Source organism: Mastigoproctus giganteus, chromosome 1 (genome assembly GCF_048544385.1).
Source record: "Mastigoproctus giganteus isolate SK-2022 chromosome 1, ASM4854438v1, whole genome shotgun sequence".
Classification (NCBI taxonomy): Eukaryota; Metazoa; Arthropoda; class Arachnida; order Uropygi; family Thelyphonidae; genus Mastigoproctus; species Mastigoproctus giganteus.
In genome coordinates, this window is record NC_143575.1 from 2,592,927 (window position 1) to 2,706,330 (window position 113,404).

Genomic DNA, 113,404 nt, shown 5'->3' on the forward strand with positions numbered 1-113,404 from the left:
TAAATTCTGAAAGTTGCAGCATCTGGAGACAAGGCACCTGCGACTGATCGAGATTTATACGACTTTGATTAGTTATAGTGGGCTCAATGCTGACGGCATACTTCCGCTTGCTCAGATTAAGAATCTGAGGGGCATAGATTGAAATTGAGGAAAGACAGTTTTAGAACAGAAATGGGGAAGTTTGCCTTTAGCCAGCGGGTAGTTGATTGCAGGAGGAGACTTCCATCCGTTGTTGTGGAAGTTGATAGCTTAAATAAATTTAAGGCTGAAGTAGACAAACATTTGGAGTGATCGGATGGGTGAAATCGGAAGTTTTTTTTTTTTTTTTTGTTTGGCTGATGCTGTATAAGGTTGTTTTCTTGCATCATGTGCCTCAATTAATGCTAACATCCGGTATATGAATAAAACTAATAAGTTGGCTCAATATTTACTTGACAAGATATATTTAATTATTTCTTTTTATTGGGCAGTTTTTGAAATCGTCGTCTCTTCCATGTCTGGTATCGACATGCATGCAGACTTTGCGGAGGTATAGTTGATAAGCTGAAGTCGGAACTGATAGCAACGCGATCTCGCCGTGATGAGTTAAACGCGTTAAAAGTATACAAAAATTACTGATCATATAGAAAATTACCAAATTCTTTATGAAATAAGATTAAAAGTTTATAAAAAATTAGTGAAAGATCTTATTTTTCTTTATTTTTAATTCAGTGAGCGCCGCGCATGCTCTGTCAGAATCACAGAGAAGTAAGATGTTATATTACTACTCTGTGGTCAGAATTACAGATTCGGTCATAGGGCGGAACTGTTCCTTGTTGGAACTAACAGTGACTTGAGAGTTAACCGTGACTACTACCTTGGAAGGTTACCATTATTTCAAACATGGTGGGTTATTGTCATACTAATTATATGCATATCATCGTAGTTTTACAAGCGAAGCGGACTGAAAGCTGTTTGTGCTGAGATTATTTGGTTAAAGTTAACTATAGTTACGTTGTTCTTTGAAACAGTGCGTCATTGATGTTTTGCTAGCTTATAACTTTATAGTTATCACCTGTTTGTATTTTATTTTTTGTTCATTTCTGCTTACAGAGCTGATGGAAATACCGAGGCTATAAAATTCACAGAGTAGTAAGATATCTTGCTACTCTGTTATGAAAACATTCTGATGAAACTGTCATAAAGTAGGACTGACGATTAAAATGAAACTGCTCTTTGGTACATATATCTTGACACTTTGGAGTCCAGTGAGAAGCTACGTGATTCTAATATAGTCATGATTGCACACGCAATAAAAATGAAACTTTTGGTTCATATACTGTTATTCCTCTTAATTGTTTTGTATATTGCTGATATAAGTGAGAGTACTACAAAGCATTGGAGGAGAGGTAAGTAAACTTAGCTGTAAAACAAAGTGACCGTACGTCTCGAACATCCCCGAACAAATTGGACTTCAAAATACTTACTTGTTCCCTGTACGTATCTGCGAGTCTGCCTTTTGAATATACATATTAAAAACATTAAATAACGCAGTGCAGTGTCGACACTTTTAAAGTGCCGAGATGCAAACAAGAACATGCCTTCCCCATCTAACCAACGTGGTAACCAGATTCAGAAATCTTGTTTTATTTATTTATTTTTTAATCAGCGCTCTGGGAGTTGGTGCCATTGCTTCCAAGTTTTTCATCCAACTCAAACCTGATAATTTTAGGACAATATATTGAGATATAACTTCTAATAGTGTAATATATCAATGAACCAAATTCATATAAATAGCATGTGAATTACTGTGCATTTTTAAAATCTTTGTGGTGGAACTTTTGTCAAATTCATAAATAAATTTATTAAAATACTTGATTGGTTCTGTTGTTTGTTTTCACTGAACTAGTGTTGTGCTCAACAAAGAGATGATACTGTGCAGTATTAAAGTCCATTTTTAGTTTATTCGCAATGTAAAAAAATAAAGAGTTAGTTATCATGTCCCTCAAAGATTTGATTTGCTTAGCTGTTTTTTTCTGAGCTAATGTGTCTGCATACATTAGTCCCACTGGCTTACACTGGGAATGAAATAAATGTGTCCCACTTGGCTTACACTGGGAATGAAATAAAATGAAATGGATCATAGGTAAAATATATGCTGATAATTATTTTTTAAATCAGGGCCATGCAACAGAAAAAGACAATCCCCAAACATTTTAACTATGGGAACCTCTCTAACAAAAGGTTTCCTCCTGGAATTAGCCCTGCACCAGGGCCGCAGAGTACTATTTCACGATCCTGTACTTCTAGGATAAATATTATCACCGCCTTCTCACCATGTAGAATATGTGTAATTTAATACTATGATTTTTAGCGTTTCTCACCAACCATTGAAGTAAAAACGAAAACCTAAATCTTAAAAAGCTTTATATTTAAATTTACAATAAATTTACAGTAGATCAAACACAATAAATGTGATTATACAAATAAAATGTTACTGATAATAAAATACTAAATTAAGATAGAATAAAACAAATGTAGTTTACAGTGAATGTACAAATAAAATGATAATAAAATAGTGAATTAAAATGCAATAAAAATATACTAGATTAAAAGTGCTAAAAAGAATAGAAGTGCACTGTTGAGAAAGAAGGCAGAAGCCTTTGAAAGCTTCAGTTATTTTAGCACTTTTAATCTAGTATATTTTAATTCAGTATTTTATTATCATTTTATTTGTACATTCACTGTAAACTACATTTGTTTTATTCTATCTTAATTCAGTATTTTATTATCAGTAACATTTTATTTGTATAATCACATTTATTGTGTTTGATCTACTGTAAATTTAGTGTAAATTTAAATATAAAGCTTTTTAAGATTTAGGTTTTCGTTTTTACTTCAATGGTTGGTGAGAAACGCTAAAAATCATAGTATGAATTTACCCAACCCCAGTTGGGTAAATTCATACTATTTGAAGAAATGTGTAATTTAAATTTGAAGAAATGTGTAATTTAAATTTGTCTCTATCCTACATAGACAGTTATTCTGCTTTGGCACAGAACTTTTAGTATTGGCAGAATAATGCAAAGAAGCAAATTTATTAGCATCAGCCAAAAAAAAAAAAAAAAATGTAATTCCTTCTCCCATCACTTCTGATAATTTTCTGAATTCTTTAAATTTATTCAAACTACCTACTTCCACAATGCCATGTACAAGCTTATTTTAACAATCAGTTAATCCAGCTGAAGGCAAATTTCTGCACATCCTCAATCTTTTTTTTTTTTTTTTTTTTTTTTTTTTGTCTTACGTTCTGCTTCCAGTCTCACAAAAATTATGCCATGATATGAAAAGACAAAAACATGGGGGAAGAGAAGAAGGTCGATACATATTTCAAAAATAGTAACCATTTGCACTGAGCAGACCCTCTCCTTTCATTTTTGTTCCCTAAATGAAAGTGCTTGAATTCCCTTCAGAGGTAAAATATACCTTGTATAGTGTGCTTATCTGCATGGGAAGCAAATTATTATAATCATAGTACTAATTTATTGTGTTACAAATGATGAAAGGAAGCAAGCTTATATAGCACAGGAAAAAAAAAAAAAACCACTACACACTTCACCCATCCATACCATCCAAGAATTTGTCTAGTTCTTCCTTGAATTTATTCAAACCAGCCACTTCCACATTAATGGATGGAAGCCTGTTCCAACAATCAACCACCCACTAGCTGAAGGCAAATTTCTGCACATCCTTCCTCAACTTGAATTTAGGCCCCAAGTGTGGGTAGTCTCATCAAGAGGAATAATGCCATTAACATTTAAGTTAATTCAGTCAAGGATTGAGTAAGTTAAATCAGATCTCCCTGCAGTCTCCAGACTGCCATTTTCAGAACCAAAGCCTTTCTATGTAAGAGCATCCTTTTGTTCCCTTCCCCAATGTGGTTGCCCTTCCTGCACACATTCCAGCATATCCTTCCTGTCGGGGGTTGGCTTTAGAGTAAAGTGGAGTAGGCACTGGTCTACGGGTGCCAAGGTTTAGGGGCATGAACACTGCTCCCTCCTCCCAAAAACAACACTGCTCCCTCCTCCCAAAAACAAAGTCCACAAGAAAAATTTTTCATATTTCATGTGTTAAAAACAAACAATATTAAATTCAAACTTAAAACTTAAGAATTAGTTTTACATATTTTTAAACAATATTTCAAAATGGCCTTCTACCATTTTAATTTGTGACTGCTATATTTATTTATGAGACTGAATAGGTTCAAAGAAATTTATATGCAGATTTTTGTTTTCTTTACTTACTCATGTGTTTATTGTTACACTTTCATAGTCTAAAAAATTAAAATCTTTGCATTGGCAGTAGGGGGATGCTGTCAGTCAATGTGGCTAGGAGTGCCATATATCCTTGAGCTAGCCCTGCTTCCTCTCATTAGTGTTACAGTGGTATTGGCAAAGTGATACATGGGAGTCATCATCATCATCATCAGCCATTTTCAATCCACTGCAGGATGAAGGCCTCTCCAGCAACTTTCCAGTTCTTTCTGTTTTGAGCACTGGCCATCCATTTACTACTCAAAAACTCATGAATTTCATCTATCCATCTCCGCCTTTGTCTTCCAGGTTTTCTTCTAGCTCCTCTTGGGTACCATTCTGTTATTTTCTTAGTCCATCTGTCATCATGTCTTCGAGCTATGTGTCCTGCCCAAGACTATTTTAGTTCTTTAGTTTTGATAAGAATGTCCTTTACTTGAGTTTTCTGCCTAATCCATGTGTTTCTCTTCTTATCTAACAGTCTGATTCCCAATATAATTCGTTCCATTCTTCGCTGTGTAGTTCTTAGCTTCTCTTCCATTCTTTTGGTGAGTGCCCAAGTTTCACTTCCATAAGTCATGGTGGGGAGTATACATTGATTCATTATTTTACCGTTTCAGACAAACTGGGATATTGCTCTTCAGTATGTGACTATATTTCCTGAATGCTATCCATCCAAAATTTATTCTTCTCTTGACTTCCAGCCATTTATCATTATTCCAGCTAATAACTTGTCCCAGATAAGTATATGACTCCACCTTTTCAATTACTGCTCCTTCAATCATTATTTCCCTTTCCGTGGCATACTTGTTCATCATTACTTTTGTTTTAGCCATATTCATCTTTAGTCCAAAATCCTTACGAACTGTGCATAACTGATTAAGATTTTCCTCTAATTCTTTGGGATCGTGGCTTATGACCACAATGTCATCTGCAAATCGTAAATGGTTTAGGTACTCTCCGTTCACATTGACTCCTTTCTGCGACCAGTCTAATCTTCCGAAAGCTTCCTCAAGGGCAGCAGTAAACAGCTTCGGAGATATTGTGTCTCCTTGTCGAACTCCTTTCTCGATTTTAAATTTGCTACTGTCTTTGTCTAGTCTAATAAAGGATGTAGCACTCTCTTATATTTTCTTCAAAAACATGGGAGTAGATGTACATAGCACAGTAAAAAAAAAAAAAAAAAATTATTTGTTCATGCTTTCTAATTTAGTAATCCCCCTCCACCTTCAAATTTATTAATATCATCCAATTCTAACACTCAGTCAATTTGGCTGAAAGCAAATGGAAGAGCTAGGAGATTCTGTTATTTACTAAAAGATTCTGTTGTATGACATATATTTTTGTAACTGTTAGCAAAATTAATATTATTTTGAAAATAAAAGGTTAAAATAAGTATTTTACACTTGTTTTAAAAATTTTAATATATTTTTAATACTTGTCACATACAATATGTGTTGCAGTCCTTTAAGAAAAGATGAGATACTGGCACTGTTCAAGCTGACTTCAAAAAAAAAACCTAAGAATTTTCAAAAAATTAAAACAAATGCTGGTGTCCCCCAAAGTTCAGTTCTTTCCCCTACTCTTTTCCTCTTGTATATTTTATTAATGACCTTCTTCTATTGACCGGAAATCCTATCCATAGCTCTACTGATGATAGCATATTGCATTCCACTTTCCAGTTTGAGAAACCTTGCCCTGCTCAATCTGCTTCAACTTCTCGAATAAATGCCGATCTCCAGTGGGAGAAAGTCAACTTAGTTGATTTCAATCCTCCTAAAACTCAGTCTTATCTTATATCTTGCAAAAAGGCTTCTCCTGCTCCAATGCTTATTTTTGGTGACACTCCGATTTCTAGTCAAGATGATATATCTCTTTTGGTGATTACCCTGACTTGTAATCTTTCTTGGCACAAGCACATTACAAATATTGCTTCCTCTGCATTTAAAAAAACTTGGTTTTCTCTTTTGTTCTCAGCATTACTTTTCTTCCAAACAGCTGTTCACTCGGTACAAATCGCAAATCCTCCCTACCATGGAATATTGTTCCCACATCTGGGGCGGTGCCCCCAATACCTCTCTCAGGCTTCTAGATTCCATTCCTGCAACAGGATCTAGATTCCATTCAGAAGAGGGCAGTTAGGTTAATTAATGACTCCTCTCTAACAGCGTCTCTGTACTTGTTGTCTCATGTACTGTTTCTGCTGCATGCCTTTTCTACAGATATATCCATGGGCACTGTTCTTCTGAATTGGCTACTATAATTCCCGCTCTCTTTCAAAACAGTCTGGACACATGCCGCCACCAGCCAACATCCATTTACTGTCCAACTTCAAACTCGCAGAACCAACTTTTCATCTTCCTCGTTTATTCATTCGACTGCTGTTTTCTGTAACAACCTTCCTTCATGTGTCTTTCCTGAAAATGACAATTACAGAAGTTCAAGTCTAATGTCAACAAATACCTTCTTTCGTCTTTTCAACCTTCAACCCATGGTACTAAGTACTAGAGGTACTAATACATCTCATGTTTGGGGGTTTAATAATAACAAAAAAAAAAAAACAATTTGATTGGATACTACAACATGGCCACAAAGTAACTGAATGCAAAAATAATTGTGATATTATACACTTGGATTTTAGGAAAGCTTTTGATACTGTTTCACATGGAAGACTCCTGTACAAGTTGGAGTGGTATGGCATTAAGGGGAAGTTGCTGCTGTGGGATAAGAGAGAGTGGTAATCAGTGGACACTCTTCTTCATGAACTAATTTCCACAGTCTGGTGTTCGGTCCATTGTTGTTTTCTGTATTTATTAATGATACTGATGAAGGTATATCAGGGCTTAATTTCCAAATTTGCTGACGATACGAAGGTTGGCATAGTTGTTAATGACAATATACTACTGCAACAGGATCTAGAATAGTTGAGCACATGGGCTGAGAGGTGGCAACTGAAGTTTACCATTGACAAATGGAAAATGATGCATATGGGTAGCAGTAATGCTAGAATAACATACAAGTGTGCGGTAATATTATCATTAGCATTAGTAGAGGCATTTGATGCAAGCTTAAGAAGCATCAGCCAAAAAACCAAAAAAAAAACCATTTCCACTTCACCCCTCTGTTCGTTCGAAATACCTGTCCAGCTGAGCCTTAAACTTATTTAGGCTATCAACTTCCACGACAAGGGATGGAAATCTGTTGCACCAACCAACCATCCATCCGCTGGCTAAAGGCAAATTTCCACACATCTATCCTACATCTGTCTTTCCTCAATTTGAATTTATGCCCTCTCAGGTGATTATTCTGAGCAAGAGGAAGAATCCCATCAGCATTGAGCATGCTCAAACCATTCAAGGCTTTATACACCTCTATCAGATCACCTCGCTGGTGCCTAGTCTCCAGACAATGTAATTTGCAAAACATAAGCCTTTCTTCTTAAGAGCACCCCTTTGTTCCATTCACAAACCTTGTTGCCCTTCTCTGTACTTGTTCCAGCAGCTCTACAACCTTCTTGAAATGAGACCTCCAGACCTGTATACAGTACTCTAGGTGTGGCCTGACCATTGCCTTATACAAGGGAATAATCACCTTATGCCTGCTAGAAAAATTCCTATATATCATTGACAATACACCATGAGCTACTCTTGCAGCCCGTCTGCACTGCTGAGAGAACTTCATATCTGCCTGCACAACCACCCCCAGGTCCCTTTCATTCTCTACCACTGTCAGTGTAGTACCACAGAGTTGATACGTTGCCCTGGGGTTGCTGTTTCCCATATGTAGTACTTTACATTTGTCAATGTTAAACTTCATTTGCCACCTCTCAGCCCATCTGCTCAACCTTTCCAGATCCTGTTGCAGCAGCATAGTGTCAGTAGTGTGCTTGACAACCCTGCCAACCTTTGTATCGTCTGCAAACTTGGACATTAAGCTTAATATACCATCATCAATATCATTTATAAATACAGAAAACAATAATGGGACTCCACTGATAACATTAGTCCACGATGAACAGTGTCCATTGATTACCACTCTCTGTCTGCTCTCCCTCAACCACCCCTTTATTCATAGCAGCAATTTGCCTCCAATGCCACACTGCTCCTGTGCATCAGTCTTCCATGTGCAACAGTATCAAAAGCCTTTCTAAGATCCAAGTATATAATATCAAAGTTATTCCCTGCATCCAGTTCTTTTGTGACTGCGTCATAGTATCCAATCAAATGGTCAGTCAAGACTTCCCCTTAACAAAACCATGCTGTGTCCGAGCTATAACTGAAGTCTTGTCTAGATGATCCTGCAGTGCTTCTTTAACCAGTGCCTCCATTAATTTTCCTGGAACAGAAGTTAAACTCACAGGTCTATAATTATTTTTGTCAGCCTTTGATCTTCCTTTGTGAATTGGGGTCACATTTACACATCTCCAGTCTGTGGGTACCTCCCCTGAGTCCAAGGAAGCTCTCATAATTATAGCTAAGGGTTTGCTTACTTCTTTTGCTGCCTCCTTTAATATAAGTGGATAGATCTCATCCACCTCAGGTGCCTTTCTTGTCTTTATCTTCAACAATTTCTCCTCTACTTTACTGTCAGTTATTACAAGATTCTCTAGCTTACTGCCAGAGTTGAATACACCTCTGGCATTCCCCTCGCTGAATAACTCCTCGTGTGAATGTCAATGCAAAATATTCATTTAGTTTGTTAGCTACCTGAGCAGGATCATCAACAGTTTAACCATCGATATCAAGTGGACTAATCTGATTCATCCCTTTCCTTCTAAAGTTTACATAAGTAAAGAACTCTTTGCTGTTTTTCTTTGCATCCCTTGCCAAAGATTTGTCGTAATCTGCCTTCGCCTGCCTAACCTCCTTTGTAACTTGGTTACAAATCAACTTATATTTATCATAGGGTTATGTGTCAAGTGTTAATTTATATGTATCCCAAGCATTTTTCTTCTCTGCCATATGTCTCATTAGTTCATCTGACATCCATTTAGGCCTAAACCTTGAACAATATTTCTTAGTTGGTATGTAAAGCCTAGTAGCTTCCAAGAAAAGTTCTTTGAATGCTTCCCATTTTGAATTTGCTGTTGGTAACATCATCAGTTGGTCTCACTGTATAGAATTTAAATACTGTCTCAGGCCATCGTAGTCGCCTTTACGAAAGCAACAACCCTTCCCTTTATCCCTGATGGTAGTTACCTCTTTGAGTAAATCCCACTTCAGCACACTGTGATCACTTCCACCTAGTGGTTCATTTATCTGCAGATTCTTAATGCATGAAGAATCACTACTGATAATCAAATCAAGAGTATTACTCCCTCTAGTTGCCTCCCGAACATGCTGATGTAGAAAACAATCATCTAATAAATCCACAAAAGCCTTGCTAGTGTGTGTGTGTGTGTGTGTGTGACCAGCCCTCAAATTCCAGTCAATATCTGGCAAATTAAAATCCCCCATTATAAGACTCTGATTTACTGGCCCACTATTTCCCTGTACAGTTTCTTATTATACTCATCAGAGTCATTAGGCCTATAGCACACTCCTACCCTCAATTTTGATCTCCCAATGCTTATGTAACACCAAACTGACTCGACACTGCACTGTCCAGCGATGTCGACTGGCTTCACTTCCTTGGATTTTGTGTTTCTTTACTAATAGCATAACTCCTCCTCTCCCCTTCCTATCCTGTGTATCCTTTCTGTAGACGTTTCTCCCCAAATTCCAGTTCTGCATTCCTTATATCTGTGTGACACCTCGTCTCTGATATCCCAACAATATCTGCCTTTGATGTTTTGAGCAATACCTCAAATTCATCAAATTTATTTACTAAACTCCTAGCATTGGTGTACACGCAAGTATACATGCACCTGTTTCCATTCTTAGCTACCCTAACACAGCCCATGTGTTTACTTGTAATATGCTGTGGTAGTGGAGAATGAAAATGACCTGGGTTTAATGATGCAGTCATATAAGAAGTTTTCTGAGTAGTGTGAACAGGCTGCAAGAGTAGCTCATGGGGTATTGTCAATGATATATAGGAATTTTGCTAGCAGGGATAAGGAGCTGATTATCCTTTTCATAAAGCAATGGTCTGGTCACACCTTGAGTACTGTATACAGATCTGGAGGCCTCTTTTTAGGAAAGATGTAGAACTGCTGGAACGAGTACAGAGAAGGGCAACGAAATTAGTGAGTGGAACAAAGGGATGCTGTTACCAAAAAAGGTTTAAGTTCTGCAAATTTCAGTCTGGAGACTAGGCACCTGCAAGGCACCTTGCTCAAAACATTCAAGGTCTTGAATGGTTTGAGGAAGCTGAATGTTGATGGGATTCTTTCCCTTGTCCAGATTAATCGCCTGAGGGGACATGAATTCAAATTGAGGAAAGAAAGTTGTAGAATAGATTTGCGGAAATATGGCTTAAGCTAGCGAGTGGTTTATTGCTGGAACAAACTTTCATCTGTCATTGTTGAGGTTGACAGCTTATATAAATTCGAAGCTCAATTGGGCAAACTTTTGGATTGAATGGATGGGTGAAATGGGAAGTTGTTTATTTTTTGGCTAATGCTATACAAGCCTACTTTCTTGCTTCGTATGTTTCTCCTAATGCCAATGCTAATATTTTGCAGTAAAAAATTGCACTGTAATGTCTAGAAAATATGAAATTTTGCTTTTTAAGTGATTTTAATGACTATTTAAGTAAAACCAGTGTTTCATTTATTTATTTAATACTTATTGATTTTACGAATAGACCCTTGGAAAATGTCTTTTTCCCTCAGCACTTGCTTTTCCCCACTGAGAAATATGGCACTTAAATACACAATCTCTCTTTCATCTCCGAACCCCCCCATCTTAATCTTCCCACAAACTCTCCCACCACCCTATGCCCTTGCCTTATGAGTGAACTCAGATGAACTTTAATATCAGCTACACAAATCATTTTTATATTTTGTTGTGGACTGTAATAAAATTTTTCAGATTAAAAATTTTATTTGAATTAAATACAATTAAAAAATAAGATTTCATATGCAGTAATGTCCTTAGTCATTTCCTGGCCACTATTAAGATCATGAAGATTTCTGTAATAGCGTTAAACAGTGATCTATATAAAACTATGTAAATGGAAGTGGTCACATAGTTTGTGACACGAGCAGGAAAATGCTTTAGCCATGTGACCTGATTAGTGGCAAAATATAATTCATTGGCAAAGGAAAATGTGCAGGACCTTGCAGATCTTACCAAAGAGATATGAATATCTTTTGTAGGTGCTACAGCAGAGAGGATGGCTGAACATGTTTAGTGTTCAGAGTCTAGTGTCATTTAAGTTTTTAGTGACTAGCAAAACATCTGAAAACATCAGTGAACTTCAGCCAAAAATGTGAGGTGGGTGGGAATGGTGCTCAATGTCTAGAGTGGATTATGAAGTATAAACACTGCCAAATAGTAACTCTGCATGTAATGTAGAAACATGTACAGCCATGTAATGTACCCTAAAAATGAATGTAGTACAGGAGTAGGAGACCTTTACCAAAGCCACTGATCTCTACACTAGTTAGAAAATAGAGTTGCGTTGGTGCAAGGAAGGAAAGGGTGGACACAAGATGACTGAAGGAGTCATGTAGTCTGATGAATCCTGAATTTTACTTTTCAGCATCTGTGGAAGAGCACTGACATAGAGGAAACCTTATGAGGCACTGCAGCGAATCTGTTGTGTACTGAGAATACTGGCCATTAGAGGGGAGACATATTGATACAGGACATGATTTCATGGCATTCTCTTGAATAGTGGAAGGTACCACGAATGCTAAAGCATACCTAAACGTCATTGTCGATCAGGTGCACCGAACAGTATTGCATGTTTATCCTTGTGGACATGGAAATTACAAGATTAGCATTAATAAAAGCATATGATGCAAGAAAGCAAGCTTACATAACATCAGCAAAAAAAAAATAAATAAATATTCTAATTTCACCCATTCACTCACTCCAAATATTTGTCTGGTTCTGCCTTGAACCTATTTAAGCTATCAATTTCTACGACGACAGATGGAAGTTTGTTCCAGCAATCAAACACACGCTGGCTAAAGCAAACTTACGCACATCTGTCCTACAACTGTCTTTCCTCAATTAGAATTTATGCCCTCTCAGGTGATTATTCATTAATGATCACTGTCAAGCTGAGCTTCTTCAGAGAGACCTAGATAGACTTCAGGAATGGTCAAAAAAATGGCAGCTATGCTTTAATCCAACAAAGTGTAAGGTATTACACCTGGGAAACAGTAATCCCAAAATAACTTATTCACTTGGTGGAGTTCAACTAAACCCAGTACTGGAGGAAAGGGACTTGGGTGTTACGATACGGTCAAACATGAAATTTTCTGAGCATTCTAAACAGGTTGCAAGGAAGGCCCATGGTGTCCTATCGATGATCTATCGAACTTTTGCAAGTAGAGATAGGGACGTGATAATCCCATTATATAAGGCTTATGTTAGACCACATTTGGAATACTGTGTTCAAGTATGGAGACCGCACCTAAAGAAAGACATTGAGCTTCTTGAAAGGGTGCAAAGACAGGTAACTCGCCTGGTGAGATCGGCAAAAGGGCATCCTTATGAAGAAAGACTTCGAATATGTGGGTTGCAGAGTTTGGAAACTAGACACCTTAGAGGAGATTTGATTGAGATGTTTAAGGCTCTGAGAGGCATCAGTAAAATGAATGAAGATGAAATTTTCAAGATTATAAATGATGCTAGAACTAGGGGACATAAATTCAAGTTACGGGGGGGGGGAAATGTTTAGATTGTACTGCAGGAAGTTTTATTTTAGCCAGCGAGTTATAAATTACTGGAATAAGTTGCCTTCATGGGTGGATGAGGCCGACAGTTTGGGGAATTTCAAAGGTCATCTGGATAGTACTTTCAGGTAAGGGAAGCGCATAGGATGATAGGTTAATTTTCTTTTTTTTTTTATTAATTATTATTATTTATTTTTTTTTTTGTGTTTATCATTGTTTTGTTCGGTTTTTTTTTTTTTTTTTTTTGGCTGGTGCAGCATAAGCCATAGGCTTTCTTGCACCATGCGGCCATTACTAATACTATTCTCAGCAAGAGGAAGAATCCCATCAGCATTGAGCATGCTCAAACCATTCAAGGCTTTATACACCTCAGTTAGATCACCTCGCAGGTGCCTAGTCTCCAGACACTGTAATTTTCAAAATTTAAGCTTTTCTTCGTAAGAGCAACCCTTTGTTCTGTTCACTAATCTTGTTGCCCTTCTCTGTACTCGTTCCAACAGCTCTACATCCTTCTTAAAATGAGACCTCCAGACCTGTATACAGTACTGAAGGTGTGGCCTAACCATTGCCTTATACAAGGGGATAATCACCTCTTTATCCCTGGTAGAAAAGTTTCTGAATATCATCGACAAGACACCATGAGCTACTCTTGCATACTGTCTACACTGCTCAGAAAACTTCATGTCTACCTGCACAATTACCCCCAGGGCCTTTTCATTCTCTACCACTGTCAGTGTAGTACCACACAATTGATACGTTACTCTTGGGTTACTGCTTCCCATATGCAATACTTTACATTTGTCAATGTTAAACTTCATTTGCCACCTCTCAGTCCATCCTCTGAACTTTTCTAGATCCTGTTGCAGCAGCGTACTGTCATTAGTGTCATTAACAACCCTGCCAACCTTCGTATTGTCTGCAAACTTGGACATTAAGCCTGATATACCATCATCAATACCATTAATAAATACAGAAAACAACAATGGACCCAACATGAACCCTGAGGGACTACACTAATAATATTAGTCCATGAAGAGCAGTGCCCATTGATTACTGCTCTCTGTCTTCTCCCACTCAACCATCCCTTTATCCATAGCAGCAATTTACCTCCAATTCCACACTGCTCCAATTTGTGCAGCAGTCTTCCATGTGCAACAGTGTCAAAAGCTTTCCTAAATTCCAAGTATACGATATCAAAATTATTCTTTGCATTCAGTTCCTTTGTGACCACATCATAGTATCCAATCAAATTTATCAGACAAGACCTCCCTTTAACAAACCCATTACTGCGGTCTTGTCTAGATGATCCTGCAATGCTTCTTTAACCAGTGACTCCATTATTTTACCTGGAACACAAGTTAAACTAACAGGTCTATAGTTAGTTGTGTCACCTTTTAAACCCCCTCTGTGGATTGAGGTCACATTGCACATCTCCAGTCCATGGGTACCTCGCCCTGAGTCCAAGGAAGCTCTCATAACTATGACTAAGGGTTTGCTTACTTCCTATGCTGACTACTTTAATATAACTGGATAGATCCGATCCACCCCAGGTGCCTTTCTTATGTATATCTTCAGCAGTTTGTCCTCCACTTTGCTCTCAGTTATTACAAAATCATTTGGCTCACTGCCAGAGTTTAATTGACCTCTGGCATTCCCATCCCTGAATAACTTCTCATGTGTGAATGTAAATGCAAAATAACTCATTTAGTTTGATAGCTACCGGAGCAGGATTATCAACAGTTGATGAACAGAACAGAACCATCAACAGAACCAGTGGTCCACTGGATATCAATCTAATTCATCCCCTTCTTTCTAGAGTTTACATAAGTAAAGAACTCTTTTCTGTTTTTCTTTGCATTCTTTACCAAAAATTTCTCGTAATCTGCCTTTGTCTGCCTGACCTCTTTTGTTTCTTGGTTACAGACCAGCTTATATCTATGATACGCTTCAGTATCACCCATTAATTTATATGTATCCCATGAATTTTTCTTCTCTGCCACGTCTCATTAGTTCATATGACATCCTTTTAGGCCTAAGCCTTGAATAATTTTACTTGGTATGAAAAGTATAGTAGCTTCCAAGATTAATTCTTTGAATGCTCCCCATTTTGAATTTGCTGTTGGTAACATTATCAGTTGGTCTCACCGTATCGAATTTAAATACCATCTCAGACCTCCATAGTGACCTTTTCGAAAGCAAAAACCCTTCCCTTTACCCCTGATGGTAGTTATCTCTTTGAGTAAATCCCACTTCAGCACACTATGATCACTACCACCTAGTGCTTCCTATATCTGCAGAATATTAATGCATGAAACATCACTACTGATAATCAGATCAAAATATTACTTCCTCTAGTTGCCTCCCGAACATGCTGCTGTAGAAAACAATCATCCAATAAACCCACAAAAGCCTTGCTAGTGTGTGAGTGACAAACCCACAAATTCCAGTCAATATCTGGGAAATTAAATTCCCCCATTATAAGACTCTGATTTGCTGGCCCACTCTATTTCCCTGTACAGTTGTTTATTATACTCATCAGGCTATAACACAGTTCTCTCAATTTTGATTTCCTAGTGCTTATGTCACACCAAACTGAACAACATGCACTGTCCAGCAATGTCAACTGGCTGTACTTCCTTGGATTTTGTGTTTCTTAACTAATAGCATAACCCCCCCCCCTCCTCCCTTCTTATCCTGTCTATCCTTCCTTTACATATTGCACTCCCCAAATTCCATTTCAGCATTCCTTATATCTGTGTGACACCACGTCACACAGATATAAGGAAGCTCTGATATCCCAACATCTGCATTTGATGTTTTGACCAACACATCAAATTTATTTACCAAACTCCTAGCATTCGTGTACACGCAAGTATACGGCGCCTCCGTAGCCAGGTGGGAAGGAGCAGCAGTGCGTAGCACACGCTTCTTGATTAGACTGGGGGGGTTGAGCCCGTCACCACCAAATACGGAGGACGCGGAAAGGTCAGGAAATGACCACCGCATATCCCGGAGCAATATGGCCTTAGTTGCTAATGCTCCTGAAAAGCAAATAACAAACAAACGCAAGTATACATGGACCTGTTCCTCTTCTTAGCTACCCAACCTGCTGCTCATTCCAATAGAAGTAGTGGAAGAATCACTTTCACCTCTGCCAGGGTGCCTCCGTAGCCAGGTGGGCAGGAGCAGCAGTGCGTAGCACAGCTTCTTGATTAGAATGGGGTTCGAGCCCTTGACCACCAAATACGGAGGATGCTGAAAGCTCAGGGAATGTCCACCGCATATCCCCGGTGCAATATGGCCTTAGTTGCTAATGCTCCTAAAAACCAAACAACAACAACAACACCCCTCTGCCAGCGGCTACTGTTAATCTGTTAGCCTGTGTATTATCCCAAGCTAGCAGTTTTCCGACCCACCTAACACTGCCTCGATAGCATCAGGAAATATTCTTGCACCCTTTCTATTTAAGTGTATCCCATACCTGTAGAAGCAGTCTCTCCTGTTAACAAGCACAGACCAGGCCGAGAAAAATTCTACCCCTTGAGTCTTGCACAGTCTCTCCAGAGCCGAATTGATCAACAAGGCTCTCATCATATACACCCTCCTATCGTGTTTGGGCAGAGAATTACTCTTAATATCATTAGTGCCAACGTGTACAAAAGTATCACCTTTTGTGCACTTAAAAGATATATGCTCTACAACATCATCAACCTTTTCCCTTGGTAGGCATACCCTGGTCCTTTTTCACAATATGTTCCTTGTTTCCCTGATAATAGAGACACCGACAACTACTTGTTCCTGTGGGACTAGTGCATTCTGCCTTGGGGATTACCGCTGTGTTGCGTGATGTTCAAGTGCAAGCTCTAGCATTGATGTGGGCAGCTGTGAGCTTGATGGGCCCGTCAATTTAGATCCTTCGAGGGAGTCCACCCTGTCCTTCAAGCTCTCATATAGGCCCATAACAACACTGAGTTGTTGCCTGATTTCCTTACATTGTGCACACAAAGACATTCCCCTTGGCAATATCATGTCCCTCCTGATTGCTCCACAAATATCAAACAATCAGTACATTTTAATGGGCTGTGATTTAGAGGACAACTACTTCCCCCTCCAGTTCTCCCCTTAGCCACAGCACTTCCATTAGCTTGAGCCTTTTGTGTTGCTGCTCTGGTCTGAGTCATGATATCCCTTCAATTTCAAATAAAATTTCAGTTTCAGTACAAAATTATAACCGTAAACTTATATCCCAATGCAGTTATAACTATATATATAGTATATTTTATTTATTTTTTTTTCAGTATTGAGGATTATCTCCAGGTTTCGATATATAACTTCTATATCTCCTATCAAGTTATATGTATTAATTAATAATGTTACGTTTGTAAAATCTAAGTCGTTATATGTATTTAGTTAAAAAAGTACAATTTAATTAACAATGAAGTTTAACAAGATTAATAAATTTTACTGATTAATTGATTATGCTATACTCAGCTAACAGATTTCTAATACCATGCTACGTGTTTCGGTACCAACCGGTCTAGCCAGGTCGGTGAAGTGCTTACCTGGCAACCCTAAGGTAAGTAAAGTGTAAAGTGTATTGATGTCTAACGGCACCAGGGGTTTCCCCCATCTCCGCGTTGCTTTCATTGTAGGTGTACCAGTTCACTGGGAAGGCCAGAGATTTAAAAGTGTATGGATTTTGTATAAGTGTAATGTTATGTATCATTGTTCATCTGACCATTTAGCCGCTGGACCCCTACTGAGGCCCAACGCTGCCCACACTTGGCCCCGTGGAGGCAGACCAGGTACACAGTAGTATGGAGCTTTACTCTGGCAGGCCCTGCCACCTAGTTTCCTGAGATTTCAGTGGCTAGGGCCTATGTAAAAAAAAAAAAAAAAAAAATTGTAATGCAACACGCGGCGATTTTCAGGGTAAGACGCTAAGAGATTATTAGAGGCCAAAAGGGCATGCGTGACTTGATTTGAACAATTAAAATTTTGGTAGTGTGGCGCATACGCTATGATATTTAGTCAGAGTGGGGAGGAAACTGAAAAGTCAGAAATATGGGGTCAATAGGGAAGACGGCCCCAGAGAAGGTCAGTGGGGCATGCCCATGCCCCACCAGGAGGAAAAGAGGGGTGGGCGAGGGGGAAAGAAAAACAGCAGAGCCGTCCCCTCTCTCCCCCGCCCAGGAATTGGAGTAAAAGCCTTGTGCAAGTGAGCACAGGTGTAGGATCGCCTTGTGGCGTCGGCAGCAAAGCTGCGTGTAGTCCCAGTAGTTGAAGTGTCCAAGCCGTGCAAGTTCGTCATTCCTGGGACAGTCCCGACCTGTCTAGTAGTAGTATTGTATATCCATTTTTGTGCAGGCGATGCATGAGCGGGTATCCTCACACTCGTCATTCATATTTCGGCATCTCTATCAGATAGGTTGTTGTGCTAAGAGTCCGCGAGGTCCCTCCTTATTGAAGTTTCTTATATTCAGAAGTTGTGTTTTGCGCTGGAGGGGTAAGCAGCTCTTGCACAGGTTTCTCCTTATTATTGTGTTTCCCTGTGAACAGCAATTCGTGTTTTGCGCCGGGTGAACAACTCCTGCGCGAATTTGGCTAGTGCCTTGTACTCTTCGCATGAATCTAGTAGGTGCGACTCGAGATGTCTTGGGAAGTATGTGGTTGCTGTCATAAGTCTGCAGTGTAGGTCTTCTTAGTTGGTACATTCATACATTATGTGTGTCCAGGTTTCTGGCTCCCCACAAGAGCAACGTGGGTCCTCTAGGATTCTGAAAGATGCTAATTTCGCGTTGAACGCTCCGTGGCCTGTCAGCAAATAGGTTGTGAAGAGACCGGGTTGAAACCAGGGTGGGGGCTTGGGGTACACCCTGTCTATGGTGGGCAGAAATTTCTTTGTAATTTCACCTTTGGTTGTGGCAGTCCATCGATCCTGCCATACCTGCTGTAAGTGCCTTTGTAGTCTGATTTTTTCTTCTTTCTGATTTGCAGCTGTGTTTACTGTAAAGCCAAGGAAGGTGCAGGGTTGTCCTTTTGCAATGCTGTGAGTGATGCCGCAGCGAAAAGCCTCTGAGTCCAGAGGAAGGGCCCCCGTTAATACCTGTAGGGCGGGAGTGCTAGTGGTACAACAGGCACGGGTGATTGTTAGCAGTACTGTCCTTTGAGTGGCGTCCAGTGTCCATCGATTTACGGCGGTTACGGCTTTTTGAAACCAGGCTGGAGAGGCGTAGGTTATTGCTGGTAGGAAGGTTGTCTTATAATACAGTGACAGGGTGCGTTTGTTGAGCCCCCAATCTCGTCTTGTGATTCTGGCCACAAGTGCAGAGTATTTCTTAATCTTTGCTCTGATGTATGTCAGATGGTGCTGGAATGGCAGTTTAGCATCAAGTATAAGGCCGAGGTGTTTTAGTTGGTCCACTAGTTTGATAGTCTTATTTTCCACTTTGATTTGTGGTGGCCTGCATAGGTCTAGTGTTCCTTTGAGCAAAATCGAGGAAGTTTTGGTCGGTGATATCTTCAGTAGATGAGTCTGTGTCCACTCCTGAAGTATCCTCAGGGCCTGGTTCGCCTTGTACTCCAGTTGGGCTCTGCTGTCTGCAGCGACCGTCAAGATTAAGTCATCAGCGAAGGCCTGGGAGTGGACTTCGCCCAGGTCCATGGCCAGGAACTCATCAAGAATCATGTTCCATAGGAGCGGGCCAAGAACAGAGCCCTGGGGGCAGCCCATGTGAACAGGTTGATCTAGTTTTTCATAAGGTGCGATGACGCTTATTATCCTCTGTGAAAGATATGATTTGATAGTCTTGTAGAGGTTTTCTGGCACGTGGGCCCGCCGTAGTGTCTCGCCAGGACGCTCGGCTGCCAAATGGTGTCGAATGCCCCAGCAAAATCGATTGATATGACAAGAAAGTATTTGCTGCCGCATGAGGTTGCGGAGCTTAGTAGATTTCTTAGGGCTTCCACAGTAGATGATTGTGGTTTAAAGCCAAATTGGGTTGCCATGTCAAGTCCAGCTGTTTGGTAGTGTTGGCTAATTCTTGTATATAGTAGTCTCTCAAATAGTTTACTGATAACTAACCCTAAGGTCGTGGGTTCGGATCCCGCCTCGGGCTTGGATCAGAGTAAAACGCAAAAACTTTGGGAGGTGCATTATGGCCACAGAAGCCGATGCGCCAACAACTAACAAAAAAAAAAAAAAAATTTGTTTTGCTATCTAGTTCGGGAACTAGATAGCAAAATAGCACTATCTAGTTCGGGATATATGTTGCACAGAGTCGTAAGATACTCTGTGATATGTATGTTTACCAATGGCGGCAAGTTACGAAGGTAACTTGCCGCCATTGGTAACTAGTGTCTACAGACACTAAGTATTAATTAACCTTCAAAATCACGCTATCTAAATTCAAAATAAACCAATGAGCTTGACTAGGTCTATAAGCTACTTATAGAAAATAATTTAATATAACAATTAAGTCGATAAAATGGCTAAATATAAATGAAAACTTTGCGTTCGTCGGAGCTGCAAAAACTTGTAAAACACGTGGATTGGATACCCTTACCGATAGATGATAGTGTAATTATCCACTTTGCCAAATGTGTGAAAGATTAGTTTGAGGAATGCAAGTAATACTTCAAGCTTCTACTCTGTTTCCCCAATCTCTAGATCTCATTTCCATTGAATATCTATCGAGAACTTCCTTGTGTAACTTTTCGACACCTTGATGACTTCATGCCAAATGGTGGAGCAGTGATTTGGACAAACAGCAGTCCAACACACTGTTAGCATATGGTCCTCATAATGTGGCCAGATGGTGTCTGTTCAGTGTAGTATAATTATTTTAATATTTGAATTTATAAACAATGCATGTTAAAATGATATCAGCACATCTAATAGTTGATGTCTTATTCCTAGAAACTGCTTTGTTGCCTAGTTCAACCTCTCATGCCTTGCGTCACTCAGCCAGTAGAAGACATATGCTAGCTCAGGAAGATGGAGGTGACTCTGCAAGTGGTAGTACCAGTGCTTTTACTTATGAATCTTTGGTGACCTACCTTGCTGAAAGTAAACCTAGTCCCCAAGTGGAAAGTAACCTAACTAGCCCTCCTCCAGTGATAACAGATGTCAGTACATTTGATAGTTGCTCAAAAGATACAATGTGTGAACAGTTGGGTGGCGACTGTATTGATTGTCAGTTTAATCGCTCTTGTGTATATGGAGAAATGGTAACAGTGCAATGTGCAGCCAAAGATGAGATTCAGTGTCAGGTATAGTTTTGAACATTGTGTTTTTCCCCCATTCAATTTTTTTAGTTTTTGCCATTTTACTCTTTCTGAAAGATTTCAGTATAACAAAAAATTTAGTAGTGTATGTTAACTTTATTAATTTTCCACAAGTCATATTCAGCAAATTATTTCATTTATCTATTGGTCTCTGTATTGAAAATTTATTCTTTACCACAAAATACTTGGTCAACTTGTATTCCTGTGACCTTATTTAAATTTTTATAGCTCATTATTTCATGCTAGTGCTATCATCTGATTTATTGCAGGCATATATTAACTGAAATTAAATTATTTTAAATTAGATAGTTGCACATATTGCTCCATGTAACTGGTATTTAATTCTGTAGTAGCTGACAGATGAAAACGAAGCCGTCTTGAATATCAGAAGACAACTAGGCATTTTGAGGGTTTCCTCAGTAGCATAGAGAGAGAGAGAGAGAGAGAGAGAGAGAGAGAGAGAAACTGGGAATGGCAGCCACATTGGAAACTGAATCAGTTCTTGGTATACACTCTTTGACCATGCATAGATGGGCACTCCAACATGGACCTCATTGACTAGGAGACTGATTTACTTGTGTTTTTCTCCTCAGGAGTTTCTGATTGGAATCTATTCAGCTTGGATGGGTTGTGACATTTTCTCAGAAATGAGACAAAGAACAGCAAATTTATTTTCTTTGGAGGAAAGCTTACTATGTTCTGTTGATCAAATATTTTTTTGGAATGTTGGTTGCACAAATGACTTGAACTGCCCCAGTTGATATTGAGTGTGTGTCTGTTGGATGCTACAATATGGTTCTTCTGCAAACAGGCACTTTGCCATAGGACACACAGCTCAGTAGTTCAACTTGTATTTATTGATGTTATCAGCTAAAAGTTTTTTCCAGCTTTGGCAGATGATGCATTGCAGGAACTCCATGAACATTCATTCATCTGTCTGCGATAGAAGAGAACTCTTCTTTAGCAAAGTGGCAGTGGATGTAAAATGGGATGGGATAATGTATCGTGAAGATTTTTATTGTTGACCAGATATGTATGAGAAAGCACCTAACTTTTAAAAATATTAATCCAAATGATTGTGTTGAGGCGTTTTTGTTCAAGTACTTGGGATTGTTTGATTAAGAAAAACCTTTGAACAACCTGCATTTCTGTATCTGCCCAAACCAAGGATCCTGATGTTGTTAAAGCTAATCTAGTGATCAGGGCTGTGAAATGTGGTGTTGTCTGATTATTAGGTTTCTGTGCTGTTCAGCAAGTTGTGAGTAGTCTTTTTGACTATGGTTTTGAAATTGGGAAATCGTGAGAAGAATGCTTTTGTGTTGTACATCTTGGCTATTCATGCTATTTTATGGCTAAGACTTGGAATGAAGAGAATAGGAATCATTAGTGAATGCTGGGTTGCTTTGGAGGTTTTCAAAATGCTATCCGAGTTTCTGAATGGTTTGAAAAAAATGGTTTTGAAAACATTTGGAAATCATCTTATAATGTGCTAGCAAAATTTGTGATACCTTGAGAAGAGAAGTTCAGTCTGCAGAGGGTCATCATGGCAAGTGTGTAAAGTCCTGAGTGTAAATCCATGTACAGTGCCAGTTTTTTGTGGATGATGGGATGTGAAATTCAGTAGTTTACCTGTGTCTGTTCAATAGTTTACTTGTGTTCAACCTGACATTTTCTTGTAAAATAACATTAAGACATTTGAAAACTTGCCTGAGTATGAAAATTTTATTTGAGAAGTCTGGTAACAGGTTGCTTTTCAACATAGGCCCCTTTTAAGTCAATACACCTTTCCCACCACTGCTGCAGTGTTGATTACAGCTGTGAAGATAGTTTTCTCTTGGGTCTCTAGGGACGTATCCGCTGCAGCAGTGGTGTCAGTGTCATTGGAAAAATGGATGTCAGCCAGGTATTTTTTTCAAATGAGGAAATAGGTGCTAGATCTGATGAATATAGTAGAGGATCCAACATTTCAAACCCACACTTATGCAGTGCAGGTCATGGCAGTAACAGACTTGTCAGCAGGCTCTTTGTCCTGACAAAACTTTTTTCTGAGTTTGCCTCATGTTTGTCTTTGTTGTTTTCATGAAAATTTTTCACAAGGTCTGTGTAATATGCCTCTGTGATTGTTTGGCCTTTCTGAAGGTAATCCATAACAACACTCCATCAACATCCCAAAAAAAATGTTGCCATCACCTTGCCAGCAGAAGGAATCAACTCTGCTTAAACTGTTCCTTTGTCTGGCTGAAAGTGATAGACCCATGTCTCATTGAAAATCAAACAAACTTTACAAATTTTCGAAGGAAATTTGCTGGATCTGCTGAAAATGATGCAAATGTTCACTTGACTTTACAACTCTTGTGTGCTTTTGATCTGCTGTCAACAACTTTTGGAACCCATCATGCTGACACCTTTTTAATAGCAAGAACCTCTTATGTGGTATACACATTCAGATGAGATGCACAAGACACTGGCAGTGTATTGACTGTCGGTCATCACCAGATCATGTATACTGTTAACAAATTCTTGAGTGATGGGTATTGCAAATCTTCCACATCATGAGTCATCTTCCAGGCCCTCCCATCCTCCCTTGTTTAAATTCTGCTATCCACTTCTTAACCATTGAGTAGGGAGCAGCAACATCCCCCAATGTTGCAACCATTTCCTCATGAATTGCCTTTGGCATTAGTCCCTTTTTTCCTAAATATTGTATGACTGCATGGTGACTGATTTTGCTCATCTTTCCTTATTTGCACAAATTTGTTAACTTCAGGACCTATAATTAAAAAAAGATGTTATTGCAACTGCATGAAACTTGGTTGGTTATTATTTGAAGTCATCATCATCAGCCATTCTCAATCCACTGCAGGACAAAGGTCTCCAGCAACTTTTCAGTTCCTTCTGTTTTGTGTAATTGCCATCTGTTTACTGCCCACAAACTCTCGAAGGTGGACATCTGTCCATCTGGAAGCCAGTAATGGAGATGGACATCTGTCCATCTCCATTACTGGCGGAGGCATCTCCCTAGCCAGGTGGGAAGGAGCAGTAGTGCGTAGCACACGCTTCTTGATTAGACCGGAGTTCGAGCCCGTCACCACCAAATATGGAGGATGCGGAAAGGTCAGGGAATGACCACCGCACATCCCCGGAGCAATATGGCCTTAGTTGCTAATGCTCCTAAAAAAAAACCAAATAACTGGCAAACCATTATTGGCTTCCAGGTTTTATTTTAGTTCCTTTTGGGTATCATTCTGTTATTTTCTTAGTATATGTCATCATGTCTTTGAACTGTGTCCTGCACAAGTACGTTTTAGTTCTTTGGTTTTGATAAGAATGTCCTTTACTTGAGTTTGTTGCCTAATCCATGTGTTTTTCTTCTTATCCAACAGTCTGATTCCTAATATAATTTGTTCCATTCTCTTCTGTGTAGTTTTCAGCTTTTGTTCCATTCTTTTGGTGACTGCTCAAGTTTCACCTCCATAAGTCATGGTGGGGAGTATACATTGGTTCATTATTTACTAAATTTCCTGAATGCTATCCATCTGAAATTTATTCTTCTCTTGACTTCCAGGAATTTATCATTATTATAGCTAATGACTAGTATATGAATAGTATAGCCAAGATTAGTATATGAATCCACCTTTCCAATTTTTGCTCCTTGTTCATCGTTAACCATATTTATCTTTAGTCCGAAATCCTTACTAACTCTGCATAACTGATTAAGATTTTCCTCTGTTTGGGATCATGGCTTATGATCACAGTGTCATCTGCAAATTGCCATTCACATTGACTCCTTTCTGCAACCAGTCCAATCTTCTCAAAGCTTCTTCAATGGCAGCAGTAAACAACTTTGCAGGTATTGTGTCTCCTTGTTGAACTCCTTTCTCAATTTTAAATTTGTTACTGTCTAGTCTAATAAAGGAGGTACCTTCTCATATATTTTCTTCAAAATCCTAATGTATGGGATGTCTATGCCTTGTCTTTCCAGTGCCTGAAACATTGCATTATGTTGTATGAAGTCAAATGCCTTTTCATAATCCACAAATGTCAGGCATAATGGTGTTTTATATTCCTTTACTTTCTCCATTAGCTGTGATATTATGTAAAGGTGATCCATAGTTGAGAATTGTGTCCTAAAGCCAGCTTTTGCTTTCGGTTTTTTCTCATCAAGTATTCTTTCTAATCTGTTAGTAATGACTCTTGTGAACAATTTGTAGATGTGGGACAACACGCTAATTGGTCTATAATTTCCAATTTCTGATTTATCTCCTTTCTTATGCAGCAAAATTATGATTGCATTATTCCACTCCTTAGGCGTCACACCTTTCCTAATGTATTTTGTGACATCTTGCCAGTTTCTGTGTCATGTTTCTTCCTCCTAATTTTAACAATGCTACGGTAACTTCATCTTCACCTGGGGTTTTTTGATTCTTCATTTTCTTCAATGCATGTTCTACCTCATCAGGAAGAATATCAGGTATGTTGTGTGTTGCTAATTTGTGTTCTATCTTCCCCACTGCTGGCATTACTCCTTATTGTCCTTTGCTCCTTATATAATACTTTTTAGTAGTCTTCTGATATTAGCATTAGCATTAGTAGAGGCATTTGATGCAAGAAAGCAAGCTTATGCAGCATCAGCCAAAAAAAAAAAAAAAACCCACTTCCACTTCACCCCTCTGTTCGTTCAAAATAAATGTCCAGCTGAGCCTTAAACTTATTTAGGCTATCAACCTCCACCACAAGGGATGGCAGTCTGTTCCACCAACCAACCACCCGCTGGCTAAAGGCAAATTTCCGCACGTCTATCCTACATCTGTCTTTCCTCAATTTGAATTTATGCCCTCTCAGGTGATTTTTCTGAGCTAGAGGAAGAATCCCATCAGCATTGAGCATGCTTAAACCATTCAAGGCTTTATACACCTCTATCAGATCACCTCGCTGGTGCCTAGTCTCCAGACACTGTAATTTGCAAAACTTAAGCCTTTCTTCGTAAGAGCACCCCTTTGTTCCATTCACTAATCTTGTTGCCCTTCTCTGTACTCGTTCCAGCAGCTCTACATCCTTCTTGAAATGAGGCCTCCAGACCTGTATACATTACTCTAGGTGTGGCCTGACCATTGCCTTATACAATGGAATAATCACCTCCGTATCCCTGCTGGAAAAATTCCTGTATATCATTGACAATACTCCATGAGCTACTCTTGCAGCCCGTCTGCACTGCTCAGAGAACTTCATATCTGCCTGCACAATCACCCCCAAGTCCCTTTCATTCTCTACCACTGTCAGTGTAGTACCACAGAGTTGATACGTTGCTCTGGGGTTGCGGTTTCCCATGTGTAGTACTTTACATTTGTCAATGTTAAACTTCATTTGCCACCTCTCAGCCCATCTGCTCAACCTTTCCAGATCCTGTTGCAGCAGCATAGTGTCAGTAGTGTCCTTGACAACCCTGCCAACCTTTGTATCATCTGCAAACTTGGACATTAAGCTTGATATACCATCATCAATATCATTTATAAATACAGAAAACAATAATGGACCCAACACTGAGCCCTGAGGGACTCCACTAATAACATTAGTCCACGATGAGCAGTGTCCATTGATTACCACTCTCTGTCTTCTCCCCCTCAACCACCCCTTTATCCATAGCAGCAATTTGCCTCCAATGTCACACTGCTCCAATTTGTGTAGCAGTCTTCCATGTGCAACAGTATCAAAAGCCTTTCTAAGATCCAAGTATATAATATCAAAGTTATTCCCTGCATCCAGTTCTTTTGTGACTGCATCATAGTATCCAATCAAGTTGGTCAGGCAAGACTTCCCCTTAACAAAACCATGCTGTGTCTGAGCTATAACTGAAGTCTTGTCTAAATGATTCTGCAGTGCTTCTTTAACCAGTGCCTCCATTAATTTTCCTGGAACAGAAGTTAAGCTCACAGGTCTATAATTACTTGTGTCAGCCTTTGATCCTCCTTTGTGAATTGGGGTCACATTTGCACATTTCCAGTCTATGGGTACCTCCCCTGAGTCCAAGGAAGCTCTCATAATTATGGCTAAGGGTTTGCTTACTTCCTTTGCTGCCTCCTTTAATATAACTGGATAGATCCCATCCACCCCGGGTGCCTTTCTTGTGTTTATCTTCAACAGTTTCTCCTCCACTTTACTCCCAGTTATTTCAAGATTCTGTAGCTTACTGCTAGAGTTGAATACACCTCTGGCATTCCCTTTGCTGAATAACTCCTCATGTGTGAATGTCGATGCAAAATATTCATTTAGTTTGTTAGCTACCTGAGCAGGATCATCAACAGTTGACCCATCAATATCAAGTGGACCAATCTGATTCATCCCCTTCCTTCTAGAGTTTACATAAGTAAAGAACTCTTTGCTGTTTTTCTTTGCATCCCTTGCCAAGGATTTCTCGTAATCTGCCTTCGCCTGCCTAACCTCCTTTGTAACTTGGTTGCATATCAACTTGTATCTATCATAGGCTTCTGTGTCATGTGTTAATTTGTAAGTATCCCATGCATTTTTCTTCTCTGCCATATGCCTCATTAGTTCATCTGACATCCATTTTGGCCTAAACCTTGAACAATATTTCTTAGTTGGTATGTAAAGCCTAGTAGCTTCCAAGATAAGTTCTTTGAATGCTTCCCATTTTGAATTTGCTGTTGGTAACATCATCAGTTGGTCCCACTGTATAGAATTTAAATACTGTCTCAGTCCATCGTAGTCGCCTTTACGGAAGCAATAACCCTTCCCTTTACCCCTAATGGTAGTTACCTCTTTCAGTAAATCCCACTTCAGCACACTGTGATCACTGCCACCTAGTGGTTCATTTATCTGCAGATTCTTAATGCATGAACAATCACTGCTGATAATCAAATCAAGAGTATTACTCCCTCTAGTTGCCTCCCGAACATGCTGATGTAGAAAACAATCATCCAATAAATCCACAAAAGCCCTGCTAGTGTGTGAGTAACCAGCCCCCAAATTCCAGTCAATATCTGGGAAATTAAAATCTCCCATTATAAGACTCTCTGATTTACTGGCCCACTCTATTTCCCTGTACAGTTGCTTATTATACTCATCAGAGTCATTAGGCCTATAGCACACTCCTACTCTCAATTTTGATCTCCCAATGCTTATGTCACACCAAACTGACTCAACACTGCACTGAACAGCGATGTCGACTGGCTTCACTTCCTTGGTTTTTATGTGTTTCTTAACTAATAGCATAACCCCTCCCCCCTTCCTATCCTGTCTATCCTTTCTGTAGACGTTGTACTCCCCAAATTGCAGTTCTGCATCCCTTATATCTGTGTGACACCACGTCTCTGATATCCCAACAATATCTGCCTTTGATGTTTTGAGCAATACCTCAAATTCATCAAATTTATTTACTAAACTCCTAGCATTGGTGTACACGCAAGTATACCTGCACCTGTTTCTATTCTTAGCTACCCTAACACAACCCATGTGTTTACTTGTACCGCAATGGCTCCCAGCAGTCTCTGAAATACCATGCATCTTGTTTTTCAGGCTTCTGCTCATTCTAATAGAAGCAGTGCAAGAATCTCTTTCACCTCTGCCAGTGGCTACTGTCAATCTATTGGTCTTTGTCTCCCCCCAAACTAGCAGTTTTCCGACCCACCTAACACTGCCTCGATAGCATCAGCAAATATTCTTGCACCCTTTCTATTTAAGTGTATCCCATCCCTGTAGAAGCAATCTCTCCTGTTAACAAGTACAGTCCAGGCTGAAAAAAATTCTACCCCTTGAGCCTTGCACAATCTTTCCAGGGCCGAATTGATCGACAAGGCTCTCATCATATACTCCCTCCTATCGTGTCTGGGCAGAATTGCAGACACTTTCAAATTCAACCCTAATTCTCGGCTTTTGTTCAACAGTGACCTGTACTTGTTAAGTAATTCTGCCGGTCTCCTACTCTTAATATTATTAGTGCCAACGTGTACAACTATATCACCTTTTGTGCCCTTAAAAGATGATATTCGCTCTACAACGTCATCAACCTTTGCCCCTGGCAGACATACCCTGGTCCTGTTCCACCTATCTTTTTTACAAAGCACGTTCCCCGTTTCCCTGACAATAGTCACCAACAACTACTAGTTCCTTCGGGACCAGCGCATTCTGCCTTGGGGGTTGTCTCTGTGTCACGCGATGCCCAAGTGCAAGCTCTGGCGTTGATGTGGGCAGCTGAGAGCTTGATGGGCCCCTCAATTTAGTTTCTTCGAGGGCATCCACCCTGTCCTTCAAGCTCTCATATAGGCCCACAAGAACCACAAAGATATTTGAATTATGGCTTCTCTGCTATTTATAAGTACATCATCACTATTCTTCAGATTCATTATCATTTGTCTTTATGTATTACTGCTCATGACTGCTGATTTAAGTCCTTTGAATGATTTTTTTTCCCTGAATGCTTGTTCTACTTTTTTTGTGTTAAATCTTATGTCCTCTCTGAGTCTCTTTCTAATGGCTTTGTATAACTCAGTATGCCCAATTTTGTCCTTGACATTTTTTACCTTGCTCTTCATTTGTCGTCTTTGGGACATCATGACAAGTGTTTCTTGACTAATTTTTTCTTTTTTTATTTCTTTTTACCTATAGGTTTCTTGGACTTTATTACTTTCAGAAAGTTGTATTCCTTGTCGATACCTTGGTCTTGAAAGGTCTGCAGAAGCTCAAATTTGTTCTTAAGTTCCAGTACATACTGTTTTTTTCTCCTCTTCTCTGGCGCCTCCATAGCCAGGTGGGCAGGAGCAGCAGTGCGTAGCACACGCTTCTTGATTAGACCGGGGTTCAAGCCTGTGACCACCAAATACGGAGGATGCGGAAAGGTCAGGGAATGACCACCGCATATCCGCAGAGCAGTATGGCCTTAGTTGCTAATGCTCCTAAAAACCAAATAACAATCTCCTCTGCTGTTATCTCCAAGACATTTGTATTATTTACTTGAGTCAGTTTTTTTCCTTTCTTTTCTTATATTTGTCAAGTGCATCTTACCATTCTGTGATCACTTCCAATGTTTGCCTTGTTTAGGACGATAACATCGCTCACAATATATCTTCTGTTAGTGAGGATGAAGTCAATTTCATTAGTTGTTAATACATTTGGGCTCTTCCATGTCCACTTTCTGTTTACTGTTTTCATGAAAAAAGTTTAAAAAAAAAACTTGTGGAATGTCAGTAATGTTCATTACTGACATTCCAAAATTTCCTATAGTTTCCATTTCTGTGCTGTTTTGTCTCTTTCCAACTTTAGCATTGAAGTTCCCCATTATTATTACTAGCCATATAGTGCAAGGAAACCCGAGGCTTATGCCGCACCAGCCAAAAAATAATTTCTGTGTTAACATGAGAGGGAGGGAGAGAGGGAGAGAGGGAGAGAGAGAGAGAGGGAGAGAGGGAGAGAGAGAGAGAGGGAGAGAGAGAGAGAGAGAGAGAGAGAGAGAGAGAGAGAGAGAGAGAGAGAGAGAGAGAGAGAGAGAGAGAGAGAGAGAGTGAGTGAGTGAGTGAGTGAGAGTCAGAAGTAGATGGGAATCACCAAGAAAGAAGAATGATGATATCTAGCTGAGGACCCTAGGTGTGCCAAGCCCATACTCACCAGATGTGAGCCCCTGGGGGTGATAATGATGATGTAGTGTATTTTCTGTTTGTGTAGAAGCCTCTCAATTTCTTCAACATTTCTTAAACCTCTTCATCATCATGGCTCGATGTTAGTGCATATATATCATTATAACCTTTAGTTTGTACCTCTTAGAAATCCTGAGTAGTAGTAGTCTTGACACCCTTGATGATGTACTTTTGAATTCCAAAACGTTTTTAGTATCTTTATGTATCAGAAAGCTAATTCCACCTTCACTCATTTGACTGTTTCCATTGGTGTACAGCAGATTTCCACTTGATAAACTTGATTCATTTCTTGTTGTTTCAGCCAAGCCAATGATATTTCAATTCACATTTTCTAATTCCTTTTCCAGCTGTAATATCCTATCTTTACTGATGAGCGACCTTACATTGTAATAGGCCATGTTCAGTTTCCATGCATGGCATTCTGGTCATACCCAGAGATTCTTTACACCCTCTGCTTCCACACTGGTCCTCTTGCTGTTGTAAGATGTAGAGTGAAAGCTGCTGGGGACGAAGGGCCATTTGTTTCGCAGTGTTGTCATATTTAATAAAGTGCTGGAGGTTTGATCTTTTCCTCTGCATCAGTCTCCTTGAAGAGAACCACTCTACATGTTTGTTGCCACCAAAATGACATAACAGGGCTTACCAATGAAGTGTGCATGAGTGGATTTTAGGGAGGCAGGCCAACTACACTTCTAAATCTTCTAAAATAGAAAGATACTGGATCCATCAATGTTTTAGACCAAATATCTGATAACACACAGAATGCCTGTTCCTCCTCTGAGAAGAATAATAATAAGAAGAAGAACATAAGAAGAATATTAAAAATAAAAAAAATAAGAAATTAAGTCTATAATACACAGAAAGATGGCCTACCGGCCATCTTTCTGTATATTATAGACTTAATTTCTTCCATCCAGAAATTGCATTGTGGTTTTTCTGAACAAATGTATATTTTCATTCCTATTCGCATTGCAACAATACCCCCTAGCAGCTAGTTTAGCAGTCAGTAACAAATGAGCACGAATGCTGCAATGTTATTCTATTTATTTTTACCACTGTCAGCACACGTTGACCATAGTGAAGAAATCTACAAACTTTTAAAGTTGTGATGGTACTTTTGACTTGCTACTTCTGATCCTGTATGTTCAATAAAGCACTGATGATCTAACTTTAAAACAACCTACTTAAAATGTTAATTGCAATTATTTTAATTGCAATTAAAATTGCCGTTAATTTTAATTGCCTTTATTGTGATTTTTTTGCCACATGTATATTAGTCAGTTAAAGTTTATAAAAGCAATAACCAATAGCAGTTCAATATAAGCTGAGTGGTCAGGTGTGCGGGATCATTAGTACACATGCTTTGAGTGACAGAGTTCAAGCCTGTGACTGCTAAATACGTGCTGTTTCTTGTATTCTCTCTATCTTGTGAACTCCTCTGACCGTGTGGTCATCCCAGAGTATAAACAGAAAATTTTTATTTATAATGCTTGAGGCAGAAAGTCTCTAAAAATTATCTGTCGAAGCAATATTAATGTGAACTTCAATATTCCTTCAGTACAGTTTTGTCTTTCAGTGCATCAGTGATGCACACTTAAAGATAAAAAGGAAACTTTCCAAAGACTACGAAATTGAACAACCACAGGAAAACCGAGAAACTGAATTAACATAAATTTAAAATAAATTTATTAAACTAAATAAATATGTACATAAAATACTAAAACAGATATAAAATAAAAGCATTGAAAATACAATAAAATATGGACAAAACTAATAATGTACAGTAGCTTTCTAGACAAAGTGCCTCTTCGTCAGCTTAGTCGACGAATGGTGTATTGCAGTATATATATATATATATACACACACACATTGGTTAAAACAGCAATCAACTGAGCATGATCATGCATCATGAGTCTAGTGTCAATAGAGCAGAATTATGTAAACATGAAGATCGGCAGTGCTCATCACACTGAAAAACAGTAGATTCCATAATGGAGTGCAAGTGCACACCATTATGTAATCTGTTCCTGTACAACAGGCTATTGCCTGTACGAGACATCTTTTGAATGGGGATACCACATTAGGAGACAGAACTTCACTCTCTGCAGATGATATTTGTACCGCTATCAATCTGTGTTTAATGGGGGCATGATCGTGTTCAGTGACTCTGTTTTGCCAAATACAGGGCACAGCTATGGGTGCCCCTGTTAGTCCTTTTGTGGCTAATATTGCCATGGAAAAACTTGAGAGTCAGATTTTCTTGAACTTACCTGTTCCTATAACTCTAGTGTCATTATGTTAACGATAGTTTTAGGTATTTTCATCGTAAACATCTTTGCTGCAAGTGTTTTCACTGCATAACATATGTATGCGTAAGGCAGTTTTGCCGTAAAAGATAAAATACCGAAAAATAAGAGGGACATTAAAAAGGACATAACAAAACATGAAGAATTAATAACAAAATTAAAAAGACTTTATTGAAAAAAATTAAAATACAAAATATTTGAATACATTTAAAATCTGTGTAGATTTCTAGCAATACTGCACAAATAACTGATTTTATTTTGTGGATCGTAGCTAAGCACTTGTCTTCAAAGCCTTTCGTTCATAGTATTATACATTTTTTTGCTTGTTGATTCGCCTCCTCGTTTGGCATCGGACTTTTTCTTTTTTGCTAAAATTTCTTCCTTCATTAAGAGAGGTATCGGTTTCCAAATACTAGGATGCATATTTGTAACTGAGCTTTGTATTGCATTGTGAAAGCCTTCTAAACTGTTGTTCGTTCTTCGCATATTGTCACATGTCCGTTGATAGATGTTCTATGGGAAATATGGGTCTTTGAGGCCCTTGGCCTCTTTCTCCTCCAATGTAGTGTGTTTCAAAAGAAGAAACCAACTCTTGGAGCAAATCATCGTCATCTGTCAGCTCGATGAAGCCATCAATAATGATGTTAACGTTGTAATGCATTTAATTTTCATGTTAAATTCGGTATCTGTTTGATAGCAACTTTTGTCCAATATCAACGATTTTGCAGTAAATGTTTTTTGCCATATGAAACAAACAGCTGGTTATAGTTGTATTCGGGTATATGTTAGAGAAAGCGACAATACTTCCTTTCTCAATGTCGATCATTAAGGATTCAGGATTTAATGTCGGATGTAAATTCTTCACGATATAAAAATATCTGCTGTAAGTCTGTTCAGATTTCCCTGGAAGTAAAACGAACAGACGAGGGATGCTGCTATTTCTTATCATTCTATGTAACGTATATAACTGGTAGTAAATATCTGGACTACATTTAAATGTTCCATCACATGCCCAGTCCTTATATTTCACCAAATCATCTAAGCCAGATTCTGTGCCAAATACCGAAATTCTGTCTACATAATGTTCTCTACTATCAAATAACAAAATATTTTCACCATTTTCAAGAAACTTATACTCATCAGGAATCGTGTAACCATTTCTTTTTTTTGGGGATAGGAGAAACTTGATTCTTCTTTTGCCTCCAACTTTTAATATGTGATAAATTTGATAAAGACGGCATTAGAGAACAAGCTGTTGTATCTAACTTGGCTAAAGAATTGATAATTAATGCTCTCGAAGACTGTTCTGAATTAGTAGCTGCCTCTTTTATATTTGCCATAGCTTGGTAAACTTTGGTTTTGATGGGTTGGAGGGATGACTGTGCTCACCAAAGGATTTGCAAGGTGATATGTTATAATTTTCTAGCATAGTATGCAATCTGGCTTTACACTCTCTTATTTCACACTTCCAGTAAGTTTTGTCACTGTATTTTCTATGAAGTCGATATATGTAGTTGTTATCATCCACCATTTTAAGATCACCACATCTACTCATCACTGTATAGACAATTATGACGGCTAAGATTTATATAATATAAAAATGGAGGGGGGTACTGCAAGAACTTTGTCAATGGAGAAATGAAAACTGTGTCAACCAGTTATTTTATCTTTTATTTAATTTTTTATTTTAATAATAATATTAGCATTAGCATTAGTAGAGGCATATGATGCAAGAAAGCAAGCTTATGCAGCATCAGCCAAAAAAAAACTTCCACTTCACCCCTCATTTCATTCGAAATATCTGTCCAGCTGAGCCTTAAATTTATTTAGGCTATCAACTTCCACAACAAGGGATGGAAGTCTGTTAAAACCAACTACTCGCTGGCTAAAGGCAAATTTATGCCCTCTCAGGTGACAATTCTGAGCAAGAGGAAGAATCCCATCAGCATTCAGCTTGTTCAACCTATTCATGGTCTTATACACCTCAGTCAGATCACCTCGCAGGTGCCTAGTCTCCAGACACTGTAATTTGCAAAACTTAAGCCTTTCTTCGTAAGAGCAACCCTTTGTTCCATCCACTAATCTTGTTGCCCTTTTCTGTACTCGTTCCAGCAGCTCTACATCCTTCTTTAAATGAAGCCTCCAGACCTGTATACAGTACTCTAGGTGTGGCCTGACCATTACCTTATGCAAGGGGATAATCACCTTATCCCTGCTAGAAAACTTCCTGTATATCATTGACAAATCACCATGAGCTACTCTTGCAGACCATCTGCACTGCTCAGAGAACTTTATATCTGCCTGCACAATTACCCCCAGGTCCTTTTCATTCTCTACCACTGTCAGTGTAGTACCACAGAGTTGATACGTTGCCCTGGGGTATCCCTGAGGTTGCAGCAGCATAGCATCAGTAGTGTCCTTAACAACCCTACCAACCTTTGTTATCGTCTGCAAACTTGGACATTATGCTTGATATACCATCATCAATATTATTTATAAATACAGAAAACAATATTGGACCCAACACTGAACCCTGAGGGACTCCACTAATAACATTAGTCCACGATGAGCAGTGTCCATTGATTACCACTCTCTGTCTTCTCCCCCTCAACCACCCCTTTATCCATAGCTGCAATTTGCTCCAATGCCACACTCTCCAATTTGTGCAGCAGTCTTCCATGTGCAACAGTATCAAAAGCCTTTCTAGGATCCAAGTATATAATATCAGAGTTATTCCCTGCATCTAGTTCTTTTGTGACTGCATCACAGTATCTAATCAAATTGGTCAGGCAAGAGTTCCCCTTAACAAAACCGTGCTGTGTCCGAGCTATAACTGAAGTCTTATCTAGATGATCCTGCAGTGCTTCTTTAACCAGTGCCTTCATTAATTTTCCTGGAACAGAAGTTAAACTCACAGGTCTATAATTACTTGAGTCAGCCTTTGATCCTCCTTTGTGAATTGGGGTCACATTTGCACATCTCCAGTCTATGGGTACCTCCCCTGAGTCCAAGGAAGCTCTCATAATTATGGCTAAGGGTTTGCTTACTTCCTTTGCTGCCTCCTTTAATATAATTGGATGCATCCCATCCACCCCAGGTGCCTTTCTTGTTTTTACCTTCAACAATTTCTCCTCCACTTTATTCTCAGTTATTACAAGATTATCTAGCTTACTGCCAGAGTTGAATACACCTCTGGCATTCCCCTCGCTGAATAACTCATGTGTGAATGTCGATGCAAAATGTTCATTTAGTTTGTTAGCTACTTGAGCAGGATCATCAACAGTTGACCCATCGATATCAAGTGGACCAATCTGATTCATCCCCTTCTAGAGTTTACATAAGTAAAGAACTCTTTGCTGTTTTTCTTCGCATCCCTTGCCAAGGATTTCTCGTAATCTGCCTTTGCCTGCCTAACCTCCTTTGTAAATTGGTTACAGATCAACTTGTATCTATCATAGGCTTCTGTGTCATGTGTTAAGTTATATGTATCCCATGCATTTTTCTTCTCTGCCATATGTCTTATTAGTTCATCTGACATCCATTTAGGCTTAAACCTTGGACAATATTTCTTAGTTGGTATGTAAAGTCTAGTAGCATTCCAAGAAAAGTTCTTTGAATGCTTCTCATTTTGAATTTGCTGTTGGTAACATCATCAGTTGGTCCCACTGTATAGATTTTAAATACTGTCTCAGACCATCGTAGTCGCCTTTACGAAAGCAATAACCCTTCCCTTTACCCCTGATGGTAGTTACCTCTTTGAATAAATCCCACTTCAGCACGCTGTGATCACTGCCACCTAGTGGTTCCTTTATCTGCAGATTCTTAATGCATGAAGAATCACTACTGATAATCAGATCAAGCGTATTACTCCCTCTAGTTACCTCCTGAACATGCTGATGTAGAAAACAATCATCCAATAAATCCACAAAAACCTTGATAGTGTGTGAATGACCGACCAACCTACAAATTCCAGTCAATATCTGGGAAATTAAAATCCCCCATTATAAGACTCTCTGATTTACTGGCCCACTCTATTTCCCTGTACAGTTTCTTATTATATTCTTATTATATTCAGAGTCATTAGGCCTATAGCACACTCCTACTCTCAATTTTGATCTCCCAATCTTATATCACACCAAACTGACTCGACACTTCACTGTCCAGCGATGTCGACTGGCTTCACTTCGTTGGATTTTATGTGTTTCTTAACTAATAGCATAATCCTCCTCCCTGTCTATCCTTTCTATAGATGTTATACTCCCCAAATTCCAGTTCTGCATTCCTTATATCTGTGTGACACCACGTCTCTGATATCCCAACAATATCCGCCTTTGATGCTTTGAGCAATACCTCAAATTCATCAAATTTATTTACCAAACTTCTAGCATTGGTGTACATGCAAGTATACATGCACCTATTTCTATTCTTAGCTACCCTAACACAGCCCATGTGTTTACTTGTACCACAACGACTCCCAGCAGTCTCTGAAATATCCTGCATCTTGTTTTTCAGGCTTCTACTCATTCCAATAGAAGCAATGCAAGAATCAGTATTAATTGTGATATTGATTAATATTGATTAATCAATATTGATCAATATTAATATCAATGGAAGAATCAATATAATTAATATTATTTTAATAATATTATAATAATATAAAAATTGGTATTAGCATTAGCATTAGCATTAGCATTAGTAGAGGCATTTGATGCAAGAAAGCAAGCTTATGCAGCATCAGCCAAAAAAAAAAAAAAAAAAAAAAAGTAACATAAATAAATAAAAATAACCACTTCCACTTCACCCCTCTGTTCGTTCGAAATACCTGTCCAGCTGAGCCTTAAACTTATTTAGGCTATCAACTTCCACGACAAGGGATGGAAGTCTGTTCCACCCACCAACCACCCGCTGGCTAAAGGCAAACTTCCGCACATCTATCCTACATCTGTCTTTCCTCAATTTGAATTTATGCCCTCTCAGGTGATTTTTCTGAGCTAGAGGAAGAATCCCATCAGCATTGAGCATGCTCAAACCATTCAAGGCTTTGTACACCTCTATCAGATCACCCCGCTGGTGCCTAGTTTCCAGACACTGTAATTTGCAAAACTTAAGCCTTTCTTCGTAAGAGAACCCCTTTGTCCCATTCACCAATCTAGTTGCCCTTCTCTGTACTCGTTCCAGCAGCTCTACATCCTTCCTGAAATGAGGCCTCCAGGCCTGTATACAGTACTCTAGGTGTGGCCTGACCATTGCCTTATACAAGGGAATAATCACCTCCTTATCCCTGCTAGAAAAATTCCTATATATCATTGACAATACACCATGAGCTACTCTTGCAGCTCGTCTGCACTGCTCAGAGAACTTCATATCTGCCTGCACCACCACCCCCAGGTCCCTTTCATTCTCTACCACTGTCAGTGTAGTACCACAGAGTTGATACGTTGCTCTGGGGTTGCTGTTTCCCATATGTAGTACTTTACATTTGTCAATGTTAAACTTCATTTGCCACCTCGAAGCCCATCTGCTCAACCTTTCCAAATCCTGTTGCAGCAGCATAGTGTCAGTAGTGTCCTTGACAACCCTGCCAACCTTCGTATCGTCTGCAAACTTGGACATTAAGCCTGACATACCATCATCAATATCATTTATAAATACAGAAAACAATAAAGGCCCCAATACTGAACCCTGAGGGACTCCACTAATAACATTAGTCCACGATGAGCAGTGTCCATTGATTACCACTCTCTGTCTTCTCCCCCTCAACCACCCCTTTATCCATAGCAGCAACTTGCCTCCAATGCCACACTGCTCCAATTTGTGCAGCAGTCTTCCATGTGCAACAGTATCAAAAGCCTTTCTAAGATCCAAGTATATAATATCAAAGTTATTCCCTGCATCCAGTTCTTTTGTGACTGCATCATAGTATCCAATCAAATTGGTCAGGCAAGACTTCCCCTTAACAAAACCATGCTGTGTCCTAGCTATAACTGAAGTCTTGTCTAGATGATCCTGCAGTGCTTCTTTCACCAGTGCCTCCATTAATTTTCCGGGAACAGAAGTTAAACTCACAGGTCTATAATTACTTGTGTCAGCCTTTGATCCCCCTTTGTGAATTGGGGTCACATTTGCACATCTCCAGTCAATGGGTACCTCCCCTGAGTCCAAGGAAGCTCTCATAATTATGGCTAAGGGTTTGCTTACCTCCTTTGCTGCCTCCTTTAATATAACTGGATAGATCCCATCCACCCCAGGTGCCTTTCTTGTGTTTATCTTCAACAATTTCTCCTCCACTTTGCTCTCAGTTATTACAAGATTCTCTAGCTTACTGCTAGAGTTGAATACACCTCTGGCATTCCCCTCGCTGAATATCTCCTCATGTGTGAATGTCGATGCAAAATATTCATTTAGTTTGTTAGCTACCCGAGCAGGGTCATCAACAGTTGACCCATCGATCTCAAGTGGACCAATCTGATTCATCCCCTTCCTTCTAGAGTTTACATAAGTAAAGAACTCTTTGCTGTTTTTCTTTGCATCCCTTGCCAAGGATTTCTCGTAATCTGCCTTCGCCTGCCTAACCTCCTTTGTAACTTGGTTGCATATCAACTTGTATCTATCATAGGCGTCCGTGTCACGTGTTAATTTGTATGTATCCCATGCATTTTTCTTCTCTGCCATATGCCTCATTAGTTCATCTGACAACCATTTAGGCCTAAACCTTGAACAATATTTCTTAGTTGGTATGTAAAGCCTAGTAGCTTCCACGATAAGTTCTTTGAATGCTTCCCATTTTGAATTTGCTGTTGGCAATATCATCAGTTGATCCCACTGTATAGAATTTAAATACTGTCTCAGTCCATTGTAGTCGCCTTTACGAAAGCAATACCCCTTCCCTTTACCCCTAATGGTAGTTACCTCTTTGAGTAACTCCCACTTCAGCACACTGTGATCACTGCCACCAAGTGGTTCATTTATCTGCAGATTCTTAATGCATGAAGAATCACTACTGATAATCAAATCAAGAGTATTACTCCCTCTAGTTGCCTCCCGAACATGCTGATGTAGAAAACAATCATCCAATAAATCCACAAAAGCCTTGCTACTGTGTGAGTGACCAGTCCCCAAATTCCAGTCAATATCTGGGAAATTAAAATCCCCCATTATAAGACTCTCTGATTTACTGGCCCACTCTATTTCTCCGAACAGTTTCTTATTATACTCATCAGAGTCATTAGGCCTATAGCACACTCCTACTCTCAATTTTGATCTCCCAATGCTTATGTCACACCAAACTGACTCGACACTGCACTGTCCAGCGATGTCGACTGGCTTCACTTCCTTGGATTTTATGTGTTTTTTAACTAATAGCATAACCCCTCCTCCCTTCCTATCCTGTCTATCCTTTCTGTAGACATTGTACTCCCCAAATTCCAGTTCTGCATTTCTTATATCTGTGTGACACCACGTCTCTGAAATCCCCACAATATCTGCCTTTGATGTTTTGAGCAATACCTCAAATTCATCAAATTTATTTACTAAACTCCTAGCATTGGTGTACACACAAGTATATATGCACCTGTTCTTTTTCTTAGCTACCCTAACACAACCCATGTGTTTACTTGTACCCCAATGATTCCCAGCAGTCTCTGAAATATCCTGCATCTTATTTTCCAGGCTGCGGCTCATTCCAATAGAAGCAGTGCAAGAATCACTTTCACCTCTGCCAGTGGCTACTGTTAATCTATTAGTCCTTGTATCCCCCCAATCTAGCAGTTTTCCGACCCACCTAACATTGCCTCGATAGCATCAGCAAACATTCTTGCACCCTTTCTATTTAAGTGTATCCCATCCCTGTAGAAGCAGTCTCTCCTGTTAACAAGTACAGACCAGGCTGAAAAAAATTTTACCCCTTGAGCCCTGCACAATCTTTCCAGGGCCGAATTGATTGACAGGGCTCTCATCATATACTCCCTCCTATCGTGTCTGGGCAGAATTGCAGACACTTTCAATTTCAACCCTAATTCACGGCTTTTTTTCATCAGTGACCTGTACTTGTCAAGTAATTCCGCCGGTCTCCTACTCTTAATGTCATTAGTGCCAACGTGTACAACTATATCACCTTTTGTACCCTTAAAAGATGATATCCGCTCTACAACGTCATCAACTTTTGCCCCTGGCAGACATACCCTGGTCCTATTCCACCTATCAAGGTGGAATAGGACCAGGGTATACTGCAAGAACTTCGTCAGTATACTGCAAGAACTTCGTCAATGGAGAAATGAAACCAAACTGTCAACCAGTTATTTTATCTTTTAAGGCAAAAATGTTTGCGGCAAAGATGTTTACAGCAAAAATACCGGACAAGGTTGACAATATCTTCGCCATTGTCCCATGGTAATCAGAAACTTGACTGCTGCAATATCTCTATTCCTTGTCACCTTTTATTCAGTTTACGATTGAACTGGTGATCAATAATACTCTTCCTTTTTTTGGATGTTTTAGTGCCATGCATGAGTTCGAGTTTTGTAACTTATATTTTTAGGAAGCCTAAATGCACAAGCCAGTTTACCAACTATAAGTCTGCGCATGCCCCAATCATTTGTGCAGCACTGCTCGCACTTTATTCTCCCATGCTTGGATAGACTAGTTCATTTGGTGACAGGCAATTGGAGATTTCCAAAATTAGGGCGGAGCTTTTAAATTGCGGTTATCTACCTCAGGTTCTAAATAGATGTGAGCTCCAGGCTCATGAATTTGTTTCGCAATGTAACCCTCCTAGCGTCACTAAATTTATTTCTATTGCCTACATCCCCTATTATCCAGGCGTGTCGGAACGTCTTGGTAGCATTTTGTGTCTCCACCCTATATATATATATATATATATACAATGTGTGCAATTTCCTGGGAGGAAATTAGTCTGTTATTTCTAAGGTAAAAACATCCGTTCCTCCTCTCCTACGTAGTGGTTCTGTATACTGTATTACATGTCCGGATTGTGGGGGGTCTGGGGGGTCTTATGTAGGTGAGTCCTTCGGAAGATTGAAAAATCGGGTTTCTGTACACTGGCTCTTTGAACTGCTAATTTTGAACACTCCGCAGTTTCCACGCATTATTGGGTTGAGCAGCATAATCTTGATCCCCGACCGGATATTGTAATTGTCAACTATTCACATGATTACTGCCAGTGCTCGTGGCTTGAAGCACAGCACATATCTAGAATAATGGTACCATGAATTGCAATAGGGGAGTGCACTTGCATCCCATTATGGAATCTATTGTTTTGCAGTGCGATGAGTGCTAGCAATCGTCACATATACATTATTCTGCTCTACCAACACCTGACTCGTGATGCACAATCATGCTCAGTTGACTTTGTTGTTTTAACCAACATATATATACTGCAATACGCCATTCACTGACTAAGCCAATGATGAAGCACTTCGTCTCGAAAGATACTGTATATTTTATTAGTTTTGTCCATATTTTATTGTAATTTAATGCTTTTATTCTATATATATTTTAGTATTTTACGTAGATATTATTTATTTAGTTTAATAAATTTATTTTAAATTTATGTTAATTGAGTTTGTCAGTCATCTCTAGAAAGTTTTGTGATGTGCAGCCCGAAGCTCAAGGCTTGTTTTCCAACCACTGGAAAGTTTTCTGTAGTCTTTCAATGAATAAGGGACAGCAACATTTTTCTTTCTTATTAGTGATGTGATATGCTGAAAGTTTTTCACTGCAGAAAGTTGTTTGCTGTTGCATTCAGCCATACAAAAATAAAATAAAATACGTATATATTTAATATACACAGTTATTGTTATTGAAAACATCCCCTAGCACCTACTTGCATCCAGGTATTTATTTAAACTTCCTTTAAATTTACAATAAGGTCTGCTCTACCTCATTAGGTGGCAGTTGGTCCAGTAACTAATTACCCTTTGTTTAAAAAAAAAATTATCTGGTCTTCATTGTCCTTAGTTTATTTTCTCTAGTTTGTCACCTGATAAAGAGAAAAGGTATTCTCAATGTTTATTTTACTTTACTTTTTTGAAGCTGTCAGATCCCCACAAAGATGGTTGATTTCCAAATTTTTGACAGCTTACAAAACTGGAATTCTTCTGTAAGAATATTCTTTAGTGCCTAATTATTTTGTTACTCTCTGTTGTACCATTTGATTTAGATCCAGCTCCTTCCTGAATTGCTCTTTCCGACTTTGTATATAATAACCTCTGTGTCCTTTCTAGCAAAATTTTTATACATTGTAAATAGAAACCCTTCTGCTGCTTTTAACCAGTATGACACCTGAATATGTCCAAATAAAGAAAATGTACCTTTCTTCTGTATGCGGAAAGGTCAGGGAATGACCACCGCATATCCCCGAGCAATATGGCCTTAGTTGCTAATGCTCCTAAAAATCCAAATAACAAACAAACAAACAAACTTCTGTATGCTTTATAATTTTTTTTCAAAAAATCGCTCCTTGTTACTTCAAGGATAATTGTCATTATATTCTCATATTCCAATGCGTGGTACAAATGGCTTTCACTGTCATATTAATTTCATTTTCATCATTAGCATTAGTAGAGGCATATGATGCAAGAAAGTAAGCTTATACAGCATCAGTCAAAAAAAAAACTTCCCATTTCACCCAGCCATTCGCTGCAAATCCAGCAATCAGCCACCTGCAAGCTAAAGGCAAATTTCTGCACATCTATTTGACAACTGTTTCCTCAATTTCAGTTTATGCACCCTCAGGTTTGCAACAGCAAGAGGAAGAAACCAATCAGCATTAAGCTTGCTCAATCCATTCAGTCTTATACACCTCAATGAGATCATCTTGCAGGTGCTGTCTCCAGATGCTGCAATTTGCAGAACTTAAAAGCACCCTTTTGTTCCCCCTCAACAGTCTTGTTGCCCTTCTCGTTCTAGCATCTCTACTTCCTAAAAGGCTTCCAGACTTGTATGCAGTACTTGGAATGACCATTGCCTTATACAAGGGGATATTCACCTCCTTATCCCTTCTAGCATAATTCCTGTATTTCATTGACAAGACACCGCGACTTACCCTGGCAGCCTGTCTACACTGCTCAGAAAATTTCATATCTGACGCCACATTACCCCCAGGTCTCTTTCATTCTTCACTACCCTGAGTGTAGTAACACCACGTAGTTGTTACGTTTCTCTGGGGTTACTGCCACCCATATGCAGTACTTTGCATTTGGCAATATTAAACTTCAGTTGCCACTTTACAGCCCACCTGCCCAACTTTTGCAGCAGAACACTGTCATTAATGTTATTAACAACCATGTCAACCTTTGTATCGTCTGCAAACATTGACATTAAGCTTGATATACCTTCATCAATATCATTGATAAATATAAAAACAGCAATGGGCCCAACACCGAACTGTGGGGGGGACACCAATAATAACATTAGCCCACGAAGAGCAGCGTCCATTGATTACCACACTCTGTCTTCTGCCACTCAACCATCCTTTTATCCATTGTAGCAACTTGCCCTTAATGCCATGCTCCAATTTGTAGAGTAGTCTCCCATGTGTAACAGTATCAAAAGCTTTCCTGAAATCCAAGTATATAATATTTAAAATGATTTTTTCATTCAGCTCCTTTGTGACCACGTCATAGTATCCAATCAAATTGGTCAGACAAGACTTCCCCTTAACAAACCCATGCTGTGTCTGAATTATTACAGCAGTCTGGTCTAGATGATCCTGCAATGTTTCTTTAACCATTGATTCCATTATTTTTCCTGGAACAGGTCTGTAATTACTTAAATTCTGTATAGTGGGATCAACTGAAGATGTTACCAACAGTAAATTCTAAGTGGGAAGCATTCAAGAAATTAGCATTAGTAGAGGCATATGATGCAAGAAAGCAAGCTTATTCAGCATCAGCCAAAAAAAAAAAAAAAAAAACCCTCTCCCATTTCACCCCTCCGTTCGTTCGAAATACCTGTCCAGTTGAGCTTTAAATTTGTTTAGGCTATCAACTTCAACAACAAGTGATGGAAGTCGGTTCCACCAACCAACCACCCGCTGGCCAAAGGCAGCAGGTGGTTGTGAAAGCTACTAAAAGTTTCATATCTATTAAGAAATATTGTTCAAGGTTTAGGCCTAAATGGTTATCAAATTAACTAATGAGACTCGTGACAGAGAAGAAAAATGCATGGGATGCATATAAATTATCAAGCGACTCAGAAGCCTGTGGCAGATATAAGCTAGTCTGTAATCAGGTCACAAAGGAGGTTAGGCAGGCGAAGGCAGATTATGAGAAATCTTTGGCAAAAGATGCTAAGAAAAACAGCAAGGATTTCTTTACTTCTATAAACTCTAAAAGGAAGGGGATGAATCTGATTGGTCCATTTGATATCGATGGTTCGACTGTTGATGATCCTGTTCAGATAGCAAACAAACTGAATGAGTATTTTGCATCTACATTCACACATGAGCAGTTATTAAGGTTTGAAAATGGCAGAAGGTTATAAAACTGTAGCAGGGTGCTTAATGATTTTGTAATAACTGAGAACAAAGTGGAGGAGAAATTGTTGAAGTTAAACATAAGAAAGGCACCTGGGGTGGATGGGATCTATCCAGTTATATTAAAGGAGGCAGCAAAGGAAGTAAGCAAACCCTTAGCCATAATTATGAGAGCTTCCTTGGACTCAGGGGAGGTACCCATAGACTGGAGATGTGCAAATGTATCCCCAATTCACAAAGGGGGATCAAAGGGTGACATGAGTAATTACAGACCAGTTAGTTTAACTTCTGTTCCGGGTAAAATAATGGAGTCACTGGTTAAAGATGCATTGCAGGATCATCTAGATAAGACTGCAGCAATCATTCAGACACAGCATGGGTTTGTTAAGGAAAAGTCTTGTCTGACAAATTTGATAGGAAATTATTAGCATTAGCATTAGCATTAGTAGAGGCATTTGATGCAAGAAAGCAAGCTTATGCAGCATCAGCCAAAAAAAAAAAAAAAAGAAAAAAAAAAAAAAAAAAAGTAACATAAATAAATAAAAATAACCACTTCCACTTCACCCCTCTGTTCGTTCGAAATACCTGTCCAGCTGAGCCTTAAACTTATTTAGGCTATCAACTTCCACGACAAGGGATGGAAGTCTGTTCCACCCACCAACCACCCGCTGGCTAAAGGCAAATTTCCGCACATCTATCCTACATCTGTCTTTCCTCAATTTGAATTTATGCCCTCTCAGGTGATTTTTCTGAGCTAGAGGAAGAATCCCATCAGCATTGAGCATGCTCAAACCATTCAAGGCTTTGTACACCTCTATCAGATCACCCCGTTGGTGCCTAGTTTCCAGACACTGTAATTTGCAAAACTTAAGCCTTTCTTCGTAAGAGAACCCCTTTGTCCCATTCACCAATCTAGTTGCCCTTCTCTGTACTCGTTCCAGCAGCTCTACATCCTTCCTGAAATGAGGCCTCCAGGCCTGTATACAGTACTCTAGGTGTGGCCTGACCATTGCCTTATACAAGGGAATAATCACCTCCTTATCCCTGCTAGAAAAATTCCTATATATCATTGACAATACACCATGAGCTACTCTTGCAGCTCGTCTGCACTGCTCAGAGAACTTCATATCTGCCTGCACCACCACCCCCAGGTCCCTTTCATTCTCTACCACTGTCAGTGTAGTACCACAGAGTTGATACGTTGCTCTGGGGTTGCTGTTTCCCATATGTAGTACTTTACATTTGTCAATGTTAAACTTCATTTGCCACCTCGAAGCCCATCTGCTCAACCTTTCCAAATCCTGTTGCAGCAGCATAGTGTCAGTAGTGTCCTTGACAACCCTGCCAACCTTCGTATCGTCTGCAAACTTGGACATTAAGCCTGATATACCATCATCAATATCATTTATAAATACAGAAAACAATAAAGGCCCCAATACTGAACCCTGAGGGACTCCACTAATAACATTAGTCCATGATGAGCAGTGTCCATTGATTACCACTCTCTGTCTTCTCCCCCTCAACCACCCCTTTATCCATAGCAGCAACTTGCCTCCAATGCCACACTGCTCCAATTTGTGCAGCAGTCTTCCATGTGCAACAGTATCAAAAGCCTTTCTAAGATCCAAGTATATAATATCAAAGTTATTCCCTGCATCCAGTTCTTTTGTGACTGCATCATAGTATCCAATCAAATTGGTCAGGCAAGACTTCCCCTTAACAAAACCATGCTGTGTCCTAGCTATAACTGAAGTCTTGTCTAGATGATCCTGCAGTGCTTCTTTCACCAGTGCCTCCATTAATTTTCCGGGAACAGAAGTTAAACTCACAGGTCTATAATTACTTGTGTCAGCCTTTGATCCCCCTTTGTGAATTGGGGTCACATTTGCACATCTCCAGTCAATGGGTACCTCCCCTGAGTCCAAGGAAGCTCTCATAATTATGGCTAAGGGTTTGCTTACCTCCTTTGCTGCCTCCTTTAATATAACTCGATAGATCCCATCCACCCCAGGTGCCTTTCTTGTGTTTATCTTCAACAATTTCTCCTCCACTTTGCTCTCAGTTATTACAAGATTCTCTAGCTTACTGCTAGAGTTGAATACACCTCTGGCATTCCCCTCGCTGAATAACTCCTCATGTGTGAATGTCGATGCAAAATATTCATTTAGTTTGTTAGCTACCCGAGCAGGGTCATCAACAGTTGACCCATCGATCTCAAGGGGACCAATCTGATTCATCCCCTTCCTTCTAGAGTTTACATAAGTAAAGAACTCTTTGCTGTTTTTCTTCGCATCCCTTGCCAAGGATCTCTCGTAATCTGCCTTCGCCTGCCTAACCTCCTTTGTAACTTGGTTACAGATCAACTTGTATCTATCATAGGCGTCCGTGTCACGTGTTAATTTGTATGTATCCCATGCATTTTTCTTCTCTGCCATATGCCTCATTAGTTCATCTGACAACCATTTAGGCCTAAACCTTGAACAATATTTCTTAGTTGGTATGTAAAGCCTAGTAGCTTCCACGATAAGTTCTTTGAATGCTTCCCATTTTGAATTTGCTGTTGGCAATATCATCAGTTGATCCCACTGTATAGAATTTAAATACTGTCTCAGTCCATTGTAGTCGCCTTTACGAAAGCAATACCCCTTCCCTTTACCCCTAATGGTAGTTACCTCTTTGAGTAACTCCCACTTCAGCACACTGTGATCACTGCCACCAAGTGGTTCATTTATCTGCAGATTCTTAATGCATGAAGAATCACTACTGATAATCAAATCAAGAGTATTACTCCCTCTAGTTGCCTCCCGAACATGCTGATGTAGAAAACAATCATCCAATAAATCCACAAAAGCCTTGCTACTGTGTGAGTGACCAGCCCCCAAATTCCAGTCAATATCTGGGAAATTAAAATCCCCCATTATAAGACTCTCTGATTTACTGGCCCACTCTATTTCTCCGAACAGTTTCTTATTATACTCATCAGAGTCATTAGGCCTATAGCACACTCCTACTCTCAATTTTGATCTCCCAATGCTGATGTCACACCAAACTGACTCGACACTGCACTGTTCAGCGATGTCGACTGGCTTCACTTCCTTGGATTTTATGTGTTTTTTAACTAATAGCATAACCCCTCCTCCCTTCCTATCCTGTCTATCCTTTCTGTAGACATTGTACTCCCCAAATTCCAGTTCTGCATTTCTTATATCTGTGTGACACCACGTCTCTGAAATCCCCACAATATCTGCCTTTGATGTTTTGAGCAATACCTCAAATTCATCAAATTTATTTACTAAACTCCTAGCATTGGTGTACACACAAGTATACATGCACCTGTTCTTTTTCTTAGCTACCCTAACACAACCCATGTGTTTACTTGTACCCCAATGATTCCCAGCAGTCTCTGAAATATCCTGCATCTTATTTTCCAGGCTGCGGCTCATTCCAATAGAAGCAGTGCAAGAATCACTTTCACCTCTGCCAGTGGCTACTGTTAATCTATTAGTCCTTGTATCCCCCCAATCTAGCAGTTTTCCGACCCACCTAACATTGCCTCGATAGCATCAGCAAACATTCTTGCACCCTTTCTATTTAAGTGTATCCCATCCCTGTAGAAGCAGTCTCTCCTGTTAACAAGTACAGACCAGGCTGAAAAAAATTCTACCCCTTGAGCCCTGCACAATCTTTCCAGGGCCGAATTGATTGACAGGGCTCTCATCATATACTCCCTCCTATCGTGTCTGGGCAGAATTGCAGACACTTTCAATTTCAACCCTAATTCACGGCTTTTTTTCATCAGTGACCTGTACTTGTCAAGTAATTCCGCCGGTCTCCTACTCTTAATGTCATTAGTGCCAACGTGTACAACTATATCACCTTTTGTGCCCTTAAAAGATGATATCCGCTCTACAACGTCATCAACTTTTGCCCCTGGCAGACATACCCTGGTCCTATTCCACCTATCCTTTTTACAAAGCATGTTTCCCGTTTCCCTGACAATAGAGTCACCAACAACTACTAGTTCCTTTGGGACCAGCGCATTCTGCCTTGGGGGTTGCCGCTGTGTTCCGCGATGACCAAGTGCAAGCTCTGGCATTGGTGTGGGCAGCTGAGAGCTTGATGGGCCCCTCACTTGTAATCCCTCACTTGTAATCCTTATGATGTGGTTACAAAGGAACTGGATGCAAAAAATAATTTTGATATCATATATTTGGATTTCAGGATAGCTTTTGACACTGTTGCGCATGGAAGACTATTGTACGAATTGGAGCTGAATGGTATTAAGGGTAAGTTGCTACAATGCATAAAAGGATGATTGAGTGGGAGAAGACAGAGGGTGGTAATTAATGGGTGTGCTCTTCGTGGACTAATGTTATTAATGGAGTCCCATAGGGTTCGGTGTTGGTCCACTGTTGTTTTGTATTACATTCATCATCCTGATATACTTTCATCAATATCATTTATCAATGATATTGATGAAGGTATATCAGGCTTAGTGTCAAAGTTTAAGTTCTGCAAATTGCAGTGGCTGGTGATCTGCACGGTGATCTGATTAAGGTGTATAATGCCTTGAATGGGTTGAGCACGCTGAATTCTGACGGGATCCTTCCACTCGTTTAGATTACGAACCTAAGGGGGCATAAATTCAAATTAAGAAAAGACAGATGTAGAGTAGATGTGCGGAAATTTGCCTTTAGCCAGTGGATGGTGAATTGCTGGAACAGACTTCCATCTGTCGTTGTGGAAGTTGATAGTTTAAATAAATTTGAGGTACTGGACAAGCATTTGGAGGGAATGTGTTTTTTTTTTTTTTTTTTTTTTTGTGATGCTGCATAAGCTCATACACTTGCTTTCTTGCATCACATGCCACTACTACTACTTGTGTCACCCTTTGATCTCCCTTTTTTACTACAAAATGAGAGCTTACATATGTTCAGATCACCTTTTATGAATTTGAGATACATTTGCACATCTCCAAAGATGATCTCATAATTTTGGCTAAGGGTTTGCTTACTTCCTTTGCCGCTGCCTCTAATATAACTGGATAGATCCCATCAACCCCAGGTGACTTTCTTATGTTTAACTTCAACAATTTTTCCTCCCCTTTTTTAATAACTCTCTCAGTTATTAACAAAATCATTTAACTCCCTGTTAGAGTTGGATAGACATCTGGCCTTCTCCTCCTTGAATAACTCCTATATGTGTGAATGTAGATGCAAAATACTCATTTAGTTTCGCAGCTATCTGAGAATGATCATCTACAGTCAAACCACTGATATCAAGAGGACCAATCTGATTCATCCCCTTCCCGTTTAGACTTTATATAAGTAAAGAAATCTTTGCTGTATTTCTTTGCCAAGGATTTCTCATACTGTGCCTTCGCTTGCCTAACCTCCTTTGTGACTTGATTACAGACTAGCTTATATCTACCATAGGCTTCAGTGTCACCTGATAATTTATATGAATCCCATACAATTTTCTCCCCTGCGACGAGTCTCATTAGTTCATATGTCATCCATTTGGGCTTAAACCCAGAACAGTATTTCTTTGTTGTAACAAAAAGCCAAGTGGCTACTAAGATTACTTCCTTGAATGCTTCTCATTTAGAATTTGCTGTTGGTAACATCATTAAATAGCATCAGCATTAGTAGAGGCATACAATGCAAGAAAGCAAGCTTATGCAGCATCAGCCAAAAAAAAACCAAAAAAAAAAACCCTTCCATTTCACCCCTACATTCATTCCAAATGCCTGTTCAGCTCAGCCTTAAATTTATTTAAACTATCAATTTCCACAGCAAAAGATGGAAGTCTGTTCCATCAAAGGCAAATTTCTGCACATCTGTTCTACAACTGTCTTTCCTTAATTTGAATCTATGCCCCCTGAGGTTCCTAATCTGAGAAAGAGGAAGAATCCTATCAGCATTCAGCTTTCTCAACCCTTCAAGGCCTTATACACCTCAATCAGGTCACCTCACAGTTGGTCCTACTGTATAGAATTTAAAAAAATCTCTGAGACCATTGTAGTTACCTTTACGAAAGCAAAAACCCTTCCCTTTACTCCTGATGGTGTTACATCTTTAAGTAAATCCCAAATCAGTACACTGTGACCAGTGCCACCTAGTGGTTCCTTTATCTGTAAAATCTTAATGCATGAATAATCACTGCTGATGATCAGATCAAGAGTGTTATTCCCTCTGTTTGCTTCTCTAACATGCTTCTGTAGAAAACAATGTGTGGCAGACACACCACACAGAGGAATGCTGCCTCTCTGTGTTACCAGGCAATACTAGGTGGTAGATGACTCTCATCAACCGACGAAATGCCACCAGTTTGCTTACTGGAGGGTTGAAGTGGTGTTTAGTCTCCAGAGCTAAGTTCCGGTCAACCCTTCCCCACCTCTTCCATCATGCAGTATGACTGATGGCTTTTGAGTTTATGATGAACATAATGGCGAGATCCAATTTTCCTTACATTTCAAGGGTACAGCTCTAAACTGGACCGAACCTGTTGGTAACTCTTTAGGAGGCTTCCGGATCAACTAGTGTATAATCTTGCTTCCTCTACTTTGCCAGATAGTGACTGGAGGGAGTCCAAGTAGTGTGTATGCTGGGGGGAGGGCATTGTCTAGGCCACGTTATGTCAAGGATCTGGGTATATTCTTACCATGTGTACCCCATATCCAAAAATTTCATTATTCATACAGCATGTCCCCCCCCCCCAATTTTTCTTACTATTGAATTCACCATGAATTGTCAAACTAATAGAATAAGTTGATCTGCAAAAAGATCTAAACCTCCCAAACACTAACTAGTTCATTTCACAAATATACGTGGTCTCAATATTAATCTCAATGATGTCCATTTCCATTTGCAGTCTGCCAAACCCAGTGTACTTTTTCTGACAGAATCTCAGTTATAATTTCATTCAACTACTGTTCATCCCAGTTGCCCAAATTATTTCTTGTAGGTTTCCTTTTGCCTCAAAGATAGTACTTGTGCATCTCCGTTCCGATATTCCCTGTCAGAGACTTGGTAATTTGGAATCTCTCTTTTCTATCTTCTCTGGCTTAAAATCTCTTACCTCATTGTGTAAAATTCATCTGTTGTCTCTACCGTTCTCCCAACTCCACTAATCACTTGAAGCTCTTTGACTTCCTCTCTTTGCAACTTGACTTTCTCCAGTTCAACTTTCGTAACAGTGAGGTAATTTTCCTTGATTTTAATGTTCACAACTCCAGCTGGCTTCCGTTTTCTAGCCACACCGACCCAGCTGGTTGAGATGCCGAGGCTTTTGCAATTACTAATGACCTTGCACAGATTGTTCATTTACCTACAAGGATACCGGACAATCCTAACCATACAACCAACAAGCTTGATCTTTTTCTCACAAAAAACCCTTCTAAGTACATGGTTGAACTGAATGGTCCTTTCGGCACCTCGGATCACAAATTGGTGATTGTCTCTTCTCCAATGGAGCAGATTGTCTCTGCTCCATTGGAGAATAGCCATTATCTCACGGCTATTCACAACCTTGTGTTGTTTTGGCATTACAAGAATGCAAAATGGTATGACCTGCAAGATTTCTTTTCTTGTTTTCCTTGGTTGAATTACTGTTTCAAAACTTCTGATTTCAACGGTTGCTCAAATCGTGTCAGTGAAATTATTCTTGTAGGAATGGAATCCTTTATTCCACACTCCAGTTTAAAATCTCGTCCTTTATCTAAACCTTGGTTTTCCAATAAATGTGCTAAGGCTATTCAAGAGAAGAACCTTGCATATTGTAATTGGCTTCTTTCCAAATCTTCAGTTTCATTTTCTGCCTACACCAAAGCTTGCAATTATTGTAAAGCAGTTATTAATCAGTCCAAACTAGATTTTGAACAGACTAAGAGTAGAAAACTTGCTTCTTGCCCTAATGGTAGCTGAGTATTCTGGTCTCTTGCCAAAGCTGTTGGCCGCAAATTTTGCCTATCTCTGCTCCCACCTCTGTCAAATCCAGATGGTTCTGTTGTCACTTCAGCCAAGGATAAAGCTGACCTGCTAGCATTCCATTTTTCTTCCAACTCATGTATTAATGATCTTGGTAAAACACCTCCCACCATTTCCAACACGCTTCATTCATTGCCTCCTGTGGTCTTCCGTCAAAAGGATGTCAGAAGGATTCTGATGAATCTTGATGCTAAGAAAGCTCCAGGTCCTGATAGTATTTCTCCACTTGATCTCAAAACCTGTGCTCCTGAACTTACTCCTGTTCTTTGCCACCTTTTTTTACTTTCTTATTCCAAAGGTGTTTTTTCCTTCTGCTTAGAAATTTGCTCATATCCAGCCAGTTCCTAAAAAGGGTGACAAATCCCTCCCATCCAATTATCGTCCTATTACAATTACTTCTACTCTTTCTAAAGTAATGGAGAAATCAATTAACTGCCAACTCTCATGCTATTTAGAAACCTTCCATTTGATCAACAATTGCCAGAATGGATTCCATCAGTTTCTATCCACTGGTGATATTCTGGCTTATGTTATGACATTTGAAAGGCTTTGGCCATGTTTGGCAGAAAGACTTAATAAGCTTCCACGTTATGGTTTGGCAACTCTTTTTTGTAATTGGGTATCCAGTTTTTTCTTTGACCGCTCACTGCAGGTCACATTCCATCCAATTATTGTCCCATTGCAATTACTAAAATAATTGCAATAATTTCTCCATTACTTAGAGAATTATTTAAGTAATAATTCTCTAAGTAATGGAGAAATCTATTAACTGCCAACTCTTAAACTACCTAGAAACCTTCCGTCTGATCGACGATTGCCAGTATGGATTCCGTCAGTGGCGATCCACTGGTGGTATTCTGGCTTATGTTAGTCTTTTATGGACAAATTCAATGGAAAAGTTTGATAAAACACAAGCAGTTGCTCTTGACATCTCAGAGGCTTTTGATCATGTTTGGCATAAAGGTCTTCTAAACAAGCTTCCATCTTATGGTTTTCCAACAATTTTTTGTAATTGATTATCCAGTTTTCTCCCTGATCGCTCACTGAGGGTGATGGTAAATGGCTCTCTGTCTTCTAACTTCTTCACTAAAGCTGATGTCCTCCAGTGGGGCAAAGACAACTTAGTTGATTTCAGTCCTTCTAAAATTCAATCTTATCTTATATCTCGGAAAAAGGATTCTTCTGCTCCTATGCTTATCTTTGGTGACACTCTGATTTCTAGGCAAAATGATATATCTCTTTTGGGGATTACCTTGACTTCTAATCTCTCTTGGCACAAGCACATTACAAATATTGCTTCCTCTGCATCTAAAAAACTTGGTTTTCTCTTTTGTTCTCGGCGTTACTTTTCTTCCAAACAGCTGTTCACTCTGTACAAATCGCAAATCCGCCCTACCATGGAATATTGTTCCCACATCTGGGGCAGTGCCCCCAAAACCTCTCTCAGGCTTCTAGATTCCATTCAGAAGAGGACAGTTAGGTTAATTGCCCTGTTCTGAATGGAAGAGGGCAGTTATGTTAATTAATGACTCTTCTCTAACAGATTCTCTCTTTCACTGTCTCATAGACATACTGTTTTTGCTGCATGCCTTTTCTACAGAGGCGCCTCCGTAGCCAGGTGGGCAGGAGCAGCAGTGGGTAGCACACGCTTCTTGATTAGACTAGGGTTCGAGTCTGTGACCACCAAATGCAGAAAGGTCAGGGAATGACCACTGCATATCCTTGGAGCAATATGGCCTTAGTTGCTAATGCTCCTAAAAACCAAATAACAACAACAACAGCCTTTTCTACAGATACTTCCACGGGCACTGTTCTTCTGAATTGGCTTCTATAATTCCCGCTCTCTCTTTCAAAACAGTCCGAACATGTGCCGCCACTAGCCAACATCCATTTACTGTCCAACTTCAAACTCACAGAACCAACTTTTCATCTTCCTGGTTTATTCATTCAACTGCCATTTTCTGGAACAACCTCCCTTCATACGTATTTTCTGAAAATTAGTCTACAGAAGTTAAAGTCTAATGTCAACAAATATCTTCTTTCATCTTCTCAACCCAAGCATGGTACTAAGTACTATAGGTTCTAATACCTCTCGTGTTTGCTGTTTTCAGAAAAAAAAAAAAAAAAAAAAAACCAGTCATCAATAAATCCACAAAATCCTTGCTAGTGTGCCAATGACCAATCTACAAGTTGCAGTCAATATCTGGGAAGTTAAAATCCTCTATTATAAGACACTGATTTACTGGCCCACTCTGTTTCTCTGTATAATTGTTCATTGTACTCATCAGAGTTATTAGGCCTATAACAGACTCCTACTCTCATTTTTGTTTTCCTAATGCTTATGTCACACAAAACTGACTCAACTTGCACCGTCCATCTATGTCAACTGGATGCACTTCCTTAGATTTCATGTGTTTCTTAACTAACAGTATAACCCCTCCTTCCTTTCTATCCTGTCCACCCTTTCTGTACCCAAATTCCAGTTCTGCATGCATTCCTTATATCTGTATATGACACCACATTTCTGATATCCCAACAATATCTGCTTTTGATGTCTTCACTAGCACTTCAAATTCATCAACTTTACTTACTATACTCCTAGCATTGGTGTGTATGCACCTGTTCTTACTTTTAGTTACTCTAACATAGCCGATGTATTTACTTGTTTCATGACTCCTAGTAGTTCCTGGAATCCCCAGCAACTTGCTTTCTGGGCTGCTGCTCATTCCAATAGAAGCAGTGTAAGAATCACTTTCACCTCTGCTTGCGGCTACTGTTAATCTTTTAGTCTGTGAATCCCCCCCCCAAGCTAGCAGTTTTCCGACCAACCTAACATTGCCTCGATAGCATCAGCAAATATTCTTGCACTGTTTCTATTTAAGCGTATCCCATCCCTGTAGAAGCAATCTCTCCTGTTAATAAGTACAGACCATGCTGAGAAAAATTCTACTCCATGAGCCTTGCACAGTCTCTCCAGGGCTAAATTGATTGACAAGGCTCTCATCATATACTCCCTCCTATTGTGTCTTGGCAGGATTGCAGACACTTTCAAATTTAATACTAACTCGCAACTTTTTCTCAACATTGTCCTGTACTTGTTAGTTTGATTATTGATTTATATTAATGAAAGCAGATTATGTTTCAGTAGCTTAAACACAAGATGACAAAAAAAGAAAAAGACACGAAACAACATGTTGAATGCTGTATGTTTAGCGTAGGCAACCTTTAAATGTTTTAATTTAAATATTTCCAATCTGTTTTAAGAAAATGGTGGCTTATGTGATACGCAGCTACGTTTCTTGCATTATAATTTGTGTATTTCAGAGAAATTGTACAAGCAGTTTGTTAGTATGAATAAGTGTCACCACGAGTAAGTTAAACAGTAAGAACCCCGTATCTGCAGTGGATATGTTCCGAGACCTACCATGGATGGCTTAAACCGCGGATATAAGCGAACACCTGCTGATCCCATATATAACATGATTTTCTTGTACATACATACGTGTAATAAAGTTTAATTGATAAATGAAACCCACAGTAAGACTTTACCAACATTAAATACGGTAATAATAAAGTACAGCAGACTCAAGATTTACCAGGATTGGATTAACCGGGACACTTCAAGACTCCAAATTAAAAAAAAAAAAAATCAACCAGAAATCATAAAATTCAAGTAATAACTAGAATAGGTATAAACAGATATTTTGCAAGTCATAAATAAGCGACAAGAACCAGCGTTATAAGTCATCATTGGGAGATTAGTGTACCTATTATCTTGCAACCCCCACTGTCTTCACACCTATCACTCAAAACAAAAAAAAAAAAAAAAAAAAAAAAAAAGAGAGGCCAAATGTTTAGTTTGATTTAGTGCATCGCGTCAATTGTTGTTCCATCGCAACGCAAAAAGAAAAATTGTTTTCTTATTTATGTCAGGGGATGTTGGTTTTTTTTGTTTAGAAATCGCGCAAATGATGGGCAAACACGAGTTGTGCTTTCAAATTAAACAAAAACTTGAAATTATTCAAAAGTTTGAAAACTGTGCATCCATTAAATCTTTAAAGAACCATTATAATGTTGGTAACCAAACCATACACGACATTGTAAAAATTAAAGGGAAGTATCATATTGGACACGCAAGTAGTACGTGTTAAGTGGTTTTGTTTTTTTTTTCCGTAGTTAACCCCGGGTAACTGAATCAGCGGATACCAAATCAGTGGATACGGTGCCACAACTGTATATAACTGTATATAGAATAGGGTGTAAGTTAATTTTGCAAGATAACGTCATAAAATTTTCAGTTGTATGTAAAATATCGGATTTATTAGCTGTTGCCTCAGAAATGTTAATATTAATGAGATTAGCTCTCTTCCTATGATAAAAATTATCACTTTTATGGTGTTATAGGGCCCACAAGAATTTGAGAAAACAATGAAATGTCGTTTCTGTTACCAGACTGATGAATCTGAGCACAGTTGTCAGGAGAATACAACTTGTCGTGTTGTAAGCGCCCCTCGTCAAAGATACATAGCCAAGTGTGAGGTTCACAGTCATATTATATGTATGGGTAAGATTTAAAATGAATGATTTAATTTTCTAAAGCTCAGTCCTGTCTTATTTCTTGCAAAAAAGTGTAATGTTAGCAAGTATGCATCTATCTTTGACACTAAAATTTCTAAACAAGATCACACATCTCAATTAGGAAATGTGTTGATAAATTATCAAACAGTTCTAGAGATAAATAAGTTATAATTCTAGTGCAATAGTTGCACTAGAATTATAACAAGTTACAATTAAAAAAAAAAAAAAAAGTTACACACACTATTATATATATAACTTTGTACAAAACTAATGAGAAATTAAGATAAAAGGTATGTGGATTTTATTCTTATAATATTTGGTAGCCTACAGAAAATTTTCCTTTTATGATAGAAACAATGTAATTTGTTAATGAAAAGGCCTGTTGAAGACATTCTAAAGAATAATTAGTTTTTTCCATGTGACAGAAGAATTTTCTGTTTAGCAATCTAGATTTTTTGTTGAAACTAATGCATTATGTATCAGTTTTTTTGAATTCTTAGACTATTTGATTTTTAGTTAATCAAATAGTCTTTCAGAAATCAGTCATCTATAAATCCCAAAAAAATCTGAATAAGGGGGAATAAACCAGTGGATTGTATATAATGTTGTGCATGTGGTTTGCAGGGTAACACAAAGAAAAATACACCATTACATAATTACCTATGTTATCCTTAGCTCTCTCTGTCTTTCTTTTGTGGTGAGGCACTGCCACTTCTCCATACTGAGAGGATTTCAGTTCAACTACAAACTTATCATTTATCCCCTCTTCTGCTCCCTGGAACAGCTTTTTCCTCTGTGTATTTCCTGAAAATTACACCTTACAGAAATTCAAGTCTAGTGTTAACATGATTTTTCCGTTCTCAGACCTTTCATAGTACTAGTGTACTATACAACTTTGGATTTGGTTTCATCAACTTTGGATTTGCTATAAACAGAAGAGAGAAAGAGATTAAATTACACTGTAAGCAAAATCTGAAATTTTTTTTTCGATTTGGATGGTTTCAGTTTGACATCGTCCTGTATTGTAAAGATATTAAAGTGATGTTATTAAATAGCAGTCTCTGAACAATACCGAAAGCAGTCCTGGTAATAATGACTTTAGAAAAGTAGAGCCTAGATTTAGCTTGAAAAATGGCAGTGGGAGGAAGCAGTAGGAATAACAACTGGTTTAAGAAAGCAAAAATAAAAACAGACACCTGTTAAATATTGGATTATAAATTTTCATAAATATTTGGAAATTCTTTCATTTTCAATAATTTAGGGGTGTGGAGATTAGTAAAATAAGAGGTACAGAAAAGGAACTATACAGAAGTGCAACAACTGTCACAGAACTGATTTTGACTATTACATAATTAGAATTAAATTATATATTGCAGAAAACTGTTGCCATGTATTTTGATACAATTATTCTGATGATGAATAATTGTACTCAAGAGGTTTGGCAGTTTTTTTTTTGTTAGTTGGTGCATCAGCTTCTATGGCCATAATGCACCTCCCAAGGTTTTTGCATTTTACTCTGATCCAAGCCCGAGGCAGGATTCAAACCTGCGACCTTTGGGTTGCCAGGCAGGCACTTTACCTGGCTAGCCCGGTCGGCAGTTTGGCAGTGGTGTGGGACGAGATAGCTATTGTAGAAGAGTAGCATGCAGAACAGTGAGCTTCTTCCCAAGTAATTCTAACTGGCTTAACGTTCTATTGATTCTTGAATATGCGAAATCCCAAAGTATTTTTAGATATTCCTTTTTAACTTCTTTTGTCTTTTTATAAAAAAAAAAAAGTTGTAATATACTGCTAGTAATTACAAACTTAAAATTACCTGAGCAGCCTTTGTTCAACATAATTGTACAATAGTGTTCAAATAAATGATAGTTAGCAAGACTACGATAAAAACTATACTTCCTTAAAAAGTTTGAAAGTGTTCCCTACTTAAAATAAGAGTGACTATTCAGAATTAAACAGGAAACTTCTGAACATTTATTTTATATATTTAAAAAAATATTTTTATCACCTTATACATAATATATGTGTGCCCTGTATTCTATTTTATATAGGAAATAGAGTGTTTGCAAAAAGTTTACTTTGCAACTGGACAAGAGGACACAGTTGGAGTACAGCATTGTTATTAAGGTATTAAGCTTTGAATATACAATAAACCTTACAAATGAAATTGATATTACCATTTTACTTCAATATAAAATTGCTACTGACTTGTTTGAAATATTTTTATTTTCACATTTTTGCACTCCCATACATTATGAAAATACACAAAATCAATCCAGTTTTTCATTCTTTGTCATTTCCAGTGCTGTGTGCACCCATTACTGCAGCCACATTTTAACATCGCTCAAGTTCAGCACTGTTGAAAATCCACTGTATATTGGACAGGGTAGATTTTACATACATTTACAGGTGTTCTGTAAATAAATTTGTTTGTGAAGGGGTGTCTAACCAATTTGATTGACTATGGTGCAGTCACAAAGGAACTGGAAGCAAAAAATAATTTTGATATCATATACTTGGATTTCAAAAAAGCTTTTGATACTGTTGCACATAAAAGACTGCTGTACAAATTGAAACAGTGTGGCATTAATGGCAATTTACTACTATACATAAAGGGGCAGTTGAGTGGTAGAGAGGACAGAGTGGTTATCAATGAATTACTGCTCTTCGTGGCCTAACTGGAAGATACCACTAATGTTATTAGTGGTATCCCCCAGGGTTCATTGCTGGGCCCATTGTTGTTTTCTGTATTTCATTGTTAAAGGCATACCAGTATTTCAAATAATACAAAGGTTGACAGGGTGGTTAATGATAGTAATGACGGTATGCTGCTGCAACAGGACCTAGAAAAATTGGGCAAATGGGCTGAGAAATGGCAAGTTTAACATTGACAAATGCAAAGTACTGCATATGGGTAGTAGTAACCTCAGAGTAACACCAACTCTGTGGTACTACACTCGGGGTTGTGGAAAATGAAAAAGATCTGGTGGGGGGTAATTCTGCAGTCAGATATGAAGTTCTCTGAGCAGTGCAGACAGTCTGCCAGGACACCTCATGGGATTTTGCCAATGATATACAGAAACATTGTTAGCAGGAATGAGGAGGTCATTATTCCACTGTATAAGGCAACAGTCAGGCACATTTTGAGTACTGCATACAGGTCTGAATGCCCCATTTTAGGAAGGATGCAAAGCTGCTGAAATGGGTACAGAAAAGGACATCGAGATTAGTGAGGAGAACAAAAGGGTGCTCTTACCAAGAAAGGCTTCAGTTTTGCAAATTGCAGCATCTGGAGACTAGGCACTTGCGAGGTGATCTGATTTATATGTAGTACTAATGTTACTTGGTTATTAAATAACGAAACTGCATGCACAGCCACTACACACCAAGCGCTGCCTGTGAAACAAAGACAGCAGTTGACCCTGAACCTTTCCCAATTCTGCCAAGTCACTTTACAACGCACTCATTCACTTTGCAGTGAGACAGATTTTCATTACTTTGTGTTTGTGAAGTTTGCTGGAAAAATGACAGACAAAAGAATTGAACAACGAGTCAACCTCAAATTTTTAACGAAACTAAGAGAAAACACTAACACTGAAAGTTATGAGTTATGGGAAAGATATTATGTCAAGAACTCATGTGTTTGATTGGCATAAAATATTTTCAAAAGGAAGAGAGAATGTGGAAGACTATGAATGTCGACCGGGCTAGCCGGGTAAGTAAAGTGCCTGCCTGGCAACCCAAAGGTCGCAGGTTCGAATCCCGCCTCGGGCTTGGATCAGAGTAGTGCAAAAACTTTGGGAGGTGCATTTTGGCCACAGAAGTCGATGTGCCAACAACTAAAAAAAAAAAAAAAAGACTATGAATGACTGGGCCATCCAAGACTGTGTCAGAAATTTTGAATCAAGATCAAAGCATACAGACTTTGAGGAGACTTCAAATTTGTGAAGATGTTTTGAAAAAAATTGAAGAAGATCTAGACTTTCTGAGTGCTGTAATTACTTGCAGTGAAAGCTGGCTATTCCAGTAGAACCTGGAAAATAAAAGATAGTCAGTGCAATGGAAGATAAAACAATCCTACAGATCAAAAAAAAAATGTTAAAATCAAAAATGAAAACAATGCTTCTTGTTTTCTTTGATACTAAAGAAATTATTATGGCTGAATACATTCCAGAAAATCACACTGTTCAATGAAACATACTATATTGAAGTTCTGATAAGGCTGCATGAAAAAATTCGAAGGAAGAGACCTGAATTGATGAAGGATTGCTGGATGCTCCATTAAGGCAATGCTCTGGCACATAATGCACTCTCTGTTTGCCAGATTCTGGCAAAAAGACAAATACCTGTGTGTGAACATGCACTATACTTGTTGGACCTATCCCTTTGGGTCTGTTTTTTTTTTTCCTTTCTTAAACTGAAAACTGTACTTAAGGGAACCAATTTTCAGAAAAAACGACCAAAGTATTAAAAGTGCTTATAGAAGATGATTTCCAGAAATGTTTCTGTGCTTGGAAGAAACGTATGGAATAGTGTGCACAAGCCCGAAGCAATTATTTTGATGGGGATAATTTGTAATATACAAAGTATTTTATTATGTTTATTTTATTGCCATAGTCTCATTATTTAATAGCCATGCCATGCCTGATGATTTAATTGCTTATTTCTAATGTAATCCACTAAAGCGTTCTTCAGAGAGAGAGAGAGATTCAATGTTTAAATATTTAATTTATTTTATTATAATGTTAGCCATTTTCATTTATGTTAATTTTTCCAGTTTATTAGATACATTTATTTACCCCAGCAATAAAATGTGCGTTCTTTATAATTATCATATGCCTGCATACAAGGTCTTTTGTAGATGATGTCAGAGAAAGTTCTTAGTCACCAAAGTAATAATCCTAAAGTTCTTACATTTCTTTACAAAGTTCTATCAAAATAATACAAATGCTTAGTATGAAAGTGATTAAAGCATAATTTTTTGGCCATTTCTAAACTTGTAATTAGGTTTTGATGACTACATCTTTATTATTTTATCCCCCATCTTTTTTCTTTTTTTTTTTTTATAGTGCAAAAAAGAACAAACTTTTTTGGCGAAGGTAGAGCAAGCCAACACGAGAACTGCGGGAAACTTACCGGGCAAACTCACTGTCTGCTACCGCAGTTGCTCCCTGCATTCTCGGTAAACAAATAGTGTATGTTATCGGTAGTGGCAATAGAAGTTGATAACAATGTATTGATTAGTTTTTTTCTCATTATTAAAAGCAGATTATTGGAGTTCACGAGCGTAATGCCTTTGTGGCTGAAATTTACTTATGGGTACACCCTCCAGACCGCCTCAGTCTTAGGGTGTTTATCCCCCCCCCCCTTCCCATTGTTTTAAAATAGGAATACGACTTCTACAGAATTGTTTTAAAATAGGAATACGACTTCTACAGATGGTGCATGTTATCAGAAGTGGCAGTAGAAGTTCGTTTCCTGTCGGGGAAAAAACAATGGGAAGGAGAGATAAACTCCTTAAGACCAAGACAGTCTGTAGGGTGTACCGTAAGTAAATTTCAGTCCAATTATGAACTCCAATAATCTGCTTTTAATAATGAGAAAAAACTAATAAATATATCGTTATTGATTTCTACTATTGATGGTGTTTTATCAGTAGTGATGCCACTACCTATAACACACACCATCTGTTTACCGAGAATGCAGGGAGAAAATGTAGTAGTGGAAAACGAGTTTGCCAGGTCAGCTAAGCGAAGTTTCCCCCATGGTTCTCATGTTGGCTTTCTTTACCTTAGCCACTTTTTTTTTTATAAAGGGAAGTCAGAAATAAAACTTTTACACTTATATAGCATTTTTACTGCTAGTTTAATTTATTTTCTTAATGCTATTGCAGTACTGTGCTTGGAGGTTTTGGTGTTGACAGGTTCTATCTGGGTATGTGGCAAGAAGGTATTGGGAAACTCTTTAGTTTTGGAGGCTTGGGAGTGTGGACACTTGTGGATGTTATTCTGATTGCTGCTGGTTACCTAGGTCCTGCAGATGGTTCTCTGTATTTTGCATAGGAAATAATTATAATTTTGAAAGATACGGAATGGTTTGTATTTTTTTCCTCTTTAAAAACATTATATATTTTTTATTGTTGCTTTCAGATTATATATTATTGAAGCTAATAAGTAGAAAAACAACTGGAGTGTGGTAGAAGTCTGCTAATCCCATGTGCATTGTACCTAATGGATGCCAGTTTAAATGGGCCATAAAAAATCAAATATAATGTGTGTATGCATGTAATAAAAGAGCCTTAAATAATGGAAGTAAATGTATGAAGCAACTAGATTTTAGTATACACTTCATTTTTTAATAATATGTGCATAACTCACTGTGGGAGAAATTGCATAATTAATTGTACAGAGCTGAAATTTAAACAATAGTCAGGACATTGCAAAAAAAAAAAAGAAGTTCTATAAAGAAAGGAAAATGACATTACTGTAGAAGAATTATACAAATTATACTTGGTAGCAAATTCCATGTAAGAGCAATTAAGAACAGGCAATAATAGAATGGATAAAAAATTCACCATGAGCTTATAGCTTTGTTAGTCAAGCTCAATTATTAAAATATGGCAATTTGTTGACTGCTCTTTGCAGATGCTTCAAATGTAACATAGACCTCTATCATAAAATGGGTTATGTAAAATGATTAGAAATTTCAGGAGGCTGTTAAATTGTCTGTATGCCATAGCAAAGGAAGGCCACCAGTTTCTGAGGACATTATTAATGAAATTGCTGTTGCAGTCAAGAATGCAACCCTTAAGTTACATATGTCCACTAATGGCAGAACGTTGACTACACCATGGAACTCTTATAGGTGTCATCACTGAATGGGACCTCATGAACACGTCAGATGAAGAGCTGAAACAAGAACTACAAGATCAAGGCGTAATAAATGTCAGAAGAATAATGACAAAAAAAGATGGCATACTAGTTCCTACTCGTAACCTAATACTCACTTTCGATAACCCTAAACCACCAACAGCGATCAAAGCAGGTTATCTTAATTGGCATGTTAGAACGTGGCAATTAAGATAACCTGCGATAAGATAACAAGTGCCAGAAGTTTGGGCACTCGCAGACAGTCTGCAGAGGAGCATCTGCCTGTGCTGCATGTGGATCCACTGCACACAAAAACATTGAATGCGCAGCTACAACACCTAGTTGTCCAAACTGCAGAGAGGCACATCTGGCATTTTCTAAGGAGTGTTCCCTTTGGAAACGTGAAAAACACATACAGCGATACAAAATTGAACACAATGTCACCTATCAAGAGGCCAGGAAATCTTTACGAGCCCTGAATACTAATAAACCAACCTATGCTCAAGCAACAAAAAGACATATCAATTGTAACTCAAACGGTGGTAACCATACCACCAAGTGAATCGCTGTCTGTGGGCAAGGTCAGTATTGGACTGTACCAGTAAACCAAATGACTACCAAACAAAGTAAAGCCATAAATACTCCAATTAGTGTACAACCAGATGCCTCCCCTCAGCAAAACTACTAGTCCTGATGCATTCTGATTGCCGAACAGATTGCATGGACTTAGAAGATAGCTCGCAGCAAGATGAGCACATACTAGAACTTTTCACTGACGAAGGATATGGACACTGGAAAACCAAACTTTCCAAAGAAGGGGAAAGGGAACCTGAGAGAAACAAACCATCAGCCCCTTGAAAACAAATCGAGGGTTCTACTAAACCCAAATAATGCTTACATTTCTGCAGTGGAACTGTAGAGGATATTGCAGTAATTTAAATGACATCCAAGATCTCCTCACACAATATGATCCCATCGCTTTCTGCCTTCAGGAAACCAACCTAACCCCACATATAACTATTTCTCTCCGGAACTATATAATTTATCAGCAAGATTGTGTTGTACACAACCCTAACAATCTAGTGCATGGAGGTGTGGCATTGATAACTAATGCTCGAATGCCCTCCAAACCACTCCCATTAAAAACAAACCTTGAGACAGTTGCAGTGCAAGTCAATGTTAATTTTGACTTGACTATCGTCTCACTATACTTACCTCCTAATCAAAAAATAAGCTACAAGAATAGTGGTACAACTTCCTCAAACCTACTTATCCTAGGGGACCTCAATAGTCATCATCTGTTATGGGCAAACCAAAACGAGGACAAATTATAGGAAAGTTACTTGACCAGCACAATTTGATTACGCTCAATAATGGCGCGCGCACACACACACACACACACACACACACACACACACACACACACACACACACACACACACACACACATTTACCTACAGGACCTACTTCAGCAATTGATGTCTCTCTCTCTCTCTCTCTCTCTCTCTCTCTCTCTCTCTGGTGAGCATCCATATATCCTCTATTTGGATGGACTATTCTTAGCAATCCATTAAATAGTGACCACTACCCAGTGATATGCCGAATTGATACAAACATCCCCCATTTTTCTAACAGAACTGACAAATGGAACCGTTTTTAAAGCTAAATGGGATATATACAATCAATTAGCAATACTGGAAGAAAAGCGGGTCCAGCAAACATCCATTAACTTCTTGGCCACAGATTATATATCTAACCATATACTACAAGTAGCAGACTAAGCGATTCCAAAGCAATCCAACAAAATATCAGCCATCAAAATTTTGGTGGAATAATGAATGCAGCATGTGTAAAGAAAAGAACAAAGCATGGAACATCTTCAGGAAGTTTCCAATGGCTGCAAATCTCATTTGCTTTAAACAGGCTCGGGCAAAAGCAAAACGTATTAGGCAGACTAGCAAAAGGGAAGCATGGAGATGTTTCACCTTCACAATTACAAGAACCACAAAAACGCAAACGATATGGGCCAAAATACGACATTTTTACTAAAAACATCCATGCATCAACCTTCTCATACTAACTGTAAACGGTTGTGATGTTACAACATCAGTGGAGATTGCAAATGCATTGGGCGAATCATTCATGAAAATCTCAGCCACGACATCTTACACACCTCATTTTCAAGTACACAAGGCACAAGCTGAAAAGCATTTCATCAACTTTGAATCGGCATCTAGTACCGCATACAATCTCCCTTTCACAATGACAGAATTGCACTATGCTTTAGCAACTATCAAACTCACTGCAGCAGGACCAGATGGAATACACTACATCAGGCGTCGGCAACCTATGACCCGCAGGTCACCAAGTGACCCACTTAGTTCCGCAAATAAAGTATAATATATAAAACATAAACATGAAACAAACACTTTGAGAAAATATAAATAATAAGATTAACATTTTGGTTTGATTACAAAGTTGCAGAAATGAACATAGGCGGAATACAGCGACATTGTCCGAACGAATCTCATCACTACTCGACGAACGTTTATTCAGGTCACCAAGTGACCTGAATAAACCGCAACTAAGTGGGTCACCAAGTGACCCACTTAGTTCCGCAAATAAAGTATAATATATAAAACATAAACATGAAACAAACACTTTGAGAAAATATAAATAATAAGATTAACATTTTGGTTTGATTACAAAGTTGCAGAAATGAACATAGGCGGAATACAGCGACATTGTCCGAACGAATCTCATCACTACTCGACGAACGTTTATTCACTCCTATTGGTCGGCTGGGTGCTCTGACTGCGTGCCACCTGCAGCCGACCAATAGGAGCCCTGTCCACCTGCTGATCACACATCTACTCTTGTTTACGTTTACTTCGTCTTTAATGTGAATAAACAGTAGTTCAGTTCAGAAGCACGAGAACAGTTACCTAAGTGAAATAATTATTATTTTTATTACCATGGACAAACAAACAGCAAAAAAGAGATTATTTCAAGATGTGTGGACTAAAAGGTATGGATGTATGGAAAATGGTGACAAATTGATATGTACTTTATGTACAGATATAATTACCACTAGGACTTACAATATTGAGCGACACTTTTCTTCAAAACATAAAGATGTGAGTGAAATGCCAAATGATGAAAAATATGAATACATTGCTCAACGTGTATTAAATTATGAAAAACAAAATAAATTTTTGAAGAGATTTGTTACCAGCCACAATTACGGTACATCTGCCAGCTTTGTTGCAGCTCTTAATATTGGTACCAACGGAAAACCGTGTAGAGACAGTGAATTTTTGAAAAACGCATTCATAAATTGTTCCAAACACTTATTCAATGACTTCGCAAATAAAAAACAAATAATTGAGAGAATTAAAGAAATGCCATTGTTGGCCAGAACAGTTCAGCGTCGCATTGATGATATGGCAAAAAATATTGACGCACAGGTCAAAAATGATTTGTTATCTAGTGACGTAATTAGCATTGCACTCGATGAAAGTACCGATGTAAATAGTATGGCTAGGCTGGCAATTATTATTAGATTTGCATCAATAAATAGTTCGAACGTTAATGAAGAACTATGCGTTCTTGCTTCAATGAATGACACTACCAAAGGCATTGATATTTTGTGTCAAGTACAAGAGTTTACAAATTTCAAAAATGGGATAATATTGGATTTAAAAAGTAAATTGTTTTCCATAACAACTGATGGTGCTCCAGCTATGAGAGGAAAAAATGTTGGATTTGTGAAACTAATGGAAAATGAACTTGGCCAGCCACTTTTATCGTTCCATTGTATCATACATGAAGAAAATTTATTTGCAAAGGCATCTACGCAACAACTTAAGGATGTAATGGAAAGGGTTGTTAAGATCGTAAACATAATAGTAGCACGATCTGCATTAACACATAAGCGCTTCAAAGGTTTTTTGGAGGAAATTGAATCGAAATATGGAGATTTGCTGTTACATGCTGAAGTATGATGGTTATGTCGAGGCAAAGTTCTTAATAGATTTGTAGAGTGCTTTGATGATATACAAATATTTCTTTACGAAATCGGTGAAAATGATCTCGAACTCAATGATAAATAATGGTTTTTAAGACTTTTGTTCTTAACAGACATAATGAACCATTATAATGATTTCAACGTACGACTCCAAGGAAATAACCACACAATTTTGAAAATGTACAAGGAATGGAAGAGTTTTTGTTCGAAATTAATATTATTTGAAACTGACTTAAAAACTAAAATATTTCTTTTCTTTCCCTTACTAAAAAGCCAATATGAGAAAGAAAATATCAATGAAAGCAATCTAAATATGTTCAAAAGTTGTATTTTGAATATTAAAAGTGAATTTGAAAGTAGATTTCAAAGTTTTAAGAAGCACGGCGAAATGTTCACATTTATAATACAGCCCGACGAAATAGAGGAAAATGTTTTAGATTTGCAGTATTTTGAATATCTTAAAATTGATAATTTAAGTTTAGAAATGATTGATTTTAAAAGTTCAAAGTTGTGGACGGACAAATTCAAGACATTGCAGAAAGATTTAGAAAACACGGAAGATAATCATCTTCTCATGATATCATCGTGTTGGGCATCACTTCCTATGGAGTTTTCATCTTTGAAAAAAATTGGCTTTGCCATTTTGTCCGTGTTCGGTTTTACTTATAAATGTGAGCAAATATTTTCACACATGAAATTTATTTTAAGTAAGAACAGGAGCAGATTAACTACTGAAAATTCAAGACGCTTGTATTCATCTTAGGGTGACTAAGTATGAATCAGACTTGACTAAATTGACGTCACAAATTCAGCATCAGGGGAGCCATTGATAACGAAGAGAACGCTTATAAATTATTAATGAACTAAAACTTGACAATTATATTTGTTTTTATAATAATTAGAATTATAATTTTTTTTTTTTTTATGTTTAGTTTAAAAGCATATTGTAATAGTTTTCTCAATGAAATTTATCTTATTATTCACTAACGGACTGTTTTAAGATGAAAATACCCATTGACCCGAACTGTCTTCTTCCTTAATAGTCACATTTTGGTTGATTTTGACCTGCAGCCAAAAAAGGTTGCCGACATCTGCACTGCATCATGATAGCACAACTTAATGAACCAGCCCTTAAGATATTGTTACTTTTTTTATAATAGAATTTTCAAAGAGAATACCTTCCCCGGACAAATGGCATCATGCTTATGTTTTGGCATTTCCAAAACCAGGAAAAGATCCTACAAATCCACATTACCGACCTATTGCACTCAACAGTTGTATGAGCAAAGTCCTGGAAAAACTGATCAATGCCCACCTAACCTAGTTTCTAGTCCAAAAAAACCTTAACTCAGTACAATGTGGTTTCCGTGAAGGCAGATCCACTCTTGATTTACTGATCAGAGCAGAAATAAACATCCATGATGCTTTTGTACGAAACGAACACCATGTCATGGTTATTTTTGGCATAGAAAAAGCATTTGACACAGCTTGGCGGTATGGCATAATGCGAAACCTATACGATCTAGGACTATGCGGATACCTGCCAGAGTTTATCAGAAACTTCCTACACCATCGCTACACCATTCCTACACATTTCAAGTTAGAGTCAACAACCAGTTATCTTTAAATTTTATCCAGAAAGAAGTAGTTCCACAAGGTTCGGTACTGAGTGCCACCCTATTTAACATAATAATGAATTCCATAACACAGGGTCTACCACAAACAGTGTCCACTATCCTGTATGCCAATGACTTCAGTGTCTCCTACCATTCGCATAAGATGCGAGTGGTAGAAAGTCAGTTGCAAGGTGCCATCAACAAGGTTGTAAAATGGTCACAAAACAATGGCTTTCACCTCTCGCCCCAAAAGACTTGGGATACACTTCTGTAGGAAGCGTAACCTACATCCAGACCCAGAGCTTTACCTAGAAAATCAAATCATCCCAGTGGTTTGCAGTGTCTGCTTTCTTGGTGTGGTTCTAGACCAAAAACTTGCCATCCTCAAACATATAAAACAACTCCGGATTACTTGCCTTAAGAAGCTAAACATCTTAAGAGTACTATCTGGCACAACATGGGGGAGTCTACTGTTACACGCTACTGCATTTGTATCATGCATTAATATGGCCATGTCTAGACTATGGCTCTGTGGTCTTCAGCTCTGCTAGACCAAGTACCTTACATTGGCTTGATCCCATACACCACAGTTCTCTTTGTCTAGCACTAGGGGCATTCTGTACATTGCCAGTCCAGAGCTTATAGGCTGAAGCGACTGAAACCTCTTTACATCTACGCAGACAAATGTTTCTGTTAAACTACGCAACAAAAGTCAAAGGGCAGCTGGACAACCCTACTCGGATGGACTTTTCTCGCTCAAATGGGAGAACCTTTATAGAGCCTACACATCTAAAAACCCATCAACAGGGATTTGCCTGTGTTCCCTGCTCAGTGATTGGCAAATTGACCTTAGCACAATACAGCCTGTCACTTCGCATACAGTTCCACCTTGGATGTATCACATACTGCTGTGCGACCTTTCACTCACGTCGTTGGGGAAACACACCTTATCCCAACAGAACATGCTGCAAATTCATGCTGCATTGAGAACCCAGCATGCAGAGTAAATGCCAATCTACATGGATGGATCTAAAACTGACACCCATGTTGGTGCAGCAGCAGTATTTCTCAACCTTACCATAGCCAAAAAATTCCCCATTGGATGCAGTAGCTACACTGCAGTACTATGCTACCTACATAGCATTAAATTTCACCTTCTCAACAAATATTTTGCACAGCACTATCTACACAGACTCAGTTAGTGCTATCAAAGCTGTACAGCAGAATAAAAGTCATCACAATCCCTTACTCTTACACATTTGGAACGCCATGACCAAGTTAAATAAGAACAAGCAACAAATTCTCTTTTGTTGGATCCCTGGTCATGTTGGAATTGCCGGAAATTAATGTGCTGACCTATCTGCCAAAACTGCTACAGATCCTGTAGATCAACCCTTTAGCATAATACTCTATGATTTCAAGTTAATTATAAAGAAGCGAAGTCTTGAGCAATGACAACATATCTGGCAAAATCAAGTTGGTAACAAACTGCTCCATACGTATAAAGAAAGATCTCAGGCCTTGGAAGTCGAGTATACGTGAGAACAGACATGAAGTAGTATTAGCTCGGCTACAAATAGGTTATACATACATGACATATCTCTATCTTCTTGCATGCATTGATCCACCACGGTGCAACGCTCAGCTCACTGTCCAGCATGTACTTGTTGATTGCTCCAAATACAATACTGATCAGTAAGCTATGTTTTAACTCATTTTACTCAACAAACACCTCTTTCAGCATTTCTGACCACCTAGCAGACATGCCACATGTAACCAAAATTTTTGGTTTCCTCAAACAGATAAAAACTGTACAATGCAGTATAAATTTGAATAATGTCTATGCAGATATAACTATGTATTTATAGCAAAGGCCATAATGCACCATAGTTAGGCGCATTATGGCCTTTGCTGCCCTTGTGCCATAAAACCTACAAATAAACAACAACCAAGGAACTCTTATGTTCAACTGTCTGCGAGTACTGTCTATTATACCCATTGGGCATACAGATTGTTATGATAGCGTAACTCTGTACTTCTGGCCTATTAGCCTTCCATTCTATATTTTCCTCCATGCTTTTCCTATTTTATATTAGATATTTATCCACAGCAAGAGTAAGTCCTGCCTTCTTATAATACTTGCATGACACCAATCCTTCCATCTACTTGGCCTGTTACCATTCATTTTTGGTTCAAGCTTAGCTAATTTAGTATTAGCTAAGCTGTATAGTGCAAGGAAGCTATAGGCTTTTAGCTGCACTAGCCAAAGATGGCTATTGCAACAAATGTAATAATAATAATTAAATAAAAAGTAGCATATAAAATATATAATAAACAAACTTAATAATAAAAATGAATATATAAAAAAGAAAATAAATGATCCAGCTGAACTTTGAATTTTCCCAAGCTGTCAGCCGTACTATCCATTGGAGGTAATGAAAACTTCATACAATCCAGTCTAAATCTCTTTCCCCATAATTTGAATTTATTGTCCCTAATTCTGGAATCATTTATAATAGAGAAAATTTAGCAGTTATTCATTTTAGTGTCCCCTCTCAGAGTCATATAAAGCTCAATGAAGTCCACTCTAAGGTGCCTGCTTACTAAACTCTGTAGCCCAAAAATTCAAAATGTTTCCTCATACATGTGCCCTTTTGAAGATTTTGTTAAGCAAGTTGCTTGTCTTTGATCCTTTCAAGAAGCTAGATGTCTTTCTTAGATGTAGTTTCATACTTAGACTTATTCCAGGTATGAAATGTGTCTTACAAAGTTACTTTTGGGGTTGCTATTCCTCAGGTGTAAGACTGCATTTTACTGCATTAAAACATAGTCTACTTTTATGACCATCCTTGATTCCCATCCTGAAGGAGTACTGCTTGCTGCTGGTTATTAACTACCCTTCTAATCTTCACGTCGTCTGCAAATTTTGACAGAACATCTCTATCTTTTCATTGTTGTCTTTATAAAAATCAGATTAACAACAGTGGTCCCAGAACCAATACTTGTGACCCCATTTCTAACATTAGAGTTATCTTCTGCAGGGTAACTCTTAATTTCAACTCTCTGCCTTCCACTCTAAATTGATCTCAGAAACTTATCCCCGTGTTCCAGCTTATACAGTAACCTCTCATGAAGGCTTTGCTAAAATTTAAATAAACAATGTCAAATTTTTGTTGCTGTGTCCAGCTCGTGAGTAACTGTGCAAAATAGCCAACCAAGTTAGTTAAATGTAATTTTTGTCCTTATCGAAACTGTTGTGTACTCTTCACAGTTCCATTACCATGTGGCACCTCCATAGCCAGGTGGGCAGGAGCAGCAGTGAATAGCACATGCTTCTTGATTAAACCGGGGTTCGAGCCCGTGACCACCAAATATGGAGGATGCAGAAAAGTCAGGGAATTACCACCGCATATCCCCAGAGCAATATGGCCTTAGTTGCTGATGCTCCTAAAAACCAAACAACAAACAAACATTACTATATAAATGTCGCTGAATTTAAGGAAAACCATGTTTATCATGATTTTCCTTACTGCTGAAGCCAGTCTGACTTCAGTGCTTGGCGCCTCCGTAGCCAGGTGGGAAGGAGCAGCAGTGCATAGCACATGCTTCTTGATTAGACTGAGGTTCAAGCCCGTCACCACCAAATATGGAAGATGCGGAAAGGTCAGGGAATGACCACAGCATATCCCGGAGCAATATGGCCTTAGTTGCTAATGCTCCTAAAAACAAACCAAACCAAAAACTTCAGTGCTAAGGACACTGACTTCTCTGTAGTTACCTACTTCAATCTTTGAACTGCCTTTATGTATCCGTGATACATTGGCACTTCTCCAATCCACAGGAATCACTCCTGGGTCCAATAATGCTCTTATAGTGAACCTTAATAGTTCCATGCACTCTCATTTTACCTTTGTATCCTTCTACCTCACACCACACAGATTCTGTATTCGCGTGCATAAGTTATAATATTAGAAAAACTTTTGTTGCACTGAAACCACTTTTGCTGGAAGCATGGGCTAATAACCCTACCCATTCCATCTTGTCTATCCTTCTTAAAAACATTATACATACCATAGAGAAACTCATCCCCTATTTCTGGGTGTCACTGTGTTTTTGTTAGCCTTATCACATCAGCCTTAGTTGTCCTAACATTTTAAGGTCACAAAAGGTGATATTGTTGTACACGTTGGTACTAATGACGTTAAGAGTAGGAGAATGGCAGCATTACTTAGCACGTACAAGTCGGTGTTGAAAAAAAGCCACAAGTTAGGGTTGAATTTGAAAGTGTCTGCAATTCTGCCCAGACACCATAGGAGGGAGTATATAATGAGAACCTTGTCAATCAGTTCAGCCCTGGAAAGATTGTGGCTCATAGGGTAGATTTTTCTCAACGTGGTCTGTGTTGTTAACAGGAGAGACTGCTTCTACAGGAATGGAATACACTTAAATAGAAAGGGTACAAGAATATTTGCTGATTCTATCGAGGCAGTGTTAGGTGAGTTGGAAACTGCTAGCTCGGGGATACACAGACTAATAGATTAACAGTAGCCACTGGTAGAGGTGAAAGTGATCCTTACACTGCTTCTATTGGAATGAGCAGCAACCTCGAAAACAAGGTGAAGGGGATTTCAAGGACTGCTGGGAGCCATTGTGCAACAAGTAAATACATGGGCTGTGTTAGGATAACTAAGAGTAAGAATAGGTGCATGTATACTTGCATTGTACACCAATGCTAGGAGTATAGTTAAATTCAAAGAGCTTGAAGTGCTAGTCAAGACATCAAAGGCAGATATTGTTGGGATATCAGAGACATGGTGTCAAACAGCAATAAGTAGTGCAGAATTGGAATTTGGGAAGTACAATGTGTACAGAAAAGATAAGATACTGGTGTACCTACATGTACACCAGTGCTAGGAGTATAGTAAATAAATTTGTGGTGCTGGTGAAGACATCGAAGGCAGATATTGTTGGGATATCAGAGACGTGGTGTCACAGAGATAAGGAATGCAAAATTGGGATTTGGGGAGTACAATGTGTACAGAAATGATAGACAGGATAGGAAACAGTGGTGTAACTATGCCAATGTAGTGTGTTAGGGCCCACGACCAAAAAGGGAGCCCACTGCCCTCATGCCCAAAACAGAAAAAAATTTAATTGAGTAAAAATGTTAGTTTTTTAGTTATGTTTATGATAAAATTTACTATGGCTATGACAGTTTTTTTACACGAAGCATGTTTATTGTTAGCTAGCTACAAAGCAAATGCGAAACTACAGTGAATAGAGGTGAAATGGTATTAGCATATCTGCTGCTTCCAGTTTAATTTTTAACGATTTTTTATTTTTACCAAAACAAATATTTTTTGGGGAGGGGCACACTAAACTTTGTATTGGGGCCAAATTTTTTTAGATACAACACTGATGGGAAGGGAGGAGGAGTTATGCTGTTAGTTAAGAAACACAAAATCTAAGGAGGTGCATCCAGCAGTTATCATGGGTGGACAGTGCAATGTTGAGTAAGTTTGGTGTTGATGGGAGCACTGGGAAAGCAAAATTGAGAGTAGGAGTGTGTTATAGGCCTAATGACTGATGAGTACAATGAACAACTGAACAGAGAAATGGAGTGGGCCAGTAAATCAGATTGTATTATATTGGGGAATTTTAACTTACCAGATATTGACTGGAACTTGTGGGTTGGTCACTTGCACACTATCAAGGCTCTAATGGATTTTTTGGATGATTGTTTTCTACAGCAGCATGTTCAAGAGGCAACCAGAGGGAGTAATACTCTTGATCTGATTATCAGTAGTGATTCTTCATGCATTAAGATAATGCAGATAAAGGAACCACTAGGTGGCAGTGATCACAGTGTACTGATGTGGGATTTACTTAAAGATGTAACTACCATCAGAGGTAAAGGGAAGGATTTTTGCTTTCATAAAGGTGACTACGGTGGTCTGAGACAATTTTTAAATTGTATACAGTGGGACCAACTGATGATGTTACCAACAGCAAATTCAAAATGGTAAACATTCAAAGAATTAATTTTGAAAGCTACTAGGCTTTTCATACCAACTAAGAAATATTGTTCAGGGTTTAGGCCAAAATGAATGTCAGATGAACTAATGAGACTTATGGCAGAGAATAAAAATTCATGGTAACACAGAAGCCCGTGGTAGATATAAGGTTGTCTCAAAGCAGCTAAAGGTAAATTATGATAAATCTTTGTCAAAAGATGCAAAGAAAAACAGCAAAGAGTTCTTTACTTATGTAAACTCAAGAAGGAAGGTGATGAATCAGATTGTTGCACTTAACATAGATGATTCGATTGTTGGTGATCCTGTTGGCATAGCTGACAAACTGAATGAGTATTTTGCATCTACATTCACATATGAGGAGTTATTCAGGGAAGGGAATGCCAGAAGTTTATCAAACTCTGGCAGGGAGCTAAATGATTTTGTAATAACTGAGAGCAAAGTGGAGGAGAAATTGTCGAAGTTAAACATAAAAAGGCACCTGGAGTGGATGGATTCTATCCAGTTATATTGAAGGAGGCAGCAAAGGAAGTAAGCAAACCCTTATCCATAATTATGAGAGCTTCCTGGGACTGTGGGGAGGGCCCCATGACTGGAGATGTGCAAAAATGACACCAATTCATAAAGTAGAATCAAAGGGTGACAAATAATTACAGACCTGTTAGTTTAACATCTGTTCCAGGGAAATTAATGGAGGCATTGTTTAAAGCACTGCAGGATCATCTAGACAACACTGCAGTTGTAGCTGAGACACAGCATGGGTTTGTTAAGGGGAAGTCTTGTCTAACCATTTTAATTCGATACTACAATGTGGTCACAAAGGAACTGAATGCAAAAAATAATTTTGATATCATATACTTGGATTTTAGGAAAGATTTTTGATACTGTTGCACATGGAAGACTGCTGTACAAGTTCGAACAGTATGGCATTAAGGGCAGGTTACTGCAATGGATAAAGGGATGGTTGAGTGGGAGATGGCAGACAGTGGTAATAAACGGACACTGCTTGATGTGGACTAATGTTATTATTAAAGTGCCCCAAGGTTTGTTATTGGGTCCATTGTTGTTTTTTGAATTTATTAATGATATTGATGAAAGTATATAAGGTTTAATGTCGAAGTTTGCAGATGATACGAAGGTTGGCAGGGTTGTTAATGACACTAATGACAGCTGCAACAGGATCTAGAAAAGTTGAGCAGATGGGCTGAGGGGTGGCAACTGAAGTTTAACATTGACAAATGAAAAGTACTGCATACGGGTAGCAGTTACCCCAGAGTAATGTATCACCTGTGTGGTACTACACTCAGGGTGGTAGAGAATGAAAAAGACCTGGGGTTAATTGTGCAGTCAGATATGAAGTTTTCTGAGCAGTGCAGACTGTCTGAAAGAGTAGCCCACAGTGTTTTGTCAATGATATACAGGAATTTTTCTAGCACGGATAAGGAGGTGATTATCCCCTTGTATAAAGCAATGGTCAGGCCACACCTTGAGTACTATATACAGGTCTGGAGGTCTCATTTTAGGATGTTGAGTTGCTGGAATGAGTACAGAGGAGGGCAACGAGATTGGTGAGTAGAACAAAGGGTTCTCTTACCAAGAAAGGCTTAAGTTCTGCAAATTGCAGTGTCTGGAGACTAAGCACCTGCAAGGTGATCTGATTGAGGTGTATAAGGCCTTGAATGGTTTCAGCAAGCTGAATGCTGATGGGATTCTTCCTCTTGCCCAGATTAATTGCCTGAGAGGACATGATTTCAAATTGAGGAAAGACAGTTGTAGAATAGATGTGTGGAAATTTGCCTTGAGCCAGCAAGTGGTTGATTGCTGGAAAAATTTCCATCTGTTGTTGTGGAAGTTGACAGCTTAAATAAATTCAAGGCAGAACTAGACCAACGTTTGGAGTGAATAAATGGATGAAATGGGAAGGTCCTTTTTTTTTTTTTTTTTGGCTGAAGCTGTAGAGCTGAATATCATCATTCTTCTCTTTCCTGGTGATGTGATTCCCTTCTACTTCTGAGTCTCTCTCTCTGGGTAACTCAGGAATATTTTTTTTTTTTTGGCTGGTGCAGCAAAATTCTCAGGCTTCCTTGCACCTTATAGCTAATGATGATAATAATAATAAGCTTGCTTTCTTGCATCGTATGCCTCTACTAATGCTACCCGGGCCTTCGAATTAACTCATTTTATTGACAACACTCCTGACATGACTGGAGGCACAGTTAATGCTAAGTGTACAAGTATAATTGCATACTACTCTGAAACATCCCTTGAAGTTATTTACATTTGTTTCCTTATCAGATAAATGCATATCAGTAATTCCCCCCCCCCCCAACTAGTAGAACTATCCCCAAATTCTGAAGGTATCCTCACATGATATTGAGAAAGCCGTTGTACCCACCATTGTTTCAAATGGATTCTGTCTCTACAAAATATTTTCCTTCTTCTATAAGTATGGACCACGCTAATTTAAAAAAAAAAAAAAAAAAAAAGTCCCCCAAAAGCCTTGTAGAGCCTTTAAAGTTTTCCGCATATAATCCCTCCTGTCATGCCACGGCAGAATTAAGGCACATAAGCCTTTTGTGCTAACTTAGCATTTTTCAGTCTGTTTCTATATATTTTCCAGCAAATCATTTGTTTTTGTGCATTTAACATCATTAATCCCCACACGAATAAAATTTCTCTCATTATTCCCCCTGATGTGATCCTGTAGAAACGATGTGAAAAAAAAAAACTGTCTGGCATCATCGGTTTCCCTCTTCACATCCTTTCTACGGGCCCATATCTTCTTAAGTTTGCTTCGCTTTGCTCTTGATTGTATATTTGTTAGCCCAACATTTTTTCTTATTTCCTCATTTTTAATAATGTTTTGCCATTGCTTTCATCTGTTAGTTCCATTTATTCCTTGTTCCACCTGTAGTTCCTTGTGTTTAAAACTCATTTCTGAAGGTTCTAATTTTGATCAATTCCTTCATTGCTTATCTGGTTGCCTTTCTCACCACAAGTTAAAATGGACTTAAAAACTGTATCATGAAGCATAAACTGTAACTAGCATGAAGATGTGTTTGTTCTAGCTTCTGTTATGTCAAGTCTAATTTCATCCAGTTGCTTTCTTTCCATATTTGATACTTTTCATGATCTTTTATATGAGTGCCCCCAAATATACTAAAAAGGGCGAATCCATGTTGCCATGAGCAAGGCGAACATCTCCAATACATTGTCTAACAAGTTTTAATTCTGTATTTATTTTTAATAAATTTTGTTCCAATGGGGTTAAATTTTAATATGATAATCCTATGTTTTCAGTTAGAGAAAGGATGGCCAAATTTCAAAACTGCAACCATTACAAATAAATAGGGAAAATAAATATACAGTAATGCTTATATCACACTTAATTTCACTATGATTTAAATGTCACAAAAATAAAAAATGCATTTATTGTATTGTGTTTCATTGCTGTGCAACATGTAATTCAATCTTTTGGTTTTTATTTATTAGTTTATCCATATTTACCAGCCCATTTGTTGCATATACCAAGGCAGTAAATTACTATTAACATCTGCTTTATCTCCTTTTTACATTTCTTATTCTACTGTTTTTTCACTTCAGCATGGAATTTGTTCATATCCAGCCACATTCCTAGAAGAAGTGGAAAACTTTTAAAATTTCCAGTGCATTAAACTCAGTTCTTTCCAAAGCATTGGAGAAGACTATCAGCCATCATCTCTTAAACTGTTTTTTAGTCGCCTAACCAATTATCAGTTGGTTGGGAGGTTTCAAGTCACTTTTCATTGACTTGAAACCTCCTGTGGATCTGCCAGTATTGATCTGTTGATAATATCTTTGTTGTTTGTGTACTATGGTATACATTTCTTGACTTGTAGTTCATATCTTTCCTATTTCTAATATATAAAGGTATTCTAAATGTCTTTTAATCTCACTCAAGTGTGATAATATACATTTACTGTCTTGAACTATTTATCTGGGAACAAACCCACTGCCCCCCATTTTAACTTGCAATATACAAGCAAAGGTATTTCTATCTATTTTGTTTTTTGTGTTTGTCCTGTCCCTGGCTTCCCCATTTTACTGGCACAGATATGTTTTCCTGTAACAGATATGTTACAGTATACTCGATTTTCCAGAATAGATGGTAAAAAAAAATTCCCCGACATATGTAAGAGATACATTTCAGGACTTTTTACGTAACTCTAGAATGACTAATAAAGTATTGCTGCTGTATCCCTAATATGCCAAAATTACAAAAACCACATAATCTCCTCAGAACAATGAAGAAAAATAGTTATATATTTTTAATTAGTTCGATTAAAAACTTTATATCCGGGGACAGCGGTGAAGTAGCTACAATGGCACATAAGAAAACATAAAAGGAAGAAAAAACGCATGTTACTGTACTGTAAAAACTGATATGTATTTCGTAGCCTTAATTATTATAGTTGACTTCATCGGTGCTGATCGCTTCACCGCTTCTGTCTTTCTCCTTTATTGTGTTCACCATTGCCACTGACAAATCTGGATTCTGCACAATACTTGTTGATGTTTGGCCATTTTCATACAACCTTATTATTTGAATTTTCTGCTACAACTCGATCGCTTTCCTTTTCTTGATAGATTTACTAGTACCACTATCACTTATTCTCTTAGTCAGCACCATGATAACAGTCAAATTTTCTGGAAAGAACTTCACAGGGTTAAGGCGAAAACTCACATTTTACTAAAGCACATTTCCGGAGGTCACTGCCATAAAAAGGCGTCTCCGTAACCAGGTGAACAGGAGCAACAGTGCGTAGCACACGCTTCTTGATTAGACCAGGGTTCGAGCCCGTGACCACCAAATATGGAGGATGCGGAAAGGTCAGGGAATGACCACCGCATATCCCCAGAGCAATATGGCCTTAGTTGCTAATGCTCCTAAAAACCAAACAACAAACTGCCATAAAACAATAAAAACAATTTGCACTTTCCGGGTTATTGGGCTTTTCTGTTAGTGCAAGTCATTATAAATGGGTAGTAAACTCGATCTAACTGCATTTGCGATAATACCGATAATTGGAATTCTGTGAGTTTTTACGCTATTATAGTGAAATGTCTCCTTCACTGAAATCTTCAGTCATACAAAAAAAATATATAAATAATGTAACATAAGTTTGAACCTACGTAAAAAGTATGGCGATAGATGAAAAATGAAAAAATTTACCACACACTACTCGCGTGTCCAATATGATGCTTCCCTTTATTTTTTACAATGGCGCATATGGTTTGGTCACCAGCATTATAATGGTTCTTTAGAGATTTAACGGATGCACCGTTTTCAAACTTTTGAATAATTTCAAGTTTTTGTTCAATTGAAAGCACGACTATTGCATTTGCCCATCATTTTTGTGATTTCTAAAAAAAAAAAAAAATAGTTACTATAAAAAAAAATTCCGACATCCCTGACATAAATAAAGAAACAAAATTTGCCCTTTTGCAGTGCGACAGAACACAACAATCAACAACACACTAAAACAAACTAAACATTTGGTTTCCTTTTTTTTTCTGAGCGAGCGGGTGTGAAGACAGCGGGGTTTGCAAGTAATAGGTATGCTAATCTCCCAATGACGACTTATAGCGCCACTTCTTTTCACTTATTTACAACTTGCAAAACATCTATTTATACCTTTATATTTATTACTTGAATTTTATATAAGATTTTGGGTTGATTGATTTATTTATTTATTTTTAATATGTAGTCTTGAAGTGTCCCGGTTAATCCGATCCCGGTAAATCGAGAGTCTGCTGTATAACCTTCCTTATGTGTGACTAACTGTATGAATAAAACACTTCATCTTTCTCATAAAAATAAAGAAATAATATATTTTTGTATAAAATGGGTCTGATACAACCACACAGTATTAAAAAAAAAAAATTGAAACAAATTCCTTGGAATCCTTACTGACTAAAATGTACCAAACATTCAAAGATTCTTAACTACTAAGGTAGTGATCTGTCTGTCACATATTGTCTTCAAGCTTTCTGAATTCTCTAGACTAGTGGTGTTCAACTTTTTCCAGTACAAGGGCCATATCAAAAATTAGATTTCTTTTGCGGGCCGCACTGAGTGATTTGAGAAAAATTAGCATGTTACATTTTCCATATCTTGTTACCTATAAAAGGAAAGTTTCTATTTTCATGTTACCATTTTCTTTTTTTCCAGGCTATATATAAAAAAATGCAAATTCGGAACACTTATGTGCAACAAATCTGTGTCAGCAATTTATTTTTTATATTTTATTATTAAAATTATAAAAATATGACTTACTTTTGTGTTTTAAAAAAATTCTTTACTTTTGTTTTTTAAAAAATACTTTACTTTTTTTTTTTTTTTTTTTAAATGCCTTTTGCTTCTAAATGCTCATTTTAGAAAATTTACTGAAAAGGATCACAACTTTTCAATATTAAGGTGAATAAATAAATAAATAAATAAATAATGATACACCTGAAATTGAAAATAGTAGAAAATTTTATTAAGTACGAGACACAGTAACATTTATTGAACGAAATTTAATATTTAATGAGATGATTGAGGCTAAATATTTTTAGATAACTGTTTAAAATTTTGAAAATTTGTGATGCTCAATACGGAATAAAGATGCTTATCTGCCATTCTGTTTCTTTTTTCAAATATTTACAGTTTTTGATTTCATGAGTGAAACAACTTGCTCGCAAACACGTTTATCCGAACAAAATAGCCATTTTCTTTCGTTAGTGGAAAATCTTCAGATGGGAGAGCCTTGTAGAATTCAAGTATGTAGTTTATTTTCGTAATCCATATACTTGTTTTTGGACTATGCTTTTTCTTGAAGATCAATAAGTTCAAGTCGCATGCTGGGATTGCAGTTTTTAGCCATTGAAGTAAATGGATTCTCAAACAAGCTTATGCCCTTTTTATGGGATCTTGTATCAGAAAATCGACTTTCAAACTCATCAAAAAGTAATTGTAATAACGAGAGACAACGATTCTTGTGAAATATGTCTTTCTCTTTCAGCTTGATACAGCCTTCGAAGTGGACTAAATTATCTTGCTCAATTTGGGATTTAAATAATAACAACTTATTCTGAAATGATTTGATTTCACCATACAAATCAAAGACCAATTTTCCTTTCCGTTATGGTTTTAATTTAAGAGCATTTAAATGACTAGAAATGTCTGTAAGAATTGCAAGATCAAACAGCCACTCCATATTCGATAGTTATTTTATTGGTTTCCCTTTTTCTGTTATAAAAATATCTATTTCATGACGAAGTTTAAAGAAACGCTATAACACTGCCACGACTAAGCCATCTTACTGCACTATGTAAAATTACATCTTCGTATTCAGCTTCAATTTCTTATAGAAACTGTTTAAACATACAGTGATTAAGCCCATATGATATTATAAAATTTACAGTTGAAGTAATCACATCCATAACATATTGGAGATCCAATACATTCCCATCCACTTTAATCTTAGCCAAAAGGCCGAGAAGCGATTAACACGAGGGGTTTCCGAAAAGTAAGATAACACATTATTTTCTTAATAATGGTGAAAGGGAATGAGATGAAATGTGGTAGACCGATAGACCCATTAATAACTTTCAAAAAAAGCACCAGTGCAATGTTGCAGTAATGTCGCCTCACAGCAGATTCCAGTTGCAAAATGGCGGCTGCTGTGCGAGTGTGGTCCAAAACAGGTGCTCGAAAAGGTGATATGACAAAGAAGCAGGTGTGTTCTTGGTGGAATGAATTTAAAGCAGGCCATGTTTACATTGAAGATCAACATCGGGCAGGCAGGCCTTCATTGAGCAAGACAGAAGACAACATTTCGCACATTAAGGGCATCGTTCTTGAAAACAGGCAAGTGAAACTGCATGAAATTGCACAAATAGTGAACGTGAGTAAGTTGACTGTTCACGACGTCCTTGGCTTTCGAAAGGTGTGCTGCCCCTGGGTGCCCCGACAATTGTCAGAGGAGGACAAAGCAAGATGCATAGTATTAGTATTAGTAACGGCCTTATGGTGCAAGAAAGCCTATGGCTTATGCTGCACCAGCCAAAAAAAAAAACCAAAAAATCCGAACAAAACAAGGATAAAAACAAAAATTAAATAAATAAATAAATAATAATAATTAATAAATAAATAGAAATAATAAAATGAAATAAAAAAAAATAATAAAAAGGAAATTAATCCTATCATCCTATGCGCTTCCCTTAGCCGAAAGTACTATCCAGATGACCTTTGAATTGCCCCAAACTGTCGGCCTCTACCACCCATGAAGGCAACTTATTCCAGTAATTTATAACTCGCTGGCTAAAATAAAACTTCCTGCAGTCCAATCTAAACATTTCCCCCCGTAACTTGAATTTATGTCCCCTAGTTCTAGCATCATTTATAATCTTGAAAATTTTGTCCTCATTCATTTTACTGATGCCTCTCAGAGCCTTAAACACCTCAATCAAATCTCCTCTAAGGTGTCTAGTTTCCAAACTCTGCAACCCACATATTCGAAGTCTTTCTTCATAAGGACGCCCTTTTGCCGATCTCACCAGGCGAGTTACCCTTCTTTGCACCCTTTCAAGAAGCTCGATGTCTTTCTTTAGGTGCGGTCTCCATACTTGAACACAGTATTCCAAGTGTGGTCTAACATAAGCCTTATATAATGGGATTATCACGTCCCTATCTCTACTTGCAAAAGTTCGATAGATCATCGATAGGACACCATGGGCCTTCCTTGCAACCTGTTTACAATGCTCAGAGAATTTCATGTCTGACCGTATCGTAACACCCAAGTCCCTTTCCTCCAGTACTGGGTTTCCATTTAAGCAACAGAACCTTCAATGCACCCCCCAGGCAATAGCCTATCTGCGCCAGAGTCTTTAACTTTTGTAATACATTTATATTTATGTGACTTATCATCACTTTGTTTGTTATTCAGCCAAAATTGTTCTAAGCATTTCTGTTGATTAAAGGATTCTTAAAATTGGTCTTTAGCCTGTGGTCACACAGAGATAAATGAATATCCTGTGTGACCACAGTTTCCGCCCCTTCCTCGAGGAGGAAGACCTCTACACGTTTGGCGGTAAAATTCAGCTTAACTCTTTAAAACCTTAAAAACTGTAGTCTCACACTGAGTCTCTTTCCAAGTACAGCATTGTTTCAATCATAGTCGGTTCTTCTCCGGCTTAAGGACATAGCCTTTTCATACTCAGGACAAGTATGGTCTACTGCAGTATGTTCTGCTGTTATTTTCCTACGTTTGCAGTTTATGCAACAAGGTGGTCTTTCTTTATTAGCACAATCTTTATATGAATGGCCTTCAATAGAACAAAATCCGCAATTCGCTCTCATTTTGCAAAACTTGGCTATGTGGCCATAGGCCATACATCTGTAACATTGTGTCACCATCACAATGTCGCGGACTCGGCAAGCAGACCAATTTACGAACACTTTCCCTTTACTAATTAGCTGTTTATGGACAGGACCTGCTATCTGCAATATCCAATTGTTTAGTTTCTTATTCTTTGCTTTATTTACTGATATTACGTTAAAGCTTTCTTGGAATACATTATGGTCCACTCCATAATCCTTTAAATTCTTGATCCACAATTGTTCTTTTAACTCTTCTTTATTTACATCTAATTCCACGTCAAAGATCAGAATCTTAGGATCTTGCTTCTTTACTTTTTCCACACACAGTTTAAGTTCTTTAAACTTTGGGCAATCTTTGAGCAAGTCTATGTCCTTTTCTGATTCTGCTTCAAGGATGATCTTTTTATCCCGTGCGGTTCTTAAGTTTTGTACCCTAATTTTCTGTAACTCTGGTCTTACTTTTTTAATCAGGTCTTCTTTGATATCTTCACTACACTTATGTTCACTATTCTTCGTAGTAATAACTACCACTCTTGGTTTAACAGCACACTTTTCTTTTAAAACAGTAGCATATTCCCTTTTTTGCTCCTTTTGGATGTCTCTCTTTTCAGCTTTTAAAACATGTACATCTATTTCCAACTTTACTATAATCATTTCTAGATCATCCCAAATGTTCATAATCTTGGTTGCTACATTGCCTGTTACCCGATGTTCTCTTTGCAGTAGGAGAGCCCTCAATCTCCCTCGTGCCTCTGCAACTTTATCCAATCCTGTTACCATTGGTCTTTGTTCTGAACTTTTTGTCATAAAGTTTAACAACTTTTTCATATTATGTATCATTTCTACTTTCTTTTCCGGTGTCCATTTGTCCTGCTTTTCTCTTTTACCACCTATATCACGAGATTCCACAGTACTATCAGTTCTTCCACTTACTTCTTCAAGCTCTACATCTTCCATTTCTTCCTGGGTCTCAGATTCTCCACTCTCAAAATCACTCTCTTCTTCCAACATCATCTCTGCTTTTTTCTTGGAAAGAGAGCCAGTGCTCGACTGTTTACTAGACATATTAAGAGGCTAAATTGCCAACTATTTACAATTTCAATTTTATATAAGGTCTTTAAGACCAACTCAACTAAATAAATATTTTAAACAAAATTCTCTCCGCTCTATCACTCAGTACCCGTTTGGCCGGCCAGGGGAATAAACCCCTAGCCGCTCACCCCAGACGTCGTGAACGTAGGGCAGCTAATCAGTGCACGTCGTGCAACGGAAAACTCAATAAGCAACAAATCAATAAAGAAATTTTAATCAAAATTTGCTAATTACGCTTCTGATAAATCACTTAGTCAGTCCCCAAGATTAGCTTCCTGGGGCCCAGTACTGGGTTTAGTTGAACTCCACCAAGTGAATAAGTTATTTTGGGATTACTGTTTCCCAGGTGTAATACCTTACACTTTGTTGGATTAAAGCACAGCTGCCATTTTTCTGACCATTCTTGAAGTCTATCTAGGTCTCTCTGAAGAAGCTCAGCTTGACAGTGATCATTAACTACTCTACCAATTTTAACATCATCTGCAAATTTAGACATCACGCCCTCTATCCCTTCATCAATGTCGTTTATGAAAATTAAAAACAACAGTGGTCCTAATACTGATCCTTGGGGAACCCCACTTCTTACATCAACCCAATCTGAGGAATAGCCATTTATCACAACCCTCTGCCTCCTGCCCTGAAGCCATCCTTCTATCCATCTAAGGATTTTCCCAGTGATTCCAACCTGTTCCAGCTTATAAAGCAACCGCTCATGTGGGACTGAGTCAAAAGCTTTGCTGAAATCTAAATAAACAATGTCAAAATTATTCCCTAAATCCAGCTCGTGAGTGACCCTTTCGAAATAGCGAACCAGATTTGTTAAACATGATTTTCCCTTTACAAAACCATGCTGAGTATCCTTGAGAATTTCAATTCGATCCAAATGATCCTGAATTCCACCCTTGATCATTGCCTCCATGATTTTCCCTACTACTGAAGTCAGACTGACAGGTCGATAATTTCCCACTTCACTTTTAGAGCCACCCTTGTGTATGGGAGATACATTTGCACTTTTCCAATCCAAGGGAATCTCCCCAGAGTCTAGTGATGCTCGCATAACCAGCCTCAGTGGTTCAATGCACTCGCTTGCCGCCTCTCTCAAGATTATAGGGTATATTCCATCAACTCCAGGAGCCTTACTGGTCTGTAGGCTTGAAAGTTTTTTCATTAAATAATCTTGCGAAATTTCAATATCATTAATTACATATTTTTTAACTTCGCTCCCACAATTTCCCATTGCCACAAAAGGCTTTTCATTTGTAAATATCGATGCAAAATAACTGTTGAGTTCATCTGCAACGGCAGCTGGTGTATTTATTACTATCCCCTTTCCCTTACGTAAAGGTCCGATCTGGTTTGTCCTGCTCTTCTTGGCATTTATATATGTGAAGAATTCTTTATGCCCCCTCTTTGCTCTGTTTGCTAGTGATTTCTCATAAACTGCCTTTGCCTGTCGAACCTTTTCTGTGGCTCTATTACACATCACCTTGTAGCTGTTATAGGCTTCAGTACTTTTTATTGCTCTGTAACTTTTCCATGCCACCTTTTTCTGCTCAAGTAATGTGGCAACTTCACTATTCATCCAACTTGGAACCCTTCTCGTGGAGTATTTTTTTAATGGTATATACGCATTCAAGGCATCTGTGATTAATGTTTTAAAAGCGTACCACAGTTCAATTGTATTCATTCTCTGCGCGATATCTACCCAGTTAATAGAGGCCATGTAGTACCTTAAGGCATCGTAATTTCCTTTTCTGAAATTAAAACCCATTCCTTTGCCTTTTACTTCTGCTACCTCTCTCGTCATCATCCACCGTAGAACTCCATGATCACTTCCTGCTACTGGTTCCTCTACTGTCAGCCCTGTTATGTCATCTGATTCATGTGTGATGATGAGGTCTAGGATATTCTTTTCTCTAGTACTTTCCCTGACATGTTGATACAAATAACAGTCATCTAGTTGATTTAAAAATTTTGTTCCCCATGTCGAGTTTCCTTCCCATTTACTCCAATCAATTAGAGGCAAATTGAAATCACCCATAATAAGGCATTGACGTTTACTTGCCCATTCCATTTGCATGTAGAGGCTTTTGTCATAGTCTTCACAATCACCATAGGGATGTGTCTGGAGAACCTGTTGCGATACAGCGACGAAGGAGAGAATTTTCTATCTCGCATAGTCACAGCAGGCAAAACATGGGTTCATCACTTTATCCGGCAGAGCAAACAAGACTGCATGACCTGGAAACGTCCACAGTCTCCTATGCACAAAAATTTCAAAACTGTTCCAAGTGCCTGAAAAGTCGTGGCCACAGTGTTTTGGGATCGCCAAGGCATTCTGTTGGTGGATTTCTTGCTGAAGGGAGGAACACTCAATGCACAGCTTTACTGTGCAAAGTTGGAAAAACTGAAAGCCAACATTTCACAACAAACGACCAGGACTCCTGACAAGCGGTGTGATTTTGTTGCACAACAGTGCAACTCTGCACACTGCCCACACCACTCTTAAGTGGTTGCGCCATAATCGCTGGGAAACTCTGCTACATTCCCCCCAGCCCAGATTTAGCACCTTCAGACTTCCATTTGTTCGGCCCTCTGAAAACACCTTTCAGGAAAGCATTTCACCATGGATGAGGAAGTTCATCAGGCAGTGCGATGTTGGTTACTGCGTATTGGCATGGACTTCTTCGGTACTGGTATTGATAAACTGATCCATCGTTAGGACAAGTGCATCAATAAAACTGGAGACTTTGTGGAGAAGTAGTGCATGTTCATTTATTTCTTGGTGTGTAATTTCAACTTCGTACAGTCAGTCCTCGTATAGCACGATAGTTGTGTTCCTAGAAACCCTTGTGCAATATAAACAGGCGCCTCCGTAGCCAGGTGGGAAGGAGCAGCGGTGCGTTAGCACACGCTTCTTGATTAGACCGGGGTTCGAGCCCGTCACCACCAAATATGGAGGATGCGGAAAGGTCAGGGAATGACCACCGCATATCCCGGAGCAATATGGCCTTAGTTGCTAATGCTCCTAAATAACAACAACAACAGCAATATAAACAACAGGCCCTATGGGAAAAATAGAGTTAGGTGCCAACCACCCAAGATTGAACACACATTTGTAACCAAAACATTACCAAACACAATAAATAATCGTAATAAAATACGTAAGTAATTTGTTACGACTATTACGTAATAAAATATTGCTACTGCTTTTGCTTCTATCGTAAGCAGATTTGTTTTTTGTTTGATTTTGTACCCAAACAGATGACAGCCATTCCATCTCTTCCAGTTCTTTGTGCCTTAATCTAATGGATTTTAATTACACTTTGAGTTGTTCCTGCTATGAAAGTTGTTTTTATTTTCTCTGCATTTGTAATTCTCGGCGTTGCCTCATTTAGGTCTGTAGCATGTGCAATACCACATGGTCTTTCATTTCGCTCAAAGCATTTCACAATTTCATATTTTTTCTATATCGACAGAGGCGGACTGGCCATAAGCCTTCCCGGTGGGCCGGAGGCCGCTGTGATTTTGGACATAAACCATAGTATGAGCCCACTATAAATTTTCCTGGGTAAGAAGTTTTTGACCCAGTCCGCCTCTGTTTATCGATATTGCTTTTCTTTTTCTCTCTGAATCTGCAGTGTCTTCACCAGGACGCTTCCTTTTCACACCTTTTAAGTATTTTACTCATTTTTAGGGAATAAAGCGCAATTACAAAACGAGGAGGGAATAAAGCGCAATTACAAAACTGCGCGCCTGTAGCAACTGAATAAACAACATCGTAAAGGCAGAGATACACTATTAACACCTCCTCACATTTTACTAAAGCACATTTCTGGGGGTTACTACCATAAAACAATAAAAACAATTTCCAGTTGTGTTTCTGCTAGTGGAATCTGTTATAAACTGGTAGTAAACTCGATCTAATTGCGTTTGCGATTATACCGATAGCTGGAATTGTGTTGGTTTTTACGTTATGGTGAAATGTGTTTCCCCTTCACTGATATAAAAAACATAAATACATTTTCAGAATCTTCTCTTCATTCCTATCATGTTGCGTTCGGTTGGGGTGATTCTGCGTTCGACTGCCATTTCTTGTAAACACAAAGGCGAATCGTGCATAAGCGAATTCGGTTCGTGTTATATAAGATATCGTTCCCCTATTTATAAATCATGTATGATTGAATTCGTGTAGTGTAAACACGTGTTATACAAGGACTGACTGTATTATTAAACATCATTGAGAGGGAAAACGGGTTGCCTTACTTTTCGGAAACCCCTCGTACATTCTAATACAGAGCTTCTTGATGCACAAAGCAGTGAATTCCAATCTTGAGGTTCAGCTCCGATATATATCATTTTCTTGGTTATTCTACCTATACGCCCAATGTTTTTAGCAATCATATTTTTGCACCTTCAGTTGTGACTCCTACCGGGGTTTTAATATTTAATCCTAACTTTTCGTTCCTGGCAAAAATTTTCAAAACGATTTTCACCTGTAGTTGTCCCGTGAATACTCTGCAGATCAGCTAAATCTTCAACTGATACAAAATTATCATTAATTCACGTGAAGATAAGGAGTTGGGCTATGTCATTTACATTAATATTGTCATCCAGTGCCATACTAAAAAATTTAATTTGTTTTATGCTTTCCAGAAGTTGTTCGATCAAATTCTTTTCAATATTTTCCACTCTTTGCTTAGTTGTTTGTCAAGACAAACTAATGTCTTGTATCATTATTTGTTTCTTTGGACAAATTTATTCCACAGCTTTTAACAAGCAAAGTTTAACAAATTTGCCATCACTGAACGGTTTACTTTCAAAAGCGATCAAATGTGCAACTTGATAACTGGCACTAACAGTAGATAAATTTCTTGACTGATACGTTTTCAGTGTGTCTTCTGTCCACCTTCGATTAGAAACACAACACTCCAAATAGACTTTTCTCTTTCAGAACATTTTTAAGGATAATTTTTTATTTCAATACCAATTAATAACAATTCAATACAATGAACAAGTCATATCAAAATAGTAAACTTTCACAATATGAAAAGATTAATACGTACATGTACATAACTGTATTTAGTGTACGTATGACTGCACTGGACTACATGCACACGTTTGATACAGTCCAGCTCGACGTTTGCATGCCTGTATAAGCAGTGGTGCGACTCAAAAATGCTGTTTTAGTTCACTTTCCAAGCGGGCTGTATAAAAATTATTCGCGGGCCGTAGGTTGGACACCACTGCTCTAGACTAATGAGCTTTATTTTGCAAAGTATTATTTTCATTGTTCATAACATATAGTTGCTTTGAATGCAACTGAACATAATATTCTTCATTTCGATGTTTTTGAGCCTGTACAAACTGTAATCTATTTAAATTAAAGGAGAAGCTGCTTTAATTCTATCAAAAACAGGGCAGAGGGTTTTATTTATTCTTGCATCTTTCCAAAGCATAAGAATCATTTCAGATACTTTAATGTAGCAGTGGCATTTAAATATTCAGGATAATACTTCAATCCCTTGCTTTTGTGAATACACTAACTTTTTTAATCACAAAAAAAAAAAAAAAAAAAAAAATTTACTACTTTTCTTGCTATGGAGGGTAGTAATACTTTTTTGAACTTTAGATATAAACTAGTAATATATAAAGAATATAAATTCCAATATATCTTTCTTAGTTCAATTTAATTTTTTTTTTTTTTTTTTTACCTTTTCTCTTTCATAGTGCCTCTTGTGGTCATATGATATCTAGTATCACTCTTGTCATGTGCACACTAGTTTGAATGAACAATAATATTGTTGCCAAGAGCTTTATATTATAAGTGTATGTTTAAATTTCCTTCTAAGAACAATTTTAGACTGCTTTTTAGTTACTCTTGACAAACAAATTACATTAAAGCTTCATTCAGTACAAAAATAAAATAATATTTGAAAAATAAATATGCATTTCAATTTAATTGCAATTCAGTAGGTTCATCTTCATTTTTTAATAAAGATAAAAGTCCTTGGAGAAAGTTTACTTGCAAGTCAAAATGCAAGAGAATCCATTTCTACATCTCAACTTTTGACAAATTCCTTGTCAAAGTTTGGTGAAACTTAGTTTTTCTCTCAAATTTTCTAAGGCCTTTCATTATATTTGGCATAAAAGGCCTTCTAAACCAGCCTCCATGTTATGGTCTACCTTCTGTTTCTTGCAATTGTTAGCCAGTTTTCTCTCCAACTGCTCACTGCATGGGATAGTAGACTGCTTTCTGTCATCTGTCTTCTCAAAGAATGCCAGCATTCACAAAGGTTTTGTATTTTTACCCACTCTTTTCATCCTCTATTAATAATTTTATTTCATAATTTTGCTGCTGATGTCATCTTTTATGACAATATAGTGGTTTTACCACTTGGAGGCTGAAGGAATTCTTAAAGGCTTCTTCACTCAGGACTGTAATTTGCTGATCTCAGGTGGAGGAAATAGCCCCCCCTCCAATATAAATTATTGTGGGTTTTCTGTCTGGAAACGGAGACTATTGTAAATAGTGCAATATGGCATTCAGTGCTAATGTGCCATATAAACAATAACACCAACAAGCTGTTATTGTTTATATGGCACACAAATTTTTTATATGAGAGCACATTTAACCTTTAAGTTTGATAACTTTGCTTTTCACATACAGTGAGTCATCCATGGTAGCTTGTTCAGCACAATACACTGCCATCTGCCAGTCATTTGGAGAGAGCTGTTTTGGTTCCTGTCAATGACTGGAGGAATTTCTAAAATCTTCAATCAAGGCTGTAGTTAGTTGATCTCAGGCAGGTGAGTAGGATTTTTTTCCTGTGAACTTCAGGTTTCAATCACTATGCAGATTGACCTGTAAACACATGCTTTTGCAGAAAATACAGTGAAAACAATATGAATATGAGTGAAAAGCTCCAGTGATTTTGCATATATTGCTACTTCTCAAATATTAACTCCCAGTTTCTAAAATGCTGATTTCCAGTGATGAAAAGAAAACTTAGTTAAATTTAATATTTCTAAAATGCTCAATCCTTTTTATTTCTCACAAAAAAAAAAATCCTTTTCTGTTTCCATTCTCTCAACAACATAAAAATATTTCAACAAGATGTCTTGAGATGAGACTTATCTTTATTGGGCATGATCCCGACTTTTAACTTTTTCAGCAGAAGCATATAAAATATTTTACTTGCGCTGCATTGGAGAAAAACTAGGAGTTCTCTTTTACGCTTACTTTTCTTTTAGACAGATGCTGACTATACAAATCAAAAATCTGCCCAACCAGGGAATATCCTCCAAAACATCCCAGATGGTATCCTCCAAAACTTCTCAAACTCCTAGGCCCTCTCCAGAAGATGGCAGTCAAGTAAATGATTTCTAACTTACGCACTCAGCCTCCCTCCATATTTTGCAAGTTTTCAATTTATGTTGCATTTCCTTTCTATCGATATTTTTGTGGGCCTATTGTTATTTAGCATCTGTAATTCCACCTTGCTTCCAAATTACTCTAAACATGTGACCAACTAGTCAACATCCATTCATAGTTTTACTGTAAATTAACCTTGCCTCATTTATCCCTCCAACTTGTGTTCTTTAGAACAACCTTCCTTTGAATATATTTCCTGAAAATTACAATTTTTGGAAATCCAAGTCCAGTGTTAACAAGTATCTTCCATCCCTCAACTTTCAGCCTATACACAGTACTATTGGAATTCTGCTGTAGGCAGTCAGAAAGTGCAGATTTGTTTCAATTTGGCTCCTGAAGGGGATTAATATCGGGTGTCTGGTAAAGAAAATTTTTGTTTAAAATTGTTTTTTCTATGATTGTTAAATCTTATTTAACAAAAATATTTTATTTCTGAAATTTTGTGAAATTAATTTCTAAATTATTTTGTATATTTAATCCTTTTTCTAAAGTATTTCTGCTGTTAAATTCTTTTTGCTAATGTAGGTAGCTCAAATTTAATTTCACTAGGGGATAAAGTTTTGTTAACAGTTTAATTTCTGTAATACTTTGTTAATTTAAATTCTATAATATATTGTAAATTTAAATTTTCTTAAGTTCCCATTTCACCTAAATAATGGTTTTTACAAGATCTGCTTTCAATACAAAGTCCAAGGACATTGTGACCCAGACAGAAATGCCTGCAGGTCTTTCTGGTGTATGAGTCATGAATTCATTGCTTGTATAGCCTGTGACATGTGGTCAGTCTAGTAGACAACCAAGCTCAACTGACGATTCTTTTCTTTGCACCTGGGGCGCCTATGTGGGCAGGAGCAGCAGTACGTAGTACATGCTTCTTGATTAGACCGGGGTTCGAGCCCGTGACCACCAAATACAGAGGATGCGGAAAGGTCAGAGAATGATCACCGCATATACCCGGAGCAATATGGCCCTGCTTATTGCAATATGGTTTCTATAAAAATTTGCTCCTAAAAAAACAACCCAAAAACCAAATCTTTGCACCTGATGTAAGGGGTGTACCGATTTCAAATTAAACTTAGTCCAGCGGTTCCCAAACTGTGCACCGCAGCACCCCAGCGAGCTCACAGGTGCGGAGTGGGATATTTAAAATGTTTCAGAGAAACACAGCGGCACGCGACATCTGCCAGATGGTGCAAACTACTAGCTCAAGGAGGCGCCTCCGTAGCCAGGTGGGAAGGAGCAGCAGTGCGTAGCACACGCTTCTTGATTAGACTGGGGTTCGAGCCCGTCACCACCAAATACGGAGGATGCGGAAAGGTCATTCAGGGAATAACCACCGCATATCCCGGAGCAATATGGCCTTAGTTGCTAATGCTCCTAAAAACCAAATAACAAACAAACAACTAGCTCAAGGTAGTTCACAGTTTCAAATATTAAGTTGTTTGGATCTAACTACTTAATAAACGGAACTGTTTGGTATTTCTTTTGGCATAGGAGCCCCCATAAAAAAAAATTACTGAGACACTAAGGGTGCCGTGAACCAAGAAAGTTACGTCACTACGAGAAATTTGAGTCACTGAAGAAATGGGTGCTTGCCCTAGAAACAAATGTAACTAGGAGCTCATCAGATACTCAAGTATCTCATGACCTGCCAAGTGATGAACCCTCGATTTGGGTTGTAGAACAGTCAAACACATACAGCTCTGGTTGAAGGAGATTGTTTTTTGGGGAGATTCTATTATCAGGGAAACAGGTAACATTTTTAGCAATAAAGATAGGTGGACCAGAACCAAGGTCTGTTTGCAGGGAGCAACAATTAATGTTAGTAACAAATTGTCAGATTTTAAGGAGGGTAAAGCAAGCATCATTATTCATATGGGCACTAATGATATTAAATGAACATGACCTGACAATTTGACCATGCTGGGAAAAAAAATCCCCAAAAGCTAGGTCTGAATGTGTGTGTCTGAATTCTGCCCAGATATGATAGGAGAGATTATATGCTTAAAAGCCTTGTTGATTAACTCTAGGCTTGAGGGAGTCTGCAAGGCTCTAGGGGGATAATTTTTATCACCATGTCCCACACTTTTAGGTAGAAGGAATTTATTTTGTAGAGATAATATTCATTTGAACAAAGGTGATGCAAGTGTTTTTCCCAGTATTATTGAGGATATGCTAAGGTTTCAGTGAAACTGCTAGTAAAAGTGGAGAAGTAATATAGGTGATATGGGTCAAAGTAATGATTGTACACATCTCAAGAATTCTTGTTTGTTGCTATAATATCCGATGTTGGCAAGATTTTCTGAGGGCTCATTTGAAATAGTGCACAATATTTTTTCTGCAACATTTCAAATGAGCAATAAGATAAAGCTAGAATTGAAAGGCAGAAGGGTATGATTAATGGATATTCTTCTGATTGATGTAAACATCAAAAAAGTGGGTCCTCCAGGGATTGGTTCTCTGGACCACTAAAATTTTTAAAGATTATTTAAAAATTTGCAGATGACAAAGATTGGAAGAGTCATTCATGATCAGCACCAGGTAGCACTCCTTCATGATGAACTAAACAGGCTTCAAGAATGGTCAGAAAAGTGTTTTAATGCAGCAAAATTCAAGGTCTTACACAGAATAATTTATACACTTGGCGGGATCAAATTAATACAATAGAGGAAGAAAAGGGTGTGGAAGTTACAATATGGAAGGTATGAAGTTTTCTGAGTTTACACATGAGTTTACACAAACTGTGTAAACTCATGGTGTCCTATCAAACAATATCCTGTAGAGATAGAGGTCATAATCCGACTGTACAAGGCAATTGTAAGACTGCCAATTTGGAATATTGTGTCGAAAATGAAGACCTCATCTGAAAACAGACATTTAGCTTCTTGAAAGGGTCCAAAGATGGGCAACTCACATGGTGATATTGGAAAATTGGTGATTGTACAAGAAGTTTTCAATCATGTGGACTACAGAGTGTGCAAACCAGGCACCTCAGAGGTGATTTCATTGAGGTTTATAAGGCTCTTAGTGGGGTTAGTAAAATGAATGAAGACAGAATTTTCACTGTTATAAAGAATTCCAGTACTAGGGGCCATAAATTAGAGTGAGACAGGTTTAGATTATAGGAAGTTTTCTTTTAGTCAGCGAGTTATTGATTACTGGAACAAGTTTCCTTCTCTGGTAGTTGAGGCTAACAGTTTGAAGGAATTACACGTTCAACTAGATAGTTACCAATTGTGAGGAGAAAATACATATAATTTATATTTTCTTTTCTAGTTTTATTTTTTTTGGCTGGTGCAGCAAAAGCCTGTAGTTTCCTTACATTATATGGCTAATACTAGAGTACTGTAAGTTTTACCATTGCTCATATTTGAGGTCACCATAAAAATATAGCCTATTTATGCCAAGTTGTCTTGTGTGTAATAAATGATACAAAAATTTATTTATGATATGTAATATTGTAGCATAGAGTATTATATATTTATAATCATATGATACTGTATATTAAGTATTAATCTGTATATACAATTTTTTTTAACTTTGAATTTTGTTGTTTCTGTATCAATAGTCCTATTTTCTTTACAGAAACAGTCAATACCCACTGATATCTGGATATGTTTGAGAGATTTATCGCCCACGGACAATGTGGAATATTGGCATAGTATGTCCATGAAGATGGTGCAGATGTGCAGGTGCAACTACACACACACACATCTGCAGTGGCACTGCTGACAGTGAAATCTTTATCTGAAGACTCCACGATCTCTAAGGGACTTTGGCCACCAAATATTACCTCTCTTGACTTTTTTTCTGTGAGAGGGGATATCTTAAGGAGTGGGAGTCTTTCCTGCTCTTTAAGATATCCCCAAGAAAAATACCAGGTTGAAGAACTAAAGTAAATCACCAAGTTAACTGCTGACATTCCATAGGACTTCACCACACTTTGCCAAAAACATTTATTTTCAGGTTCAAAAGTATTTATGCAGAATGGTAGGCACTTAAAATGCCTTTAATAACACATTTTGACCTTATTCAACAGTTCTACATATCAGCCCAAATTATTTGTCATTCCTGAAAGTGTACTGGAGATATATGGAATTATATGGGTTAGTGACATTAAACTTTAAAATACCTTGTACAAAAACAGCATTTTTTCACAGAAAAATCTAGTTTATAACAGATTTTGTTTATGTTTCTTTTAACATAGTTAATAACTTCAGAGAACAAGAGATTTTGTGAGGAAATAATTTTTATCCTGAACAAGATACTCTGTTAGCTAAATAATAAAATAATGCCTAGGGACAATGTATTTATTGACTGGTATCTATAGCTAGAAATCAAGTTTCAGACACGAGAAATGATGCTTTAATTAGTAGTAGCAGTAATAATTTATATTATGGTACTAAACATGGGTGGATTATTGTTCAGGATGTGTTCTTATCAAATGCATTCACTTTGTTGTAATTAACAAATATTGAGTCTTCTTATTTTGTGCACTGAAATTCCTTTCACAATTTTGAATTTAACAACTACTTTATGTATGGAGAACTCACAGAAGTTGTTTATTTTTTTCTCCTTTTATTGTGATGTCTGTTTAGTTCTCACTTTAATTTGTGCTTAATATTTTCATTAAGTAGTACAGAAAGCAACCAACTTTCAAAAAATCTGCATCTCTGTAAAAATATAGTAATAGGTTTTTTTTTTTTTTTTTTTTTTTTGCATTGCACATTTTTACCATTCACTTTTAAAATAAAACCAGATTTCTGTGAAATTTTTTGGTTAATTGTATTTGGGATTCAAATGATTCAGAAAAGATACTGCTTATTTTAGGATATTTTAACCTCACTTATATTAATGAAAGTAAAATCTAAGTTTTGGTGAGTACTGTAAAAGACAGGTCATTCTATTTTTAATAAATTGGAATTAAACTTTTAACTACTACTCATTAGTTTCAAATGTAAATTTCAACTATTACAAAGTTAAATTGTTAAAATTAAATTAAACAGGCTCACAAAATAATTTGTATATAAACACCACTCAATCATTTATGTACCAATTAAATGACATGACTTTAAATGTCATGTGTTAAAGATGCCCTGCATTAACAAGATGCAAAAAGTTGCTTCTTGCATTCCCATCAACCAGTGAAATTCATTTTATTTATTTTTCAAGTATTAATATTAGCCATATGGTGCCGGCTATTTGCTGCACCAGCCAAAAAACCATAGCAATGCCTCGCAAATTGTTGACTAAAAGAAAATTTCCTACAATATCAGGCACATGCCTATTTTTGAACCCTTTCAAGAAGCTCAGTCTTTTTTTTTTTTTTTTTTTTTTTTCTTAGATGCAGTCTCCGTATTCAAAACATAGTCAGTCCTCGTATAACACGTGTTTACGTTACACGAATTCGATCATACACGATTTATAAATAGGGGAACGATATCTTATATAACACGAACTGAATTCGCTTATGCACAATTCACCTTTGTGTTTACAAGAAATGGCAGTCGAACGCAGAATCACCCCAACCGAATGCAACACGATAGGAATGAAGAGAAGATTCTGAAAATGTATTTGTTTTTTATATCAGTGAAGGGGAAACACATTTCACCATAATAACGTAAAAACCAACACAATTCCAGCTATCAGAATTGTTTGTCGCAAATGCAATTAGATCAAGTTTACTACCAGTTTATAACAGATTCCACTAGCAGAAACACAACTGGAAATTGTTTTTATTGTTTTATGGTAGTAACCCCAGAAATGTGCTTTAGTAAAATGTGAGGAGGTGTTAATAGTGTATCTCTGCCTTTACGGAGTTGTTTATTCAGTTGCTACACGCGCGCAGCTTTGTTTATGTATATCAAGCGTGCCTCCTCGTTTTGTAATTTTGCTTTATTCCCTAAAAATGAGTAAAATACTTAAAAGGTGTGAAAAGGAAGCGTCCTGGTGAAGACACTACAGATTCAGAGAGAAAAAGAAAAGCAATATTGATAAACAGAGGCGGACTGGATCAAAAAATTCTTACCCGGGAAAATTTATAGTGGCCTCATACTATGGTTTATGGCCAAAATCACAGCGGCCTCCGGCCCACAGGGGTTTCCCCGGTAAAGCTTATGGCCAGTCCGCCTCTGTCGACAGAGAAAAAATATGAAATTGTTAAACGCTTTGAGCGAAATGAAAGACCATGTGATATTGCACGTGCTACAGACCTAAATGAGGCAACGCCGAGAATTACAAAGAATGCAGAGAAAATAAAAACTTTCATAGCAGGAACAACTCAAAGTGTAAATAAAATCCATTAGATTAAGAATTGGAAGAGATGGAACGGCTGTCATCTGTTTCGATAGAAAATCAAACAAAAAACAAGTTTGCTTACGATAGAAGCAAAAGCAGTAGCAATATTTTATTACGTAATAGTCGTAATAAAATTCGTATTTTATTACGATTATTTATTGTGTTTGGTAATGTTTTGGTTACAAATGTGTGTTCAATATTGGGTGGTCGGCACCTAACCCTATTTTTCCCATAGTGCCTGTTGTTTATATTGCACTAGGAACACAACTATCGTGCTATACGAGGACTGACTGTACTCCAAATGCTGTCTTATAATTGCCTTATACAGTGGAATTATGACCTTCCTTGCAAGTAAATGTTCAATAAATCCTATCACTTTATCTGCACTGCAGATGTGGATGTGCAGAGAACATTCACATCTGCCTGTACTGTAACACCCAACATCCCTTTCTTCATCTACTTTTTTTTAATTGCATTTTGCTGTAATTTAGTTCTTTCTGTATGTGAAAAGCTCCTTGTCCCCATTGTTTACTCTCTTAGACATTGATTTCTCGTATGCAGCTTTTTTGCCAATCTAATATTTTTTGTGGTACTATTACAGATCATCCTGTATCTGCCGTAGGTTTCAGTACTTTTCATTGCACTGCCGTGCCATCTTTTTCTGCTCTGACTGGCCAGTTCTGTATTCAACTATCTTGGCATCCACCTCATTCTTTACAGTAATTTCTTAATGGTATAAATGCATTTATGGCTTCTGTGACTATTGCTTTAAAGAAATTCCATAATTCTAATGTATTAACCCTATAACTGCTATCTGCCTAATTGTTAGAGCCCATGTAGCATCTTCAACTGGAAAATCTGCTTTCCTGTAATTAAATCTCCAGCTTTTACCTTTAACAATCTCTTTCTTCATCTTCTAACTTAAGGACTGCATAATTACTTCTTGCTAATGGTGCTTGTACTGTAAGCTATGATATCATCTGTTTGGTTAGGCGATAATTAGGTCTAGAATTGTCTTACTCTTAGTATTTTCTCTAAAAGAATGATACAGATAATATGTATGCATCTGTGTACCATAAATCTATGACAATAAAAAAACACCAGTCTGCGTAGATTTTGATGTAACCAAAATTCATGGTGTTTTTGGGTGTAATTTTAGTGCTAATTCTAAAAGTCCAAACCGTTTTTATGCATGTTTGCATATATATGCATATGCACCTATTGTCTTCACAATGTCTGTCTGTATGTAACAGGGGGACTCCCAAAGGACGGCTTTACATGAAATTTTATATTTGAGTCTTTCAAAAATACTTGAGGTCATTCCAAATTTCATTAAAATTAGGCAAATACATATCCATCATTAATCTCCTTAGTTATTATTTCTTTTTTCTATAGAATTGTATGGAAAAAAGAAATTCATAAATTAAATGTAGTTTTAATGTATTGTTAGATTTAGATAGTCTGTGAACGCTTTGCATGTATTGTTATATAAGACTCATTAATGTCATGTCACTTGTGAAAAAATACATATAAAGAGAGAGAGGAAAGTCTCTTAAAAAAAAGTGTGTGGGAGAAAAGTAATAAAAATTATACAGTTGTAATTAAATGGCTAAATTTAGAGAATGTAAAACTATATCTTTATTAAGTGTTCTGGTAATTTTTTTATAATCATAATTATTAATTTAGGAATAATATAGGAGATAACTATATTTACTTTTCACTTCTAGTAATCACAGAAAAAGAACAAAAATTCAATTAATTTAAGAAAAAAATCGTATGCACCTGAAGTGTAATGCACTGTGTACATTAACTAACTTGCTACCTCTTACTTATAGCTTTTATACAAACAGTATGATTCTTTTGGATATGCAATATGTGTACTACTTCCTTTCTGACTAACAGGTATATCTATAGATATATCTATAGACATGTTTAGACAGGTAGTATATAAACCTGCAAAGTGATTCTTCCCCATTCATTTGTTTTCTGTGCTGTCGTACATAATAAAACAATTAGTATTAGTGTCTAACATGATTTTCATATTATTCTATCTTTAAGAATGGTAACTAATGGTTGTGTGAACTATCCAAATATATTGTTACGTTTGCAGTAACTATATTGTGGTGAAGAATGTATCTGCCACGTATTTTGGAATTAGCATTAGTAGAGGCATACGATGCAAGAAAGCAAGCTTATGCAGCATCAGCCAAAAAAAAAAAAAAAAAACCCATTTGGTTCTAGGTGTGGCCTGACCATTGCTTGTATAACAGGATAATCATCTCCCTGAAAGCAAAATTCCTAAAATTAGCATTAGCATATGATGCAAGAAAGCAAGCTTATGCGGCATCAGCCAAAAAAAAAAAAAAAAAAACCCACTCCCATTTCACCCCTCTGTTCGTTCCAAATACCTGTCCAGCTCAGCCTTAAATTTATTTAGGCTATCAACTTCCACAACATAAGATGGAAGTCTTTTCCATCAACCAACTACCCGCTGGCTAAAGGCAAACTTCCGCACATCTGTTCTACACTGTCTTTCCTTAATTTGAATCTATGCCCCCTGAGGTTCCTAATCTAAGAAAGAGGAAGAATCCTATCAGCATTCAGCTTGCTCAACTCATTCAAGGCCTTATACACCTCAATCAGATCACCTCGCAGTTGGTCCTACCAACTGCGAGGTCCTACCGCAAACCCATGTGGTGCGGTCAATTCACCAACTACGGGTCCGGCCACGCTCCAAGCCATCTCAATAGCACTGCCCACACCCTGTTCTCCAGGGCCTGGAGCCATTCCAGCACCGACACAATTAGACGTAACGAGATCTCCCGTGTGAAGGCGGACCTAACCAGATGCGGTTATCCATCCTATGTACTAAACAGATGCTTGTTACAGGCACAAGAACTTACTTCCAACCCAAGACCTCCGAAGCAAGTCGGCATATCGTCCGCCTACATTCCGTACTATCCAGGAGTGTCAGGACGTATCTCGAAGATCCTGAGAAGTTACAACATCAAATGTGTTCAATTACCCGGTAGGAACCTACGTTCACTTGTCTCCAGTGTGAAGACCCCTGTCACACCTGCCTTACGCAGCAATGTAGTGTACCGTATCACCTGTAGGGCCTGTAACAGTTGCTACGTAGGTGAGACATCGAGATGTCTCCAGGATCGCCTCACGGAACACGACAGAGCAATCCGGCTTGCCGAAACTGACCAGTCCGCGCTTGCAGAACATTTTTGGGCTACCAACCACGATCTTGACCCCAAGCGCGACTTTGAGATAGTGGACCACGCGCGACACTTTCGCCACCGCCTATGGCTAGAGTCACTAAACATAATAAACAACCCTAAGGCATTAAATCGCCAGAAAGGCATGCGTATACATCCCATCCTAGAGACAACCGTTTTATTGATGGATGATCACTGGCGTAAGGCAGCACACGTCCGTGCTACAACAATGACGCATGAGTAACGTGCCACACTTTGCTTGTAATGTATTCAAATTTGTCAGTTGATAAAGGGACACATGTTCCGAAAGCTACTGAATTTGTACTTATATTTTATAACTGGGTATACTGTAAATATCTATTTGAAATTATCATCAGATTTATTTACCAAACTCCTAGCATTGGTGTATACGCAAGTATACATGCACCTGTTCCTATTCTTAGCTAACCTAACACAACCCATGTGTTTACTTGTACCTCAATGACTCCTAGCAGTCTCTGAAATACCCTGCATCTTGTTTTACAGGCTGCTGCTCATTCCAAAGAAGCAGTGCAAGAATCACTTTCACCTCTGACAGTGGCTACTGTTAATCTATTAGTCCTTGTATCCCCTCAAGCTAGCAGTTTTCCGACCCACCTAACACTGCCTCAATAGTATCAGCAAATATTCTTGCACCCTTTCTATTTAAGTGTATTCCATCCCTGTAGAAGCAGTCTCTCCTGTTAACATTAGGTAATTAAATTAGGTGATCTTCATAAAAGTTGAACCTCCCCCCCACAAAGTGTGCCATACATGTGTGGAGGGCTTGCAATTGTGGAAATGGGATAAAAAGAAAGCTGACATTTGCCGTTCCCATTGTGTGCAGAGAACCTCTGGTCACAATAATGATTGCTGCTTTTTTTTTTTTTTTTCTGTAAATGTAGCAGGTTATAACTTGAAGAACAAGCAGAGCATTGTATATGCAACAACTTATTTCATCTGTAAGGCTAGTACCCTATGGCGCCTCTGTAGCCAGGTGGGAAGGAGCAGCAGTGCGTAGCACATGCTTCTTGATTAGACCAGGGTTCGAGCCCATCACCACCAAATACGGAGGATGCAGAAAGGTCAGGGAATGACCACTGCATTCCCCGGAGCAATATGGCCTTAGTTGCTAATGCTCCTAAAAACCAAATAACAACAACAACAGTACCCTATGGACATGTCTACTAGTGCTGTCTGCACCAGTTATTCTTGAACGTATGCCATCAGTTCCCAAATGTTAAATTTGTTATCTAGAGGATAATATAAACTATTGTCACAAAGAAAGTCACAATTCTGCACCACAGCTATTTGCACAAAGTGAACCCACTGATCTCGTGGGAGACTGAAATCTATCCAAATGGTCTGCAGAGCTTTTAGGGGTCAAGACTGAAATCCAAGAATCTCTCGACTGCCCCAAGAAACAGTATTTTCGTGGTATAGATATCGTGAATAAAGCAACACATTTTTCCAAAGAAGGCTCAGTGATACACTGGAACATTTCTGCAATTGTGAACTTTGGAATTTTTCACCGCCCAACAGAGAAGAGGCTACTTATCGCCTCATCAAAGAAAAGTCTCAAAAAGGAGTTCATCTTCATAACTGAAGCAAGTATGCATTCATTCAGCACTCTTAAATGAAGACTACAAAAAATTTTAAGCTTCTTTTGTAAAAAATTCAGTACCAGGATTGTGGTTGGCCAGTGTGTGGAGATTTTGAAATTATGTAATTTCAACTATCCCACTCAGAAAAACCAAGGCAACACAAAAATGCCTTCGTTTTTCTGAGTGGGGTAGTTGAGCAAGAAGTGAACATTGGGAAAGGAAAGTGTGGCTACCAAGATAGTGTCTGACACAAGGTTCAAGAACATTAAAGAGAAGTCAGTGGTACACTGAAACAAAGTAATATTACCTCCTCTGCATATAATCTTAAGTTTAGTGAAACAATTCCTCCAAGCCCTACATAAAGAAGGAAGTTGTTTCAAGTATGCTTACACTAAATTTGTATTGCATATGAAAAAATTAAAAAAAAAAAAAACTTTGTTGGACCACAAATCTGCAAGACTCCGTATTCGAAGAACCGAACCAAAAGAGGTGCCTGGACTGGCTTTAAAAATGTAGTATGCAATTTTTTGGGAAACAGACAGATCATGAAACCCATGAGTGACATGCGGGGGAAATTCAGAAAACTAGGCTGCAGTTTCTTGCATTCTCGTCTAAACTGTTTCCAAGAAAATTTAGTCAGATTAAGTGAAGTGCAGGAGAAAGATTCTATCGGGATTTAAAATAAATGGTAAAAAGTTCCAAGGAGGATGGAATGTCAATATGATGGCTGACTACTGCTGGATGCTAAAAAGAGGAACAGCCCTCAAAAACTGTCTGTCTGAGGAAGTCAAAAAGGCACAAGTTTAACTCAGTTTAGTGTATAAGAAATCCAGTTTGCAGCCATCTATACTTGACAGGAAGACACAGCCATCAGTATTTTTATATAAAAATAGCCTATTTGTAAAATCTTAAAAATACAAAAAATAAAAGACAAAAAAATTCTAGACATGATACGGCAAATTTCAAATTTCCATTAAAATTCCAGTAAAATAAAACATCAGGACTTAAGATAGGGAATGATATCACTGTTTAAAAAAAGGGGGAGAAGTGGCCCACAACCAATAAGTATGGGCTGGAAAAATCCATTGGAAGAAATATACAAACTTTTAAAGTGAATGGATGAGTGAAATGGGAAGGTTTTTTTTTTTTTTGGCTGATGCAATATAAGCTTGTTTTCGGGCTGCATTGCCATGGAAGGCACATCCAAACGCAAGATTGAAGGCACCGAACCCTTTTGGTGCCATCAATCCTCTGCTGCTAGGAGCCAAACCCAGCAACATCAGCTGTCCCACCTGGGAACCATATAATTAAATATACTAAGAATTACGTAATACTGTTTAAAAAACAAAACAGTTTGTGAATGTGGTAAAACATTCAAGTCCATATAGTCTCAACACATGTTGAATCAAGTCAAACCCCTAGGGACATGGTGTATATTTCATCCCAGGGGCTCACATCTGGTGAGTATGGGCTTGGCACACCCAGGGTCCTGAGCTGGATATCATCATTCTTCTCTTTCTTGGTGATTCCTTTCTACTTCTCTCTCTCTCTCTCTCTCTCAGGGTAACTTGGGAATTTTTTTAGGCTGGGCAGCATAAGCCTCAGGCTTCCTTGCACCATATGACTAATAATAATAATATAGTCACAACACAGAAGGTTTTAAGTCTATATCACAGTATAAAGACTGTAAAATAATCACTTAATGTGATTATTTGCCAACCGGGCTAGCCAGGCGGGTAAAGTACCTGCCTGGCAACCCAAAGGTTGCGGGTTTCAAATCCCTCCTCTGGCTTGGATATTACAATGGTACCATGCTCTCCGGTTGGACCTCATGGCCACAATACACGAAGGAAGCAGAAAAAAACTGGGTCCTTCGTGTATTGCTCACATCATACGATTAAAAAAAAAAAAAAAAAATGTGATTATTTTACATGTTAGGAGTCTAAGGTTGCAGGACAGTCACTATATGAAGAGATTGAAGATTTTTAGGATAGCTACAGTTGAGAATGAAGGTTTAAAATCATATAAAAGAAGCAGAATACAAAAAAGGAGTTGTGGCTTTAGTTAATTGTTGCATGATTCATATGTAATATGTGATGTTCTTTTAAATGCAAGCCAGAGAAAATCCTGAAGATATTGAAAATTTTATTTATTTTCTAAAATTTTAGACTTCTTTCCAGTAGAATTTATTCTGGTGGCAAGGAAGAGATGCTGTTGAAAGTTGTCATATGAAGTGCATGTGTAAAACACATAGGGCCAATCTTTTCTGAGGCCACACGTACAGAGATCAGTAAGCGAGAGTAAGCAGGAGCATGCCTTTCAACACAGATTGCTAATTTGCAACAAATAATAATCATGTACTTTAAGTTTTGTGCCTCATAGTGAGTTTTTCCTTCACAAATGCATGCCAAGGCTCTTATCATACTTTTCACAATTTCTAATCTGTAGCAGACCCTCATCCTTGTTTCACCTTTACTTCAATCACGCATACCACAGATGCTATGCTAATAAGTAATGCAATTTCAGGGTAACTTGTGGTAACAAAGTTCATTTTGCTGTGAGAATTAACACCATTACATTTACTTGGGTTTAAATCTTCCTGGCCACAAAAACATGAAAAACAAATCTTTTTATATAGGCAATGTGTTTTTTATCATGTAATTAGCTTTAGCATTAGTAAAGGCATATGATGCAAGAAAGCAAGTTTATGCAGCATCAGCTAAAAAAAAACAAAACAAAACCACTCCCATTTCACCCCTCCATTCATTTGAAATACCTGTCCAGCTGAGCCTTAAATTTATTTAGGCTATCAGCTTCCACAACAACGGATGGAAGTCTGTTCCACCAACCAACTACCCGCTGGCTAAAGGCAAATTTCTGCACATCTATCCTACATCTGTCTTTCCTCAATTTGAATTTATGCCCTCTCAGGTGATTATTCTGAGCAAGAGGAAAAATTCCATCGGCATTGAGCATACTCAAATCATTCAAGGCTTTATGCACCTGTACAGATCACCTTGCCGGTGCCTAGTCTCCAGACACTGTAATTTGCAAAACTTAAGCCTTTCTTCATTAGAGCAACGCTTTGTTCCATTCACTAATCTTGTTGCCCTTCTCTGTACTCGTTCCAGCAACTCTACATCTTTCTTGAAATGAGGCCTCCTGATCTGTATTACAGTACTCAAGGTGTGGCCTGACCATTGCCTTATACAAGGGAATAATCACCTCCTTATCCCTGCTAGAAAAATTCCTGTATACCATTGACAAGACACCATGAGCTACTCTTGCAGCCTGTCTGCACTTTTCAGAAAACATCATATCATACTTTCTCCAGAATCTCAAAATATGGAGGGTTACAAACAAACTGAATTTGCTACTTTATATATTTATTTTATAGATTGTGCTAACTGGTGTGGAATAAATAAAGTAACTTAAAAATGAAAAATAAAATCATCATAAACTGTAGCACATACTATCTATCTTTTCAAGAAGTCACAGCATGGCTATAGTTTATGGGCCAAGTATTTTTGATGGGCAGATTTCAGTTTTACAGATCAAATGTCTCTCCACCAAAATATTTTGTTCATAAACCATGGCCATGCTGTGGCTTCTTGAAAAGATAGCATGTGCAATGGTTTATGATGATTTTACTTTATTTCATGTTTTATTTTATCTATATTATTATGTTATTTATATTACTTCATTGAACTATTATTCTTTTATTCTATATCAGTGAACAGAATCTGTAAAATACACATCAATGCCCTTGTTGGCTATAGTTTCTGAACATGGTTGGAGCATGGAGTGCTTATACATCACATATATTTTACATATAGTTGTTATTCCATTATGTAATTAGATGGTAACTGAATGCTAAAGATACCTGCCTGGGTTGTTGTCAGTTCCTAACCCATTGTTCCTTACACTGAGGCAGGTACACTGGTGTCTCAATGTATCGAAACCTGCAACATTCACCTAATGCCATAAAAGTGCTGACCACATTTAATGATTGGGGAATGCTTTCTCTTTAGGGTGATGGGAACAAGGAAACATTGGTCCACTTGACATCAATGGTTTGACTGTTGATGATCCTGCTCAGATAGCAAACAAACTGAATGAGTATTTTGCATCTACATTCACACGTGAGGAATTATTAAGGTTTGAAAATGGCGCAAGGTTATCAAATTGTAGCAGGGTGCTTAATGATCTTGTAATAACTGAGAGCAAAGTGGAAGAGAAATTGTTGAAGTTAAAACGTAAGAAAAGCACCTGGGGTGGATGGGATCTATCCAGTTATATTAAAGGTGGCGGCAAGGCAACTAAGCAAACCCTTAGCCATAATTATGAGAGCATCCTTGGACTCAGGGGAGGTTCCCACGGACTGGAGATGTGCAAATGTATCCCCAATTCACAAAGGGGGATCGAAGGGTGACACGAGTAATTACAGACCAGTTAGTTTAACTTCTGTTCCAGGTAAAATAATGGAGTCGCTGGTTAAAGATGCATTGCAGGATCATCTAGACAAGACTGCAGCAATAATTCAGACACAGCATGGGTTTGTTAAGGGAAAGTCTTGTCTGACAAATTTGATAGGATATTATGATGTGGTTACAAAGGAACTGGATGCAAAAAACAATTTTGATATCATATATTTGGATTTCAGGAAAGCTTTTGACACTATTGCGCATGGAAGACTATTGTACAAATTGGAGCAGAATGGTATTAAGGGTAAGTTGCTACAATGGATAAAAGGATGGTTAAGTGGGAGAAGACAGAGGGTGGTAATCAATGGGTGCTGCTCTTTTTGGACTAATGTTATTAGTGGAGTCCCACAGGGTTCGGTGTTAGGTCCACTGTTGTTTTGTATATTTATCAATGATATTGAAGGTATATCAGGCTTAATGTTGAAGTTTGCAGATGATACAAAGGTTGGCAGGGTTGTTAATGACAGTAATGGCAGTCTGCTACTGCAACAGGATCTAGATAATTTGGGCAGATGGGCTAAGAAGTGGCAACTGAAGTTTAACCTTGACAAATGCAAAGTACTGCATATGGGTAGAAATAACCCCAGAGAAACGTACCAACTGTGTGGTACTACACTTAAGGTGGTAGAAAATGAAAAAGACCTGGGAGTAATTGTGCAGTCAGATATGAAGTTCTCTGAGCAATGCAGACATGCTGCCAGGGCAGGTCATGGGGTTTTGTCAATGATATATAGGAATTTTGCTAGCAGGGAAAAGGAGGTGATTATCCCTCTGTATAAGGCAATGGTCAGGCCACGCCTTGAGTACTGCGTACAGGTCTGGAGACCTCATTTTAGGAAGGATGTAGATTTACTTGAGCGGGTACAGAGAAGGGCAACAAGATTGGTGAGGGGAATGAAGGGATCCTCTTACCAAGAGAGGCTTAAGTTCTGCAAATTGCAGTGGCTGGAGACTAGGCACCTGCGCGGTGATCTGATTGAGGTATATAAGGCCTTGAATGGATTGAGCACGCTGAATTCTGATGGGATCCTTCCACTTGTTCAGATTACAAACCTAAGGGGGCATAAATTCAAATTAAGAAAAGACAGATGTAGAATAGATGTGCAGAAATTTGCCTTTAGCCAGCGGGTGGTTAATTGCTGGAACAAACTTCTATCTGTCGTTGTAGAAGTTGATAGGTTAAATAAATTTAAGGAGGAACTGGACAGGCATTTGGAGGGAATGGTGTGATTTTTTTTTTTTGGCTAATGCTGCATAAGCTCATACATTTGCTTTCTTGCATCACATGCCACTACTACTACTACATGGATTCAACTTAAGGAAAGATAGTTTTAGACTGGATGTAAGAATATTTACCTTTAGTCAAAGAGAAACCAACTTGGAACAAGTTACCAACTAGCCTTATAGAATCACTCATGATAAAATGTTTCATCATGGTTTTATACTAAAAGTGGAGTTACATCTTGTGTCAAAGTGCAACAAAATGAAACAATCCAAGAGCTTTACATGCTATTTTTGGGACACTATGAGGCTTGGAAAATGATTTATCATTTAAAAATCATACACCTATCAGCATACACCAAAATAAGCCCCTTAAGTTCTTCAACAGGAAAGCTACAGAAGAATAACGTGCCCACTTGACTGATAAATTACTAAAAGCATCCTTTGAAGTATCTTTTTTATTGTCGGAACCAAAAAAAAAAAAAAAAGCCTCCTGAAATGAAAATGTGGCAGTGAAGTTTCGCAGGTAAAACTGTTAAACCTTTGAGGCTGATTCCTACTTCGAATGATACGATTAAAATTAGGTTAAACTCCATAGAAATAGTATCAAGTCTCAGTTGATATCTTGCATCAAAGAGAGCAACACATTTGCAATTCTGCTCCATGAATCCACTGACATTACAAACTACACTCAAAGTTTTTGTGAGATATCAGTAATTTCAGCATTCACAAATATTCTCTTCTGTGGACCTCCTTTTTTGAGACAACAGAAGACAGATAGTTGAGTTCTTTTTATAGAATGAGCTTGAATGGTCAACATGCATGGGTTTGTGCACAGATAATGCCGCAGCCATAATTTAAGGGATTTTGGGACTGACAGCAGAAGTTAAAAAGTATGCCTAGATGCAAAATTTCATTGTTATACATAGAAAACACTTAACTTTTTAAAAAATTGGTGGTGAACTACATTCAGGTGTTGAATGTAGTTCTAGCTAAATTTTTTGTAAAAAACAATATTGGAAATTCCAGATTTGGTAGCATTTTACATGCAGAGATTTGGGGTCTATCTGTGAAACCCTGCTGTATCATATTGAAGTACATTGGCTTTCCTGTGGAAAAGGTTTTCAAAAGAGTTACAGAACTTATGAACTTTACCTATTTCTTCATGATATGAGATTGGAACTACTGCTTATTTTGTCACACCTCAACACAGTAGTTATAATTACATACCTCAAACCATGTTGAGAAGGCATTGGTACAAATCCTCTAAATGGTTGGACTTTTAAGTTTTTTTTTCATGCTGTGGCCTAGTTGGCTGGTCGGTCTCGGGAAAAGGTAGCAAGGTTTTCTCCTAGAAACCTGGGATTTTTCATCCAGCAAAAAGAACAAGCTAGCACTCAGGTAAACTGCAACTTAAAATATTTTTGTCCATTTTAATGATCAGAAATGATTTTGCCCCATATTTGGTAGATATTTTCAAGAAATTAAATGAATTGAATCTCTCTTCACAGGAAAGGCACCAATATTTTAACCCTGAATTGCAAACTTCATACACCTCAACATTAGCTTTCGTCGTGATCAAAAGGTTTTGAGTGAAGATGCGCAGAAGTTTACAAGGCTTAACAATTTTCTTAATACTCATACAGATAGTTCACTTCATACTTCAAGTAAAAGAGTTATACTTGATCACATCAAATCATA

At 38.0% G+C, this 113,404-nt stretch overlaps 2 protein-coding genes across 4 annotated transcripts; both read left to right on the forward strand.

The window, feature by feature from the left end:
- Positions 1-821: 821 nt before the first annotated feature.
- On the forward strand, positions 822-98,944 carry amx (TM2 domain-containing protein 3 almondex). 3 transcript variants are annotated; one of them, XR_016547217.1, is made up of 7 exons: positions 822-1,388; positions 21,002-21,354; positions 58,208-58,367; positions 60,433-60,508; positions 64,275-64,475; positions 83,614-83,726; positions 98,441-98,944. XR_016547217.1 is itself a non-coding variant. In XM_090378443.1 (6 exons), the coding sequence occupies exons 1-5, from the start codon at positions 1,277-1,279 to the stop codon at positions 64,441-64,443; spliced, it is 870 nt and encodes a 289-aa protein (XP_090234569.1). In that variant the 5' UTR covers positions 822-1,276; the 3' UTR covers positions 64,444-64,475; positions 98,441-98,944. The 3 variants fall into 3 exon arrangements, 1 of the variants encoding a protein (XP_090234569.1); XM_090378443.1 differs by lacking the exon at positions 83,614-83,726; XR_016547218.1 differs by lacking the exons at positions 60,433-60,508; positions 83,614-83,726.
- Positions 68,226-69,254, forward strand: LOC150090493 (zinc finger MYM-type protein 6-like). Its single transcript, XM_090378172.1, has one exon. The coding sequence runs from the start codon at positions 68,226-68,228 to the stop codon at positions 69,252-69,254; it is 1,029 nt and encodes a 342-aa protein (XP_090234298.1).
- Positions 98,945-113,404: the final 14,460 nt, after the last annotated feature.

Coding starts and splice junctions, on each gene's coding strand:
- amx (XM_090378443.1), top strand. CDS start 1,277: ATGATTGCACACGCAATAAAAATGAAACTTTTGGTTCATATACTGTTA. Junction 21,355..58,207: donor AAGATGAGATTCAGTGTCAG/GTATAGTTTTGA, acceptor ATGGTGTTATAG/GGCCCACAAGAATTTGAGAA. Junction 58,368..60,432: donor CAGTCATATTATATGTATGG/GTAAGATTTAAA, acceptor TATTTTATATAG/GAAATAGAGTGTTTGCAAAA.
- LOC150090493 (XM_090378172.1), top strand. CDS start 68,226: ATGGACAAACAAACAGCAAAAAAGAGATTATTTCAAGATGTGTGGACT.